At 38.0% G+C, this 144179-nt stretch overlaps 2 protein-coding genes across 5 annotated transcripts; one reads left to right on the top strand and one right to left on the bottom strand.

Moving 5' to 3' along the window:
* Positions 1-48225: 48225 nt before the first annotated feature.
* Positions 48226-95534, bottom strand: LOC145982320 (next to BRCA1 gene 1 protein-like). Of its 4 annotated transcripts, none has more exons than XM_083115880.1 (13): positions 95241-95534; positions 93801-93863; positions 84062-84103; positions 80502-80939; positions 79434-79651; positions 74338-74674; positions 72630-72747; positions 65342-65463; positions 60267-60351; positions 58088-58474; positions 56471-57087; positions 54750-54954; positions 48226-49156 (listed from the first exon to the last, which is right to left on the bottom strand). In XM_083115880.1, the coding sequence occupies exons 1-13, from the start codon at positions 95385-95387 to the stop codon at positions 49143-49145; spliced, it is 2793 nt and encodes a 930-aa protein (XP_082972006.1). In that variant the 5' UTR covers positions 95388-95534; the 3' UTR covers positions 48226-49142. The 4 variants fall into 4 exon arrangements, with proteins under 4 accessions (XP_082972006.1, XP_082972009.1, XP_082972008.1 ...); XM_083115883.1 differs by having other exon boundaries at positions 54782-54954; XM_083115882.1 differs by having other exon boundaries at positions 58088-58471.
* A 988-nt stretch (positions 95535-96522) lies between these two features.
* Positions 96523-133091, top strand: Arp3 (Actin-related protein 3). The gene is made up of 8 exons (XM_083115879.1): positions 96523-96743; positions 103611-103791; positions 106819-106975; positions 110906-111063; positions 116442-116759; positions 127294-127512; positions 130134-130217; positions 132297-133091. The coding sequence occupies exons 1-8, from the start codon at positions 96700-96702 to the stop codon at positions 132390-132392; spliced, it is 1257 nt and encodes a 418-aa protein (XP_082972005.1). The 5' UTR covers positions 96523-96699; the 3' UTR covers positions 132393-133091.
* The last annotated feature ends 11088 nt before the right edge of the window (positions 133092-144179 follow it).

The raw sequence follows: 144179 nt of genomic DNA, 5'->3' as shown, positions 1-144179 counted from the left end.
CCGTTTCTAGGTCCTCTGAAACAATGGCACCCGGCCGATGCCAATGGGTGGGCTGTTGTGTTTGCTCTTGGAATTCGTGGCCAGCCTGTTGTCCACTATTAACTTCATAAATGCGACCGCATGAAGGATGCCACGAGCGCTCCCTCTTCTTAATGAATCGGCAAGCCCTGTGTTCTTCCATATATGCCTCCGATGACCCCTCGTGTCGTTGCTCCGCTCTGCAAAATGGCCAGAGATCATTACCTCATCCTCCTTCGCATAACCAGTTGGTCCTCAATCCGAAATACCTCGGATGTTATTCACTGGCCATTTGAGACTTCACAAACAGACGACCTTCTCATTACTGCAGAGCCATAAACATGAAGACTATTTGGTCTTCAACCAGGAAGCAAAATTCCATGCGAGTACCTTCGGTCCCATAGAATTCATACAGCAACAATTAAAAAATATAATTTTGTTTGTTTTCCATTGTTGAAGGCGAATAAATCTGTGGTGTTCTGGAAGAGGTACTCGTCACAAACTGCGAATTTATGTTGCTTCATTAAAGTCACACCTGAATCAATAATGAAAATATTACTAGTATAATTGTATATTAGGCATGTTTAAAGATTCTAAGCAGTGATAATGCATGTATATCATGTCTGTAACTATTGCTATTAAAATAATAAACATTAGTAACTGCCCAGGGCCGTATCAAGGTTTGTGGAGGCCCCTGGCAAAATGTTTTGTGGGGGCCCCCCATTTTTGTCTTAACCTATCCACTAATGTTTGGTAACGGTGAGGTGGATCAGGTGATGCTGTGAAGAACACATAAAGGCGTTGTACAAAACGAAGAAATGAACAGCTGCAGGACATGCATTAGCCGCTGCTTTCCCTACCAGATTCAAAGAGTGGGCACACATGGTACTAGCTCTGCTAGTTTATTTTCATTTCTTGACGAGAGCTTGCATGCATTTATACTTTCCACACATATTCACAGCATTGTCGTACGATTGGCCACGACAGTCACGTATATCAATCTTATGATGGTCTAGAAACTCCAATAACGCATTAGCAATAGCAGACCCAGTGTGACGACAATTTGGTAAAAAGGTCCGAAACCTTTCTTTTGGAGATAACCCTTCCACATAGCGCACAACTATAGTCAGCTGATCGATATGTGACTCATCTGGGGTGGAATCAACAGATACAGAATAGTATTTTGATGTCTTAACTCTGTAACTATTTCTTGTTGAACACACTGCCAAATTAAACTTATTAAGACAATATTGTATGTTTTCTTTTTTTAAATACAACTTCTTATGTAATTTTTCCAAGCATAGCCAGCTGGTTAATTTTTTTTTTTTTGGTGGAGGCCCTTTACAGCTTCCTTTTGGTGGGTGCCCCGGGGCAATTACCCCAGTTGCCTATAGGTTAATCCGGCCCACTGCCTACTGAAAACTTACATTTTTTTACTTAAGTGCTTTTTTCCCCGAACAAGCTAGAAATGTTGCCAGAATCTCATGTTAAATCATTTTATTTCCCCCAAATTTTGTGCACCACAGGGTTGCCCAGGGGCGATTCCTCCATGTAGGAAGTGAGGAACTTCCTACAGTTCATTTATATTTATTTCCAGTTCTCTACTATTTAGGAGTTTAATGCGTGTTATAAAATTATGAGCGCAATGTATGAACAATTGCCCAGGTTAGCTAATGTCAAGAGTTGATTCTGCTCTCGCTCGCTCCAGCAGCAGCCCAAAGACGATGGTTCTTCCGCTCTCTGAGGTACATCGGCGGTCATCCTACAGACAGATGGGTGAGAAGTGGAAGGGATAGTGAAGGGAGGGGGGCGGATGGTTGGGAAAATCGGCGAGTGCCGAGGAACCAGCAAGAGCTTCCTCAATCAGCGATGCCAACCCCAGCAAAATGGTACTAAACCTAGAACAGTTTCATCTTCTTTGGCATTTAGCACCTCGCTTTAGGCGTAATAGTAAAATCTAGCAAAAATCTGCAAACGCCAGTCCCTGGGAAAGAGAAATCGAATTCCAAGGGATGTGTTTTCAGGAAATGAAAATAAAATTATGTCCAAATCTTATTTCTACTTCACCAGCGGTCATGTTTCAAACTAAAGGGAGTATGCCTACCCAGCGGTAAGCTTTTTTACAACCATGCCATCCTCTGTCTTTTCTTTATCCTGCCTGATTTAGTTCGTCAGGATATTTTATGGTAGGAAATCCATAAAAAATTAGGGGTGAGCAATTATCTCAAACCTTTAAAGGTCTATGTTGAACCCATTTCGTTTGTTACGCCAATGTAAACAATTTTGTGGGAAAATTTACACTATTACATAACTGTTAATAATAAGTTCAAAACTCTATAAAAGTAGATGCAGAATTACAGTTATCCGAAAAAAATTCCTAGCACAATTTAGAAGCATTTAGTATAAATTTAGAGTTTAAGCAGCACTTTTTATTATAGCTAATCCACAGGACGACAGGGAGGGGGAAGAAAATCTAAATTCTTGCAAAACCTGAAATATCGTCAATGTTATTTTCGTCGGTTTTTACAGGTTCACATCTAAGTATTTCATAGTTCAAAGTGAGGAGCAAGGGCCCCTTGCTATACCTTGAGCATGGGCCTGCAGCTAAAATTCTAAATGCAATGGATAGTATACAAGCGATACGTGTGAATGTAATGGAACGCATTTTTCAAACCTTCCTCGGTTTACCATAACTTCTTCCTACACTCCGAAAAATCCAGAGTCGCCACTGGGCTGCCCGCAAGGGGGAGAATGAGGCATGTCTTCTCATCATTTGGGGGGAGGGGGTTCCATAAAATAATATAATATTCAACATGTGGGTATATCAGGTATTCCAATGTCACGGATTTATTCGCCTTCAACAATGGAAAACAAACAAAAGTACAGACTACATTTCTTATATTAAAGTAACTATTGTACTAATGGTTAAGCAACATTTTTATTTGTTTCTGTGCAATGAATAATTAAACTTAACACTGTTGATTAAGCATAACTACCCTTAGAATACTTTCCCAGGTGTCACGGGTGATACACTAAAACACTGCCTCTTTACTTAATAAGACATTTATTTTAATTTCTGTGAATTTTCAAATGATGAAAAATAAATTGCTTCTTAAGGCAAAGAGAGAAGGCAATTAACCTCTGAATATTCTAGAGGAGTTGAAGGGGAAATGCAACAGTTAAAGGAGAAATTAATTGTATCTTAGTGTCACGGGTGGGACACAATACAAAATAAAAGTCGATCAAAGAGTTAAAATAAAGAAACAATGTGAAAAACAGCTTCGAACTTAATTATGTAAAATACTTGAATTTTCATCCAAATGACAATCTTAGATTGTTCACTCATGATAGGATAAAGTTACAGCATTGCATTTAATTTTAGATATTGAGATTCAGGGGTACTTTGACACGGATATGTAAGAAAAGTTTACACCCTGGCACCAGGACCCTATATTCGAGGCTAGCTAGGCTATCTGCGAAGCCTGAAGCCTAGAAAGTAAAATACTCTTAGAAACTGTGTGAATTAAGCTGATTTCAAAAATAAGATAATGGCGATTCTGAAGTTGGCAACCTGAATTCTTAGGAGTTGGCAACCTGAATTCTTAGGAGTTGGCAACCTAAATTCTTAGGAGTTGGCAACCTAAATTCTTGGAGTTGGCAACCTGAATTCTTAGGAGTTGGCAACCTGAATTCTTAGGAGTTGGCAACCTGAATTCTTAGGAGTTGGCAACCTGAATTATTAGGAGTTGGCAACCTGAATTATTAGGAGTTAGCAACCTGAATTCTTAGCAGTTGGCAACCTGAATTCTTAGGAGTTGGCAACCTGAATTCTTAGGAGTTGGCAACATGAATTCTTAGGAGTTGGCAACCTGAATTCTTAGGAGTTGGAAACCTGAATCCTTAGGAGTTGGCAACCTGACTACCGTTGGGATGGCAACGTGGCTTCCTTGAAGACGTCAAGAGTCTTCTCCCTTCCTCCATAGCTAGTCCAGGTCGTAGACTCAGCATAAGCCACTGCTTGGCACCATAATGCAATAATTTGCGATGAGGGGCGGGGAGGGAGGAATCAGAATATATTTCCTTACTAATTTATTTACATTAACTGGTTCGAAGTCACTTTTGCTACAACACTCTCTTCCGGAAATCTCTGAAGCTAGAGAACGGAAACAAGTCTCTTCGCAAGTAGTGACTCCAGAGGGCTCGGCCAATGACACGTGAGAGGAGAAGTGAGTGCATGGAGGGGAAAACGCGGCTACAGCTACCAACCGTTTGCAACAGCACAAACTGCTCTGATCCGCCAACTCGCTTCCTTCCCTTCTCTGCCATTATGCGCGGTCTTACTCCACAGATTCCCGAGACAGAGTATAGGTCCAGCATATTTAATCCGTTAGATGGAGAAAAGAAGTAATACAGGGAGGGGGCAGATCAAGTTAAGTGTTCTGCAAAGCTTTGAAAAGTTACTTTCAGTAATAGGATAGTAATAGACACACTTTGGTAATTATATATGGGGATTTTAGCATGATCTGGTTGGGGGGGTTGTCATTGGCCCAGGAGGGCTGCGGATGGAGGAGGTACCTCGGTTCCACCTTCCACAACAAAGAGATGGGTGGAACCAAACAATAATCTTCAACAATGGCTAACAACAACAGGATATTTAAATAGCCTTATTGAACGGGGGAAATAAAATATTACAGAAGTTTATTCAAACAATTTCATGGTAACGAAAAAATATATGAAATAACAAAATATGTGCCTTAGAATTATTAACATGGTAATATGTTTACTTACTACAGAATCAGTTCTTTTGTTGGGTTTACTGCGTATTTTTTGTATTTTTTTGTTTCTTTAATTATATCATGTTTGATGTTGTGAAAAATTAAAAGTATCACAGGGCAACTTTTACTTTTCCCAGGTAAACGTTGACCGTTTAAAAGTATATGGTAGGATTAGATTAACGCGAGTCTAGCTAGTTAGCGCGCCTACCAACAGTGTAACACGTGAGCAAGAGGGTTAGCGATAGGTGCTGCTTGGAGATGACGTCAGCGGCTAGCTGGTTGATTGGTTGTTTCGGGAGTAGTGACTCGCTCCAAAGCTGCCAATTCAACACGAACAGAGATGTTTGGGAAAGAGAATTATTATTTCTTTCAGCTCCTTTATAGTTCTACGTAAGTCATGGCCCTCAGGAAAAGCAAACATAAAGAAAAAGAAGATACGTCTCCCAAACAAGCGTCTTCCTTTAGTCTCAGAGGTTGATGAGTAAATGAGTTACCATGGACAACGAAACAAAAAGAACAGATTATGTTGCTAAGGAAAATCTTACTACAAATTTCCTCCGTATCCAACCGGGAGCAGTTGTCGTAAGCATTTTCGTGACTTTCGTGTATCAGAAAACGACGCGTCGCACAATTCGTCACATGCTACCATAAACTCTTCCATGAGTAATGAAGTTTGAAGGGGCCCAGTACTTAAGCTGCATTTGTGACTTAGATTAAACATATAGAAATGGAACAAGAAAATAATAGCCTTTTTATGCAGACAATGAAACAAGTGGAAAACTGCCCACTAAGTAAAGAAGTATATGATTGAATAAATTACCGTGTCTTGTCACTTTTGGACCAAGCACATGTAATTCCTTTTTTCGTGAAAATTTATTACCGAAATTTTAATGTATTTCTACAGTATGATTGCAAGGAAGGCTGTAAAGTTATGAAGTAAATCAGAAGTACAGAGAAGCGAATTCTGAATTTGAAAGTCGGCAACCATTGCAAGTAGGCAACCAGAACGCGGAATGAACTCACATTTTGCATAGCACTTAAGGATATATCTAGGGTGTTAAGGGGAAAAAGCACTTAAGTCAAAAACTGCGATTTTTTATTGCTTTCATTTAAGTCACCATGAATCAATTAAAGGAAATTCTATATGTATAACTTTATATTGGGCATAGCCTATGTAAAGATTCTAAACATTGATGATCCAAAATGTGTATTATGTATTTAATGTTTGCTATTAAGAGAATAAACAGGAATAACTGGCTGCTGTAAAAATTGCATTTGCTGCCTTAAGTACTTTTTCCCGAACACCCTAGATATGTTAATTGTGATGGCATAAGGGGCGCTTTCTCGGCCACGTGTCCTACGTGGCGTAGTGATCAACAGAAGTCAGGTTCGAATACTGGGCTGGGCACGGGTGTTCTTCATGAGTGTCCATCCAATTTCATCACATCAGCACTCATCGCGACTAGCCGAAAGTGGCAGAAAATCGTCGCTAAATCAGATCGATCACGTGACATTTGTATTTGTGTTTTCGTTATCTTGCGTCCATTTTCTGCCACTTTTGGCTAATCGCGACGATGAGGATGAGTGATGATTAGGTAAAATTAATGAAGGGACAATCACAATTAATATTATGTCCAGGCCGGGACCCTAATCCGTGAACTTCGACGGCCCTGGACCACCGGCCGGCTACTGACATTTAATGTGTCTAGAGCTATTAACAGACGCAGCGCTTATATTTATATTCTCTCTGCTTTTCGAGCACTCTTAAACTTAACCTCTGTCTACGATAAAATTCCTCGCGATGCTTCTGTTCAAAACTGTCGCTTTTCTCAAATACTCATCACGCGAAAATATTCACAAAGTTAATAAACCAAAGACAGCAAAGGACTGAAGGAACATAACAAGCAACGCCATCTATCTACAGCTTTCTCCCGTGCCTTATCTGCGGAAGATGCTCCACCCACAACGAGCGCCATCTGCATAAATGCGTTTCTGTGCATTTCGGAAGGCGATGGCTGGCCTTGAGGACCTCCCTGGGTACATTAGCCTTGTTCCAAATATTCGATAAGGCACGAACGCTCGGAAGATACTGTCGGTCACATCAAGTAGGAGAATGGAAGGGGGATGATTATTCTCTTGTTAAAAATCAAATTTCCATTCTCTGCGCCATTTTTAAATCTTCTTTCCTGTCATGGTACGTAGGTCTTAATGTTGAGGCTGAAAGGTTTTTAAACCCACTTGCACTAATGACCATGCTATATATATATATATATATATATATATATATATATATATATATATATATATATATATATATATTGTGTACAGTAGTAATGATGGCACTATAGATCCATGAGTCAGCAGAAATCTAACACATCTGATGTTACATTGGCTGACCTTGAGCAGGGAGGGGACAAAAACATTTAAAGGGGAAATGAATTCTCGTAATTAATACACACAGAGGTCTATCTCGTTCTTTTCTCGAGTTGTAAATGTATTCCTCGTTCTGGTGCCGATTTATAAACACACGTCTCGGTCAATCTCGAAAGTCTGTCTAAGTTTAAGTTCACTTGATGCTTATATAGGCTAATTGAGACTGGACCTACAGTTTAAAATGCACTCCAAATAACTGTACAAAATGCCTCTGTCCGGGATCAAACCCGGAACACCTTGATTGCCAGACGAGAGCGCCATTAGAAACTTTTTGTCTTTAGCTACTAAAAACGAGATTCCCTCATACACGAAATTAAATGCATCACCTGAAACAAAAACTGCTTAAAGTTTCTAGTTCAGACCAAATGTTTAGGTGCATCATTGAGAAAGATGCAGGAAGGAGATGCATCAAAAACGCATTGACTGTCATCTCGACAGAAACAAAAAACCCATTTGCATCATATGATGCAAATAGATTTGTCGCATTTAATTTCTTGTGTGTTGAACTGCAGTTTCTTTCTACAGTCAAGTTATTTGAGGGAGGTAAAAATGGTATAATTCGGATGAAAGGATTTAGGGAGTATTGTACCCCCTCCCGTAAATTTGAGGGGGCACTATGTACTCCTGAAACCTCGCGTTCCTGCGTCACGGAAGCACCATTCTAAAGTGCACAGCGTTGCGCAGGTCACCCATATGTTTTTTTTTCTTCTTTTTTTTTCGAACACTATGTTCAATATTTGTATTTTCGTTGGAAGTAAGGGAAATAAACGTTGCGTTTCTAAGTGTGTAAAGGTTTCTTAGTATAGCCTATATATCCTATTTCTTATTATCTTATTATTTTCATGTTTGCTTGTAGGGCTGATTGGTTGGATTCTATTTAGCGATACTGGTTTCTGGACCGAATTGAAATTGAACATTTTTCCGGATCAATTTAAATGCGGTCCAGGAACATTTTTCCGGGTGAATTTAAATTCGGTCCAGGAACCTTTTTTCAGGAACAATTAAAATACGGTCCGGGAATCTTTTTTTTTTTTTTTTCAATGAAACAATACGCAACTTGGATCGAATTTAAAATTTGCAAGAAAAAGGTCCTGGCTAGAACTAACTGAGTAACTAACTCTCTAGCCTTCTTGAAACCGAAGGTTCATGACTGCAGCAACACAGGCCTTCCATCTGTCCCTATCCTGAGCATATGGCCTCCCCGATGGCGCAGTGGTAGCGTCCTCGCCTTGTAATCAAGGGGTCCAGGGTTCGATACCCGGTGGAGGCACATAGTGGTTCGGATCCCACTTTAAACTGTAGGTCCAGTCCCGATTAGCCTTACGGTGCATAAAGTGGACTTAAAATACCAACTCAATCAATCCTATCCTGAGCAAGATCTCTCAACTCTTTTCCATCCCTACCAATTTCCTTTAGGTCCATCTCACTATCCCTCCATCTTCGTTTTGGTCTTCCTACTGGTCTCTTTCCATCAGGTTTCCCAACAAGAATGCTGTAAACTATTATTTCCTCTCCTCGTGCCACATGGCCTGCCCACCTCAGTCTTCTTGATTTAATCATTCTAATAATATCAGACATGAATACAAATTATGTACTTCTAAATTATGTGACCTTCTCCACTCACCTGTCTCCCCATCCTCTTTAGGCCCAAATATTTTTCTAAAGATCTTATTTTCAAATACTCTCAATTTATGTTCCTCTTTCAATGAAAGAGACCAAATTTCGTATCTATATAATATTACAGGCAAAATTACTGTTTTGTATATTTTAACTTTTAGTTTCTTAGATAATAAATGAGAAGACAAAAGTTTATAAACGAAAAAGTAACATGTACTTCCTGAATTAAACCTACTTTTTATTTCCTCTTTAATATCATTTCCATTTGTTAGTATTACTCCTAAGTACTTGAATTTGGAAACTGATTCAAACAAGTTGTTATCAATAATTAGATTTTGATTATTACCTAACACTTGGTTTCGGCCTGTAAGCATATATTTAGTTAGAACCCATTAGAATCCAATATAACTCATTAGAATTTTTAGGTCCCTGGACCTTCAACAACCCTGATTTTTTATGTTCTGATGTAATTTTTTAATATTTTAAAGCAAAACTCTGCAAAATTGATGCTTATAATTGGAATGGAATACTCAACCACTAATATTAATCAATACTTTGAACAACTTTTAACTGTTACATGCACAAAATTCTTAAGAACGGCTCCCCAAAATACTTGTCCGATAAGATATCCGCAAGGAACACAATCTAAAAATACCCAAACATAAAACATCCACCTGTAACAAGTCCTTCATTGTTACAGGAATTAGGAATGCAACAAACTGACTGCACCATTGACTAACATTATTTGCCATCATAGTTTTAAAAAACACTAAATAACTTACCATTGTCCGAACAACTACATTAACTTACATATCTTAATAATTGCACCTGCACTTCATATAACGCATATCAGCCCCTCCCCACAATTCACTACTAATGACTTATTACATATCTTTACTTCACAGTATACATACTAATGCATTATTCTATTATTGTATATTCTTTGTATTATCTGTATTTTATTATCATGATAATTATGTATTTTCCTCTATCTTTGTTTTTATTAATTAATTGTATCTGTGATTGATTGATTCAGTTGGTTTTTCGAGTTCACTTTCTGCACAGTAAGGCTAATCTGGACTGGACCTACAGTTTAAAGTGGGATCCGAACCACTATGTGCCTCCACCGGGTATCGAATCCGGGACCCTTTCATTACAAGGCGACGACGCTACTACTGCGCCATCTGGGAGGCCATTGTATCTGTTACAAGGGTTGATTCTAAGAATGGCCCACGAGGCTGAAACACACCTGCTTACATGAAGATTCATTCTGTTCTATTCTATTCTTACAATTTTCAAGCATTATCGCTATCGGTGGAAATTGGTAAGAGGCCGTATCGGTTTAAACTGTTCAAACTCGGTTCAAAATTAACACTTCTTTTAAAATGCACCTTGCTGCATTTATGATGGTCCCGTGATACAGAATTACACGCAGCATTTCCGAATATAGCCTCTGGGTAAAGCAATTATCCTCCCACTACTTTCTGTGGAAACACTGAGCCATGACAAGCGATGCATCACCATCTGCCGAACCTCTTGAAGATGCCCCAGGCAGATGGAAGAACGAACTCCCTCGCAAAGAACACGGAAGCCTGCCCACAGGAGGCAGCGGTCCGTGAGATGAAAGCCTACGGATTGGAAGCAGAGGAATCTCTGATATCATTATGCATGCTGTATAAACCTGGTCAAATTTATAGCGTTCGTAGCTCCTTGTTCTAGCCACCGCACCTGTTAGGTCACGATTGGAAGGAGTAAATTGCTTCTTTCTGCATTCTTCTGGAGGAGTTTAATGTTCACTGATGTTTCGCTGATTTCACTGATCCGTGACAGCTTTTTAAATCCATTACGTTTTATTGGCTTGAACGCCACACCGTCCTCCCTAGTGTGTATTATCAACTGCTTTACTGACTTGCCCTTATTGGCCTTGCTGAACCATACAAGGAAAACACTACATGCACACAGCCTGGAGAGCTTAATTGGAGTCTCCATCTGACCATTCGAGGAAATAGAACTGAAGTAACTTGATTGTTTAATGTTGTCCCTAAAGAGTTGTGCTTCATAGTTGTAGAACAACACTTCAGGCATCTATTTAAGTTTCAACGAGGTTCATAACGTGATGGTTTCAAATGCACGTGGAGTCTCCCAGGTGACGTAGTGGTAAAGTTGTTGTCTTGTAATAAAGAAGTCCCGTGTTCGATACCCTGTAGGGTAGTGATTCCCAACCGGGGTGCCGCGCCATCTTAGGGTGCAGCGATATATTTTAGGGATAAACAAAAAACGAAGAAAATATTATTAGAAAGTAGGCAAAATAAATATTAAAGCGAATTACAAAACAATGGACGTACTTTTGCCCTTTTCAACTTCATATTTATGTGAGCAAGCTTTATCTGCTATGGCAACAATAAAATCCAAAGCAAGAAATAAACTGCATAACCTTGAGGATGATATGCGTGTTTTGTTGTCAACTATAAGGCCTGATATCAAACATTTGTGCTCTTAGCTTCATCAATCGTTAAGTCTCACATTAATAATACAAACCTCCTTTGAGTGTTTCCATTCTAGTATTCTATTCTCATGTTTTTTCAATAAATTAATATTATTAGTACTGGAGTAGGTATTTATTTGACAATAAATTTAACTTGCTCCTGATGGGAAAAACTTCTAACAAGTTTCTATCTCATTCCCAAGGTTGCCGCGAACGTAAAAAGATTGGGAATCTCCCCTGTGGAGACTCATAGTGGTTCTGGTCCAACTTTACACTGTAGGTCCAGTCCCGATCAGCCTGATGTGAATAAAGTTGATTTTAAACCAAAAATTTCAACAACACGAAAGAAGAAATACAAGTATTTTCGGGGGCATTGGGGGAAGAGGGGATGAATAATTTAATCAACACATTACTAAACTAAAACTAAACAATCCTCCATGGCACTACAACCCTCTGAGGCCAGAGTCTACCAAGCGACATTTTCATTGGATGACGAGTGGACACCACCTGGTGTTTATCCTAAATTTTTCATCCGGGGGGTGGCGGAGAAAATTCGTTATTTAGGGGCATGTAAGGGTACATTTCGAGCCAAAAATGATCATAAATCGGTCCTTTGTGGAAAAAGAATTGGGATGTGTGTTGATAACTCACTGATCAGCACATCGAATCCCATCGTCGCTGTTGTCTGGTTTTCGAGACTGAATTCAACAGTAGCATTTTGCGTAAACATCTGCTTTGTTTGCTCTTCTCTTGTGATGATATCGTGTGACCAGAACTTATTCTATGATGGAAACCATCATGGACGTCCAGAAGGGGGTGCAAGGAGGGGGACACGGCCCCTTTGGAAAATGAATGTCCACCGCATCCCAGAGCACGAAAACGTGTGGCAAGCTTGCTGTAGCGTTCTTGTAGCTTCCAAAGTCAGTTGTTTGCAAGCTTGCTGTAATTTTGACACGCGGTTGGTTCTATTCGAGCCTGATGCAACCTTGCCATTATATGCCTGCAGCAAGCTTGTTTCAAGCTTGCAGCAAACTTACTGCACTATCTGCGATTAATTTTTGTCTTGGGTTAATCCTCTTGTACGTACCAGCCTCTTACCATAACTAAAATCAACACCTATCTCCGAGGACAAAAATATCCTTACCCATGTTAAAATCTGAGGCTGTAAAGAGGCACTTGGCTCACAGGACAACACGCAACACAGAGGATTATACTGACTGTGATTATACTGACTATACACCCCATCAATTCCATGTAATCACCATTTAATCCTAAGATAGTGTACCGACTGTACTTTGGTTGAAGTTTTCAGATCAAGACCGTCCACTGGCCTTACATGGTACATGCCAGAGTTATGCTGTAACACTAAGAGAATGGTTGAACGGTATTCATTGTAATGATAGAATCACTACAAGATGCTTTTTTTATTTGTTTTTGTGTATGTTTAATGTTATTTTTTTTAGTGACAGCTGTACTTCTTTTTTATGCAGTTTCCAATGGAACCTGCTGTAGGGCTGGCCTACGAGACGGTGAAAACCAGCTTGTTGAAGGCGGTTAGTTTTAAAATTTTGTCCTTTCAAACCTGAAAGGGGTGGAAATGTCCAGTTTATTGGCTTTTTTCGAATCGCCTATAGTTCTATAAGAGATCCACTTGAGTAACGGAGGTTGGCATTCTTACGAGTTTCTTGGGTAAGAGGGGAGACCTTTGGAAGGTTCTCTCGGTGCCGTTAGATGGCAGGTCTAGTCGAATGGCTACCTGAAGGGAACGAAGAGAAGGCTTTCACAATACTCTACAACGACGAATGGAAACGCGCTGAGGAAGAAGTGAAAAAGTTCATGGACTCCGAGAAGTCCTCACTGAAGAAAAAACTGCTCTATAACACTGCACGGTCGAGATTCGTCAAAGAGATCGAGGATTTGGAAGCAAAAGTATACAGGAAGCTTACGGATCAACGCATTGATTCAGAGAAGCGGCTTGGATGTTATTTCGTCCAAAACAGACACCTCAATCACGATCGTACGGTGGAGCTTATGAACTTTCATTGCAGGTCAGTTAACGAAACGAAGAAGAGCTTAATGCAAGAGGTGAAGTTGAGTTTTGAGATCATTGAAAAAGACATGCACTTCCATAAGGAGCGAAGAGGATACCTGAACAGATTATCATCATTCTGTCGACGCCACTTATGTCTGTCGTGGTGGACACTTACGTCTATTGTGTTTCATGAACTAATTAATAGTGATAAAGCTTTCATTGCAGTGATGTGCAAATTTTATTGGTTCAACAAATAACTATATAAAAAGCATTGGAAATATAAACATCACCTGCTTCAAATTTAAATCTATGTGAGACTAATTTAAATTACTTGTACTTATACACAACAAAAAAAATATTCTGCATTTTCTGTGTTGTCATATGAAACATGCTAAATATCAGGTGTCTATATCACGTGGCGAAGTGGGTTAGAAACCTTAAGTGCTCAAGGTAGCTTCGATAAGGCACCTGAATTGCCTCGAGTTGAACCAGGAAACTGGCGATCTTTAGTTCCCAAGGCCATTCTGCTAAACGAATGAGAGAAGAGGGTTGTTTGTGTGTGGATTTGGCCAGCATGAAATTCCTTGATTTTATATTTTTCTATATATTTTTATTTAACGTCGCTTTTCTGCCACTTTTGGCCAATTGCGAAGATGAGGATGAGGGATGATATGATAAAATTGAAGAAGCAACACTTAAAAAAAGTGATTAAATACTTTATGGGGGTTATGATCGGGGGAGGGGGCACACCATTTGCCTTTGGGGGGATGCATACCCCTGCTGCTTGGATTTGGATCAGTAGTGTGATATTTCCTCATTTGCTAGTTTTCACCTCTATTTTGTTCCCACAAGGCACTGCGCAGAGAAAACAAGTTAAAAATGATGGATGAACGACTCGAGGAAGAATGAAACAGATAAATGAAAGATAAATGCATTAAATTTTCATTAAAATATGTTGTTATTTTTCTATATTCATTACAACACTTCATTTTCTCTTAATGTACTAAAAAATGAATCCGATCAGAAAAATGCCAATATGTAGTACGTATGGCTTTGGTTCCTGTGAACATTGTTTTCAAAATTAATGAAAGAGTCCGGCGTTGGCAGGCGATCAAATATTGATTTGCATGTGAAAGAAAAGGGGTCGATCCAAACATTGCGAACGATTAATTGGAAGTTAACACAAGTGTATTTTCACTATCAAATTACGTTGAGATTCTAATAGTATATAAAGCTATGGACTGCAACGTAATGTAACTTCTGAATACAAACTCATCAGAATATTTCAATATCTACACCTCGTTGTATTCGACATACGAGACAGGATGCTGTATCTCATCAACTAACGAGCGATTTTACAACAGGTTCCACAAAAGAAGAGAGCCAATAAGACCAGATTTCTTTTGTCTTTAAGCTTCCCGTTTTCCCCGCACTCCCCTCCACGGCGCCACTGGTTTCCGCAGAACACGTTGTAGAAGAATACCTCCAACTCCTACGCAATTCCTTGCAACTCGAGGCAATTTACCTTCGGGTTAAGAACGTTTATCAAATTCTTCCATAATTTCTCCGTCTAGCGGCGTTCCAGACATTGCCAGTGTTTTGTAATTTACTGGAATTTCTGCTTCAGAGGATTTTTTTGTTCTCCTTTACCTTCGACCAACTGTATGCATTTCGTGTCTCTTGTCTGGAACAGATGGTAACGTTATGATGGTTAATTCAACCACCAACCAAATACCAATTAGTCTTTGTTCGGAATGCTTACAAACCCTTGCTTGGTTTCTTAGACTGATATCTATCTTGCTTCACAGGAGTTGGCTTGTAGGTGTGGAATACCTCTTAGATTTCTTCTTGAATGTGTTCTATTGCAATTGCTGTCACTAAAAATTTGAAATTTGCTGTTTGTCATGTGTCTGTCACGATTCATACATTAGAATTCAATACACACAAAAGACAAAGAGAGTTCCCAGTTCAACCTCACTTCCACGTAGCACACCTCGGTAACTGCAGTCTTGCAGGCAAACGAGGCTCCGACCAGGGTTGTTAGAGGTTCAGGAATTTTAAATAAATTCAATTCCGGTCCAGGAGAGAAAATCGGTAAGAGTAAATGGGTTCTGGACCGTAAAGAACCTTTTTTTCTGTAAAGTATTTCAATTAGGTCCAGGAACCTTTTTGCCAGATCAATTTAAATACGCTATAAAAACCTTTTTTTTCCGGCTCAATTTAAATTCGGTCCAGGAACCTTTTTTCAATGAAAAAATACGCAACTTGGACCGAATTAAAATTCTGGGAGAAAAAAGATTCCGGTCCTCCAGCGGATCCCAATAGAACCTATTAAAATTTATGGGTTCATGGACCTTAAACAATTCTGGCTCTGACGCCGGGACCTACGGCCAGTATAATCCTCAGTATGGTTGTGCGTTGGCCTGTGTTTTGTCCGTACATATATGTACTAAGTGCTCGTTTACAGCCTCAGCTTTTAACATGAGTAAGATGATTCTGGTCCTCAAAAAAAATTGATTTTAGCCACGGCAAGGGGCTGGTCCCGGTATAATGTGACGGGTCAATCATAAAAACATACGAGGGACGTTCCGAAAGTAAGTTTCGTCATTTGTTTTCACAGGGAAGCTTCATTACAAGGAGAGGAATACAATTTCGTAACAAAATACAATCTTTTGGCTATTTTTTCACATTGTCGCCACCGACATTGATACATTTGTCGTACCGTGAAATCAATTTCAAGAAAACCTCCTGGTAAAAATCGGTGCCCAGCGATTTAAGGAAGTTCTTCACAGCCTGTCGCACCTCTTCGTTGCTTCCGAAGTGACGTCCCGATGGTGCTGACTTCAACGCAGGAAAAAGGTGGAAGTCTGATGGGGCAAGATCGGGCCTGTAGGCTAGGTGATCCAATCTCTCCCATCCAAGACGACGAATGTGTTCTGCAGTGACCGTTGCTGTGTGTGGTCTTGAATTGTCCAAGAACAAAACCCTTCGACTCAAGAGTCCTGGTCTCTTGCGTCAAATGGCGGACTTCGGTTTGCTTGCCGCACTTCCATTTGTGACCACTTTTTCAGCACACGACTTTCTGTCATATTGGTTTGCACTCGAAAGAGCTCGGGCACGTCAGTCTGCTCTTGCTGCTTATCTCTATTCTTCGGCACTTTGCGCATGCGCCATCGCTCCTCTGCTCTCGCTCCTCCCGTCGTGTATTCAGGAAAGATTGTCTTTTGTTACGGCAATGTGTTTTCTCACTTTGTAATACAGCGTCTCTGTGAAAAAAATGACGAAACTTACTTTCGGAATGTCCCTCGTAGTGCCACATTCTGTAGATCAAACTCTAGCGTCACCGTTGAGTGAATTTCATGGAAACTTTTCGACTAGATTTGTATCTTATGAGACAAGTAACAACTTCCACTAACACCGGTAGAAAGGACGGAACAATTTGCAAACTTGAGAAGTCGCTTAATGGGTAGTTCACCTCATGTCTTACATCTGTGTTGTGTAAGCTTTCATTGCAAGTGCACATTTTTCCAATGCAATCTTTCCTACATGGCTTATTTCAAAAATAATGTTTTAACAACCAGCTTTCTTAAAGCAATGAATGATATTTAAGCTAACGTTAGCCACTTTGATAATCAATTTTTGAAGAAAACATTTCCTTAAAATTGATTTTTTTTTTCAATTTAACCAATCGTTCAGTTCAACTTTTATACAGCACACATTCAGAGTTCAGCGTAACTGCAGAACAATTTTACTGGCTAATCGAGGATCAACTGTTTTATACAATCGGCTCTTCAGTTTGCTCGAGTAAAGTAAAGCTTGATAAACGATATTTTAAAAATCGGTGCAAGTTGCACTCGTAGAGGCTCAAAAAAGTTGGCAGCGCAAAATTCTTTATGGTGTCATATGTCAAGATGACAATCTGGTAGATTTTGCACCTCCGCACCACAAAATTATGTTATGTGTTATGGGTAGATAAGACATTCAGTGGCGGTATTTGGGTTCAAAAACTGGGGGGGCAAGGACAGTTTACTTTCCCTTGGTAGATAAGGTTTAGCATAGTGCGGGGGTAAAAGTGGCAAAAAGTGTGGGGGCAACTGCCCCTCCACGCCCCCTAATCACCACCAAAGTTTTGTTGAACAATTCCTGTAACCAGTGGCGTCAACTTGAATGGTCCCGTAGGGCCCGAGCCCACCCACTAATTTGTCGTATTATTATTATTATTATATTTGTTATCGTGATTCGTGAATTGCTTATTGAAACCTGTAAATAACAGATTAAAAAAAAAAATGGCGCCCGAACGGAAGACAGCGCCCAACGCGGTCGCTCTACTAAAAGGTGGGTGGGCGCGCAGATCAAGTTGTTTCTTTTCTTCCACCTTGTTGATCCCAGATGAGGTGAGCAAACTGTTACATGGAAAAGTCTCCTTCACTGAACTTTCCAAGTGTAATAAATTGAGTTGAATGTCCTTGCATCCTGACCAAACCCAACTTGCAAGACGTAGAAGCAACCACCCACGCGTTTGACGTTCCTGTTAACCGCAGCGTCACATAACATCCATTTTTACTGTGTAATCCACTTTGTAAAACACGAATGGCCGATGCAGAAACCAGACGAAGGAAGGTGCGGTACGATAGCATTCCGCCCACCAGACGCATTCAGAGCCATCTAACGGTAACAGAAGGAAGTAGCTGGTGGATAATAACAGGTGCTATCAGCCACGATACGGAGTTGATCTTGAATTTTTGCGAAGGGGCAGTAAAAAGTTTTTTACAACCACTAAAATCCTTCCTTTTATGGAGCATCAACAGGTTGCAGCTATATTGCAGCTGTATTTATATGCACCGTGATAGCGATGCACCTCATTTGTTAGATAAGACAAAAGGGCTGCTGTTTTCAAAATTGAGCTTTCGTTTCCGCGCTTGACAAAGATGCAAGACCGGACAAGCCGAGTGGAACGCCGAAATTACATGTTACTAACTTCTTAAGCTTAATGTATGTAAAGTATAAGCAAGGGCGCCCGGGGAGGCGGGGGGGACACTTGCCCCTCCCTGAGATATATGGGAAAAGTTCGTGTAATTCCAATGGTGAAATTGTAGCGACATTTTATCATAAATAATATTGTTTCTGTGATTTATAAGCTGCCAGTTACAGCAATTAACTGCCATGTCCAACAATATAACGATATAATGTTTTCACAAGAGACAGAATCATGTAGACGGAAAATTTTGGTCGGGACGGGATTGGGAAGGAAATATTAATAAAATTAATCCTGACGTCTGGAACTGAAAAAAATTCTCCATTTCCCTACCAGGTGATAATCTCGAATAATCACATACTATTTCCACTTCAAGTGATTGTTTTTGCATTTCTAGAATAAAAACTGTTAATTTTAAGAAATTTCAGACAGTTATAGTGCAGAAAATATCAAGAATTAACCTCTTCTAAATAAGATCATTGGAAATTGCTCGGCTGTTCGGGATTACGAAAAGTCGGAAAATAATTTCCCGAAGTTGGAATCTGTCGTCGATAGTTCACACCCCGTCATTCTGAATTATTACTTTTTTTCTTACAGTGCCCTTGTAAAAACAGAGGTACCATGAAGGACAGTAGATTAAGTGGACTCCGTTTGACATCTATTCTGAAAATGTATAGTACACTTGAGACTGAACTCGTATACAACGCCAAAGTACTTTCAATTCAATTTGAATTTTATGATTTGTAAAGTATAATAATAATAATGTCAAAATAATAAAAGTTTATATGACTTAAAGGCAAGATATTAAATCTTACTGTGCCCCCTCCCCCTGAGGGAGGAAAAATCCTGCTGGCGCCCCTGAGTATAAGCATTGTTACTTTAAATTATTCTTGAGACAACGACTTCAAATATTTGGGGGGGGACTTTATGTTAGTTTAAAACTTACAGGGGCTAAAATTAGGCCTTCGTAGGAAATCGTAGCATGTCCTTCTTTGACCGAGATTGTTAATATATCGTTTCTGAAGGATCACCATGGCCGTATTTAGAGGGGGGTTTCTATGGTTCAACCCCCCCCCCCCCCGAAACTTCTGACATGTTGGGATTAATGGATGTTCAGAAACCAAAATCTGTAACAAATTTTCAATTTTTTTTCGAAGCATTTCAAAAATACAAGGAGACAATGTTGAAACGATCGAGCTAGAATTTTCATACATTTGGAATTCTGAAAGTTGAGTGAAACAGGATTTATTCTCGGAATCGTAGCTTACCCGCGACCCCTCCATTATCACTTCTGCTGTCATCTTTCCAGTGTTGCTCCTGAGTCACAAGGAATATAGACTGAAGATTCCCTTATGATTGTCCCAAAATTCCCTTTCGAGCTTCTAAATTCCCCGTCCGATAAAGTCGAAAATAAATCTCCCTTGATAGGCGTTCAAACTTAGTACCTCCAGTTTCGTAGCGCATTACGTTCGCGATTGAGGTTACAATCCATGCACCAGGCTAAGCTTTTAAAGAGAATAACTGGTTCCACATTTTTCAAAATTCCAAAAATTTAATTTTAAAGTCAAACAACAAAAACTTTATGACTAAAATTTCCATCCAACTTTTAAAGTTTTTTCTTGAAGGTATCTAAAGTTTAATGACGAAGTATAATAATTGTGCATTTCAGTACACACTGTATGAAACGTAAAAAAATAAAAAAAAATAAAAAAAAAAAAAACTTGTGCTGGATATTCACTCATCTGCTGGATTGAGTAAGCCCCCTCAAGGATATAACAATAATATAATAATTATTAGTATAGTAGTATTATTATTATGGAATAAAATTGTTTTATTATTATGAAATTTTAATTATTATTGTACAATTACTATTTCTATTATTCAAATTTCTGGCGACGCCGTGGGAACAATTATGAATGAACCCCCCCCCCCGAAAATTTTTCCTGCCTACGGCCATGGGTGTCACCACTTGATCGGCTAGAAATTCAAAAGAAAGGAGTCAACAATGACATTTTAGAGCGTCCACAGAGGATCGAACGCTGGACCGCTCGCACTGAAGGCAAGAGCGTTAACCATTCGCCCGCTTGAAATGCGTATACTTACCAGAACTGGCCTCAATCATGGCCGCTCGAAGCCACAATGCAACAGTTTGTGACGTAGGTGAAACACACCTGTAGGTTGTGTTCGATTGGATTACATAAGAACATGATATTTTTTCGAACACCACAATGCAGCGCTTCGCTTTCCTTCCCCCTTCTTTGATGCTAAACGCGCATTTGCATTTTTGTAAATATACGTCGCTTTTCTTTCACTTCTGACAAGTCGCGAAGATGAGGACGGGTGATGATTAGATGACATTGATGAAGGGAGACTCACAAAGAACTGACCGTGTCTTGAACCAGTGAACTTGAGTGACGAGATCTAAAATGGACCAATTAAAGCGCTCGGCCACAGAGCAAGCTTCTGTAATGATCGCAGGCCCATCTGGCGGCTGACTTACATAGCTCCATCTGTCCACTAGTCGTCTTCGGGAGTGTGTGCCTCGATGAGTGTCAACAACCCGAGTTGCGAAGTAAAAGCTGTAGGAGTAACATCGCTCTCCAGTTATAACGTTGCCAAGCGTACGGCTGTTTTTGTGAGTTGTTTTTATTAGCTTGTTTGTGCAGTATTCAGGTATTCTGTGTACTATTGTACAACTTTTATCCAGTAACAGTGCTGATCAACTCTCCCCTCCCCTCCCCCTCCTACGTTTTACAGTACGTTAGGCAACATGTAGTGTATTCGACGCTCATTCATTTGTTTCGTCCCGCCAGCAACGTTCGGGTGCTTTGTGACACGAAAATGCCCGATGTCAGTCGAAGAGAATTCAACTGATCGCTGATTCGTTGTTTCTCAGCCCCCAGCTGTGATTATATTGCTGCGAGTCCAGACGCCAAGCACCAATGAAAGACATTTCTTCACATGTGCATATAAACCTCACACGCTAATAACACATGACGAATTCTTGACTATCAAGAATATTGAGGAAATGGGACTTGTTATTACTCCCAAGATTACTCCCCCAGAAAAAGAATTTAATGAATTTGCCAATTCCACAGGGTCAGTCTCCTTAATTACGAGTTTTATCATGAATATTTCCCGGTCATTGAAATAGAATTCCTTAGTGGACCACGTCCGTTCTTTCCCGCCTTTATTAAGTCTGAATTACTTCTGGCATTCTTTCTATCGTCTTATAATGTTAGGTTTTCACTTTTCAGCAGAAGTAAATGGCGTTAGTCACTACACTTTATACAGTACACGCATTGCCTTGTACAGTTACAGACACTTCTGGGTTGAAACAATCGTATTAACTTTCAATGTGATCGTTACAACCCAGAAGTGTCCGTGACTGTACGTACAAGGTGCTCATAATTAAAGTGAAAGCCCTCTGGAGCCCATCAAATGCGGTTAAACGTGGTATAGAGGCTATGGAGACCACGGGGAAGCGAATGTTGACTAAAAATAAGTAGTTCAAATTTTCACCACCAGGTGGAAATGTGGCGCTGAAATCTGGTGCACAGTGAACAACATACCAGGAAATCCTCCGTGCGACTATTATGCTTTTAAAGTATCGTTCACGCATATTTAACACTGCTGTACTGACATAAACCCAAAATAATGTTCTGCATGACCGACTTCTTGTTGCTATTATTACAGCGCCACATTTCCACCTGGTGGTGAAAATTTGAACTATTCCTTTTTTCGTCAGCATTCGCTTCCCCCATGCTCTACATAGCCTCTGTGCCAAGTTTCACCTCAATCAGGTGCTTGGAATGAGCTCCAGAAGGTTCTGAGTTGGGGATCTTTAATTATGACCATCCGGTATAATATTGTGGTGAAATGTCGTAGTACAGATCTCACAACTCAACATTTTATTCTTATTTCGTCTGTTAGTTAAATAGACCTGAAACATAAAGGAGGAAAAACCCTATCCTTCTTTAAAGGTACAGTCAACGGCAAATATAATTGTCCGTCGCTTTGTTTACTCATGTTGTTTTCCACAAACTCTACCCCAACACAAGTACAATTCCACTCATAAAAACACATAGAATGAAGAAGAAGAAAATAGAATTAAGATAAAAGATGGACAATTTGCCTCATGTTTGTGGCTGGGTGTACTATCTTAGAATTCGTTTTGAGTTTTTAAATCGTATAAATTTTATTTATTAATCATTGCACTAAATGCAGTACAAAAATTTCGAAAAAATTAAAGACACAAATCCCTCTACCCTGATAAAATAAGTCAAATCAGGGTTGTTCAAATGTGTAGTTTGATATGTGCTACACTCTCTACACCTCCCCTCCCCCCCCAACACACACACATCATTGCCCTGTAAATCTATATTATCTTCGATTGTTTCGGATATTAATTCCTGCACAGAGTTTGGGTTACAAGGAGATCAGAAATAACTTTCAAAACAGTGTTTTTTGTTTGTTTGTTTGTTTGTTTGTTTTTTTAGATAGTTTTCTAACTAATGTTACGCATTTGCAGTTTACCTCGATCACAACCAGTGATGTGCAGTAGACTATATAATAAGTTTACGTCTACATGCGTTGTCTACACGTAATCTACGCGTAGATTACATTGGTTTGTAGTTTACATAGACTACGTAGACAATCTAATGTGCATTAAAATTAATTTTCAAGGGTTTCATGAAGGGAAAGTGACATTTTCAACTATACTATTGATTCCAAACGAAATGAATAGAATACTATTTACAACAAAATTTCTCTTCTCTTCTATCATCTACTATGAAAGATAAATAGTATGCAAAAAACAACAACAGATGGCAGTCGTGGGGCAAGAGTGGTATTTTTCCATAAAACACTAGAATATTTATTATATTAGGTTTCTTCCTATGTGAGAAACTGTTCGAATTTGGAACAAAGAGTATGAAAAGTTCTCTTCACACATGAGCAACTGATACGCAGTATAATTTTCTCTTAATTCCACTGCATCCTTTGCTAAGTTATCACCTTTCGCCATGTTGTTTACATAGATTACGTAATCTACGTGTATAAAATAGTCTACGTGAAGAATGTAGACTATCGTTGTTTACGCGTAGACGCACATCACTGATCACAACTCCCGAACTTTGGATTCATTCTGTGCGACGTGTATCGCTCATCGCACGTAAGTCAAACACCTTCTTGGTCAAGCGCCGTATTTCGTCTTCTGACGTGGTTAGGTTAGGCTTGTTAGGTTTAAATTCCTTAGCATAAATACACTACATTTGGCCTAACAACGAAAGCATTTAACCTGACGTCACAAGACGAAATACGGCGCTTTGCCGAGAAGGTGTTTGACTTACGTGCGATAAGTGAGACACCCTGTGCGACGTTCTCAGAAGCAGTTCTTGCATGGAGATGTTTATATAGCGTGCAAAATATAATTTTCATCCTCATAATGTCTTCGCCTTTCCGAAGCACTCTCATAGCTGAAGGCAGCGACCAAGAGTCTCCACCAAATGACGGGCTGTCCGTCCTGTGATTTACATCACCAAGTGTTTCTTCCCCCTGGTGCCTACAGCAGTCGCTCTTGCCCTCCAAGAAAATCAGGTTGCTCTTTTCAAATGCAGCTCACTACACCACCCACCCAACCGACTGCGGTTCTGGGGTTTCACTCCCCGAGCTAAAATTGACGCCAAAACAACCGACGTCTCTCGCACTGTAATTGTCTGACCAAGGTGAAGTGGCGCACGATTTTTCTGAATCCTAAAACAGACCGAAAGGGGGGGGGGGGCAGAGTAGATTTCGTATGTTGCCCTTCATTCATGGAAATTTATATTTTACCGTTTATTATTATTATTATTATTATTACTACTACTATTAGGGAAAAGGTTTAAATATGGGCCCCCTCATTTTATGTTGTCATTTTCGGAGGGAAAAATTAATATATGAAGCACCTGCCTTTAAAATGCATATCTATGAAATATATACTTAAATGTAATAGCATGAAAAAGTAAAAGGTAGGAAGGTAAAACAAACTAACGAAGGACTAAAATTAAATGGTATGACTCAGTTGTTAGCATATGCAGATGATATAGAATTATTAGGGGATGATATAAATACAATTAAGAATAATGCTAAAATATTTTTCAAAACTGCTACAGACATAGGTTTGGAAGTTAACAAAGAGAAAACTTATTATATGCTTACAGGCCGAAACCAAGTGTTAGGTAATAATCAAAATCTAGTTCTTGATAACAACTCGTTTGAACCAGTTTCCAAATTCAAATACTTAGGAGTAATATTAACAAATGAAAATTATATTAAAGAGGAAATAAAAAGTAGGCTTAATTCAGGAAATGCATGTTACTTCTCTCTTCATAAACTTTTGTCTTCTCGTTTAATATCTAAGAAACTAAAAGTTAAAATATACAAAACAGTAATTTTGCCTGTAGTATTATATGGATGTGAAACTTGGTCCCTTACATTGAAAGAGGAACACAAATTGAGAGTATTTGAAAATAAGATCCTTAGGAAAATCTTTGGACCTAAAAGGGATGAGGAGACAGGTGAGTGGAGAAGGTTTCATCATTTGTATTCATGTCCGGATATTATTAGAATAATTAAATCAAGAAGACTTAGATGGGCAGGCCATGTGGCACGAATGGGAGAGGAAAGAGGAGTTCACAGGATTCTTGTTGGGAAACCTGATGGTAAGAGACCTATAGGTAGGCCAAGACGAAGATGGAGGGACAACGTTGAGATGGACCTAAAGGAAATCGGTAGGGATGGAAAAGAGTATATAGATCTTGCTCAAGATAGGGACAGATGGAAGACCTGTGTTGCTGCAGCCATAAACCTTCGGGTTTAAGAAGGCTAGAGAGTTAGTTAGTTATGAAAAAGTATAGAATGTCTCCATTTTCTTTTTAAAAAAGCAATTTCCCAAAAATGGTAAAATGATGTATTTCAAAATTGTGGTCTAAATATGGGCTATTAGTGGTAATATCACAAAAAGCAATTAAAATTTATCGCTAATGTCATAGCCCATATTTAGACCATCACGCTATTTTTCTTCTTCAATTTATTTTCGCTCTCTGTGGTACATATTTCACAAACAAATCATGACATTATAAAAGCCCACATTTGTTTTATGTACCGCTAATATCATAACCTATGCAAAGCAGATGAGAAATCAGAAAACGCTGAGTTAAAACATACCTGCAAAAAGTTTTCGGAGGTCGCAATGCTATAACAGCGTCCAAGGCTGAAACCACCACTTTCTCTTGCGAATTGGCGCCGCAACCTTTGTCCTTGACAGATAACCAGTTCCCATAGCCTCTGCCAGGCTGCAGCACCCGGGAGCGCTGATAACTCCAAAACCCATATTTAAACCTTCGCCCATATTTAGACCTTCTCATCTATCATTATTTTACAAATCATGAAATTGAGATTCGTTTGACAAGTTCAGACACGAGACCACTATTTAATTGGAAACTAGTTTCCTTGCTTCCATCTATAGACTGTTTATGTACAGTTCATATTTGACCTTTTGTAATTTTTCACAGATATTAAACAGAGATCACTTATTCTGTTCTCCTTTACGCACCGAAGGATACCGAAAAAAAAATGATGGAAAGTGAATATTGTCATGGTCAAATCAGAACTTCAGGAAATGATTTCTCGAATTTTTGGCATCCCGAATAGTTGGGAAATTTCAAAGGATCGCATTTAAAAGTGGTTACTTATTGATATTTTCTGCACTGTATGTTTCTGAAATTTCTTGAAATTAAAATGTTTATTTTTTTCCCAGAAGTTCAAAGCAATCACTTGAGGAGGAAATATTGTGTATAATTCGAGATGTTTACCGTTTTCCAGAAAATTTCCCGCTAAAATTTCACCATTCAAGTTACATGAAATTTTTTCTATATATCTCAGGGGGGCCTCTGTCTCCCCCTCCTCCTAGCGGACGCCCTTGCCGAAAGGTAAAGGTTTTAAAATGATCTGACGTAAAGGACGTGTCGAGGAGGGAGGCTGGTGTGGGATGCAGACACTTCCCAATGTTTTAGCCTAAAGAATGTTAAAAATTAATTTCGTGAACAATTTGAATTTGAATATCGATGAGGATGAGTAACAACATGATGAAATTGATGAAGGGACACACGCAAAGAACACACATGCCTGCAGTGGCGTGCCCACGATTTTCGAAAGGGAGGGGTTATGTATACTTCTTTTGGTAGTCAATCATAATTTTGCCACCTTTCGCTGCATTTGACGTTCTTTTTTTAAGGAATACTGGGCCAAAGTGGGGGGTTTTAACCCCAACACCCCCTTGGGCACGCTACTACATGACTGCGACAGGACTCAAACCTGTGAACTTTGGTGGCAAAGTCAGCCACTTCAAGCTCTCGGCCACCAAGTCGGCGAACTGAGACTTGCAGATAACCTAGTGGTTAGAGGTTGCAAAGAAATGCAAGAAGGACCTAGAGGAAATTGTCCCTCCTCCTCTTAAAATCTGCCAGGTTTAGCGAATTCCTGCTAAAGTTTGCAACTATGTAGCACAGACATTTTCGAGTCCCCCTAGACATGCCTTGTATATTCTGCAATCTGGTGCCGAATGTAAGAAGTATTTCCGCCTGCATCAGTGTTCGCACAGCGAAGTGAACATCTTCGGCGTATAGTGGCCAACAGCCCCTTAGCTGTCAACTCTATGCAACGCGCACAGCAATTATGTTCAACGCACTCCGTGGAACACCGTAGCAGTCAGTGTTACCAACTATCTAGAGAAGTTATCAGACGTGAAAGAAGTCGTGCCAGAGTAAATTGTGTGTATATACTCGTATATCAAACATAACATAGTATTCTTTCGAATAAATATACGTATGTGTGTGTGTATCTATTTAATATGTACATAATTTAAGACATATACATGAGTGTTTATGTGCTCATGCGAACATTATCAGGCGACCCGCCTGCAACTATCTTCCATTATATTCTTACATTTCATATTTCATACACTTAGTGTACTGAAATCCACAGTTTTTCTATTTTGTTATTAACTTTCACATACGTATTTCGTCCAAGAACATTTAAAAGTTGGGGGAAAATATTAGTCATAAAGTTACGGTTGTTTGACCTCTCACATAGAACTCTGATTTCTGGGATCTTGAAACGTTTAATCTTTGGTTTAAACTGTAGAATATGACAACATAACCTGGTTACTGTAATTTTATAACTCAATTTTTTCGTTTTATCGCAGTTTTTACTTTCATTATTCTGTTCGAATACTAACTGAACTTTCTTTTCTGTTATTAACAAAAAAAATAACAAGCTTGCTGCTTTTTTGTAACGAAATGAACGATGCTAATTTCCCGACCGGGAGGGGGGGGTCGACGGACCTGTCCCCCCTCCTCCGACGCCCAAAGTTACAACATTCATTCTAGAATGAAGGAAGAGTTTCCGTGGTTCAGATACGACATATCGGGTCAGCCACTGTGTACAGTCATGGACACTTCTGGATTCACTTTCAATGTGATCGTTCCAACCCAGGTGTGTCCTTGACTGTACTACAAGATGGAGTTACGGAGCGTAATTCCTCGTAATCGGCAGGTCGCAAGTTCGAATGCCGTGGCCGACTATCAACAGTGAGGTTTTCCCCTTGTTTTCTTCATCAGTACAGCAAGCGAATGCTGAAACAGTACCTTTAATGTAGACCACGGACATTGTCCCGCTCACCTCTTCGTCGCGATGAAATGACTGACGTTAATTAAATCAGCCATTCAACCACGAAAATGCCGTTTCTGTACTGAAACTTTGTTAGTGAGATGAAGATTTCAACACCCCTGGCAACCCTGATGCATTTACGAGCGTTTCTTAAGGACGGATGCTTCTTGATTACTGTTGGAATCCCTTAGAACTAGAGTACGCCCGAGGTTACCCCTTTCCCGGAGCGTAATGATAGGTGGCAGCACAGTCGAGCGCGGGGGAGGAGTGGCCAGAGGTGGGTGACCATCCTCGGCCGAAACACTCGTGAAGTTTCCCCCGCGGGAATGAATTTCTCAAGAATTCCTCTCTCTGCCGTTATCACCGGGACAATGTCCAATGTCTGCTGTCTCTTTCGTTTCTTTTTTGAACAACCAACAAAAGGAAGAAACTCATAATATCGTAATCGATCTGCTGCTTTACGGAATGTAATATGACAAGCATCCCCCCATTTTTCCTTAATGCATTATACAGGGTGTCCCCATACAGTACCGACAAATTTTCACAGCGTGTAGAGGACGAACGTTTCTCAGTCACGTTTTGCTTATTGAAGCTTCGTTTCGACGCTACGAGCCCCCGAAGAACGGCATTTGCTATCCTGAATGTATGCAACCTTAGTACCCTACAGGCGTAGACAAACCTGCAAATAATTCAGGCGCCAGTCAGCTTTTTTTGAATATGGGCTCATAAAATCATGAATAACTTAATTAGCTTTTGCTCAAAGTGGGAGTTTTTGAAGAATATGTTAATCTCGACGTTTTAACTGGTGGATGTAACATTACGTTAAGAGAACAGTTAATCCACTCCACTATTCGTTTCACTTGAAGGACATATCTGCAAACGAAATGTGTCTCTTTCTTCCCCTTTTCGAACTTCATTTGTACAAAAATTTTATTGGTTTCTATTTTTCTTATTTTAAATCGAATTGCGACGTTAAGAATGAAGGAAGATTATATGAAATTGTTGAAGGGACATTCACAAAAGGGCACTAGTGTGCAAACCACGACTCGAACCCGGAATCTTCGAGAACGAGAACGACAGTTGTGCTTTGTGAGTGTCCTCTCATCAATTTCATCATATCATCACTCATCCTCATCTTCGCGATTAGGCGAAAGTGGCAGAAAAGCGAAGTAAAATAAACCAAATCAAGCACACACCAATATGTATTTGTCAGTGGTACTAGTTACGAACTTATTCACATAGACGTAACTTGGCGGGGGCAAGGAAGCCACCCCCCAAACACACACACACACACACACACACACACACACACACACACACACACACTTTTCAGGTTTATTACAATGTACTCCAAAATTATCTTTACAACTCTGATCACGTATATTTCAGAAATGGGGATTGGTAGAAAGGTGCGGTTTGCGGCAGAATGTTCACACACACCTAACGTTTTGTTTTTATTTGTTTCTGCAGGTTAGTCATTGATAATGTTCACACATAACTGAAGTTCTGTTGTTTTTTTTTTTGTTTGTTTTGTTTTTTCAGGTTAGTTATTGACGAAATGCCCCCCCCCCCCAGCAGATGGCACAATGTGTGGAATGTTGGATAGAGACCAAATCTGACACCCAGGTCCAGCGGAACTTCCGGACACGTTACAGAAGCACACCACCATCAGCCAGTGGTACACGAGGTTCAAGGAATCCGGACGTGTCATGAAGAGGACGAGTTCTGGGCGTCCGAGCACGAGTGATGCAGATGTGGAACGGGTGCAACAGGCATTTACCCGGAGCCCAACCAAATCAATCCGTCAAGCATCTCGCCAGTTGCAGCTACCAACAACCACGGTGCACAGGGTGCTACACAAGAGACCTACAAGGTCATACCTACAAGGTGCAGCTGTTGCATGCGATTCAACCTAATGACAGGCCAAATCGCAAAGACTTTGCAATTGAGATTCTGAGTCGATCGACGATGACCCAGACTTTCTGAAAAAGGCGATGTTCACGGACGAAGCTTGCTTTCATGTGTCCGGGAAGGTAAACCGACACAATGTAAGGATCTGGGGCTCTGAGAACCCCCACTTTAGCATGGAAATTGTGCGCGACAGCCCAAAGGTAAACGTGTGGTGTGGTCTGCTTCATTACCGTGTGGTGAGACCGTGTTTCTTTGCAGAGTCGTCAATAACCTCGACTGTGTATCTGGACATGTTGGAACAGTTTGCATTTCCACAGGTCGAAGAACTTCAACCTGACATCATGCTGCAGCAGGATGGTGCCCCTCCTCACTGGGCCTTGATCGTTAGGAAGGCTTTGGACGACACATTTCCAGGTCGTTGGATTGGCAGAGAAGGACCCATTCCCTGGCCCCCAAGGCCTCCAGACATAACCCCATTAGATTTTTTTTCTTTGGGGCTTTGTTAAGGATACTGTCTATCGGACCCCGGCGCGGGACCTGCAGGAACTGCGAGCTCGCATCAGAGCAGCAATTGCACACGTTAATGAGGACATGCTAGGCCGGACATGGGTAGAACTGGAATATCACTTAGATATCCTGCGTGCTACAGATGGCGCACACATCGAACTCTGTTAAACGGCTACTAAAACATTAGGTGTGTGTGAACATTCTGCCGCAAACCGCACCTTTCTACCAATCCCCATTTCTGAAATATACGTGATCAAAGTTGTAAAGATCATTTTGGAACACCCTGTACTTTTCTAACCTTCTAAGACGTGGAGAGAAAGGTAATAAAGAGTATTTATTGTAATTTTGCACATGTAACAGTTATTTATAAAATAATCCTGAACGCTATTTTTATGGAATGGAAAACATTTCCATTCTCCCCCCCTCAAGGTTAAGCTCCAAGTTCGATTCCCCCACCCACCCAAAGTTAAGCTCCAGGTTAGATTCGCCCCCTCCCCCAAAGTTAGGCCTCAATGCTTATTCATATGTTTTGTGTACAGTTCATATAAATAAAGCAATGACAAGCTAAATGGGAAAAGAAGATGGGCATAATGATTATCATAAAAGGCATGGCACATCTTCCATTAACGGTTTTTTCTCGTTCCTATTGTTCTTATATACAAGTTGGCGTGCGTGTGTGTGTGTGATGCGTTGGTGGAGCGTCTCCTTTGTCCATTGGCATTTTATACCTCGACGTTTAGTAAATGGAATGCCAAAGAACTGGCGCTGCTATTGTTTTCCTTAACATCTCCTCTTGCGGCGCGTCACAGCCTCTTCCATCCGGAGACAATGGCTAGCGAATCACCCGTGACCTCCGCCCGCCTTCGGCAGTCCGACGGCCCAAGAAAGAGCTGCTGACGAGGCCCCTCGCATGTCCCTCAGGGTGAACAAAGAGGCTCTTTGCTTCCGCCAAACACCCTGCCTTTAATTGCGCGCGTGATATTATGGTCCGAGCGTATGCAGGCACCTTTAAAATAAATGCCGATCACTATCATCCTGATTGGAACGTGCATTGCCAGCTCTGGGTGGGACGGGAGGTGTTCCGGACGGTTTCGGAGTACTTTCCGACTTCAACCAATGCACTTACATCCTCTGATAGTTTAAACTAAGCCGGGCCAAGCTATCTCTCACCCCCACAACAGAACGGTTATTTTGAAAAAATCCTGTTTTCCTTCTGGCCGGTTCGGGGAGGAGGGATTCTAATGTTGCCGCTTGTTGCCCAAACATGGGACAGCGGCAGGCCTAGTTGGCTGTTTGATCGGAAGTTTCTTCGTACAGTCTGGCAGAATTAACTTGAGACAATTGGCTGCCGGCGCCGCTGTAGAAGAACCAACCTACAGCGAACGCTTGACTCTCACGCGAATCAGCTGACAACGGGAGATTTGAAAAATAATCACATTGTGTAACGGAAATATCACTGTATTAAGAGGACATGCTAAGAAAATTATAAGCATTATAAGTATTCTATCTTACACAATAAATGGATAAACAGTTTATTATTTACCTTAAATCCGTAATTTGAAAACACCGAGGCTCTATGCACTGCCGCTTAGCTTGCTTCACTACCAACAGTTGCAGTGGTGTGGCGTGACTTTTTCAAAACTGTTACCGGCCTTCAGACGTTATCATCTCCACCATACCGCCCCCCCCCCCCCAAAAAAAAAACCAACATGCCTTTGATCTGAATTTTTGTTCTTTTTTTTCCCAATCCGCTCAATGATTTATTTAGCCACAATCACTCCTAGAAAGAACTACCACTCATGAGAGAGTTACCGCGAAAATCCAGTGAATAGTAGTCGAGCCTTGTCAACCATCTCAGTTTCTTTGCAAAGAGGTGGAAAGGGGAAGAAGAACCACACATTCGGGTCAGATTGACGTTTCTGCGTTGAGCAGACGACAGAATTCCCCTCCTCCAGCGGTGGAAGGGAAGTCCAGATGTACGTACTACTGTTGCCAACATAGTTTTTTTGGAGCAAGGTTTGTCCAAATCACGAATCGCATCAAGTACTTATCTTTTCGTTTGTAGTTAAATCCAGCTTTGGCTTTGCAGTCTAGCTCTTGTTGCTTCAGGGAAATAGTATCCCCGTTTTAGGCGGGATTTAGCTCTTTTCTGGAAATCCAATGTGACAACACTTGCTGATCCGGTAGGCCTTAGCGGCAACAGGGTCCCTAAACAGGCATATGAATAACCCCCAGCACACTTGCCTCCAAGTCTTTCCCCGCTGTTCCCTTGCATTGGCGGGCGCCCTTTCCTCATGTTGCCTCTTGAAGGTAGCGGAACGTCCTGTCTCTTCGCTTTTGTCGGCTGCAGAAAAAATGTTCTCTGCAATATACACTCAACTGCAAGGCTGTCGGTTAACTTATTTAACAATGTTGTTATTTTTTTGAGAAAAAACTTTTTAAATTTCTTTACATTTTGCTGTTACCTGCGGTAACACCGGTTACATGCACGCCACGCCTCTGAAAACAGTTGGTAACATTTCGCGCTCCCGAACATTAGAGTTTCCGTTGGCCCGTTACAGCGGGAAATCCCCCGCTTGTTACGTGCCAGTTTCGATGACACAATGAAGTTTGCAAGGAGGAATGGTTTCTCGGAATCGACGAGAGATGGCAGCACGCTATATAAAGAGGAGCAAAGAAAATTATAAAAAACTTGGAGCGGAGAAGTGGAATTATATATATTATAGTAAGTTGAGAAATATATAAAAGAAGGGTTCAAATACTATAAAAGAAATGAATAGAATGTTGTATATAGTAAATTAAAAGAATTAAGAATATGGCCGCATATGAAACGTTTAGGAAGGTTATTAAGTAAATGAACGAATTCAGAAATCTATCTCTTTTTATTTTCCTGACGAGGAGAACATCGTCAGTGTTTTGGTTGTTTGTCCCCGGTGGCGCTGTGTCAAATTAGATGCCCTGAAGCACTTTTCGGTTGCGCTCTTTATTAGTCGCACTGGGCCATTGGCAGCGCTTGTTATTAGAGATCCTGGTTATTCCCCTTTCGGTCGTTAAATAGGAGGTGGCGCTATTGTCAGATTAGACGCCCCTAAGAATCCTCTATAGCTTTGGTTCAATGCAGCATAATGATTTGTCTATATTATTGAGAAGAGATATGGTAAAGAGAAATATTTGTGATAAATGAGAGAAATAAGACCTTTTTCCAGTGGCAAAGAAGAATAGAAGAAATCAGAATTTGCTGTGGAAAGAATAAATAGAAGAAGTTATCGAGAATATAAGAATATCTTGGCGGAATATAGAAGATAATAAGAATTGCTGCTGAAAGAAGAAATAAGAATTGATATGAATAGAGGAAATAAGAACAGCGATGAATAAAAGGGAATGACTATTTTTTGTAAGTAGAAGAAAGAAGAAGCCATGCATATATTTTGTTCATAGAAGAAATTGATAACAAAAGAAGAAGAAGCCTTACGATATCAAAAGAAGAAGAAGCTTTTTCCATATTAAAAGAAGAAGAAGCCTTTTTGATAATAAAAGAAGAAGAAGCTTTTTCCATAATAAAATAAGAAGAAGCCTTTCCATATTAAAAGAAGAAGAAGCCTTTCCATATTAAAAGAAGAAGAAGCCTTTTGATAATAAAAGAAGAAGAAGCCTTATGATAATCAAAGAAGAAGAAGCCTTGTTGATAGTAAAATAAGAAGAAGCCTTTAAAAAGAAGAAGCCCTTTTAAAAGAAGAAGAAGCCTTTTGATAATAAAAGAAGAAGAAGCCTTACGATAATCAAAGAAGAAGAAGCCTTGTTGATAGTAAAATAAGAAGCCTTTAAAAAGAAGAAGCCCTTTTAAAAGAAGAAGAAGACTTTTTGATAATAAAAGAAGAAGAAGCCTTTTCGATTATACATACATATATATATATTTTCTCTGTATTTTGTCTAGTTCTCAGAATATAGATCCGCATTTAACTATATCCTCTTGGCTATAAAACGCTTTCTTATTTGGAATTCTCAAACAAAGAACCTATCCCCCTGAGATTAAGATATCTGTAGCCGTGGTAAATAACATTTAAGTACGTACCCACAAGGGGCGTAGCACAAGTGGCGCCCATAACGTGGAGCCTTACCTTACCCACGAATGAGATGTATCACGCTCTAGCCAAATCGAGCGCAGTTGCATCACTCACAGAGCGGCCATTTCTCTCAAGTTAATTCTGCGGGACTATAGTAAAGGCGGTCCCTGCGCCGGTTGTTATCGTGGCCTCACTTTAACAAGACAACATATAGTGATGCTCCCCCACTGCGTCTAATATCAATCAAGCTCCCTCAAAACCTACAAAAATACCAACCAAATCATCAAAGTGCAAGGGTAAGCTGATGCAACAACATGCAAAACACCGTGGTCCACATACGAACGATTCTTCGAATTAAAATCATTCAAGCAAAGCTTACTACTTATTTCGTCATTATTTGTTGTAATAATATAAAAAACAGAAGACTTATACAGGGTGTACACAAAGTGTCTCAAAGTGTCTGACACATTTTAATTATTAATAAATCAGAAACTAATGAAGATACAAATGAACTGGTGGCAATCACAGATAGATAAACTCAAAACATTTTATGCCCTGTATCAGCACATTTTGTCGCACGGAGAATGTCAAGACGATAATAGTTTTTTTTCACACATTCGGGTCAGCATGCCGACATCCACAGTAGATATTGCATTGTTTATCCTGGCTTTATTTTCTTGAATTTGACTTGCTGGTTCGATTCCTGAGCCCACGAGATCACCCGACAAAACCACATTGGACTTGTTTCCTTTGGGGATATGTGGCAGACATTTTTAGGAGGCACAATTGATGAACATATGAACTGAAAGCCAGAATAAACAACGCGATAGCAACTGTGGATGTCAACATACTGACCCGAAAGTGTGAAAAAATCGATTATCGTCTTGACATTCTCCGTGTGACAAAAGAAGCACACATAGAAGTGTACTGATACAGGACATAAAACGTTTTGAGTTTTCTATCTATCATTGCCACCAGATTACTTGTATCTTCATTAGTTTCTGATTTATTAATAATTAAAATGTGTCGGACACTTTGGGTACACCCTGTATTATTAACACAAACTTAAATGAAACACATGTAAGTCTTCATATATTTAATTTACTACATTTGATGATCATTGATTGTGTGTAATTTGTTTGAAAGATAATTTCCAGAAAGTAAAAGTGCCAGTTACTATGTGTTACTTTTTAAAATGTGTAACTGTCGGTTACTTTTATAAAGTAACAGTGTTTATGTCGAAATATATTTTTATTTTGAAGATGTTGCGCCCTCTCTCACCAAAAAGTCTGGCCCCGCCACTGCAACGTGATCAATTAAACCTCATGACACGATATTTTTAATCACCCCTCGTATATTAAAGTAAGACCGGACCGTAGCGAACACTCTACTATTTGGAATTAAACATATTAAACATGACTAGCCCAACTTAAAGGTGTCATTCTCATTTGATTTCAAATCTCCTCCATTTTCCTAGTGAATTCTCGCTCCACTGGATACATATTGGTCGTAACTGCGAAAAGAGGGGGAAAAAAGAAACGGTCAAATCCGCCTCGGAGAATTCTCGGCGGAGAGAGGAGGGGGCATCCTCCCTTAATTTCTAGGTCGCTCCCCTCGACCAAGGTCACTGAGATTTCTCGCCTGGGCATTGCCATAGAAACCACTTACGCACGTGTTGCCAGGGGAAACCAACCAACCTGTGTGCCCGGGAAGAGCACGTCATAACAGCTGACACGCGTCTGACGTTGCGCAACGTGAAGACGATAGCGCGTGCCACGAATTTTCAAGCAGTGTTGCCATCCCTTGTTTAAATGCACCTGCAGCGGTCGATCTCGTACCGAGACCAGGGGCGTCATCAGAATTTTTTTAGGGGTGGTAATGCCATTGATAAAACTTGGACCGTACAAATAATGGCAATTATAATGATAAAAATAATGGTTATGAAATTTAAAACTAATGTAAAGAAAACCTTTTTGCCAAATGAATTATTATTATTATTTTGGAGATTCTTCTACTCGATCCACCAGATGATTGAATATCTAGCACAACTGTTTTTCAATATTATTATATTTATTATTATTATTTTATATTTTGTACAGTTGATAACCCGTGGAGCAACAGCCAATGAGGGCCAGGATCTATCGACCTTACTCCCACACGCCTCAGCAGAGGTGGACGATCATCCAACCAGTTACGCGGTGACGTGTGGTCAGCCCGACGAACCTATATTGTAAGTTACCACGACCGTGTTAGACAACTCATTCGTAACTCCCCAATTTCCTCACGGTGGTGGGTTGCCACCGGGTCCATACACTGGCCGAAATCTCAGAAGAAAGGATGTTACGCTTCTCCCCAGTATTCGAACCAACGCGCACATTGTAGCCCGAGCCACGGTGCGAGAAATTTTGTACAGTTGGTTTGTACTGTAGTTATTCTGTTTTGTTATTAACTTTTGCACATTCCGTTCGAGAAAAAGCTTTAAAAACTTTGCGGGAATTTTAACCATGAAGTATGTGTGTATGACTACGACTGCTTGCATAAAACTCTATTTTTTTGGAATTCTGAAAAATTTGGATCCATTTATTCTTTAGATTAAATTGTAACGTCGTCGCCTTGAAATCAATTGGCCCCAGGTTCGATACCCGGTGGATGCACATGGAGGTTCGGACCCAACTTTAAACTGTAGGCCCAGTCCCGATTAGCCTATCTGTGCATAAGGTGCACTTTAAACAAAAACTGAAACAAACTATTCGGTTTAAATTGTAGACTATGAGGACAAACTGGCTCCTGTATTTTACACTCATCTTTTTCGATCTAGCGCAGTTTGTACTTTCTCTGTTCTTTGAGTTTCTGGATTTTTTACACGAAGAATTTAATTTTGTGATAAAAAGGTTTCAGCAACAGTAACGCCGTCTACGACTTAACTGAGCGCCATCTTACAGCCCCCTCCATGCATTATATTTTTCATAGAAAACATTATTTTCGTACTACGTGCATTTTTAGAGATAAGATATTTATATTCTTCATTATAAATTGATCTGTAAGTGTTCACACACACATATAATATGGTCGCTTTGGTCTGAAAGCTCCCTTCAGTCTACACTGTGCCATCAACACTATAAGCAAGTATTCACCTTGCATGTGCGAACAATAGACCGAGGCGACACGATACGCCATTGAGAGATGTTTCACACCGACAGATGAGAGATGTTTCTAAGCGACACACGACAAGTGCAGCTTTCCGTGTCTCTTCGGTTCGAAATGTATTTATTTCTGAAGGTTGGTTCACGAGACACACATGTCGTTTCGGTCTGAAAGCTCCCTAAGCAAAGCAACTTTTCCATCATTTGCAGGGCATACGCGATTAAAGCGCTCACTTGGCATCTTTTGGAACTACTATTTTCAGGGGTGTTTGCTTAGCCGTGTAGACGGAAATCATTCAATGTTCAATGACGGAAATGGGGAAAACACATGAAAAGTACCCAGTACGTACATTGATTATTCAGCGAGTATTTTTGTCTAAAAATGATTAAAACCAACGAGAACCACCCGAAACTTCTCCCATCACATTTTGATATAATTTTATATGTTGTCCTGTCCTCACAGGATGATTGAAACAAATGCAAGATAAAAATTCATTACAAAATATGACATATAGCTATATGTAGCGCCAAGCTTTCTGAAATATCGGAAAACATGCGAACTACAAGCTTCCCCGTAACTTACTACCGACACTAGCGCCATGCTCTCATTCTAAGGTTTCAAACGCAATGAACGTTTCCCGATTTCAATCCACTGAGGTGATCTGTTTCGAACAGTGGCGTGCCCGGGAATTTCGAAAGGGAGGGGTCACGTATACTTTTTCTTGGTAGTCCGCCCTCATTTTGTCATATTTTCCTACCTTTGACGTTCTTTTTTCTTTTTTAAAAAAAATATTGAGCCAAGCGGTGGGGGTTATAACCCCCACCAATCCCTTGGGCACGCCACAGGTTTTGAATGCAATGTTTCAAGCAATGAAACACACAAAACCCCATCCACCAAATGTACCCTTGTCAAGCCAAAAAATATTTCTAAAGCAGTTTCAAACAATATAGTTTACAAGCTTTAATACGATATCCGTCAAAAATTTCTCACCACTTACCTGCTTCATAAATAAGATCGGCGACAATGTGTTTGATGGTTCATCTGCCAGATTTTCTAATCTTCACGTAAATTTGTTTAGTATATCATCTAGAATATTTGCAGACGAGGTACGAACAACGACACTTTCGTACAATACAAATGAATATGCACTTATTGTGACTGAATTTTCTATATATCTGCTTACAGTCGTAAGCAAAAACTATGCTCGAATTACGCTTCCAACAACTTTACACCTTCCCTGGTTCACATTCGATAAATTGTCCATAACTATTTTAAATAATTTCTCTTTGCATCCTATGTGTTTTTAAGCGGTGGATTTTTATCTATACTGCTGCAGGTCAAATAAAGTGCACGAACATGATGGACAATTTACACGGTAATAGTAATGGATTCCACTGTACACTCGTCTCAGTACTCCGGCAGTTTGTTTCTTTATACAGCATATTTGCAGATGATACAATTCAATTTACAGGTGTATCAATATACGCTGTATAAAACACAACTTATTACTAACTTCGTTGACCCTGTACATACTACAGACGAATGTAAACAGTGTACAGTGGGATAGAAACGTATTACGAGGCAAACTGTCCGTGACTGTTTTCATTAATTTCTCTCTTACATCCTAGTAGTAGCCTACGTGTTTTTACGGAATGGATTATTATGCAGGCGGTGCTCGTTCGGCGACGCAGATCGTATGCGCAGTTGTCCGTGGATGCATTACGTCATCGTCGAAACGCTCAGCACGGAAAAGGCTGGTTCCTTATGCAAATATTGAGATATTTGACAACGAATATCTTCTAAAATATAGTAGCAGGGGAAAAGTTACAACTTTTACTGTTAAGATTCATCCTCTCGTATTTATCACAAAGTTGATCAAATGTGTAAAATGGTTTTCAAGAAATCGTGTTACGAAGGAACCCCTGTTTTGTTCTCTCCAGGCTTCCAATGTAAGGGAGTTTTAACTTAAGCGCGATGGATTTCTTTTTGCTCTATGACTTGAAATAAGATTATTTTGTTCTTGTCAACTGAAATCATGCCTAAATGCTATGGAAAGATGTAAAAACTATTATCATAAAATTAAAGGGAAGAAATCTAAAATATCACAGCTTGATTGATATAAAAAATGCGGGATTGCCCGTTTTTGTGAAGAAGGCATTGTGCGAGATCTAAAAGCAGAACTTTTTAATATTGTATGTAAATGTAAGGGTGTAATAAACGTGACTGCTTCCCGTAAAATATCACTGCACTCTCCACGTTTCTCTTCTGTCTTTTCTTTGGCGCCGTCAATAGCTTCAACGCGTTGTTTTTTTAATATATTTGTCATATATTTGTTTTAATTGGTATTCTGCTCGTTCCGCCACCTGAACGCAGCAGCTACGGCTCAAAGGGCAGTGCAGTTACACCGGAAGAAGGCTCGGAAATGGCAAGCTTCAGAAGTTAACTCATCCAAATTAAATTAAACAGGTATGTGCTCTCTCTAAATTTAAATCATAGTTCACAAATAATTTGATTAAAAGTTTTAAAAGTATCTGTTTTATTTAATAGCGTATTAATTGGTGCATTCTTCTCCAGCATAGCTATAAACAGTGACCACACTACAGGGGGGGGGGGGGCAGGAACGCTCCCCTATTCTCTTTCGACAATTTCTCTCTCTCTCTCTCTCTCTCTCTCTCTCTCTCTCTCTTATCTGCCCCCAGTAAAACGACAAAAATAAATAAATGAATGAATGCTCTTTTAGCCAAAATATGCATTTTTGTTTCGTATGTAACGGAATAATAAACATGATTGCCCCGGGAAAATGTGATTTACCCCTCCATCTTCTCTATTGCGCCGTCAAAGCTACAACATATTTTGATTTCTATTGCTCCCACATATTTATTTTAATTTTAGTATTGTGAATCATATTCCACTGTGTTACCTCACGTAGCCACCCCCCCCCCCCCCCCACACGTACGATTTCAGTTGTAAGTTTTAGACTAAGCTTGTCAAATGTCCACTTATATCTTTGTATTCTTGAGCCATTTTAAAAAAAACATTTCGCCCCTTCTTCTGGACTATTTGATAGCAATGTTTTCCCACTGGAAGCCCCTTTGCAGATCGAGATCCGGGGCTATAGCCTTCCCAAGGCACCGTCCCCTCCAAATACTCTCTTGGCCTCATGAAAGAAAAATATATGTATTTATACGAAATATTAATTTGACTTGGCAGTTTCTTCTTTCGAACAGGAATAAGTTTTAAATTTTAATAGCTTATAAATTTACACTAGCAATTTTGAGTAAAGGTTTTGCGTAACCCTAAAAGTACATTTAGAGACTGCAAGGTCAACTCTCGACAGTGGCGCAGGAACGTTTTTCATTTGGGGGGTACAAAATTCAGTGTGTGTGTGTGTGTGTGTATATATATATATATATATATATATATATATATATATATATATATATATATATATATATATATACACACACTTACTACTACTATACCTAGCAGGCACGTATGTAGGAATACATTTGGGGAGGGGTTCCAACAAAGTGTCGCAATAATAATAATAATAATAATACATAATAATAATTAGAATAATTATATTTAATTAAATTATAATATTAATTAAATATGTAAATTAATTAATGTTGCATTTTTATTATTACATGAATAGGTAAAAGATAATAAAAGAATAGATATACAGAACAGCACGTACTCATTATCTAGCGTTCGTGTAGTTAAGATCGCCAAGATTTGCATAAAAACAACTGCCGTGGCAAGGATTTAATGTCAAATAGAAAAATAATTGAATATTTATTGAATAACAAAAAAGGAGTTAGATCCAATCATCGAAAAGTAAAGTTGCTGATCAATATTTTATGGATATTATCATTAGTACTGTGCATAAATATTTGCAACCCTTCAAAGCCGTATGAGCCAATTTCCTTGCCTTCCAATAAGTTCAGCGGATATAATCATCGATTATATATCTAATGCTAAACAATTATATTTTGATTATTTACGTTTACTACTTGGTAAGTCTTTCTGGCAAGACCCCTCGAACCCCCCACCCCAAATAGATTTTAAAACCTGATAACAATTCTGATACATATAAAGCTCTGGACTTCGTTCTGGGCTTATTTGGATTTAACGGAACGGAAAATCAGGAGTTTGAAATGTGAAAATTGCGAACAAAGATACATCTATTCATTTTAATGCAGGTTGAGATTAATGGGGATGAGGAGGATTTTGAGCCACCCCAACCAGGAATAATCATCTCCCACGTACTGGATATAGAAACCACATTATTGAATATATCATATTTATAGAGTTCCACTTCAGTTCAGTTCATTCTAATATTAAAGTCCCATAGCTACGCATAAAAATATCTTTAAACAATTTATAGCAGATGTGTACCACATCCAATGCCCTTTATAAGCCGTGTATTTCGTATTTTCTCAAACATCTATAGGGCGTTGTATTAAAAAAGAAAAAAAACTGAGTTGAGATGGTTCCCGATCAACTCGTAAGAAGTCTAACTTTGAAATATTTGTGAAAAATTTGCCAAAGCATTTATTTGTTATATAATTAGCTGTACCTAATGACACTCTTCAAGCACTGAAAGTACTATCATTACATACAAAAAACCTAAATCCTTCAGATCTCTGAGAAAGCAAGGAAAGCCATACGCTCATTTTTTTTTTCAATCAATCTTTAGTGGACAATATGAGGAGCCTGCCAAAGCTTCTTTTCGTATGTAATGGTATTAAATGCAGATACATGCGTGTGTTTTAGGGTGACATGTCAATTTCTAGTTTATGTGAAAAGGTAAACTTTAATGTAAACAAAAGCATGCACGTCACAGTTAAAGATTTTTGAATCTACAATGAAAATTCAAAACACATTCCCGCCTCGCCGGCCTCCGTGGCGGAAGGGTTTGCATAGCGCGCTATGACGCCAGGGGTCCCGGGTTCGAATCCCAGCCTGGGCATGGATGTTATTTTGTGAGTGTCCATCAATTCCATCATATCATCACTCATCCCCATCTTCGCGATTAGCTAAAAGTGGCTGAAATGCGAAGTAAAATAAACCAAATATATCAATCAAGCATTCCCATCTCACTCAATGACCTTGTGAATCCAATCCAAAATCTACCAATAGAACCTGCAGTGTCTCATTTATCTCGTGCATTCATCTGACTAATGAAATTTTCTTGCAGTTTGACTTTAGGGTTTAACTTAAAATGGCATTGTGTTTGTGTTCGATACCAAAATCAGATTTTAAGCAATTATATTATTAGTATACCTAATACATAGGTAAAAATAAAAATCTGATAAAAATCGCAGATTGCATTCTGTTTAAATGTCTAGGAAAAAATTAATTTCACCTAGGAATGATATCCCGATGCGATGAGTCTAGAATTGTCACAGACTCATCTAGTCTCATGTGTGGTGAGGTCCTTCTCGTTCTTGTTTGTGTTTATTTTTCTTTCGGTTTCCACTCTGAAGTTATTAAAAACACATTCTTGATCCATTTCATGCTCAGATAGCCTAGGGACTCTATTTTATAAAAAATCTCTTAATACAGTATATAGGTTTAAGTATAGGTTTCCGAACACCCTCTTACAAAGTTATGAAAAATATGGGTGAGGTACAGTAGTAGTACATTGTACCCCCCAAGTTGGTGTGTGTTGTCTCGTCTCGTTCGGGTAAGTATTTCGTTTCGGAAAATTCCATTTCAAATATTCAAAAGAAAATGGGATCAGTCATACACTCTTCAGATGAAGATTTGTATCTTATCTTCGAATCGACGCGACCACCTCTTTAGAAAAGTGTGTTCCCTTACGCAAAGGAGCATTCGTCTGCAGTGTGATTTTCTGAGAGCAAATCTGATTCCATCGTCCCACATACATTTTAAACAATTTTCATCTCCTTAAAGATGCTTTCAAGAACATAGGTCAATGAACTAATTAGTAGCAAGCACAATGTAGTAGAATCAGTTTACAACGGTTTGAATTTCTGTAGTAAGGAAGATTAAGTTATAAAAAATATTCACTTTTTTATTGGGCGAATTTAAAATAAATAGGTTCCTTTAACAGTAGCACCTTGCGTCTGCTGTCAAATTAACAAAGGGGGTTACAGGGGGTACAACTCGATTTACGGATTTAGGGGGTACAGTACCCCCCTTCAAAAATTTGAGGGGGTACAATGTACCCCTGAACCCCCCCCCCCCTCCTGTTCCTGCGCCACTGACTCTCGATATTTCAGATATATTAATAATTTTCATCACAACGTCTTGTAATAATTATTTGTTACTTCAATAACCTCCTCGCAAATGTTTCTCTCATATTAAAACATAGATGCCATTTTCTGTTTATTTCCTTGTAATGCTGACCTCCGTGGCGAAGTGGTTAGCAGCACAACGCTTTACGATGCCAAGTGCACCCAGGTTCGAATCCCCGCCCGGGCATGGGTCTACTTTCCTTTCTTCAATTTCATCATATCATCACGCATCTTCATCTTTGCGATTAGCCATATGTGACAGATAAGCGAAGTAAAATAAACTAAGTCTATTAATCAATTACTTTTTTAAACTCTTTAATTCTTCTTTAGCATGTCACGATTTTGTTAAAATTATATTACGATTTGTAAAATGACGAAATTCTAAAGGAAAACACGCAATTTTCTTTGTAGCGCATCGGTCAGAATGTTTCAGGAATATGGATTTTCAAAATACATTTTTTCACATGTACTTTGCCCACTTTTAAAAGTAGCGCGTTTTCAATTATGTTAGTAATCATTAAAAGGATGCCTCAATACCATCTTGGAGGATGACAATTATTATTTTTCCCATCCTAAAAGTAATAATATACTTTCGCTCTTTGAATCTCCCATATAAATGCTAAGGGCCGTCTACTTCAGCCGAGCTCACTGCTTCTCCGGTGACGTCACGCGTTCGTGTAAGATCGGCAATCTTCGGATGGCTTTACCTAATTTCTATCTACCTTGATTATTATGTATGCTGGTGCAGAGACTGTCAGAAGCTTGTCTGGTATTTTGTTTCAATTCTTGAAGCTCTCATTGCGTAAAACAAAGAGAATAAACATGGTGATGGACAATTTGCTGGGTAATACTTGTGCTCCACTCTTCCATGGTCGTCCTCACTCCTGAGGGCCCATGCCCCCTTCAAGATTAATGTCAACCTAAAATTATATTTTTCACATATATAATTTAATTTCAGTCACAGTAATTTACGTTAATTATTGTAAGGTCGTTGCAGGAAATTAATAACTTCATACTGAAGGAATGCTTTTGAAAGGGTAACACTATAATGGGAAAAAATATACTTTGTTCGATCCCCCTGGAAAAAATTACCTTCCTTTTCCCCTCCTGGAAAAAATTCTGCAGACGTCCTTGTACTAGTTACTCATCCATACAGATCCAGCTCCCATAGTGGCAGTAACACTAGAACCAAAATGGTAATTTCAATTGCAAAAAAAATTGGCTCTCACTTATTGTGAAAGTTTTTTTTTCTTTCCTGCATTAAAATTGTGGTGAATGTGGATTCATAATTGAATGATTTTGATTATTACATCTGTCAATCTATGCATTTTTTGGTACATCAGTACAGGCCCGTAGCCAGAATTGATCTCCAGGGGGGGGGGGGGCATGGGTTATCAGGAGGGTCAAGTCCATTTTTCAAAAGTTTGACAGCATTAAATGAAGGTAAATTATGTGTGGGGGAGGGGGGTCATAAAGTTACATAAAGTTTAGAAATATCACACACATACTACATTTTCTCTATATCTTTTAAAATATCGCTTGAAGTGTTAATTGGCTGATACTGAAATCATCCTTTACTACACACTCCATACCATGTTTGATGATGCAGATATTTATATCACCCAAGAAAAGATGGACAAAATTCAATCACAGTGCCTAGCCTAGCATACATTCCACACCCCCGCCGAAACAATAAAACTCTCCTTCGTTCCCAAAACTTGAGAGCTGTTAACCTTTGACGCAGATGCAGAGGGAATTTGCATAATGACATAAAAGTCGCAGATTTCTGTATAAATGGGAGGTTGCAACAGGGGCAACGAAGGTACAGATAAAGAAGCTCCCCTGTGAAGGAAGTTTCTGAAGTCTAGAGAAGAGAATCTCCTAAATACTTGCCGCTACTTCGACTTGTTCTTATAAATAAGATGAACGAATGTAATAGCTCCTGTTCATGCTCCCTGAATTTATCCTTCACCGAAGTTGTGAGCAAAATAATATCTGCTGTCTACATTTTCACTCTTCACTGCAAACAAATTACACAAAATAGTTTCACCAAGTGTCAAGGGGGCTGAGGGTAGTTCCAGGGGGAGCTCAGCCCCCCCCCCCGGCCCCTGCCTGGCTACGGGCCTGCATCAGTAGTAGACTGAAGATGAATGGCTAGCGACAACATACAGCTAAGAGCACCAAACCTAGCCTGCCTAAGGTATTCACATGTTAATTTCTGCTATGAGATGCATACAGGTTAGGTCTGGTTTAGTATTGTTCCCAGTAACCACAAGTGTTGGGCGAACTGCAGTTTTTACCTGGGAAAGGTTGGGTTTACATTGGTTGACAAATTGAAGTTGGTCTTATGTTGGGCCAACCATTGTTCCCAACGTTCGCCCAACCATGGAAAAGTGAGTCGAAATCAGTTTTAAAAACTACTTTCTCATGTTAAGACAACTTTCAAGAGTATGATGTGAAATTCTAGGGTGTAAAATAAGTGGTATGTAACAGTGTTTCTTTTCGAATATTTCAGTCACAGCACATACTGGAAATATATTATTATTTTAATGAAAGTAGAACTTGTAGTCACGCACCAGTTCTTTGTCAGCTGCCATGGATGAAAGATGTGTTGGGAATTGCTTATTGTTTTGAAAGCTTTTTTCAGAGTATAGTAATGTAGTCACAGTATGACAAAATCTTTCCGAAGAAAATGTGGAGGCAGTACCCATACAGCACTGCACATTTGAAATGAAACTGCTTGAAAACATTCACATCCTAAGAGGCTTAGGAGAGCCTCCTGTCTGATGAAGGTTAACGGAGCTTTCAGACCAAAGTGGCATGTGTTACGTAGAAACGAACCCTCAGTAATAAATGAAACCTTCTGAACCAAAACAACACAACAAGCTGCATGTGTTGCTTACTGCTTGCACATCCCTCGGACTGGGACGTTTTCTTAATATTGTGCATGAAGGTCTTTTGGTAGTGCATGCATGGTGAATGCTTGATTATAGACAAGGGGCTCGTGTCGCTCGTCACTTCAGGGAAACCCCTGCGCTGCTTGCTGCCTATCGCATGTTGCTTTGGTCTGAAAGCTTCCAAAGGAAATGAAATTCAATTCTTGTGTTAAATGTTGTCAAAAGCAAAGTTTGCTGGACTCCTGAACACTTTTCATGTGCCCCACTGGGAATCGAACATGAGACCTCTTGATTACAAGGGAGGCTAAATTACAATATGCTTAAAAATTGTGACTGAATATTATCAACATTCAAAGTGTTGTGCAGCTGAAAAATTAATTACAAAAAAAGCAAAATTTATTCTCTGAAGGTAAAAAGTGTAAATCAGGAAAATGGATCAATGCAGGAAAAGACATATTATAAGACTGATTTAAAGAAGAAAAAAATCTCCACCTTACAAAAAGATATGATTTATCGCACCAAACTTCAGAGTCAAGCACTGCATTTCATCTTCTGGCGTAAGTGGGGAATGCTTTCGTTCTTAGGTTAGGCTTATTAGGTTTGGTAAAACTTCGATAGTGTCCCAACGGATTTCTTCATTTTTACACAAGAAACTACTTACCGAAATGAGTTTCTGTAGTATTTAGAAGTTTTTGTTGGTATTTTCTTTCATTGAGAAAAACCGATGTTGTCCGTATATGCTAAATTGAACGAAATAAGTGCTAATGAGACCTAACAGGCCTAACCTAACCTCGTAGGCATACCTCGTCCCCGTGATGGTTCGTGGGGCAATCGTGAATGTTTGGGACTAACGTCAATAGTTTTTGGGGCTACCCATGGATGGTTTTTGGGGCTACCCGTGGATGATTTTTGGGACTAACGTCAATGGTTTGTGGGGCTACCTGTGGATGGTTTGTGGGACTAACGTCAATGTATTTTGGGGCTAACATCAATGGTTTAATAATTACTCTTTATGTCAAAAATTGAACTTTTTTTTTCGAGAAAAAAGCAAAATAGCACCTTGAAGAATCTTTCGCAATGCAGAATAGGTAAGTACGAATGTTAAAAATTACGAAATAAACGAGTGAGAGGTGTTGGGATGCTATCAAAGTTTTACCTTAGGTTTAAATATCTTAGCATAAATACACTACATTTAGCCTAACAATGAAAGTATTTAGCCTGACCAAGAAGGTGCTTGAGTTTGGTCCGATAAGTGACATCCTGGGCACGCCACTGCAGATAGCATGAGAGCCAATTAAAATGAATATCCAGTGAACTCCAGAAGTAACAATGCAAATACTTTTCTCAATAACATATACATAAACACATTACACAGTGAAACAATTTTATTGACTAAAATTTGAGTTTAGAATACAGTGATTATATCCTCTTATCATTATGGAACTGGATTGTGCTCTGCCTTATAGGCAAATAGTTTTTAAACGCTCAATAAAGCATTCTCACCCTCTCTCGCTTCCATCCACTGTACCAATACAAAATTCATTCTAAACCCACTCTCCATAACAGTCATTGTAACAATATTTATTACAAAAGAACAAAAAAAAAAAAACACAAAATTTCAACACAAATTTTCAGAAACCTCAAATCACAATACTTTTTATTCATTCACCTGAACAATTTGTAATTTATACCATGATTATTCCTCAATATAGTTCAAATGATTCAGCTTAATATATGCATCATGCAGAGATTGATGCATCATACTTCTAGTGCATTGTAACTATTTCATAATCATGTGGCATGGTATAAAGTTGAACAAATAGATTATATACACACCATATGTACCGATTACTCATATGTAAACAACACTGAAATGGCTCACAATTTGTATTTCAGCAGCATAAGTCGCATCTAACATTTTTCATTGCTCCTTGTAAATATTCAGCATCCATGAAAACCATACTGAAATATCTAATAACTGATGGCAAAAATTAATTGTAAGGATATACAACTTTCTAGTGGGTGCTGAAGCTTCTAAAATAAATTAAGCAGCAGATGTTATTTGCCTATTAAGTTTTATAGGTACATAAATCTAAGTGGTTATAGATCTATTTGAATCTTTTTTTTTTTTTGCACAATGAAACTTCAAAAGACACACAAATACTAAAAGGGTGGTTAGTGTTACTTTGATTAATGTATAAATAGTGATGAAAGAAAGTTCTTGTTAGCTCAACCTTCTACAGCAGAAAATGTTTCATATTTGACATATGCTTAATCATTTACTCATTTCTGGCAGACGACAAGTTTCATTCTTCATTCAGTTTCCCCTGAAATGAGAAATCTATTACCTCACATGCCAAAATAAGATGCGTACATCTTGAAATTCAAGAACATTGTACTTGGAACACAAAGTACATTCATGCAAGTTGCACTGATCCATGCTACAAAGGAATCAAGCTAGTAGCATGCAAAGAAAAATCAAATCTCTTTAAGGAAAAGGCATCATCACGCAAGCTGCAAATCATTGCGAACAGACACAATTTGATTTAAGAAACATCTAGTAATTTTGCATTACACACAACATTATGAATGGACTTTTAGGCACAATTTTTTTCATACATATACTGACATTCCAGACTCTCGGTCTGTTTTGATCCGCAGTAGTCACTCTGCTCGTTTATATTTACATGCTACTGTAATTTGGCAACACTGTTGACCTTTGCTCCTGTTGAACCTTCCTGGAACAGTCAGTCCACAACTCTGTTCGTTCAGCATTTATTTGAAAAAGATCTCTTGTTGACTTGTTATAGAGATCACATTTCAGCGGAGCACAATATTAGTGATCCCTGCAACTATTGACGGAGAGTGTTTTTGGATGTGTAGTATTTTCACATATATAAAGTACGTGTTCTTAAAAATCTGTTACAAATGTATGAAGTAAGTGTGTTCAGACCACAAGAAGCTCGATTGTGAATTTTGTGTGTAAAGAGAATAATGAAAGTAAGGTTCTAAGATAGGTATTTTTGTTTTGTTTCATCCTATTCAAATACAATTCACTAGATTTAGTATTTCCTCCTTCCTGCAATGTGTTGAGTGAATTAACTTATAATTTTTTGTTCAGTGAACCAGAATACTTTAAAAAAGGACATTCTCACTGCGAAACACGATCATTTTTGGCAAATAATAATAGGTAAACATAATAATATTTGATTGATCACTACAAGTATTTTTTTCTGCATGACAACGACAGTGTTAAGAAATTACAATTCCCTGAACGTGGAGACAGAACAACATTGGGAAGGAAGGAAAAGAAAAAAAGTATAGTGGTTAAAAATCGAAGCCATTCACCATGAGTCAAACATCACCAATTGGTTACAAAGAAGAAATTACACCACATTGCAACACAATCGTGGAATCAGCGAAATAAAATATACTAATTATGAAAGAATCCTGGCCTGTAATACTTAGTATGGATGTACCTACATGAAAGTGCCTTGTGTGGTAGTCAAAGAAAGGATTTTTTTATTCAAGGGTTTATCCATTTGTTTCTATATTTGTGTAAATATCTTCCTTGAAGCTGAATGAAACTTGCTATTATCATTATCACCAAGTCTTTTGTGAAGAATGTATAACACTATCTACTGTGCAGCACAGAACAAATAAAAATGGGGTAGATGTCCTTCACGCAAGACAGCTGATGATAATGGTGCAAGTGCAGCTTTTATTTTTAATCCTTTTAACCCATTCAGGAAGGATCTGACAATGAATCCAAAACATCGGAATTAGTATAGGACTTATAAACCACACATAAGTGTACATGTATGTTTTGTTAATAAATACTTAGTTCGGTTGATTGATTGAGTTGGTGTTTTAAGTCCACTTTATGCACATTAAGGATAATTGGGACTGGACCTACAGTTTAAAGTGGGATTCGAACCACTATGTGCCTCAACCGGATTACAAGGTAACGACGCTACCACTGCGCCATCGGGGAGACCAGATATGAATACTTAGGTGACAATATCAAATGAAGATATTCCAATCCAGCAGCTGATAATTGACTGGCAATTAACAGTTCTGCAGTGAATTTTAAATGCTATAGCAGGACTACTTCAGTGAAAATTGCTCTTTCTGCTAATTTGATGCATCATACACAACCAATCATTGCAAGATGAAACAGGTTTGTGGATCTACGTATCACAATAATTATCATCAGAGATTTTACTAAAAGCTCAATTTTCCTTCCTACTGACTAGCACTTTCCGTTATAAACTATTGTCCCATTGGGAACAAAAGCATCAAGGAAATACATATTCAGCTTGAGTTGCAAAATGAAATTTTCAAGTAAACTTCACCTTATCACTAAGGTTCTATGTTTGAACTATAGTCAGAAATGAAAAAATGATTGCAGATGTGGTAGACATTGCTATGGAAATAAATAATAAAAAATAGCAATCCAACTGGAGACCATAATAATGAGGAGAGGTAAAATATATTTTACAAGTTTTATATATATATATATATATATAATTATACAAAACACAGGAATAGGATGAGAAAAAGTGCCATATGGGTACATAAAGAAAAATGATTAAGGAGACAGTAAACACTAACCACACAAAAGGAAAGACGTTTATATTTTGCAGGATGTCATTTTCACTGTAGACAAAAGAGGTAGCACAGTGTCATATAGTACAGGGGCACAGAATACTGATGGTAGCATCGGTACAGTGTTGCCAGAAAGTTGATAGGTAACGAGTGTTGCGTACTTTCACCAGTGTTTACTACATGGTGGGTGGGTAATTTCAAAAAGGAGGGGAAAGGATTATTGGTTGGCTAGGTTCAGTCTGCTAGGTATAGTGGCATGCATGCCTGATATATAGGCCCTTTCCCATCGCCTGCATGAAGAAGTGTCTGGGGGGGGGGGGGGGGGATGGGGAGTAAAAGATGGATAATGGCAACACGGAAACAGTTGTTGAAGTTGGTGTTATGGCTGTTAGTATGAATGGCGACTGTGAGGTCGGAGTTTTGGGTGGAGGAGCGATGCTTATTGATCCTGAGATTCAAGGGGGTGGAGGTTTTGCCCAGGTAGAACTTACCACAGATTTGGCAGATGAGGGTGTATATGAGTTAGAAAAATATACAAAAATATATATTACTAGCATTTGAAGAAATGAGATGTTCCCATTGCATTTAAAACTATATTTTACTAACGTAACAAAATAAGCAAGACACCAAAACCTTATTTCCACTCATTCCAGAATGTTCTACTTCCGTTAGATGACACTTGAAACTTCATGTGAATCCTACCAGTTTGATTAATGATAGTCCATGTGAAATGTAAAAATTCACAACCAATATTATCACATGAATTGTATGAAAGAATTTTACTTCGGGTGGTTTCTTTAAATTGAGGCAATAACACTTTTTTTCTTCTTCACTTTACGGAAATGAACAACAATAATCATTAAAAGAAAATTTTCCAATTTTTTTGTTTATTTTCTGTATATATAGTACATACTGAAACTGTACAACTTTCACAATTCAAGTGAAACTGGCATCTATTTTGTAAGTTTCGATTACAATACATTAAGATATCTTCAGCGGACACCAGATCATGTTTTCAAAAGTAAAAATAATATTTCTTTTACATATATAAAATTTTATACATTATCAATGCTTCCCTTTATCGTCACATGAACTGCTGTTAATCCTTGCTAAGGTAACTTTTATTAAAGAAATCAGTATTAATGACACATTTTGTATATCTAACATTACACAATAATTATAACTTGAAGAAGGGTATAACTATGAATAATGGCTATTCATTACCATCTCCAGTAGTTTATTTTTCTTACTCTTGATTTCAACCTTTAGCTTATATTTTCAATTATTGTATATTTTTTTATTAAGTGGATGTACCCTGCCACATTATTTATCATTTTGAACAATCAAATTTGCAAATACTTTTGTGGCTCTTATGATGATTTTTATGAATTACAGTACACATATAAAATTTACTGAAATCTGTAACTGATAGTGTACTAATATGATATAAAATGGCAAATATTTTGTAATGAACTAAAAGATTAATTCAACACCTTCTTAATTAATGTACATATGACTGGCTCTGACAGGTTTAGTCACGGAAAAAAGGACCTGCGTATGGAACGAGGAGGCAGGGGGGACTATGGTGCAATAGCCCTGACCGGCTAAAAATTATAAAAATGTGGTATGTCAAAATGTTTTCAATTGTAAACTATTTATAGAAATTCTAGACAGGAATAATTATTACACAAAAAAAGTGGACTATTATCAGATTACAATCACTATTAACCCTACTATATCATTTGTATTGTTCCCCTAAAATGTCTTTCAATCTGAAAGTAAACACATCACAGACATTTATTTCAGCAACGAAAACGCAATTTTTTTTTAATAACAAGGCAGCTGTATTATACCATGACATGTGCTTTTTACACAATACGACATGACACACAAATTAACAGTAGAATTGAATAACATGTTCAGGTCTCTTTACTATTACAACTTTCATTTTTAACAAGGGTTATTTTCATCATCTTCAAGTTCCGTGAAATGCTCCAAGCTAATTACCCACTCACAGTTTTCTACAATCTTCTTGAACTGCCTGAATCACGACTACCTAAGGTGTTCAATATCTTGCATGTTCTCACCCTCTCTCAGTACAGAGGATGCCATATTTCTTTAAAAACATGTGGATAATATTTATATAATATAATATCCAGTGATGATTTCACAGCAATGACTTCTCTGTGATGTTTCGACTCGCATGTTAATAAAATTTCTACATAAAAAAATGAGTAAAGGTCATTATGCTATTTTCCAAACTGAATACAGTGTGGAAAATCTTAGGGCACTAAAAATAACTAAGTTCAAATATATTTCTTAAGTGCATAGAGTTACAATCAAAATGCCCTTGACCTGCATAAGAAGTTGTTCAAATAAAACAGAACAAAAAAAAACTAATGTCATGTGTGTGAGTACATAACTGACAAAAATGTAAATTTCTAATGCTAGTTAATATAACATCTATTATATTTTTACCTCAACCTGGCATAAGTTTCTAACAGCTATTTCAATTTTAATAATTTTCTTCATGTGCCAAAATAGTGTAATGCAAATAGATTTAAGATATGATCATCAAAAAACAACCATTCATCTCTATATCAGATGAGGTACACGCAAACTAATTCACCTTTTGCAATAATTTGTAATGAGTTATTTCTACTTAAAATTTATTATTCGAATGGTACGACTGCGAGTGGTTATTAAGAATAGAGTGAATTGGGAAAAAAAAGGGAACTTGTAATTAAATAGTAATAAAAGAAGTATCAAAGCTACTGCTACAACAAAACCCAAGTTTATATGTGTAAGTTTTATTGTCAGTGACTGTTACAAGTCCAAAAAATAAAAATATGCCTATTACAAACTGAGTATAAAAAGTGCTTATCACCAAAACATTACTAGAGCACAAAATTGTACAGAATTTCAGAGAAGGTTATTTACTTTCCATGTGCTTGAAAATGAGGTTAAAAATTATTCTTATTTTAGTTACAAGTATACAATTTGAACTAATATATATATTACGAATAATTTTCAACAGATAAAAACTATACAATAAAATACACCACTTTGGACAACAATAACTAAAATCTTCAATCACAATAATAAAGCAAAACTGCTTAAATGAAGAAAAAAACTGTTACAACCAAGGAAGCAAAACTAACAAACTTTGATATTAATTGTTGGAGACTTTGATAGTACATAAACTCATAAAAAATAAGCGGGATTTTCTTCATTTCAATGTACTATTACTACATACATGCAAAATGCGAAAGCAACAGCACGCCAATAAACCATTCAGCCATTAATGCCTACTTGTGTGCCAATCAGAATCAGTAATGACTAACAGCTCAGTCACCACTTTCGATATGTCATTGTCATACTTCCTCAGCAGCTCGGCATTCTTCTCTCTATTTGCAAATCCCATTTCCACAAGCATTTCCATTGGCGACAATAAATCTGTTGCTTCTGAGGATGGTGGTTGGGTCACGGATTGATTTTGTGGGCTTTCAGGAGTTTCCTAAAAATAAAAGTATTGCATTATTTTAAACTTCTCTTCATAATGTACATACAACAATATACAGTAAAAATGATGTCAACTTTGACTTCCTTGCATCTCAAGGCTCACATTGACACATACGTATCCAAAAATCAACCACAATTTGAGCAGAACACCTGTCACTTCAGCCCCTATCATACTATTTCAAATTAACTTTACTTTTCTCAATTTGTGTATAAGAAACAATAATTCTGGACCTGAAATTTTTGTTTGAGGAATGATTGATTGAGTTGGGATTTTTGGGTCATTCAGCATGTATGGCCATGTTGTACCCTTCTAAGTATAGAAGAAAAAATCACATTATCTAAAACACTTACCTTAAAGTTAAAAAAAAGGTAAAAAGGTTAAAAGTGCAACTTTGTAAAACGATCTGCACAGGACATACACAATACATTAAAAAGGAAGGCTAGTCTAAAAATTTCTTCAGAAACAGTGTAAAAAGACAGTTCTAAACAAGCTACAAACACTAGTTACAACACTGTCATCGTTTCCCAACGTGGATAATAAATCATTGGTAAGGCTAAAACTAAGTCTGAGGAAATTAAAATAGGCGCATTCAAGAAGGATGTGACGGACACTTAAAACATTACAGGCACTGTACAGCGGAAGATCCAGCCCTTGCAGCAAACGACGATATGTGAGATGGCTGTCTGATTCGAAGTCGAGTTAAGATTAACTCTTCTCGACAGGAGGGACAGCACGAGGAAAACCATGCACCAATGGTGGGATTGATAGTGTGAAGCTTGTTCCCTATTGCCACACACCACTCTTCCTGCCATGTCTCCAGAAGGGAACAACGAAAAACATTCTGGTCCCTAACTGGCAGAAGGTGGAGGAGAACGTCGCCGTCTGCATGAACAGACTTGGCAGCAGTATCAGGATTCTGCTAATCTAGTGTACATCCAAACCATGACTAATGGACAAAAAATGCAATTTCAGACAGCTCAAATTTCAGTTATCCTCCTGTTTGATGTTTTAATGCCCATCTGCCACTCTTAAATGCAGTCCGCAAACTTTGCTGTGTCATTCTAAAAACAGAAGAAATATATAGCTGATTAATGGTGTTTTGCATACACTAATCTGACTTGCTATTGAATCAAAATTTTGGCAACATTGAAGTCTAGTTCTGAACCCAATCCTTTACAATTTGATAATACTAATTATAATATGAAGGTCTCGCACTGTGGCCGTGCGATCTAAGGTGAAAGCTTTACGGTTACAGGTTGCAAGCAGATTCGAGTCTCCTGGGGGAAGCGTAACAACCTTTCCTAAGATTTTTGCCTGTGTATGGGACCCGTGGCCACCCACCATCATGAGAAGATTGGGGAGCTACGACATACATCACTCGTAACAGGTTGGATGAATTCCCACCAGCTTGCTTTCCATAGGTAGGGACTGATCCTCAAGGGCTGTTACGCCCCGGGATGTTATGTTATTATTAATTACAATATAAATTGAAAATAAACCTCTGACTTACAGTTGCTGGTATGGCTCGAAGATTATTGAGAACAGCTTTCGCTACATTTATAGCTCCTGTCACCAAAGCTTCAGGTAGAATGTGGACTGCAGGGACTAACTGTGAAGGCAAATCACCATGCCTGGCATTCTTATCGCTAGCAGGTTCATCAGCAACCTTTCCCTGTTCTTCCTCTCCTACTTCTACATGTGCTGTTCCAGTGGCAATCGTTTCGCCAAATGATGGGGTGTGAGAAGGCGTAGACAATTCTTCAATAGACTCCGATACGGTCTCTTGCATCTGACTGTTGTTTTGATGCTGTGCCTGATCAAGCGAGACGCATCGACCAGACATATCAACTGCAAAAATGCATTTCTTTGAAAACTCATCGGATGCCAACTTAGCCAATGTTTCGACTGTTCGTGGGGTGCTTTGCGGTGGCAACTTCAACTCCTCAGCCAGTGGTCTCAAATCTTCTAATGCCTCTTCGTAATTTGTATCACTGCAGAGTTCCAAACTAGCATCACTTACTACTTCTGCTGTTATGGGACTTGATTTCATTTCGATGGAGGATCTCTCTCTCAAAATTGACGATTTCTTACTTTCTGCACAGTCCTTTATGACTTCTGGCACAGAACCTGTTAAAGAGTAAATTATGAAACTCATTTTTGTAAACTAAATTTAAAAAAAAGAAGAAGATTTTTGCACAGAATACTGTACATTCCAAAAAAAGAAACAAGTTCGGAATGAAAAGTGAAATATGTCTTCACATTATAACCTCCTGTATACTTTTCCAGGCTTCTGAATGTTTTACCAAATTCTCTCTTTATCACATGTTCTTTTCCCTCCATTTTTTCAGGTCAGTGAGAACCCTGCATGATAATAAACATAAAATTACAGTGGTTGCCATACTATGCAAAAGTTACTAATTTCCTTTTTGTCACTCCCTCCCCATCACACAAAAAACAAAGAAAAGTAAAATCATGAAGTTTTGTGAGTTCTTGAGTAACAATTTGCCTTTTAAGCACCCAAAAATTTTGTATGGACAAGTGCCACTTTATTGATTAAAGATTTCTAAGAAACCGCTAATGAGAATAACCTGTATCATAATTAAATAGCACTTGAATTCCAATTCATTACGCAAAATTTTATCTTTGTAGTACTTAGCTTCAAACATAGCCAAATCAATGTAACTAATGGTTTATTAACATTATGTCTTCATTTTGAATACCTAACTTTACAAGAAACTGAAAAATGTATACACCTGTTCCACACATTATTAAAATTATTTACTGGAAATTTAAATTAATATACACACAAAACATGCTTAAGTATCCATGTACCTGTTAAACAGGTACGTGGATATGTAAGTCTGTTTCATGTGCATATTAATATCTTACAGTGTCTAAATTTTCATAACATGAATGGAAGTTTTAAATTTCTTACTTAAACATTTTTGTCTTGTAATATCTTCAACAAGCATCAAGAAAAATAAATGTAAGCAATATATAAAATAAATCAATGAAACTTGGAATACACATACATGGTAGTCAAACAAAAAAAATTAACAAGCAGACCATGTAAAGTTAAAGTTTTCAGTACTTTTTCTCAATTTATTTTATTTATTTATGTTTTTACCTGGTGATCCTAATGGGACATCACAAAGGAAACAGGGTGGCATAGGAACCACCACAAAATTATCCTCTGCATCTGATGATAAACTCAGAACACTTCCTGAGAGCACACTCAGGTTGTCAGAGTCGCTCTCGTACTCGGCCCTCAAAGATTCTGTTCTCTGCTTCAAACATCCAATGGTTTCAGGAACATCATTTCTCTCTTTTGCAGCTGGAACATCCTTCCCGCAGTCAACGACGTCACAGACTTTGGCTCCTGCTGATTCTGCAGGTGCTGGCGAAACATTCTGCGTGCACTCCACTTCCTGACATTTAATATTCAGTTCTGTTGGCCTCTTTGTGTCAATTTCCTTCATTTCAAAACTGTTCAGTCCAGAATTAACAGCTTCTGCTGAAGGAAAGTTAAATGTATACTTATTTCTCTCGCTACATTGCAAGAGCTGAAGATGAATTAACACAGACTTGCAACAACATACAGTGGAATCCCAAATTATACATTTTCCCCCATATGTATATATACATAGGGATGGGAGAGATTAATCAGTACTCTATCGGTATCGGCCGATATAGGTGAATCGGTTTATTGGTAGAATTACCAATTATTTTACCGATCCCGATATATCAGCCAAAATGTCTTATCGGCCCATCCCTAATATTCAATCTTGATAGTCCCAACAAAGAAAAAAAAATCTCGATTTTACACTTTCCTGTATTTTATGTTCCTTCAGCTTGGTCCCTTGATTGATTGGTACAGGCATGCATATTTCGTTTTTGACGAAAACACAAAATGTGATATAACACATTCTAATGTTAATTTTTCATGTTTTTTGAAAGATGTGAGGTGCATTTTCCTACCCTGTTTTGTCACGAAATAATGCGAAATGAACTGCAAACTGCGAAATAGACTCTTAAAAATGAAATTTGGAGTTCATTTACCGACGCGACACTTTCTGAAGTCAGAATTATCCTGCGAGTTATGTAATTCATGGAAAATTGATTAATTCTGCTGTAAATATTTGAGAAGCAAAAATGGATAGGATCCCTTTATGCAGGAATAAACTTAATATTCTGGTAACGACATAAATGTGTTATTAGAAGGGATATGTTTATTTTGTGTAGTAAGTGCAGTTTTTAAATCAAATTTAAAATTATATTCAAATTTTTAAAACCAAAATGTAATTTTGATACTGCTTTTTCACTGCTATAACAGCAAAATTTTATTTTATTTACCACTTTTGAACCAGAAATTGACTGTTTTTGTACCAGTATGTTGCTTTTTTATTTACCAAAAATATGTGCCTCTATTGATTGGGTTCATTTTACTTCGCTTTTCTGCCACTTTTGGCAAAGATGAGGATGAGTGATGATGTGATGAAATTGATGGAGACGCTCAAGATCACCCATGCCTAAGATCGGATTCAAAACCCTGGACCTCTGGCATCGTAGTGTGCTGTACTAACTACTCTGCTGGCTGGTCTCTTGAAAAAATTTAGGTTCCATTGTATTTAGTTCAGCAAAACTTCGATCCTTTCAGTTGCAAATACAGTGGAACCTCGATTTAATGTTTTTCAGGGGGCCCAGCAGAAAAAAACTTAGAATGCGGGGAAATGAAAAATCAAGGAACATTTTGGAACATTTGTGCAACAGACGGTGTAGAAAAGAATCTCCAAATGCTCCACATTTCTTTATATGGTTTTAGACTCTCAACGATGAAATCAGTATTAAGACAGAAAATAGTAAGAAGTTACGTATACTAAGCTTGTACACGCAAAAATATGTCTTTCCCCCAAAATACCCAAGATAAGGCTTGCATGATAAATAACAATACAACATTTGAAGAACTATTCTGAAAGTATTTGAATCACAATCTAAATGCATTTTTGCAACCACCTATTTCTATTTACAAACCCACAACTGCTATTATCTTCAGTTGACATTAGACAGTAGCACTAGCGCATTTTTCTCCAACCTCCAACATTTTTAAGAATTTTATCCGTGTGATTCTAAGTCAAACAGACCAATGGAGATAATTCATATACATGTGTAAATATAAACATTCAAACAATATAACAATCTAAAAATTGCAAGAAAAGCTGTATAGTAAATTGCTCATGCACACTATAAATTTCAAGTTTATATTTTTGCAAATAATTTTTTTTTTCATATTTGACAAAGAAAATTACCTTGCAGATATATCTTTTGGAAATCGTCTTCTAACTGTTTAGTTGCTACGTCAAAAGCAACAGGTGGAGAGTTCCCTTTTAATGCCTGAAGAAAAAAAAAGATCATTGTATAAATTAGCACATAATTTCTACACACTGATAACATCAACATATTCTAAATAGTATATATTTCAAATTTATGCTATCAAGATGATTAGAAAATTCACATACATGCCTGTGGCCTACATGACAATTAACACCTGCACATTCATTGTGTACTCTTTCGCACCCTCCCCCCAAATTATTAAACATATAGCCTTCAAAATTGTATCTTGGTCTTGGTTCTCAATGTCTGCAGACAACAAATCAGGAATATTTCACTGAGCCTAAAGTTGTATTATAATCTGTAAAAATAAAAAAACTTACAAACAAATCAGGTTATAATACATAAGACTGATACAATACTACACTGGAAGTGCTGTAGGTGGGTGTGTGGAGGAAGAGAATCAGATTTTGGAAATTGCTTTCATAATATTGGAAAATTTCCAACACAATACTTTAAAGAATTGTAACGCAAGTGCAATTGTCTATCTAATCAGCATATCCTCTGAATTATGGTGTGAAATAAGGTTCTTATGATTCAGTACTATTTATGTTGAATAGACCGTGGCATACCCAGGGAGCAGATACAGGTTATGGTTCCTATTGTACACAAGTTTCCTTTGTATAAGGCATACCTTACACAACATGCCATCATTTCACTACATCCCTAAATTCTAGTTTAGACATATACTTTCTTTTTTTTTAGTTACTCTGACTTATGCCAATTCATATGGCTTCTTCAGGATTGATTGTTTGATATTGCAAGGTCTGCCCCTGGAGCGTTACCTGGTTGATGGATCTACTGAACCTCGGCTTCACACTCAGTAATTCTTTGGGGCTTGAAACTCCTCATCCCAGGGATTGGGTATCCGGCTACTCAGTTGTCATTGGAAGGTCCGTCGTAATTCTAGGTTAAAGGTTCTCAATCTACTTGTAGTTCTTGACAAAGATCCTACAAGCAGTCAACAATCCTTCTTCCCATCCAGTTCCGTCGATGTCCAGTTAAGTATCCAACTTCCTTTTCTTTCTTCAGCCTCTGACCAGAGAATGGAAGATTCTTCCATGACCACGGAATAAGACAAGGTGTACCCTGACGAGGGTTATGAACGTTGTCTACCAACAGTCTATAGACTAACCTCTAAATTCCGGAATATCTCAGGACAATCACAACTCTCTCAATTATATCTCCCGACCAGAAGCATAGAACTGAGAGAATACACGCCTTCTGACCACAAAAGCTAAGTAAATATCCTAAGGTGAGCCCGAATGAACTAAGTTCTAATATGGAATTGGATACAAAGGCAGAAGTCCAGGCGTTTAAAGAAAAGACGGTTATACGAGTTCCGCGTTCATCAGAGTTCCGAGTACAATGGCCATGAGCCACCGAGCTTCACTGCTTATATCTGATTCCTCGGTGCCGTGATGGATTTACAAACTTTTATCTTTACATAATTAGTAACACGTATAAATTATTAATTTCACACTTTTGTGATTATTAATCATACAATGGAATTTAAAACATTATACACTGTATTTAATTTGACCAGGGAGTATGTCTTCCTTCAGCTTCCATTTCTCCCTGCAATGGCCACGCGATATGCTAACAAAGAAAGATAAAAAAATACAACGTAAAAAATGTTAAGTAAAAAAATTATACAGGTTTTGTGTTATAACTTTATTTTGCGTCCACGTAGCTAAATTCTAAAGAGACCTTTTTTCAGCTATAAAATCACGGACTATTATGATATTAGACTAATTACTGTCCGCCAAGGAACACAGCAGATATCGATTGTGAGATTGTAAGATCGTGGCTGTCTGGCACTTCACAATAACAGTAGCTTTTCCTGCATTGTTGCTACCAATAAACAACTTCCAGCTCTTAGCTTGCTGGCAGAAAGAACAAACTCTTGAAACTTATAACCTACACCAGGATGTATAGTTTATATACGAGGTGTGTTCCACACTACTATGTAATCAACTATTAACATATAAAAGTATACCAAAAAAATATATATTGAGTTTATATATTCTTGTAATGTGGAGACTGCCTCACGTTACAATTTATTTTAGTTCATTTTCTTCCACTTTTGGCTACTTGCGAAGATGAGGATTAACCTTTTGGTGCCCAAGGCCATTTTTACATGTAACCCCCTTGATGCCCAAGCTGATTTTAAGCAAAATGCAGAGTTTCAATTAAATGAGTGTAGATCGGAGGCAAATTGCCCTAGAGAGATGAGTGATATACCGTTGTACGCGGAATGAACCAGAGATGCAGACTATATAAAATTTAAGCAAATTCGGCATATATGTGGCGGGGAGAGGGGGCTAACTATCAAAATTCCAAAAATTCGGGGAAAAAAATTTGGTTCCCCCACCCTCCCCCCAAGAAAAAATACATGACAGTGTCGACATGCACATGGAAATGATCGCTGACATGTAAGGAACACAAAAATATGTGCATTATTATCATATGACCAATGTAACTTGAGTTGTACCCCCAAAAGGAATGATCGGCATGCCACTGATTCAAGCTTCAAAATGCAGCGGTACCTTGAAATGACTTTAGCTCAGAGACTATTTGCCCTGGAGATATGAAAGATATACCTTTGTACGCAGAATGAATCACAGATTTAGACGATATATAATTTATGCACATTCGGCGTATATATGGAGGGGGAAAGGGGGGAAATCCCCTGAAAATACTTTTTTTTTTAAAAAATGGGGTTTCTCCCCCCCCCCCCCCCCCGCCCCCCTGAAAAAAAGGATATGAAAAGTTCAAAATGCACATAGAAATTATCGCTGGCATGTAAGAAACAGAAAAATATTTGCATCATTGTCGTATGACCAATGTAACGCAAGTTGTACCCCTGAAACGAAAGGCTTGTACGCCACTGTCTCAAGCTTCGGAATTGAGCGAAATGCAGAGTTACATTGAATTGACTACAGCTCAGAAATAACTGCCCTAGAGATATGAAAGATATACCATTGTACGTAGAATGAATCACAGATTCAGATGAAATATAATTTATGCACATTCGGCGTACATATGGAGGGGGAAAGGGGGAAATCCCCTCAAAAATACTTTTCTTAAAAAAAATAGTGTTTCCCCCCACCCCCCGAAAAAAAATGTCAAAATGCACAAAATGAAAAAATTTATGCAAATTTGGCGTATATATGGAGGGGGAAGGGAGAAAACCCTCAAAAATTATTTTAAAAAATTGTCACTTCACCCAAAAAATGTCATTGCACTTGGGCACAAAACGACACCTATGCACAACATTCACGGACGAAAAGCTAGAACGTAGTGAAAAATGAGCGCCGATTCTTGCAGCTGCTTGAAATTCTAGTTTTAGACAATGCAGGGTAACCCCTGTTGCAACTTGTGGACACTTGTGCTTAAAAAAACAAAGGTTTCCATCAGCACGCTTCGAAATTCCATATTCACAACGCAGATTCAACAACCAGTCTTCACTCTCCCCCCACCCCATCCCCACCCCCTGCTTGCACCCTCATGGAAAACTTTCATTTTGACATCGGATACTGATAAACAAGCTTCCTTCGAATGCAGTTGACAGGAGGGAGTGAAAAGCATTGCTTTAGAACAACAAAGCTGGTCTTCCTTTGTCGGCAAAAATTTGACCTTGAAAAGAGACGCAAAAGAGAAGTCCCTTTTCCCGCCTTTTCCCCTCCATTTTCATGAAGACAAAAAAAAATGCAAAAAAACATTTCCGTTAAATACATGTGTTAGGAACAATATTAAAAAAAAATCGAAATTCTAGCAAAAAATAGAAAAGTTATAACGTAAAAACTACGACCTTGACACAGCATCTCGATCGAGACGCTTGGTACCGGGAGGGTTACATTTGGGTATCTCGATCGAGACGCTTGGGTCCCAAAAGGTTAATGGTGAAAAGTGAGATGGATGAAAGGACAATCACAAACACACAAGGACAGAACACAACATGAGCCCCATGGAGGAATATACTGGATGTGAGTCCAAATGCCAGAGCCTCACTAGTCTGCAAAATCCAGTACAGGGTGTACTACGAGGAAGTGAGGTTGGAATTTGGGTGTTTTCTCAAAGATTAATGCCTTACAGCCTGGCTTATTCAGGTGTTAAGGCAAAATAGTAGAAGTTTAAACCATGTAAATGGTAAGTTGGCTTAAAAAGGATTAAAAGGCAAAGCAGAGTGCCCTGGCACTTGCTTCCTATTTCATCTCAGGCTGACTGTTTTATTCAGTACAATATGTATATACCACAGTACATTCATCAATCAATATCATTATCATATGTTGCATATCTCTTCAATGGGAATGCCATTAGCTGCAGGATTCTAAAAATTGCAATGGTTTATCTCATTTTGCATTTTCATGCAGTGCAAAAATTCAATTATCACTATGTATTGGTAAAGTATGGATAATTTTACCAATCTATTTCTGTAAACAGCCTCAACTAAGTGTAATTTCTTGCTTTATTTTTATGAATATAAAGGTACAAATCATTTACATTTCTCTTTTGGTAAAGTAGCTGTCTAAATATGTTTCTTCCTTTGCTAACCCAAAACTATTGCAATTTATGTTGCATCAGTCGCAGTCCAAGATATATTACATGGTAGACAATTGGGTATCTTCGGAAAGTGTCACCCCTTGCACTCCGTCATCAATTTCATATTGGTACTTTATCGGTATTGGCGAAATGTTCATATCAGTACATCCTTAGTTTAAGCAAATAACATTATTAAGTTGTAATGCAAAATACAATCTTAAAGTAGTCTTTCATGGAGTATATAGATAGAAAGAGCACAGATTGTTAGTCATTATTATCAAGGAGGTGGATCATGCATGAATCATATTTCAAGTGGTAGTAGTTTGCCAGCATGATGTAACTGCATTTACTTAGATTTAAAAAAAAGTAATCCTTGAAACACTGACTTATGTCAATTGTATTGCAATGTAATGTAGGGAAATGCTTTGTAATAACATTTCAAGCTCACCTGGTTAGTAGTAGTAGTTGCAGGAGTATCAGCATCAACCACTACGCTGAATCCGATCCACTGGCCAAACCTCTCTTCATTATGATAGAAGTGCCAATATGATTCATACCGTCCAGGAGTACCTGCAAAAAAACAAAAGATTCCATGACAACTGTTGGTAAACATGATAAATAAACAATCTCTAACAGATTTTCTTTTTACATCACTTTCCTGCCTGTTATGTTAGTCACAACAATAAGAATGAATGATGATTAGATTAAATTGATGAAGAAATACAGACACCCACACCTGGTGCCATCGTCAGATAGACTGAGAGTCCGGCATCCAACATGTTCAGCCACAAGGTACATCTTAGGGATGGGACAGATTAATCGGTACATTATCAGTATCAGCCGATTGATATAGGCATATCTGTTTATTGATATTGTGGATCATGTTATTGATAACATGTATAATATAATATATGATAGTTAAATTTCTAATAGCCTGTAATTTGATGGAAAATTCTGCCATTTTATTATCTTTATGAATACAAAAGCAAGGTAAATGCCTATGACTTTGTCTACCTAAGCTGACAACCTACTGTAGCCACCTTCTTACACATATTAATTGAGGGGCTCATTGGACAATTCATGTTCTACATGAAACATTAGGAATTTTACATTGGATCAGTGGAATATTGGTTATTGGTATCGATAAATTTTTGTAGCTATTTTAATCAATTTAAAAAAAATATTCATGAATGATAAAAAAAAATAATGCTGATAGAATTCTTGGAAGGATTGGAGCAGGGAATTCCCTAATCCCTCTTCAAACTCAAGACACTGAGAAAGCCAGATGATAATAGCAATGGAACACAGCGCACCGACCAATGAAAAACTTCTTGTTAGCCCCCTAAGTGGTGTTACACCATTGGAGTTCAGTTATTGCTGTAAAAAGAATTGTAACTTGCCATTCTTCCAGAAACAAAGACACACAATACATTCAATTCTATTCAAATTTACAAGAAATAAAGAGTATGAAAAATCTTTGTGGTGAACTGCTGGATATCAAGTTACAACATTTAGATGCTGTTATCAGCCACATTGAACAAAAATGAGAAGAATAAGGTACTCCTTGCATTTTAACAGTTAGAATGAACTGGTGAACGCTAAGCTTTAATCCGATGTAAAAATTGTAAATATTTTCGTTCAGATGAAACTAACCACTCTTCCAATGTAACCTGCATCATTGCCTACAGCTATGTATGAGGTGTATTTTTTAAAGTCTGTTTGCCAATATCCCTTGGAGACATAGTACTCCGCATGCACAGAAGCACACACCATTTGGAGCCATGTCATCAGTGTGTGTGCTTCGAACAGTGTAATTGCAATGTTTAAGATGATCGAGCAGCCTGCCGACTGTGTGATGCGGTCAGTGATCTGGTTTTTGGCAGCAGCAGAAATTCATCACCAGATTTGTGAAGTGTATGGTTTCAATGCAATGAGTGATAGCAAAGTGTGGAAATGGGCGAGAATGTCCAAGACAGGCGGGAGAATGTGCATGATGAGCCATGCTCAGGTCAGCCATCTGTGGTCAGTGATGATTTGGTGCATGCAGAATATGTCAAAATTCATGAAATATCCATTTAACTTTTTCGCTGCGGTCGTCGCATTTATGCACAGCACACCATGTGCCTTGCTCCGCGGAAGTCACATTATTGCGAGTTCATACTTCCACTCGCTGCGGGTGTCGCATTTCCGCAGTACGTCGCTTTTAGTAGCTTTCTGACATCTGTTGATAGTATTTGGAACTATTTGAACTTGTAGTTTTGTTTATATCCGTATGATGTCGCTAATTACGCCTCCGTTTAGAATACGAGCGTTGAGTGCTCTGACATGTCAGTTTCAAATGCATGTTCGAATGTAAACAACATGGCTTCGTCAAGTCGTCAACACTTGTCTGATAATGATGTTACTCAACTGTTGAATCAGAAGGTGAATTAAGTTGTGACGATAATAGCGACAGTTTTTATGAGACTTCAAGTGGTGACAGTGATTGTGTAGTGTCTGATGAAGAATTTGTACCGCCGTTCGTAACATCATGGAGCAGAGTGCAAACTAGCATTGATCTAGGTGCGGGAAGTTCGACACAGGCAAGTGCTAACTTACTTGGTGACAGTACAGTATTTAGCACACCATTTTCTTGTTTTATCAAATATTTCCCCCGCTCAGTATTTGAACACACAGCAGAACAAACTGAAGTTTTCGCCACCCAGTATCTTGATACTACTTACGAATTTCCACGCCACTCCACCACTCTGCGTCATCCCATGTTTTGAGAAATACCATACCATCAGGGACTACAGAATGGTTTGCCAGTGCAAGGAATGACTTTTGTAATTTCTCTATAACATATTTTGCAGTGTAATTTTTTAAAATTATTCTTTCTAAATTTTTTTCATGATTGGGAAAAGAGAGACGAGGTAGTATATAAATACGGAGAAACTAGTACTCACTTTTATCCGCGAAGCTGTTTTTTCTTCTTTTTCGATTAATTTCAGTGGCCACTGCCACCATCCTCGTTGGAACTTGCTGCGCTGTTGCTTGGCGTGCGTCTTTTGTTCGTAGTTCTCTGGCTGCCGTTAGATGCGCTGCTAGGTGCGCTGTGCATCTTGGGGCGTCGTCTGCTATTTCCGGGCGATAGCTGCTGCAGTAGTGGAATCCAAGTATGGTGCGCTTGCCCGCTATCGATGTTTAGTTCGTGCGGGAAGTGCATTATGGCGTGCGTTTCCTTGATTTTGGTGTCTATGAGCGTGTGGGCAGTGTGTTTGACTCGAACCTTTTGAATTTTATGGCTATTGTATTTGATATGTCTAGCAAGACCAGTAGTGGGTTGGGCTTTTTTCGCATCTGCTAGGTGCTGTTGGATTCTTTCATTGACAGATCTGATGAACCCGCCGATGTAATGAGCCTTGCATTCACACTCTGCATCATATACACCTGGGTTGTCAAGGGGGGAGAGGAAGTACCGTTTGTGCTTGTTCAGTTTATCAGTTATTTTGGAGTTGGGTTTGTGCGCCACTTTGATGCCAAATGGGAGAAGGGCTTTGGCTATGCGGTTGGAAGTGGTGGGATGGTAGGGGAAGGCAAACCATTTATATTGGTCGCTGGGGGTTGGTTGTGGCTGGGTTGCTTGTGGATGGGTTGATTGTGGTAGGTTAGGGTATTACCTGTATTTCCGCCTTACTGCACCAAGTGGAAAGTTGTGATTCAGTGTAGCCATGTTTCAGGGCTATTTCTGTGATGGTGGCTATCTCCTCTCGTAGATCCTCTTCTTTGCCACAGTAGGAGAAGGCTCTTCGATAAAAGTTTAGCCACACATTGGCTTTTTGCTTAGGGGGATGGCTAGAGAGAGCATGTATGTACTGGTTGCCTGCATCCGGTTTTCTGTAGACGGTGGTTGTGAATTTGTTAAGTGCACGGCTGATGGTGATGTCCAGGAAGTTGATTTTACCAAGTTTTTCATGCTCTACGGTGAAGTTGAGCCTGGGGTGGATGTTATTTAGTTTGTTCACTAGGAGGTTGAGTTCTTCTGCCTTTTTGTATACAACTATTGTGTCGTCCGCGTACCTTCCATATCGGATGTGTTGTAGTTCTGGAGTGTGGAGTATCTCTTTTTCAGCCAGGTGCATGACGATGTTGGCTAAAGGAGCTGATAGCGGGTTGCCCATCGCAAGGCCCTCGGATTGGTTGTAGAATTTATCTTTCTAGACAAACTTCCAATAGCCTGGTTATCTCTTGTACCTCTAGGGCCGGGATTCTGTTAGTTGTCAGCCATCTTTCCACCGAACGCAGTCTATGGGGATTGAACTGTACATATCTACTATATCAATGCTGGCTAATTTTGCACTGTCAGCTTGCACTATTGAAGTTACCAGATTTTTAGCATCGGCACTGTTGCGGAACACGTATGTAAGCTTGTGGTTGAAATGAGATATTTTGTTTTTTAGCCAGTTTGTTAGGTGAACTGTGGGGTAATTGAAGCCAGCTATTATAAGTCGCATGGGGATTCCAGGTTTATGAGTTTTAGGAATGCCATAGGCAATGGCAGGTGAAGGGTGGGGATTGAGGAGGAATTTGTGGTCTTGTTCACTAAGTATGGCACTAGATTTCACTGCATTTTTCACAATTCTATTGTACCTGTCTGTGGGGTCTTTTTTGATGACACTGTACGAGTCACTGTTTAGTTTGTCTATCACTTTCGTGGAGTAATCACCTTTGTGCATGATTACGAACTGGTTTGTTTTGTCAGACTTTAGACACCAAACATCATTGGTGTTCAGCCATTTGCCAAAATCGGAGAGGACAGAAGAGATTTCTTGGTGCACTGGATTAGGTTTCCTGGTTTTACTGTTGGTCATCACTTTTTGAAAAATTCCGGCTGCTGACGTTCTGATGTTTTCCGAATCTTGGGGTTTGGGAGCAAAACAAGCTGCTTTTTCTGCCGCACATATGAGGTCGAGGGTGGGTGGCTTACTGTTTTGTACATTAAACTTATCGCCGTAGGCAAGGAGTTCTTTGAATTTGTTGGGGATTGAGAGATTTGACAGATTTATTATGTTTTTTCCATGTCCGTCATCTGGGTTGATTGCATTCTCACTCGGCCATGTTCCTCCCAAGTGGTGAAGTTTGTTGCGTAAAGACCTAGTTTTTTGGTTTTCCAAGATTTGTAGCATGTATTCGATGTTAATCAATGATGTTTGGTGTCTAAAGTCTGACAAAACAAACCAGTTCGTAATCATGCACAAAGGTGATTACTCCACGAAAGTGATAGACAAACTAAACAGTGACTCGTACAGTGTCATCAAAAAAGACCCCACAGACAGGTACAATAGAATTGTGAAAAATGCAGTGAAATCTAGTGCCATACTTAGTGAACAAGACCACAAATTCCTCCTCAATCCCCACCCTTCACCTGCCATTGCCTATGGCATTCCTAAAACTCATAAACCTGGAATCCCCATGCGACTTATAATAGCTGGCTTCAATTACCCCACAGTTCACCTAACAAACTGGCTAAAAAACAAAATATCTCATTTCAACCACAAGCTTACATACGTGTTCCGCAACAGTGCCGATGCTAAAAATCTGGTAACTTCAATAGTGCAAGCTGACAGTGCAAAATTAGCCAGCATTGATATAGTAGATATGTACAGTTCAATCCCCATAGACTGCGTTCGGTGGAAAGATGGCTGACAACTAACAGAATCCCGGCCCTAGAGGTACAAGAGATAACCAGGCTATTGGAAGTTTGTCTAGAAAGATAAATTCTACAACCAATCCGAGGGCCTTGCGATGGGCAACCCGCTATCAGCTCCTTTAGCCAACATCGTCATGCACCTGGCTGAAAAAGAGATACTCCACACTCCAGAACTACAACACATCCGATATGGAAGGTACGCGGACGACACAATAGTTGTATATAAAAAGGCAGAAGAACTCAACCTCCTAGTGAACAAACTAAATAGCATCCACCCCAGGCTCAACTTCACCGTAGAGCATGAAAAACTTGGTAAAATCAACTTCCTGGACATCACCATCAGCCGTGCACTTAACAAATTCACAACCACCGTCTACAGAAAACCGGATGCAGGCAACCAGTACATACATGCTCTCTCTAGCCATCCCCCTACGCAAAAAGCCAATGTGTGGCTAAACTTTTATCGAAGAGCCTTCTCCTACTGTGGCAAAGAAGAGGATCTACGAGAGGAGATAGCCACCATCACAGAAATAGCCCTGAAACATGGCTACACTGAATCACAACTTTCCACTTGGTGCAGTAAGGCGGAAATACAGGTAATACCCTAACCTACCACAATCAACCCATCCACAAGCAACCCAGCCACAACCAACCCCCAGCGACCAATATAAATGGTTTGCCTTCCCCTACCATCCCACCACTTCCAACCGCATAGCCAAAGCCCTTCTCCCATTTGGCATCAAAGTGGCGCACAAACCCAACTCCAAAATAACTGATAAACTGAACAAGCACAAACGGTACTTCCTCTCCCCCCTTGACAACCCAGGTGTATATGATGCAGAGTGTGAATGCAAGGCTCATTACATCGGCGGGTTCATCAGATCTGTCAATGAAAGAATCCAACAGCACCTAGCAGATGCGAAAAAAGCCCAACCCACTACTGGTCTTGCTAGACATATCAAATACAATAGCCATAAAATTCAAAAGGTTCGAGTCAAACACACTGCCCACACGCTCATAGACACCAAAATCAAGGAAACGCACGCCATAATGCACTTCCCGCACGAACTAAACATCGATAGCGGGCAAGCGCACCATACTTGGATTCCACTACTGCAGCAGCTATCGCCCGGAAATAGCAGACGACGCCCCAAGACGCACAGCGCACCTAGCAGCGCATCTAACGGCAGCCAGAGAACTACGAACAAAAGACGCACGCCAAGCAACAGCGCAGCAAGTTCCAACGAGGATGGTGGCAGTGGCCACTGAAATTAATCGAAAAAGAAGAAAAAACAGCTTCGCGGATAAAAGTGAGTACTAGTTTCTCCGTATTTATTTATTTTTTTTTTTTCAAAATTAAAAAAAATTCAAAATTTCAAAATTTTTCAAAATATCATACCACCAGGGACTACAGAATGGTTTTCCTTTGCAAGGAATGAATTTTGTAAGTTCTCTCTCATATATAACGCAATGTAATTGTGAAAACTATTTGTTTATAAAAAAAATATTTTTTCAAATTTAATTACGCAGCCAAGGGATATTGTGTGCCAGAGAATTCCGCAGCGAAAGAGTTAAGAAGTTCCTTGGTGGCACGCATTTCGGCAGCGATGAAGAAGTGAAAACAGGAGTTGGGGAATGGCTTGCCTCGAAGCAGCTGACTTCTATGAGAAGGGTCATCGTACGTTGTGACAAATGTTTAAATTTAAATAACCACGGAACCTATGTGCAAAAATAGATCAAAGCATGTAGAATCTGACACAAAATAAATTTTCACTAAAATTGTGGCAGTGAATTCTTTTTTTTAAATAGACCTTACATAAAAAATATCTCTCATATATTTAAAAAATATGTTGAAATGGGAAGCATAATGAATAGTATACAAAGCAAATAAAGTTGTAAAAACAACAAAAATAAAATATTTTAATCATAATTTAAACAGAGAGTTAAGCAAACTACTACACTCGTTAAATTTGTTGAAATTAAACTCCAATGATATAGAAGCTATTTGTAATTGTCAAATACTTATGTATTGAAAATTTATACTCACTTGGAGCAACATAGTTCACACTAATCTGGCCTTCCTCTCCAGGTGTCAAGGCAGGGCATTTTACACCATACACATCAGGAACTAAACCATTAGAAGTATAATCTAGCTGCAGCTCAGTCTACAGAAAGCATTATATGGAAAGAACAAACAGAATATGTTAGGAATACACGCAACGGCACACATACACATACTGCAGTCACAAATTAGGAACACAGGTAGCAAGCAGTGGCGTGTACAAAGTGTGCTTGTGGTGTGTACACAGTGTAACTCCAATTTTGCATTCCCACATGCAATTTTTCCTTGTTTTCAGCATCAATTAAATCATGATATTCTATCATGTCACTAGTAAGGTTTCATAATAAAATTCACTCTGCCAACATAAATTAGTGTAAATACAGTGGAACCTCAATTTTACATTTTTCAGGGGAACATGCTGAAAAAACTTAAAATGCATGAAAACAAAATTTTATAACATTTTGCTATATTGGAACCATCAAGATTGAATGTACAATGCAGGAAAATGTAAAATCCAGGAATGTAAAATTTTGGTTCTAATGTACTACATTTTACATAATTCACAGGATATACACAATAAGTCTAGAATATGTAAAGTTTCAGCCAGTATTGGTGATTAAATCCAGAGACTTCTTGCCATGAATATCAGTGCTATCTCGAAAAATTGATCTCTTGAAAGAAAAATGCATGTGTACTGTTTTTGTAGCAAGGTAGGTAAGAAGTTACACATATAAATAGTAAATGAGGAATTCATAATAAGTAACATCCCTGTTTCTTTGCTTGCCAATACTCAATTTTTGCAGTAGTTACAATAGTCTTCCAATGCAATGGGATAGGTAGAATGTTTCTCCCTTCTACTCGGCATGCCAATGTCTCCAACTGTTTGGATTTGTGAACACAGATAGTTATCTGTCAGATTTTAGACACCAAACTTCATAGTCAAAAAGTGATGATCAGCAGTGAAACCAGGAAACCTAATCCAGTGCACCAAGAAATCTCTTCTGTCCTCTCTGAGTTTGGCAAATGGCTGAACATCAATGAAGTTTGGTGTCTAAAATCTGACAAAACGAACCAATTTGTAATTATGCACAAGGGCGATTATTCAAACAAAGTAAAAGACAAACTAAACAGTGACTCATACAGTGTTATCACTAGAGGCATGCAAATTTCGTTTTTGACGAAAACACAAAATATGAAATAACATGCTGTAATGTTCATTTTTCATGTTTGTGAAAGGTGTGAGGTGCATTTTTCTACCTTGTTTTGTCACAAAATAATGCAAAATAAACTGCAAAATGCGAAATATATTCATAAACACGAAATTTACCATTTATATACCGACGCGACATTTTCTGAAGTCTGAAGTATCCTGCGAGTTATGCAATTCACAAAAATTGATTAATTCTGCTGTAAATATTTGAGAAGCAAAAATGGACCCCTTTACACAGGAATAAACTTAATACTCTGGTAACTACATAAATGTGCTATTAGAAGGGGTAAGTATATTTTGTGTAATAAGTGCACTTTTTAAATCAAATTTTGGTTATATTCACAATTTGAAAACCAAAATGTCATTTTATATAGCACTTTTGATGTGATTATTCACCGCTATAACACCGAAATTTTATTCACATGATACAACTGCAGAAGTGCACAGAAGCAAATGCGATAGAAAGACTGCATATGTACTAACCTTATCTGTCCATGTAATGGCCCCACTATTTTTAACTCTCCAAATTTTGGTAAAACTTGATGACCTCTTCACATGGGTTCCATTTGGTATAGTCTCATCTTTGACTAAAGTGACATCCATCCAACTGGTGTTCACCGATGCATCATTAGATTTCTTTCTCAGCAAATATCTCCTGTCACCAACCCTTTCTGGTCTGCTCCTGGACTGCTCTCGGGACTTCTTTTCCATGATCCGCTTGGTCTTGTGTTCCAGTTTTTCTAATTTGGAATCCAATTTCTTCTCCAACTTCTTCTCACGTTTGTGTAGCTTCTCTAATTTCTTCAACAATTTGTATTCTCTGCAAAGAAAGAAAAGTTTAATAATCGTTAAGTGTGTGAACACGTGTGTAAATAAAACCATGCTTTATAGTCACATGCTGAGACATTTATTTGTTGACGAAAATGTCTGCAAGAATAAGACATTCACGCTGGTCATTCTTCATTAAATTATTATAACAGCCAAGTTCCGTGGTGAAGTGGTTAGTGCATCATCCTATGATGCCAGGGGCCCCAGGTTCGAATCCCAGCAAGGGTGTTCTTTGTGAGTGTTCCTTCATAACTTGCATCATATCGTTACTCATCCTTATCTTTGTAATTAGCCAAAAGTATCAGAAAGTGGAGTAAAATAAACTAGAGTTGGAAGATGTCGGAAACAAAGTTTTTTTTGGGAAAAAAACTTTTTCCCACAGCTTTTTTCACAAAAGTGTTTCAAATCAATGAAAATACAGGAGTTAGCAGTATTTTTGCTCTTCCATGGTTTTTGTTTATCTCCCTACTGTAAAATACACTCATTTCTAAATATAAAATACAATATACAATATGAAATTTGTAGCTAGACATAAACAGTGTTTCAAGAAAGCTGGCTTTTTTGAATGGACAGTTCTTTCCAGGTTATCTTCAATTGTAATATAATTAAGCCTTGTTTCCATATTGAAAACACCGAGTTGCTGACCAAGGCAGTCTATTCCGATATAAAAACACTTAACATGTTATCTTCATATTTCGGTAGGCTTATTAAATATATCTATGTAGTATAAACATATTCACATATCTAGAGTAGTTTTGTATGTGTTTTTAATAGAACCTAATAGTATATGATTTTCAATGTTTGAATTTGTTATACGAACATGTACATGAAGCAATAAAATACTGTTCTACCTTTTGAAAATCAGATCTCTTTATATTAAATTTTGTGTTCAGTAAAATATATATTTGTATTCTGGCTTTCCAGTACATCATGTATAATTTGGTTAAATGGCCGCTAAATCTGGTCACGGAGCAACTAGTGATGTATTTTGGCTTCGGCTTCTTGGTGCAGTGGTTCTCAACCTTTCAGACACCACAGCCCAGTAATTTATTTCTCACAAGTCAATGCCCTGATCCCAACTATTCACTCATAAATACATTTCTGATCTTTAAACTTTATATGGAAATTAATATATCAAGCATGGCATAATCATAGTTCAATTATGTATAGACTTGTTGTCAAATATAAAATTAGATTTAAAAAAAAATGTCAACAACTCCTGGGTGCAATGGACTTTCTTGCGCCCCGTCGGTTGAAAAACACTGGCACTAAAATTGAAGTATAGAAGCAAATAAGACTGGCCGCAAATCTGGACTGGACCTACAGTTTGAACCTCAGACCTCTTCTTATTACAACGCAACACTCCAGATGCTCATTCATGATTATAAAAGGAACCTTCTATCAAAAAGACAGCCTTTTTCCATCAACAGTATTTGCAATTTATTCTCTGTGATTTACAGGCTAAATGAAATCTTAATCTCTGATGGAGTAGCTAACAAGCTTGTCAAGTATAGAGAACATTCAGACCGAAGCAACACATGCCAGGGTGGGGGGTGGGGCATTGAAGTGGCAAGTGACATGGACCTCTTCAGTCTGTAAGCAAGCATCCACCAATCATGCACAAACAAGACTGAGGCAACATGATGCAAGTGAATGAAGGAGCTTTGAGACTGAAGTCACAGATGACAAGCGACACAGTCTCCTTCAGTATAAAGCAAAACATTCCCCATGCATGCAAGAACAACAGACTGAAGCAGCACGATTCATGCCATTGAGAAAACAGTGTAATCCGAGCAACATGCAAGTGACATGTTTAGCTCGATGTCGCATTTCGGTTCAAAAAGGTTGAATGAGGGTCTGCTTCAAAGGGACACATATCACTTGTTGCTTCGGTCTGAAAGTTCCCTGAGAAAATGGTAAGTGACAAATGACATTTGCAGCTTATGTTGCTTCGGTTCGAGAGGTTGCATTTACTTCTAAGGGTTGCTATCATCTCAAAGCTCGGTTAAACAGGATATATATATAATTTGAGAATATTCAATGTTTCGGGATAACATTTTATTATCGAATCTCTGCTTCCTTTGCTGATTATTCAGGGTATACACAAATGAATGGTGCAGTTACGAGGAGCATGCCGAAAGTTTTTAGCAGTGCAATAATGTAACATCGCAGCAACTGTGCATGTGTTGCATTTGACAGCCCGATGTTTATTGACCTTGAGCAAACAATGGGTAGAGTGAGTCAGCGATAGTGTGGTGAGAGGTAAGAGGGATAAGGCAGTGCACGTCGTCCATTGTTGTTGTTAGTCATGGAGCTGTCAAGACGTGACTTACGTGCCATGATTTTGTTACATTTAAAAAAAAGGCTTAACCGCAGAGCAGTGCGTTGAAAGTTTAGTGAATACTTTAGGGGAATCTGCCCCTTCACGAGCCAGTGTTGGAAATTGGTTTCGAGAATTTAAAAGGGGTCGTGTGTCACTTGAAAATGAACCTCGTGCCGGACGGCCTGACACTGCAGCGACACCCGAAAACATGGAAGCTGTGAGGCAAATGGTGAAAGATGATCCCCATATATTTTTTTATTTTTTTTGGAGATAGAAACGACTCTCAACATTGGGTCAACAGCAGCACAGACAATTGTACATGAACACTTGGGTCTCAGGTAAAGGTGTTCTCGCTGGGTCCCACATTCACTCACGGAAATGGAAAAACAGGGGAGGGTGGAGTGGTGTGAATTTATGTTGGAGAAATTCAACCAAGGTGCAAGTCGTGATGATTACAACATTGTCATGGGTGACGAAACGTGGATTTACCATTACGATCCACTTACAAAGCAGCAGTCGCAAGTGTGGTGCTTTGAGAATGAAGAACCCCCAACAAAAGTGAAGAAAGCTCGAAGTGTTGGAAAGAAAATGGTGGCATATTTTTTCTCACGGAAGAGACATGTTGCGACAGTTGCACTTGAAAATCGGCGTACAGTGAATTCTGAGTGGTACTCAACAGTTTGTCTTCCCAATGTGTTCACAAAATGGAAGGCCCAACACCCAAGATCAAAACTTGGTCATTTGCTGCTGCATCATGACAATGCAAATTCCCACAGTGCTGCACGAACCGTAGACTTTTTGAGCCGCCAAGGAGTCGGAGTTTTGTGCGATTTCTTTGTGTTCCCCAAAGTGAAGGAACAGTTGCGTGGATGTCGCTTTTCATCTGATGATGACGCCATTGCTGCTTATTTGGAGGCTGTGAACAACATTGCCGAAAATGTGTGGAATGAACAATTTTCTAAGTGGTTTCAAAGGATGCAAAAATGTAATCGTGTCCATGGAGAGTACTTTGAAAAAATGTAAATGTCTGGTTTCAGTTGGATGATTTTTGTGGGCAGAGCTAAAAACTTTTGGCATTCCCCTCGTATATATGTCAATAAAAAATGTTATTTTTCAACTTATGTGGTTGTAGCAAACACTGTTAAGAGGTGGAAACTGTCCCAATTTTTGATATGCAAGTTAAAATTACAATCCTTCAATGTGGATTCCCCTACTCACACGACAACGCGGTAATCAAACTCGTTCCAGACACGGTGTAACATGTCCACTGTAATGTCCTGCATGCATTATCCGATCACGAAGTTGCTGGAGCAGAGACTTGGACAATGACAGAGAGAGATAAAAGAAAGATACAGGCAGTGGAGATGAAATTTTAAGGAACTAGAAGGGATAGAATAAGGAATGACGAGATCCGACAGACAGTGGGTGTGGTGAAGCTTCAGGACAGGATAGATCAGGCACAAATGAGATGGTTCGGACACATTAAGAGGATGGATGCAGGAAGAGTACCAGTAAGAGCTTACAATGCACAAGGAGTGAGAATAAGGCCAAGGGGGAGACCAAGATGTCGGTGGAAAGAGCAGATAGCGGAGAGTTTTAGGAGAAGAGGACAAGATTGGAACACTGTGGCAAGAGAGGAATGGTGGAAGACCAGAAAAAATTGGAGAGGCTTGACTTCTATGCCGACCCAGCCAGAGGCACAGGATGATGATGATGATGATGACATGCTGTCTACAGCAGCATTTCTTAACATGGAAACTTCACGACAAAATCACATCAGACAAGAAGATGGAAAACTTGGAAACTTTGAAGCACTTTTTCTGGGAAATGGATGGTTAGTGTACGCTTGTGCCTAGGCATATCAATAATTATAGGATTCACTACCACTACATGAAGTCCCATCCCAAACTCAATTTTGTCAAGCCAGAGTATACAGGGTTCTTGTTGGGAAACCTGATGGTAAGAGACCTGTAGGAAGGCCAAGACGAAGATGGAGGGATAACGGTGAGATGGACCTAAAGGAAACTGGTAAAGATTGGCTTCATCTTGCCCACAATAGGGACAGATGGAAGGCTTGTGTTGCTGCAGCTATAAACCTTCGGGTTTAAGAAAGCTAGAGAGTGAGTTAGTCTGTGCCCTCTCCTTGTGAATCTAAATTCTGCCAATAAAAAGTGCATATTTTAACGTAACATGAGGAATTGCACCATGGGTGAAAAATACCATCTAAGGAAAAAAAAAAAAGTTGCAAGAAATTCTTCATTCCGTGGTTCCTGCAATAGGATGTGTGTCACAACACTGTGTTAATGGTGACACTGAATGGTACTGAAGAAATGAGGCTCTAGAATACCCACACAATGATTCGTTACGCTTAAATGGTTAAAGTGAGGCATGAAAAGTTTGTCACAAACATTTAGTTTGTTCAAATTACCTCTGATCACTGGCAATTGCCCCATCAGATGAATCTTCATCTGAGTTCTTCTTTTTTGGCAGCCTTGGGACAGACCAGGAGCTGGTTCTGCTGCAGCAACATGGAGTTCGAGGACAAGATTGCATCGACGTTCCGTTACTGAGCTTTGCTTCCTCCAGCATTTGGCTCATGGCAAATGTCATATTGGTACTAACTTCTGACACTATTTCAGCTTTCCACTGAAAAAAATATATATATATATATATATATATATATACAGGAAAAGTTCTACTCAATATAACTACGAACTATAAGAATCAATTATGATTATTACATTTTTTCTTGTGTGTACATATTGCTTGCATTGTAAAATTATTTTTCTTTTAACTTATGGTTCTCATAGCACATTTAAATTAACTTATTTTTAAAAAGTTATAAGAATCGCACTATATGTACAAAAGTTCAAACGTCAGGCAGAATACCTTTTGCACAACAGGTAAATGTATTTGAACACTTACTGTATGTTTTATTTAAAATTATTTGGGCCTCCTCGATGGTGTAGTGCTAGCGTCGTCACTTTGTAATAAAAGGGTTCCAGATTTGATACCTGGTGGAGGCACATACTGGTTCGATCCCACTTTAAACTGTACGTCCAGTCCCAATTAGCCTTCCTGTGCATAAAGTGGACTTAAAACACCAACTCATCAATCAATCAATTTAAACTAATTTATTTGTAACAGACATTTTTTACTGCACTCTACATAAAAAAAACACGTGTGAATTAGAAATGGCATGTGAAAACATTTTGTTTCTGTGCTACAGTTGTTTTTTTTCGACAAATATCCACACCATGTTTACTGCAAAATGCCATAAATACAAATAATTTAAGTTTGTTGTAATTAACTGTTCAATCATTATTACTTTTCTCATTACTGCCTCTTATTAACTGGCATTACAATTCATAAGAATTTTCAACTGTTGAGAAGCATGTGTAGTGTATATGAACAATGAGCTAAAAACAAGTTTAACCACTTCAAGAGCACAGTTACTACAATTATTATCTCTAATAAGACCAAAAATTATACAAACCTTTTGCATATATTTCTTGAACCAAAGAGGAGGGGACTCCATCCCTTCCAGCTTTCCCCTGTCCTTAGTTTTCCTCACACAGGGAATCCAATTGGTGCTGGCATAATTTCCCGGTGACTTCTGTTTCTTCTCGTTTGTTTTCTCTTCCTTCTTTTCCTCGTTTTGACCTTTGGCATCGATCTGTACCGAAACACTCTCAGGTTTATTTCGGCGCAGAATGGGCAATGCTTGCAGAGTTATAGGACTCCTCAGGCAATCAGTAGGTCTCGCTGAATCTCTTTCGGAATCTTGCTTCCTTTCGTGTCTTGCCCCTGCACTATCTTTGGGTGGGACTTCATTCCCAAGAAAATCCCAAGTTGGTCTGCCCCTAGAAGGGCTGTCTTGCTTCTCCACTTTCAAAATAATTTCTTTTCCTTTGTGTGCTCTCTGCCTTGCAAACTAAAAGAAAAATTACAAGCGATGTACGTTATGAGGAAGATTTGCATTGTTAAAAGCCGAATGTAACATAAATGATAAAATTATCTGGATGTATAACTGGAATTCACATATTAATTAATGCAGAAACACACCGATGCAAAAGTTTATTAGGCTCAATTGCAATTGTCTATCCAATATTTTTTCATGACGTTTTCATTTTTCCCACTACAATGAAAATTCCAGAAGATAAGCCATGAAAATACTTGAAAATAGGGATAGGCTGATACCGATAAAGTGCTGATATAAAATTTACTGATACGATGACCAATATTCTACCGATGTGATATAAAATTACAATTGGTTCATTGGCCTTCTTAATAAATGTATGCTACCAAACAAACCAAGCTTTTGCAATGGTCAAGAAGCTCCATATTTAGACATCTATTTTCTAAAAAAGTACGTAATGGAGATTATATGTTTTTATCCACAAAAAATATAACAAACTGGCACAATATTGCACAAAATTGTAAGATATTTATAGATATATCGGATTGGTAAAATTATCAGAAATTTTACCATGCCCATATTGGCCAATACCAATAGAGTACCGATTAATCTGTCCCATCCCATCCCATTCCGTGTTGAGCATCCAATCGTATGTTTTATTTTCCAATGTCAGGTTAAAAGAGAGATATCCCCTACACTTTTGAAGTTAATTTTCAACAGGTTGTTACCCTGCCCCCGTGTCAGGGCAACAGTGTTTTCTTTTCTTATTAAAATATTTATTAATATGTTAATTAATTAGGTAATTACGTGTATAAAATTATGTATATGTGATAAGTGTACCTCAATTTATTATGCATTTTTAGGTTCGTACTATTCCATGTATAAATACAATGTAGCTCTCTGTTCTTGCTTCGTGTTTCGAACGTTCAAAAGAAAGGCGGGCTTAAAAATTTTGAAAAAAGGGCCATTGGCAACAGACGCCAACAAAACGTATATAAACTCCCAGATGAGAGTGGGGGAGGTCAGCTGTTGGAACTTATACTTGGAAGGGAGAGGCTGTTTTTTGCTTCGGTCAGCTAGGACTGGAGGACAGGTCTCCCGAAACGGATGCTGTAAGTGATTGGATTGCCGGGCAAGCTAGTTCCTTGGTGTCCAGTTTACAGGTAAAAAGGTAGTTTGTACTGGATGTTATTTTGAAGTAATTACGCTGCGCCGGGCAGCCTAGTGCCTTGTCACCGTAGAGGTTGAGAAATGTACACGTCGGGCAACCTCGCGCCTGTTAAGACGTTTTCTTGAAGTAACGCTAGTCTACCTTGTGACAAGCGTACTCCCGATGTAATTCATGAAATGTAAAGCATCCAGTTACAAACAATAGAGATTTTCCAACATCAAAATTAGAGTTTTGGCCCGATAATTAGAGAAATGAACGTTCGGATACAACTTGTATATACTTCAAATTTTACGTTAATTAAACTATAGAAAATATCCAACATTTCCGTTTTTTTTAATTTCACAGATGCTGGACAAGGTAATTTATCCCCCTATAGCAATAAGGTTTCGCAAAGGTTATCCGTTGTCTCTTGTAGTTAATTATAAAATTATGTTGACTTGTAGCAACCCACGTGCATTGTCGTACAAAGAAAGATACCCTTAGACAAATCAGAGCCAAGTACGAAGTGCATCGAACCTCCAGTGCGGAGGTAAAAGTGTGGGGGGCCAGGCAAGTAACAAGGTCACCACCCCACTTTTGTCTTGGGTTTACAAAAATTCAACATATTTAAAAAAAAATTAGATCAACATTTCACACTACACGTTCCTTATTCATCTTACTAAATATGCAAGTAAATTATAGACCACCCCTCAAAATGTAGAAAACTAACAATTAACAATGGGCATCTAACATCTTTCTCTTGCAAAATGGAGTAATCACCTCACCTGGTTCATCTAAAGCCAACAACCAATATTCAATTAATGGAATCATCAGTTTTAACAGTTTTAACAGGTAATAACAAATCGCTCATTAAAGGACTCAAGACTAAACAAAGATTGACCCCCTATCTTTGTCATCTACAATAACTTGAACTTATACCTGCTGCCCGTTTCAAAATAAGAATGAAGCTAAGAAACCTTTCTTTTGTAGGCTAACAGAATTCACGGAAGGGATTATCACATTTGATGGAATGAAAATCCGGCATCAGCTTGGAAATAATCTGCAAGACTGTTATGCAAAGGCATTCAATTTGTTAAGTTCCTTTATGAATAAGATTGATTTACAAATCTCATTCACGAGCTCATACTTAATAAAAGTGGCGGCAATTGGGATCCAAAACTGAAGGGGAGGGAGCAAAGATAAGGTTTAGCATAGTGCGAGGGCAAAAGTGGCAAAAAGTGCTTAATACCTTTTCCATTGTCTCCATAGGGAGAAATATTCTGGAATCTATAATGGTAATGTAATTTAAATTGCTAGAAATTTAATTCCTTTCATCTTGATACATACACATCTCAAAAAATAAAGATCTGGCCTAATTCCTCCTCATCCCCTTACATTGGCACATTGCCAAGTCAAAAAATACTACACCTATCACTAAGGTGCATTCACATGTTCTACAATTGCCAAAGCATGCGTTAAATATGGACTAAAAATTTCAAAACTTTACCAACACATTTTTATGAATGAAATAACATGCATTAATGAAAGCTAACGCCATTCTCTTCATACATTTTGAACATCAGATATTGCTAATGTACAACTGTCATGTCAAAATTGTAATGTATGGTCCTTTCACATTACACTTTAACTGAAATTTAGTTACAATTGTTTCCAGTAATTTTTGGTGGAGTAAAATCAGAAAAATAAAATACAGATTCTTGTGATTTTGAGAAGACAAAATAGATTTTTTCCCTAGAATTGCTCTACTGATAAAGATTGAGAGAGTTAGGCATTTTCTATTAATTTGATAATACAGTTATGACTTGAGGAAATCCTAGTGGATTTTTCTACAATACTGTCTAACACCCCCCCCCCCCCCAAATAAACTTGATATATCCGGTGGGAATCAAATCTAAGTGAAGCAGATACAATGCATTTAAATAATCACACAAAAATTGGGTTACCTAATGTATCACTAAGTACTCACCTTCAGTGCCTCTTGGAATTCACAATCACTTTCAATGGGTAGCTGAAATGATACAAATAAATGATTAATTACATAATATTATTATAATGAAAATAAATATATAAAACATTTAATGTGTACCAACAAAAATAGCTCAATCATCGTTCCAATTCTGTTTTAATTGCCTCACAATTAACTAATTAATTGCCATCATATAGCCATAGGTACTTATTAAAATCCATGAACTCCATCATTCATTGGTTAGTTTTCTAAAGAAAAAAAAAGCTGACTAATGATAATTTATGTCATCCAAAAAAAAATTTATACAAGTAGTTCCTGTAGTTACTAAAATTGTGATTTATATTAATGTTTTACTCCACAAAATATAATAGTTCTTAATTTAGCTGATTCTTGGCCCTATACAAGGGAGGGTCAATAATTATCTGCACTTTTATTGTAGTTATCTATTAGTGGACCATACTACTTTCCGTGTGTGCATTTCAAGAGATTAGGTCATTTTTGACATTTGCCGCTTATTTTCTCTTCTACAGAGCATTCCCTGACATTCGCTACGAGAGTCAGCGGCAAGCGGCCCGGCGTCAGCGCTTGTCTTTCCCAGTGAACGGGGTCCGCGAGATTCGCACACTACAGTCTGTTTTTTTTCGCTCTCTTTCCCTTTCTGTTGATGTTGCAGACTGAAGCCAGTATAATCCTCCCTCGGAAGTTGTGTTGTGTCCATGTGTTGAAGATAATTCTGGCTTAATATGGCACCACAAAAGTTTACATTACAACAAAGTAATGTTACTTTGGAAAGAGGAATTGTGGAGAAGTGTGACGACATTTTGCAACGAAATTTCCTAGTGTTTCCATTCCACATAGGACCACTATATTAAACCTCGTAAAAAAGTTGTCGCAGACCCCATTCTCCGGGAAAGACAAGCACTGATGCTGGGTTGCTTGCCACAGTGTCTCGTAGCGAATGTCAGGAAATGCTCTATATTTGTTACAGGGTAAACATGCTGTGGCACTCTTCATTTGCACCAAACAAGAACGGATTACAGTGTTAACTCAATATGATAGACTAACATGCAGATAACTTGCCACTTCATCATTTGTCAGAACCATGGCATGACGTAAATGAGAATCCTGCTCCTTCTTTCTGCTTAACACTTGTTCAACATCCGAACAGGTGTTTTCGGGTTACCAGCTAGGTTAAATCGGCATTAGCTTCCAACATATCAAATCACATCGCCAGGAAAACTACAATTCCTTCATGTTCAACAGTTTTTGAACTTGTCACTCCATTTGAACAGTCACGTATCCAATATGGAGGGTAACCACCTCCCCCAAAATTTTTTGGTGTACACTAGATCAAATTAGGTTTTTTTGCTTCTCGTGTGTGAAATACAATAATGTGATGATAATTTAAGAAGAGAAATAATTATCGAGGCAAGACAGAGAATATTATATAACCCTGTTATTAATAATATTGCACATAAACTTTTCTTGCACTTTAGCGTCACGAGTAGGATGAATATTTGTTCTCTGGGAAGCGAGAGAGGGAACATTCTTGAATAGGAGGTTGAGTCAAACTACTGGCAATATTAAACATTTATCTGCGGAACATATTATGAGGATAAATACGAGGCTTGAATTTCCTGGTTTATCTGTACAACAGAAGCAGTTAATGAGACTTCAGAGATATTGTAGCGCCAAGACTTCTGAAACCGTGGAAAAGATGTGAAATACAGGTTTCCCAGTGACTTAATCTAGCAACACTGCTTCCATGCCAGGGTTTCAAATGGGGTGGTAGATCAATAAGTGTGACAGTTCATACAGTCGATTAGTGATCACACGGATTTTAAGGTGCAGCAACTTTCCAGAATATAGCTGTTTTCATACCAATCGTTTGAGGTATGTATTTTAGGATGAAATCAAGTAAAATGAACATGCTTTGTTGCACCTTTTCGTGAGATTAGCACATCTATTCCCTTTTTACCCCCTTTGATGTTTCAGTACCTTTTTCCTTCGTTTTGTTCAAAAATTGGCTAGAAAAGTAAATTATTTTCACTCTTCTTGAGAAATTATATAAAATCCTATGGCCTCATTTTGTAGAGCAGAACGAGAGCTATAAAATGGTATAATATAATCATTGCAGCCCAAAGAGTTCCCAAGATAATGTAGTTTCTCCATATATAAGGATCTTCTGAGGTCAAAGTTGAGTTTGTTGAGTGTAAAAAGTTGTTTGAAACCCAGTAAATATCACGTTTACTTCCTAAATACTGATTACTTTATGTAATGATTACTAATTATTAGGGCTGCGACGATACCACTTTGAACCGATACCGTTGCCGAAACTTGAAAATTGCAATAATTAAAATTTATTCAAAATATTGATCAATATTGGCATGTAAGTATTCTTCTAAAATTACATGCACCAATTTACGAAGAAATTTTCTTTAGAATTTTCAAGAATTGCATCACAATAATAAAATAGATGTCATGTAATCACAAAAATATAGCTTTTCGTGCAAAATTCGTAGAGAATAAAAATAAAGTTTGCATTTTGCATAATTTCCAGGATAATCTAACTCCGTGAACATGTCGCGCCGTGTATTTTGGGGAACCCGTGATAGACCAATATGCCGAAAAAGTATCGGCTGGTATCGGTAGATCAATTGCAGCCAATACTTTCTGATACCGGTATTGGCCGATACAGATACATCACTATTGGCTATGCCCTACTAATTATGTTATTTGCTAGAGAATTGGATAAAGAATGTTAATGTAAATGGTTTAGACCTGAATAATGGCATTTTAACAGCACCATAAAATCTCTTCCCTAGTGATTACTGATCAGTCATTGTCCATTGACAGTTTTAAAGCTCTAGTGATTTGAAAATGAAGAGGACTAGTGACAATTTTACATAAAGTATCAAAGTCTACTTTTAGTTCCAGTTTGGGTCGTTCAAAGCCGAAGACATTGATGAAAGTCGAACTCCTAGAGCCTCTGTGTAGTGCTAGTTTGGGTCTAGTGCTGAAGAGACCTTTGAGCATGCATTTTTCACTAAAATGTCTACTTAGTGCATCTCCTGTGTATGCCAAATCGTATTATGATGGCTGTTTAATGAACAAGCATGGAAAAAAGGAGAAAGAAGAAAACTGAGGGGCATTCCCACTGGTTGAGGACACATTTTTTTCTTCTGTGGCCAACATGGGCTGCCACTTCGAGGTGACGATAACAGTGGCCTACTGAGCGATATTTTCCACTGAGGCGACACACGATATGTGTAACTTGAAGATTTCATGAACTGAACTCAGGTTTTTGCAGCCATTTGTGTCACAATGGTGTGAAAAGTTGCTGTTGACTGGTCTGCTACAAACAACATGTATCGCATATATCTTTTGATTTTGATTTTGAAATTTTGGGTGCGTCAGCACTAAGGCTATTTTGCACCCGTCACACTATACGGGGTCCAGCCCCTTACCATTACACATAACAACTCTAACGTTGCTTAAATAAAATCATAAAATATTAAAATGTTCTGACTTTCGTTAAAAGCCGAGGCTGCAAAGAACACTCAGCACAAATAAGGACAAAACACAGGACAACACAAACAAAATTATACTGGCCATAAGGCCAGTCGCCAGAGCCTCATTAGTCTTCAGTCCAGGGTGCACTAATGTGGAAGTGAGGTTGACATTTGGGTGTACTATGTGGAAGGTCACCCCTTACAACCCGTATCGCATCTCTCTTTAGTCTGAAATCTTCCTAAGTTGTGAAGATCCGAGTCACAAGGATCGAAAATTAAGGCCTTGTTAAGGTTAGGTGTTAAGGCAGATGACAACACCCTAAAGGATCATATCCAAACCTGAAGGAAGAATGAATCTTACTTCAGTCTCCAATACGAAGTGATGCAAACTTCTCGTGAATTAATTTAAAAAAAAAAAAAGTGTCACATATAAATGAGTCAGCATTTTATCATAGTATTTGGAGATAAAACTTTAGATGTGTTTGGAAATACTTCATTTGGCAAACATGGGAGTGGTATTCAGGCTCAAATGAGAAAGAAGTAACCAAGAGCTGTCTACGTTGTCTCACATTGTCGATAGGATTGCCCATCCTGTGTGTAACAGCTTCGCAAAAATACTCAAAGACTCAAATATATAATATACTCAAATAATGTTTGCTGAGAAGAAAAGGACAAAGACACACATACTGATACAGTTTTGACCCACATACAATGTTAATGCATTGCAATGCAACAGAGGAGTCAAGTGGTAAAAAATGTCCTAATTTCAGGTTCTGATAAAAATGACAGCCTTAAACAGTGGCGATGATTTACGGAACAGTTCCTCCCCATTTTTTCCCCTCCACACCATGGCCTCCTAATGCTAAGCCTTATCTACCAATAAATAAAAAGTAAACTTTCCTTGTGTCTCCCCCCCGCCAATCCCTCCCAAAGAATTTTTGGATAGGTGCCTGCATTCGAATATATTTGCCATGGTACAGCAATTTCACCACGTTGAAAACAAGATTCTAAGACATGAATTTTGCAAGTTTATTTTGTTAATTTCATCTTACTTCTTTCAAATTGACATACAGCGAAGTCGGAACTTATTCAAGAGCGGGGGCCAAGTTTTACAATTAACCAACCGATTTTAGAAATCTCTCTTCCTCCTATATATGAAAATAGTACATATGTATGCGTACATAAATATGTGCATTACATATTTACATAATTATATACACAAATGTATGTGTATATATATAATCATATAATTACTGATACATATTATATTATCATTACATTGCTACTTATGTAATGCAATAAATAAATTAACCCACTACTCGATGCTCTGTTGATTTTTTAATGTTACTTAATCTTACTTTTAGCTAAACAAGGGAGATGAGGGTAGAATAAACAAAACTCAACTTTCGCAAGTACCATAACTGTGTCAAGGAAGTATCCATGTTCATCATACATTTTCATGGGCAGGTATAGGCAGTAGAGGAAGAAATTTCCTCCGCCCCTAAGACATCTTACTTCTTTTCTTCATGCTGACCTCTGTGACGTAGTGGTTATCGCAGTGTGCTACGAAACCAGGGACCCCTGGTTCGAATCCCAGCCTGGGCATAGGTGTTATTTGTGAATGTCCTTTCATCATTCTCATCTTCGCCAAAAGTGGCAGAAAAGCAAATTAAAATAAACTAAGTCAGTCAATCAATAAATCAGTTCTTTACACCACTAAATGTGTGAAGACCTCAACTGCCATAAAATTAATCGTTTAGGTAAAATTAGGAGTCCCGATGAAATTTACTGTGCTATTAAAGAAAACCGATATACAGGCAAATATCGCGTATGGTACTGTTAGAAAAAATAAATAAAGTTACAAAAATTTGATTTGAAGTCAACATTATACACAGGGGTTCAACGTAGCTGGATCTATGGAATAGATTTTCATAATGAACCGTTATAGGAATAAAACTGTGTTTCTTCACACACTTCAAAGTATGCAGCATTAAAAACCAAGAGCGTGAAGAAGTGATGATTGATATGGTACTTCGTCTCGTCCCTATCTGTCCTTCAACACAGAAAACGTAAATTAGGCAAAAAAATGCAAGGAGAGAAGTACAACTGAACAGTCTATTGCTTCTATATCAGGCGACTGGCATGTGTGCAGTGATCTTCCAACGTGACTTTTCCAATATTTTCGGTCATTCAAAATGCAGCTATTCTCTGGACCAAAAGGGAAGGGGAGAAGGAACGGGCATTTTCAAGAATATGCTGTCTGAGGCGGGTACTCATTTTCGTACGGCCAATGACCTTGGTTGCGGGGGTTCCTAACGAGAAATTATTTCCACAAAGACCAAAGCAGCGGTCAGGATTTGCATGCAAATGAATTCTTGATCCGAAACAGCTCTGTTCCTGAATAGGCATAGACTCTTTTGCTACTGTGTTGGCAAAGTGAATGCAGCTTTCTGACCTACTTGGAATGTTGGGTTGTCAAGAAACTGAACACAATTAAAAAAAAAAAAAATGGTATATTCACTTTACCATTGCTATATGTCTCAAAATAGACTAACCCCTTCCTTCTGAAGCCCTTGAGAAGTAGTGAGCATCTTCCGCCGAGTCTCTTATTTTATATTCTTCACATTTTGAAAAATAATTTGCAAAGTTGGAGTGAAATGCCAACTTTTCGGAGTTGCGGTGGTCTAATCTGACTGCCATGCAGGAGGCCCGGGTTCGATTCCTGGGGTGGGTGATATAAGGTCGGAATTTTTCCGGCTTTGTCACCACATAAAGCGGCTCCGGAGTTAGCCCAACCTCAAATCAATGGGTACCTAGAGACAACCCTGGGAGTAAAGGTGACCGGAGCACGACATGACCTCCAAAATGGCCGAGATCTAGAATGTGTAGGGCCTTTCCCCCATATCCCCTTATTGTGCCTACATGGCACGTGCTATATGCACATATACGATACATACTACAACACATTAAAATATCTTCAATGCATCGATCGTAATAACTTTCAAAATTTTCGGAGAAGCATTGGCCACTGAGAGATAAGTAATTTCGAGAAAAGTTATTGCAAAAATGGCTGCAAAAGCAGATTGGGGCAGGGTGTGGGGGGCGACCACTTTCACCCGAGGATATTGTGTATTTGTGAGTTTGGTGGATCTCATTGCCAGGGGGTGCCTTTTTCAAATTTCTCCGATATTGATAAATAATTTGCAGAGCTAGATTGAATAATTGGAAATACTGTGACATTTTACGACATGCATGGTAGGTCTGTAGCTAAGGGGCATAGGCGCTAAAATTTGTAGAGTGTGTGGCGGGAGGGCGAAAGATCTAAACACTGAAAAGAACTTTAGACAAGTGGTAGGTAGAGATAATTGAGGACAGGACAGGGGGGGGGGCGTATGCATGTTATTCCACCATTGAAGGAACAGCCCAGTTATTGCCGAGGCGGTACTTGCCAATCTCTCATCTTGTCTCAAAGGAATAGTTTACCTCGTTCTCGGTCTTGTCTTGAAGTGTAAATACCCGTTCTGTTCACTTTTCCGTCTAGATTTAACACAGGTCTGTCTCGTCTTTAGTCTCATTTCGACAAGTCTTGGATGATCTAGTCTCGTCTTATCGCTATTGTTAAAAGGTCGTCTCGCATTCATCTCGAATTTCTTCCACCTTGAATTTTTAACTTAAAAGGTTCAAGCTCCATCTGCCTCCTTGTTCGCAGCACTTGCCATGTAGTTGTAGATGGAAAAGAAGATATTAAAATTAAGCTTCCTCTGCCCCCTCCCCCACTCCTTTCCCACCGGGGTACACTGGGTTTATTGTTTCACACTGATCTCGCCTGTACGTACAAAACCTGGTAGATTCAATGGAAACTTGTAAACTGAAGCAGCAAATTCCTAAGGGAATAATTCCATGTTACACTTGATTTGTGGAGATGTGGCTGCAATTCTAATCTGCACGTCAATCCTTGTGTCACGTACTTCTTACTGATAGCGAAAACTTGAATGTATGTTCATCCAACTAGCGCAAAAATAATTTTCCATTTTTTTCAAACCAGATAAGTTGGGGAAAAAATGTAGTCTCATTTTTAGCATGCGACTGGGGGGCAAAAATACTATATTGCCCCTCCTTAGATGAGTGGGGGGGAAAGCTGCCCCCCATTTCTGATGTCCCTGTTGACATACCAGTTCAGGTTAATTTCTGAAAACGCCAAGTTAATGATTTGTGGTGCCATAATTGTTATAATGAAAATAATTATTGAAGTAAACACTTACTCTTGGTTGTATTTATACGTCTGGCACATATTGACACACAATATTTCTAAAAAATATTAATAAATGTGATACATTTTAATACAAATCAAAAATTCAAAGTGCAAGTTAATTTTTATTGCGTTTCCCAAGTGCACATGTACTAATCATTGTAAAATTATGGCTCTAACAATATTTACCAGATTTTCTTGGACAAAGTTACCACTTACTAAACACAGTGTGTGTGTGATCTTCTACTTTTATTTGAGTTTTGTTACTTAGTTAACATGTTGCTTTTCTACTACTTTTGGCTAATCACAACGACGAGGATGAAAGATGACATGATGAAATTGGTACACAGGCTGGGATCTGAATCCGGACCACTGTCATAATAACCACTTCACCACGGAGGTTGGCTTTGAGACTTCCATGTTTGTTCTTGGGCTGATGCAGGCAAGAATTTACAATACCGGACCCTTCTGTAATTTCTATGTTACTGCATATACTCACGAAATAATTAGTCGCGATGATTTATCTGAGGTTAACATGTTGGGGTGAGGTGTAGAAATTGTTCATTAACGTGTAGAAGTTGTAAAATAAGCTTTTCTATTCTCGCAATGATTCTCCGTATAAAAGTATGGGAACCATATTTGTTAATATGAACAATTGACGTTCGCAATTAGTTATGCTGTCTACAGCATAGCCACACTGTTGATTTCATGGCAGAAGAGAACAGTAAAAAAATTGTTAATGTTGTACAGATTGATCGGACCGTACCTTAGAATTCTTTCGCCTAGCCGGTAAGCTCTACGCTACGATCCCACACAGAAATGCGTCAATTGGATTGATTTGGTGTTTTAAGTCCATTTTATGCACAGTAAGGCTAATTAGGACTGGACCTACAGCTTAAAGTGGGATCCGAACCACTATGTGCCTCCACCGGGTATCGAACCCGGGATACCTTGATTACAAGGCGAGGATGCTACCACTGCGCCATCGGGGAGGCCCTAGAGATGCGTCAAGGATGACGAAGAAGACGACAGTCACAATCACGATGTAGAAGAGCATGTGGAATGTGGACTGATTTGATTACAGGTACATTTGGCAACAGTGCATCGATCGTAAAATTGCAGGATACGAAAATTGAGTCTTCGATGAAGAACATTTGCCGTTAAAGTGCTACGAAAATAAGATTTATTTTATTGGTTCGTTATCACAATTAGCGCAAAACCATTCATGGATAGCCCCACTGACCATTCTCGGTAAGGTTAGGTTAAGCAAACATAGTTGAAATTTGGGGTCGTACAACCATGCACAGGTAGCCCCACAAACCATTCAAGGTAAGGTTAGGCTAGGAAAGCATAGTTAAAATTTGGGGTTGTAGTAATGTCAGGAATATATATTTCATTCCTTAAGTATTCGAAACACAAAATCTTGTGATAAATAATGAGCACTCGTGCATTGTCGGTTGCGATCACGTACCCCCTTATTTTGAAATTTCTACGCGTGACCCCCAAATTTTAACTTCAAATTCGAGATTAGGACGACTCAATTAGTGAATATGAGAAATATTACAAAAATTGGGGAGGAGTCCGGTATTGTAAATTCGCTCCCCAATCCATTCCAAGTGGTCCAACATTGGATGCTTGACCATTTATAGAAAAAAAAAATCACATTTATGTTGTTGTAACCCCTACGCAAGTATGATTCAAAACATGCATTAATGCTTCCCTCTACGGCTTGCTGATACAATTATTTTGATAATGTCAGAGTTTAAAATATTTCTAATGACTGTTCATTTCCAAGCCCATTCTGCTATAACGTGATAAATAATAAGAAAAAAATATTCTAATTACAAAATCCCCACTGCATTCTTTCATGAGATGTTAATTCTGTGGAGTACGCATGTGTGCAAGTACACATTACTAATCTCAAGTCACACACTTAAAGCTAAACAAGAAAGGCGTAAAAAAAAATAATTACACATACCTCATCACCATCACTATCAATATATGCAACAGATATATCTTCTGATGTTCCCAAATTCTGACACTGAAAAAAGAACGAAGAAAAAACATCAAAATAAAACCCAATAAACTATTCATAGCATTATTTTAATAATGATTCATTCCTCTGTTAAGGACGACTCAAAGCACACGTGGCAAGCTGTCCTGCCAACACTTACCATTTCATTTGAAGCAGTGAATAGGTGTAGCATCACCACCTTGTAATCAAGGGAACACAGGTTTCATTACTCAGTGAAGGAGCATGGTGGTTCAGATCACACTTTAAACTGTATATCCAGTCCCGATTAGCATATCTGTGCATAAAAGTAGACTTAAAAATTTGGATACCAATGTGTCAGTGACATAAAACATTATTTTTTCACTTTTGCAGTCATTAATCAAATAATTGGTAACAGTTCCAAATGTTTAATGATTGTTTCCAAGTTTTATAGGAGTATTGGCAAGAAGTTTAGAATATTGGAAATGATTTTGGAAGTAAGTTCGAAGCTTGGAACCTTACCAGTCTCTGTCCAGACATCCTTTTATTTTCAAGATGATGCTGACTAAAGACAAGGTGCTGCAGTGGTCCACTTGGTCTGTCATGCGGGAGACCCTGAGTTCAATTTACAAGGTTGGTGATCTGAGGTTGGAATTGTTTCTGCCTTGTCCCCACAAAGCAGCTCTGGGTTTCCACTAGCCTCAAATAAATGGGTACCTTCTTCACCGACAAATACCTACTATCGTGTTAGTCACCGGTGGAACATTATGCATGGGTAGCTGACGGATAGCCCCACAAACCATTCATGGATAGCTCCATGAACCATTATGCACGGTAGCTGATGGATAGCCCCACGAACCATTCACGGATAGCCCACAAGGTTAGGTTAGGTGTGGTTGGGTTAGGCAAGCATAGTAAAAAGAAAAAAAGAAGAAGTTTGAAACACTGACAGTGGGTTATGTCATCGAACGTGCGGAGCATGCAGTTCACGTAGCGAAAGCAATGGCAATTGTGCGTCGGTGAGTTATTTCTCTTGAAAAATACATGATTTCCAGGTGAAATAGATTCCACGATGAAAGAAAATACCTCGACGAACGTTGGAAAGCTTGCAGAAACTCATTTCCGTAAGTAGTTTCTTCTGTAAAAATGAAGAAATGTATCCGATATACGGAACTGTTACCAAATGTTATTTAAATGTTAACTTACATAGCATTATGTACACCTTAGTTGAAAGTTTGCTTGAGGTCTAATTTAATTTTTAGAGCTTAAAAACTTTTCATTGTACTCTAATATTCTTAAGTCTAGCAATAACATACAAATGTAAACATTCTGTGTCAACACTAATAGAGTTTTTATATCAAACGTTTCAATATAAATTATGCTTGTTTTTATTCTGATTATCACAAAATAAACATGAGCACTTACCAGGTATGACTTGAAAGTCAACCAGTTCAAAGATGCATCGTCAACATCCCATATCCCGATACTTGCTCTATCCTCTTCGCGAACACTTCCAGCTCGGCTTCTCTTTCTCCATTGCAATTCAAACACTATTCCTGGAGGTGATTCCATTTCAGACAATTTCAAAATAACGATAAATCATTCAAAGAATATTGCATTCGCTCGAATACAAGAAGAACGTTTGTTTACATATTTCTCACAATTCTCCATAACCTGGTGCAATGTCAGCTGACAACCAAAACATCACGGGCTACATGCGTACAGGAAAAAAGTTCTGATTAAAACAACACACTCTTTGTTGTTCTATGGTTTATTTTTAATTAATGGAGATGTTTAGACAAAATTCAAAGAACACTTGCATTACGAACTGTGTTCACAATAGCAATAGTTAAAAAGGAAGCGCGTTTAACAAAATTATTCAACATTATGGATTAGATCCGTAATGTTCCAATGAGTAAGTGTATACATCCGCTAGCAGTTGTCGTTACTCGTTGCATTCGCAAAGAAGAATGAAATGCTTGCAAATGGCTGGGAAGGACAGAGCGCATTGAATTTATTAACACCTAACGTTTGTCATGGGTTCCTCGTGCAAGACAATTATATAAATTGACATTGTAATTCTACTAAACCAGAAATTCTGAGCGAAAATTGTTTAAGTTACCGTGTCTGTGGCGCAAGAACATTTCTGATTTGGGGCTACAAAGTTAATTTCTGTTATTTTCCTTGGGCTAATCGTAACATCGAACATGAATGATGATTAGATTAATGAAGGATTTCCCATGACCACACTCGAAACTGATCTTCAGTGGTGACACCACGTGTGGTACGCCAAGAGACAAGGAGGGGTTGAGGGGAATTTCACTTGAGTTGCACAGTTTTAGCATAGAATAGTTTCTATGGTTTTAGCTATGGCTAGGGGCTATATATTACTAATCATTTCCTCATGTTTCCAAAGTAATTACCAACGACCCACTCATTTCGACTTTTTAAGAAAACGCCACAGTGAAATGAATGAAATAGATAAACCATAGACGGATAATCTCTCATGTTCTTGATTTGAATTTTCTGTATACACTGTACTTACATAATACATTTTGCTAACTACATGTTTGAAGAGGTATAATTATTTTCCAAAAGAACCTTTTTGAAATTTCACTGGAATAATATTTGTTTAAATATTAAAGCAATACTGTTGTGTAAAGAAAGAGTATGTTTGTAACACTCCCTTGAGCCGGAAGCTGGCACGGTAAGTCATATCCGGTTTGTCAGAATTAAGGCGTGTATACGGATTGTAGTGTTTGGATGATGTGTATGAAGTTTATTGACATATTTTGTCATAAAAGTGAAAACAAACTGAGGAAATTGCGTATATGAAGATTGTAGAACATTTGTGTTACATACAAATCAAGACTTTTCTCTCATCATGACGGGGAGGCTTCCTGCATGTGTGATTGATGTTGGTACCGGGTACGGTTTCATTTTTTGTTACTAAAGATAACAATCATAGCAGGTAGCATGTATGCTGTTAATGTATTGTAGTAAACTGTAAATAAATACTTTGAGTGTGTTTGAAATCAGATTATTGGTACGTAGGTAATGATGTATTGGCACATTTTAAGGTTGGCTGAAAAAAAAGTTCTATGTGGCTTTAATGCTAAAAGTTTGTGTCGCAGAGACAAGAAGATTGTCCACTCCAATGTAGAGATAACGGAAATTAATACGGCATGAGTTTACAATACCGGACCACTCTCCAATTTCTATAAAATTTCGCCTACTTACTAATTTCGGTGTCCTGATGACGTATCTGTAGTTCATATTTGGCGGTCACTTGTTAAAATTGTACATTCATTTACGTGTACAACTTGTAAAATAACCTTGCGATTTACCACGGTGATTGTCCATACACAGCAATTCGGAACCATCTTTCTTTCGCAATTAATTAGCTAATGGTCTTCCTTTACGCACAACAATCTTGTTGACGACAGACGAGGAGTGCCTACGAGGTTAGGTTAGGTTCCATTAGCATAAATACAAAGAAAAATTAATATTTTAGCTAAGAGAACTATACCTTATCTTGCCTGTTGATTTCTTCATGTTGGGAAAATTGCGTCTTCCGTGGAGCTATTGTTCTTATGGTAGGGTTACGTTACGTTAAGAAAACATAGTTTATTTCATTTTTTTCTCGATTTCCATACTTGACCGCCAATTATTACATGCAGATTCGTGATTAGGAGTTCACAATTAGTGAGTAGGCGAAATTTCATAGAAATTGGAGAGTGGTCTGGTATTGTAAACTCGTTCCATTAATACTTCGACAGAAAAACGGACTACGTTTGTCAATAATTGGGAATTGTAGCAAAATGCAATGTTGACATAAAAACCGTTATGACTGGGCCAAGTTTCAATTGAGTAATCTCGATAATCATTATACACATGCATTCTACATGGATTAAATTTTATATATGTCTATGAACATATGCTAAATAGGAGTTATATTTACTTCTGCATCTTCTGTGCAGAATAATTTTTCTGCCCCATATACTTTCATACATTTCTTACCCATAAGTTGGCTGCTACCTGGAATACAAAGTACTACATTCGATTTTGTGAGAAGTTGCTTTTGGTGTTGTGTACCTCTTACTTGAGATTTTGTTTAATATATGCTCGCGTAGTTAGGTTAGGCAGGCCAGGTTTGGTTCTCTTAGCATTAAAATAAAGTCCCTAAATGCATTCTACTAAGGTTCCAATTTACTTCTACATGAATTCCCACTAGTCTACGATACTTACAGTCAGTTGTCAACGAAAATACATTGTCCACAGGAAGCCTGCATGCTTGCGTAAGGTAATTTTTAAAATGTTTTTTTTGGTACTAGTTTACTATCCTTCGGACACATTTATTTATTTTTACAGAAGAAACTACTTACCATAATAAGTTCCTGTAGCATTGCCGAACATCGGGAAGGTGTTTTGTGTGATGTGGGAATGTTTCATAGCTGAAATTGATGTTGTTCGTTGAAAATTAATTCTCCGACGGAGATAGCGTTTGGCACGTACATCTTCGTACACCTTCTTACACCATCACCTTCGTACACCGTCGTGACTATCATGACGCGTCGTGATTGTGTTTTCTTGGTATCCTGTGTTTCGAACTGTCTGCGTTTGCAACGAGAGTTAGAACGGTGAAACGAGAGGGATACATAGTTAAAATTTGGTGTCGTGTTAGTACATAGTTAAAATTTGGGTAACAGTTCCGTATATCGGAAACACATTTCTTCATTTTTACAGAAGAAAGTACTTACGGAAATGAGTTTCTGGAAGCTTTCCAACGTTCGTTGAGGTATTTTCTTTCATCGTGGAATCTATTTGACCTGGAAATCATGTATTTTTCAAGAGAAATAACTCTCCGACGCACAATTGCCATTGCTTTCGCTACGTGAACTGCATGCTCTGCATGTTCGATGACGTAACCCACTGTCAGTGTTTCAAACTCCTTTTTTTTTTTTTTCCTTTTTTACTGTTTGCCTGACCTAATCTTATGGAAATGTTCGTGGGGCTATCCATCAGATACCGTGCATAATGGTTCATGGAGCTATCCGTGATTGGTTCGTGGGGATATCTGTGAATGGTTCGTGGGGCTATCAACTAACCTGTGTATAATGTATAGTTTCCACCGGTGACGAACACGATAGTAGGTATTTGTCGGTGAAGAAGGTTGAAACACTACAAACCCACAACGTGAATCAAGATGTGCCTGCCATATTGTGTGTTCCGGAAGTGAAGAAAGGAATAAAAAGAGCACGCAATGTAAAAAATTATTTGTTTTCATGTAAAAAGCATAATTAGGGTGACCAGACATACATTCAAAAAAGAGGACAAAGCATGGTGAAAAAGGAGGACAAAGTCATAAAAAAGAGGACACCGCAAAAAATGGCGATTCATTTGCCATTACTCATAATTTCATTAATAAATAAAGTACCAACACTTTGCTGACATAATTCTGATGATTTTTTTCAATAATTTGAAATTTCCTCTTGCCTTTAAGCAAAGAAGGCAATCTATTATTTAACACATGGCAATCATAACTAAGATATCTATACTTTGAAGCACAGAATTTTACTCTTTTCCCAATTCGTGGATATTAGAATGCAATATATGTGAATGCAAATGTAACAAGTAAGCTTCGCTTAAACTTATTTCCAAGAACCTAATTTTCATTTTAGGTAGTTTAGATTGGGTCAAGAAATATGATTTTAATGCCACGAACATTTCTAGTACTCTTCAACAGCAGGAGAAACTGACAGCCACCTTACACTTTACCTCTGGTGGAGGGTCCCAGAGGTCCCAGGTTCGAATCCCAGCCTGGGCATGGGTGTTCTTTGTGAGTGTTCCTTCATCAAAATCATCGCTCATCCTCATCGAGCACACACATATCCAGGAGATGTCTAATGGACGTCCTCTGGATATCCATGCCGAAATTCTGGATATCCATATTTCCGTCCAGGGGAAGTCCATAAGATATCCAGGAATTAAGTGTTTTGGACATTCTGGGTATGTTTCGGATATTCTGTGGATCAATTTTGAACATGTTTTGGACATCCTGTGGATTATTTTTGGATGTGTTTTGGACATTATATGGATGACTTTTGGACATGTTTGGGACATGAATTCACGTGATTTTCTGGGTGTTTTTATTTCATTGTGGATAAGGATATATTCTGGACTAAAATTATACCTAATCTGGACATCATGCTGATATTTTTTGCACATGCTTTGGATACGAAAAGAACATTCCTGCAGTGGCGTAGCGTGATTCTATGAAAGGTGTAAGGCTTCCTTAGATAAATCTGATCTGAATATTGGATAAAGAAAACCCAAAGATATTTTAACTAAATAGAATCTATTTGAATGTAAGTCATGCATGGGCATACTCAATTTCAAACATAAAATGCACACACTCTATGTTAACAATAATAGCATATGTATGTATTACTTAATGAAAATTCTCATTTATACTGTAACTCAATCCGACGATCCTTTAGTCTGAACACCTCCATCACGTCGTCGTAGAATCGGGAGTTTCTGGTCAATGTCTTTAGCAGCTCCTTTTCAATGGATATCAGTCCCAAGTCAGATTTCCTTGCCTTAGTCTGTGTGCTGCTTTGAAATGTGTGAATCCTCTTCAGTACAGAAAACTGCTTTTCCACTGACGAGCTTGAGGCAGGAACAGTGAGGAAGAATTCTGTTAGTTTGTACACTTGTTCAACAGCTTCATTCAAATGGGTAGTACGCAGGTACTCATGAAGTTCAAACACACTCTTTACTCGATATTCAGCTTCAGAATAAATTACCTGTAGCTCAACTTTCAACTGGTAGCAATTGACAAATTTCGCATACAGCTTAGTTAAGCACACAAACTCTTCTTCTGGAAAGGCCATGTCATATTTTTATTCTTATTATTCTTTTTCTTTCACTAAAAAGCCATTTGTGGGAAATGCGTAGGATACAATTTGCAAATGCAAATGCATACGAGAATGTTACTCATTATCATGGTTATGATATATGCGCACAATTTGAAAAGCATATCAAGCAACTTAGTCAAAGGAAAAGGTAAAAAAAGAAAAAAATCTGTAAATCATAACGCTAAGTATTACATGCATGGTTTTAACATTACGGGCAACTGGGATGCACGTGCCTAACTTTGCGGGTGCTGCCGGATCTAGAATTGCCAGATATTCCTCTTTTATCTTTAACTTCGCTGCTTCCAATGAAGGTAGTATCTAACATTAAACCATCTCTTTGTGAACTTAATAGTTAGTTTACACATTTAAAATGACACCCGTTTTGTTAGCTACACCTCCTGTCAAGCATTGTTGAAACAACACGGGAGTCGATTTTCTTGGTTCTCTTCCGACCGTGCAAACAGACGCAGCGGGGACAGAAATCTCGCCAGTTAGCACCCACTCGTAATGCGCCTTACAGTGCGTGAGAATCGGGGCACCCTGTCATTGGTTGATAAGATACTACGTAAGCAAACACACCCGCCATGGGCGAGTCCAAATCATTTCTTCCATTCACCCGCACGTAAGTATTCTCAAGAAGCCTTACAGAGAAACAACTCGAATCAAAACAAGTCCTCAATTGTTTTATTAAAAGTTCTGCTTGAAGTCTGATATTGCTATGTGTATTCAAGTGATAAATACGGGAATGAAATACGTTTTCTTCAATAATTTCAGCTTGTAAGGTGGACTTACAAGCCTTACGTGGACACTACGCTTCTGCATTCCTGGACTAGATTTACCCAAATCGAAGACCTGGAGTACACATATGCTCATAACAAGCACTCCACTGTCTCTCTCTCTCTCTCTCTCTCTCTCTCTCTCTCTGTCTCTCTCTCTCTCTCTCACTCTCACTCGCTCACACACACACACATACGTATCTACACATCCGAAAAGTACTTTGTATTCACATGCATAAGCATAGTAAGCAGCGCTTTTTCTTCACTACCACGCAAGGCAACATCCTCATGCAAACTGCCGTTGTGTTCGAGAGGATACACAAAGAAAGCCTCGTGGCAACTTTCACCTGCTTGGCGTGCATGCGGGGCAACGCAATTCCTGTGGGAGATGTTTTTAATTTAAGATTTATTACTGCATAACAGAGTTTGAGTGCTGACATAATTGACACAAGATACTATGACTGAATCTTTAAACGGATATCAAAACATTTATGTCAAATTTGTGATAACGCGTGGACGTAATACCACGTATCCCATGAATATCCAAAACGGGACGTCCTATGGATATCCAGGATGGGAGATTCTTTTGATGTCCAGGAAGAGATTTCCTATAGACGTCCCATGGATATCCCATTCTAGATATCCAGAATGGGATATCCCTAGGATGTCTTTTGGACATCCACAATATCCATGGATCTGAATTGGACATTGTGGATGTCCCTTGGATGTGTGTGCTGTATGTGTGTTCGCGATTAGCCAAAAGTGTCAGAAAAGCGAATTAAAATAAATCATATCAATCAACCGAAAAGGAACTGCTCAGATTACATGTGTTCAACAAGTTTCAGATTGCGAAGCAACAAGTTAGAATAATACGTACTAATGACTAAGGGTGTGCGGGACAGAACTTTTTTTGGTCGGGACGGGAAAAATTTGCAAACTCCCAATGAGGTCAGGAAATTTTCTGGACGGGAAAAAAAGTTCTAACGCTGTGGAAATCACGAACTTGACACTTAATTTTGTCTTAAGTTTTTTATTAATAAAATCTAACAATTTCCAAGAAGTGTCAAGACACTTACAATGCTGAAAACTAGGGGTGGGCAGGATCCCGAAATGTCGGGACCGGGATCGAGAAAAAAATTTCCCGTCCCGATCCCCACATCGGGAAATGACTTCCCGAGCAGTCGGGAAATACCGAATGGTCATTTTAAAAAGTCGTTAATTCTCGACGTTTTCTGCATTGTAAATTTCTGGAACTTATTGGAAATTGTTAGTTTGTATTCAAGAAATGCAAAAACAATCACTTAAAGTGAAAATGACGTGTAGAATTTGAGATTTTCAGGGCTTCAGGAAATTTTGAACATTTCCCGTCCCGAAAATTTCCAGACATTGTCGGGAAATTGCAAATTTTTCCAGTCCCATCCTGGCCCAAAAAATTTTGTCCCGTACACCCCTACTGAAAACATCAAGACTGAACCACTTTTAAAAATTACCATTTGGAAGTTCCGGACTGCTCGGAATCCCGAAAAGTCTGGAAATCATTTCTAGAAGTCGGAATCGGGATGGCAGATTTTTTAAACTGATTCCGGTACCGACTTTTCTTGATCCCACACACCCTTACTAATGACTCAGTCGGGAAAGTGATCGTGTTCAGCTCCTATGCTAGGTGAGCATTGCTCGAATACTTAACGTGCCCCAAGTGATATGATGATCGTTATGTGTGGAAACATTCTCTGTGGAGCACATTTGTTACGGTCGATTCTATACTCTTTCCAAAAAAGGAGGACATTTACTGATTTCTAAAAAATCCGCCCGGACACACACCTAAAAAGGAGGACATGTCCGGATAAAAGAGGACGTCTGGTCACCCTAAGCATAATGGCACCTTGAACTATGTTCCGCAATACACAATAATTGGTAAGTACGAACCATGTGAAACACAAAATATCCGATAAACAGAACTGTTAGATTTTCATGTGTTTCCGATATACAGAACTGTTACAGAGTTTATAAATGAGTTATCCATTTTGTGGAAATTTTCATTTTAATTTCATTCTGGGTGTTGTGTGATTTGTTTTTTTTTCTATTTTTTTTATTTAAAGGTATACTAAGTTGGGATTTGCCAGTAATAAAGAACCCCAGTTTATAATTCCTTCAGCAATAGCAATAAAGGAAACGGCTAAGGTTGGAGACCAAGCAATTCGTCGATTAACAAAAGGAGTAGAGGACCTTGATTTTTTTATTGGAGATGAAGCATTTGAAGCCACGGGCTATGCTGTTAAAGTAAGTAGCAGTGATAATTCCAATATTGTAAGTTAATCAAGGACAAGTTTTTTTGGTATCTGGTTCTGATTTAACTAACACACACACTATAGGGCCATTCCACAAAATGTTGTCCTACTCTATGTGCATTACAAAGTGGATTAATCTGAAAATTATTATTAGTGTTTTCAATTGCATTAAGGTTTAAATGTTTGTGAATGTACATAATTTAGATTTTAAAAAAAATATTAGCATCTGTAGCCTATATGCTTCACAGGTAAACAAAGTCAAACTTTGCTACATTACTGAAGCATCACACGTAACACATTCTCATTAATGTTTTTCATGCATTCAGGCTGTCATCATACTCAGTTTTTTAATTTGTTAGCAGGCACTGCAAAGTACTTGTTAATTGTATGAAATCAGTTCATTGTGAATCCAATGTCATGTCTACAACCTTAAATTGTGTGTGTGAAATATCACACAGGTAACGTTGAAATACCCTTATACCTGTTACTTCTATACCAAAAAGCCAGACATTAATAATAAAGATCCTGGCCTCACAGGTAAGTATGTTACAATATTGTTTTATCAACATTTAGTTTTCACCTTATCAGTATGAATCATGAGGGGAACAACTTTCACCTAGTTATCACTTTTCAACAGTAAATTATTTTGTAAAGTGTACCACTGTGTTTACTAGGGTTGAGCCGATACCAACATTTGCCAATTCCAACCGATACTGGTACTTCTATAATTTCAGTTTAAAATAACAAAGGCTAGTTGCTGAGTCACAAAACTCATCACATCACATTCTATTAATGACAAATTATTCTCATATAGCATTATATCACTTAAATTTCCCGTGACATTTTATGTGAACTTCTTTCTACCCACAGAGGATGCAAAGAAAGAACAAGTTTTGGAAATGTTGCAAGCATTGTTAAAATTTTCCATATACACCGAAAAAAACTATGGATTATCTTAAGTGTCCCTGTTTCATTTCATGATCCCCAAATACGTTACACAAGTCTTTAAGGGGAGAGAAAGTATATCATGTAAATTTATGTAGTGCATATAGCGTACAACTTGCACAAGGAATGTAAAATTAATACATATGTAAACATCAGTCTTATCGTTTGGATTAACCCGGAGAGGGAGGAAAACAACAGAAAAATATACACAAATACAGATATTTATTTCATGCTCATTTGGCAGCTCTGTATATGCCCTGCTGTCCATTAATCTTTGTCATTTGCAATAAAAACAAGTCACTGCAGTGTCGGCATCAGCCAGCAGTCACATAGAAGGGTAGAGCGCAGGAACTAGCATTATAATAATGCTGGTTTTGAAAACGTCACATTTTTTACCCACGATTTTGCGAACAAGAATTGGCAAGGAATGGTTTCTTTCATTTCCACATAGCGTTGACCACCAGGCAGTTACATGCCTTCAATGTCACTTTGGGGTGCAGCGCTTTCACTTTAGCTCTGCCTTTGATCTTGTCATCTGCTTCCCAGGAGGGTGCATCATTTTCAGAAACATGCATTGAATTCTTGTGTGGGTGCCCAACCTGTCACAAGGAAGGGTGAATGAACTTTTGAAAAGGACAAATCTTGACGTTTCTCTTGGCTGCTCTAGCCACTCCAAATCTTTGGTATCGGATGGTATCAGCAAAAAAAATGAACCGATACTAGCCGATTCCGATACCCTTGGTATCAGTCGCAGCCCTAGTGTTTACTCTATAAAAGAAAAACCTTTTTCGGCTATAGCCCCGTCTGTTTGGCTGCACTTTTTGACACCCTGTGCAGTGCAGGTGTATCCAGTGTCAGAGTGGTGCAAGGAAATTACGTTCAACCAACTAGACGGAAAGTTGTGTTCAAGTTCAGAAGATTCAACAAAATGCCTGTCTGCTGCTTTAAATGATCATTTGATTAGTTAGCATGCACCATGCGACCATACACCGGTCCAAAAGGTAGTGCAGATGGTGCAGACACCAAATACGCTACTTGACTCGAAATCAACAAACTGGACGACTCGGTGTTGCACCGTGCAACCAATTAGATGCTACGGTGCAAAGAGAGTCAAAGCGAGTCAAAAGGTGCATCAAACTAGATGGGGCTTATTGCATATATTTCCCATGCTACAAATGTGCATATCTTTCCAGATACTGCATTTCTAGCCTTTATTTTCTTGACATCCATAATTCCCATTTCCTCAATTAGTGGAAGCATGGATAGTATGGAATTAGAGATTGTAGTTTTATGTTGTCATGTTTAGGTTTCTTGATTAAGGAGATGCATGAAGATAAGAAGATGCATGTTTTAGAACAATTTTCAGGATTGCCAATGTTTTGTATCACTAAAAATGTGGTTTCTTTCTCTTTTTTTGTATGTAATAATTAGGGCCAGGATTTTTATTTAATATTGTACAAAATATGCACTATAATATGAAAAATATGCTAGTTCACTTTATGGGCCCTGAGTTGCAATCCGCAATGAATACTTTCTGTAAATTTTTAAATTAAAATAAAAAAGATTTTGCTGCAGCCCCCCCTCCAAAAAAAAAAAAGAAACTAGTGAACCTGGTAGTAAGAACAAATCCACTTCAAATATGACTGTATATTTCTTGAAAAAGCGAAAATATGCTGAATATGAACGAAAATCCATCAAAATATGCTCTATCACACAGAAATGTCTAAATATGCTCTTAAGAAGCACCCTAATTTAATTAGTTTCTTCATAATATGAATTTCTACATATTTAGGGAACACATCGCCCTTACCAAAATAAATATGCTAAGTCATGAAAATCCTAGCACTAGTAATAATCAATATTCGCCAAATGTTTGATATGAACTCTATTTGTTGCAAATTGCAGTACCATATCAAACTACAAATTGTCACAGCAATTATTTTTCATTTTATTATAATTTTTTATGTATTTTTAAAAATCACTGAATTGTTTAGAATTGAAAAGTAATGAAAGCTGAGAATAAACCCCCTTTAGCTACTGGTTCCAATGATATTGAAAGCTAGTATATTTTCAGTACCCTATTCGTCATGGCCTTGTGGAGGACTGGGATCTCATGGAGAGATTCCTGGAGCAGTGTATTTTTCGCTACCTCAGAGCGGAACCAGAAGATCATTACTTTCTTCTAACAGAACCTCCATTGAATACACCTGAAAATCGAGAGTATACAGCAGGTAAGGTAATGGTTTCAATAACAAAAAGAAATTGCAATGCAGGCAAAGTTGTAATAACTTGTGTGTATTGGGAGGTAAAAGATTAAAATATCCTGGGTTCCATACCCGGTGGAGGCTGTGGCGATTAGATAATTGCCTTATTAAAAATCTACCTGCCACAGCTTCACTCTTCCCTTTGTTGGGCGATTGAAGTATTTAAGTCACCATGAGATGCGTAGGAATTAATGTTACGTAATGTTACCGATGTTTTTGGGTGCGCTTTCACTTCTCACGATTGAGTTGTCTTTGTAAAGACAGATAACAGAACCAACTACAAGCCTGAGGAATCAACTTCTCCCACGAAGCTCTCGGAGTACCTGGTCGGTGTTACCTCCCCTTTTGTTACGTAAGAGGCAAAGCACGAAAACTGGCTAGCAAATGCATTTGCTTGAGCAGGCTGTCTTTTCCAACTCATGTGAAATTTACCGAATTAACTGGGACAGAAGACAGTTAACACGGGATCTAGTCAAAATCAAATTTCTGTTTCTTTGTATTACGCTTCGTGATTTTGTTAAAATTTTCAGATTGGTATAGTTATTTGCACATGTACTCCGAAGCTGTCTACACTTATGGACGGATTTTACAGTTTACATATTTTGGTGACTTTTATACGTGATGGTGTGTATGTGTTATGAGTGTAAGTATGTTTGAATTTCCTTTCTCAGCAATTATGTACATAGATTAACTTAATAATGTTTTTGTCCTTTACGAGAAATGTGGTGTACATGCGTGAGTGAAAGTTTGGGATGTGATTATTATCAATAGAATCACGATATATATAAATCTGTATTTATTTGTTGGCAGCTTGCAAAAAGTATAAAACAGAATGGGGATTATATAGATATTTTGGGACTGCGATTAAAATGTTTTTTGGGTAGGCAATTTTTTACTACTGATGAATCATTTTTTGTGGAAAATCTTATCGCAAGAATTGTAAACTGTAAGTAGAATCACTATTCTTATTAGTCAGAGTTCTTTGTATAAATATCTGACGAGGTCGAACTGACAAACTACGAGCCTACAGCACACTAATGAAGTGATGTAATGAAATCCTACTATTGTTATTATATTTGTGTTATCTACGTTCGTAGTTAAAATAAATGACAGTTAACGTTGGATCTTTTTTTTTCCTTTGAATCAACTAACGAACTTTTCAGCTTAGAAAATACAAGGTCTAAATAATTAAGGAAGTAGAATAGGGTAGTGGGTTAATAGGATTAATTTGTTCATATTGTGGAGGTACGTAAATTCATGAGAAGGGAGAACTAGACAATTCCCCCATGTTTCTGACAAGTTTGCGTTAAGGCAGATGTATTCATTCGATCAATTGGGTTCTTTTCACCAGTGAGGGGTGTAAGGGGTGCTCCTTCCGCATAGTGCACCCAATAGTCAACCTCACTAGCTAGTACACCCTGGACTTCAGACTAACGAGGCTCTGCCAACTGGCCCCAGGGCCAGTATAATTCTGTGTCGTCCTGTGTTTTGTCCTTATTTGTGGTGAGCGCCCTTTTTAGCCTCAGCTTTTAACCAAGGTAACTAAATTTTAGTCCTCAGACATGCTTTTATTTTTGTTACGATAAGGGGCTGGACCCCGTTTAGTGTGATGGGTGCAAAATAGCCTCAGTGTTGATGCACCCAAAAAATTTTAATTCAAAAAATCAAAATTTTCACCAGTGAGTGAACAATATACTGACAGCAGCCTCGTAAGGGGTAATCGGTGGGCACGCAGCATAAGGAGTGTAGTAGTTTTGTTGATAAATCGCTTCCATAATGTAAGTTGTATGGTGTCATATAAATATAGGTAGCATTGTTACATAAATGTCATATATAGTACCAGTTCTGTAATAGATGGTACGTATTTTTAAGACAAAAGAAGATTGTCGGTTTGCTTTAAGATTACATGCTTCATTGCAATAACTAGATATCAGAATTAACAAGACTACTCACTCACTACAGAAACCGTTACAAAAATGGTAGTGGAGTAATATAAGTCCGTACTCGTCACAAAGAGATGGTAGCTGAACAATAGGACTACCTATTCACTACAAGGCACATGGCACAGTGGTTCGGATCCCACTTTAAACTGTAGGTGCAGTCCCTATTAGTCTTTCTGTGCATAAAGTAACTTAAAACAACAAATCAATCAACAAAAATATTAAAATATGACTTTTGGACACTCAGTTTCCCTTTTACCACTTTTATAAAATTGTTTCTGTACTGTCGGTGTTAGTGTTTCATTCTTCATGATGTCTAGTGTCTTTGAATTCCCAGAATAATGTAGAAATTATTGGCATTGTGAAATAGAATAAAACCCTGCTTTTGTGTTCCTGGATTTTACATTCTTCCCATTACACATTCCATCTTCATGGTCCCATCATTGCAAATGTTATAAAAAAAATTTATACAATAAATTTTGCCTTGGTCAGCATTATAATTCAAACATGGAAACAAGGCTAAACAGTGTTACCGTTGAGTTTGTGTGAAGATACACGAATTGAAATTCTTGTTGCATGTCTGTGTTGAAACTACGAGGGCTGTTCAATAAAGAACGACCATATTTTTTTTTATAACAACATACCCTCAATCATCGTCCAAATTTTGATGGTCCTTTTCAAAGTAGTCCCCATGTGATGCAATGCACTTGTCCCACCTTTTTTTTTCATTCTTCAGAGACATGCTGGAAGCCATGTTTTGATACGTCCTTCAAAATTGCCTCCACTGCCTTCACCACTGCTTCTGATGATGGAAAACGCTTTCCAAGAAGGTGTTATTTCACATTGGGGAATAAAAAATAGTCACAAGGGGCTAGATCTGGACTGTAAGGGGGATGAGGAATACATGTCACATTATCGTGGTGCAGTATCCAACCTGATCCTTTCTAGTCTGGCCTTTTGCGATTGATATGGACTTGGAGAATTTTCAGTACATCCCTATAGTATGCTCCAATTACAGTTGTATGTGCTGGTACGACATGCTGATACACCATTCCCTGAATATCGAAAAATGATATGACCATAACCTTCCCACTTTTGCTTCATATGGTGTTGGTGATGTCGGAGATTTCCACACAGAGCTTTGCTGTTTCCTGGGTGTTGTAAGTTGTTTCCTTCCACTGCCTATTCTACAGTCTGTACTTCCAGTCTCTGTATTCTGCCGAACAACATTTGTGTCAGTTTTTGGATGAATATAAAGTTTTCGTGCAATTTCCTTCTTGGGCACATTATCCTCTAACATTTAAAGTATCCTTGTAACACCTTGCTTTCTGCCCATTTTGATTTGCTGTACTTTGTGTGAGCAAGAAGGAAGACTTCTGATCAAGAAACCTTTCAGCAAAGTTATGAAACCAATCCCTTAACAAATGTAACAATTGAACTATACATCAGACCAAACAAAGCTAACTAAACAATAACAGAAGGCAATAAAAGCCATAAAGCTTAACAATTTAATCAACTAACCACTTTCTTTGTTGCTTTTTTCATTATACTTTCTTTGTTGCTTTCTTCATTGTTAGAGTAAGTAAAATATCAGAAAATATTAAAATTACATACAGTATGTACAATTGTCATAATAATTACAAAAATAAAATAAAACATATTGCTTGAAAGAAAATATTGTTATCACTAGGGGGCAATTCTTTTTTGCTGCAGAGTGTATTTTCTACACAAATTATATAAATTAATGCTGCAGTCTTAGAATTCTGTGCGAATTTTGTTTTGGTGTTGGAGGAACCACCCTGTTTACAATGGTATAATAGCTGTAATGCAGTTATAATATGTTAGTATTGTTATTGAAGAAAGTAGTATTGTATAATTGTTTTTTTAATACTCCATTCTTTTTTATCTGTATTACTGTCTAGGCTGTTTTCATAGGCAATTTTGTTGTTTCTTTCAGAAATTATGTTCGAGTCTTTCAATGTACCTGGTTTGTACATTGCGGTGCAAGCAGTATTAGCATTAGCTGCCTCTTGGGCTTCCAGGCCAATCTCTGAAAGAACGCTGACAGGAATTGTTGTCGATAGTGGTGATGGTGTTACACATGTTATACCCGTTGTAAGTTATAGTTTCCTGTAAGGAGTCTTTTATTTCGCCTATGTATAAATAAGGAAAATAATATATTGAGTGTCGTTTCTGCAGGATCTACAGAATAAACAAAACTAGGAAAAGAAACACTAGTTGAGTTCTGCTGAGTGTGGAAAAATATTCAATCTTCTAATTTGTTGGAGTAATGTTTACTGATCTGGTATGGGGGGGGGGGGGCAGGGGATTCCCATTTCTTGGAGGTAACATTACAATGCTCTTTGTGAAAAATTATCATGAAAGCATGTGAGTTAATAATTGTCTGAAATGATTTATGTAAAAACTCTCTATTAACTTAGCTGAAACCACTGCAAGTAGAAATTATGAAAGTTTTAGAAGTACAGAAGATTCAAGGTTTCAGCTGTAGTTGTTATATTTCAGATTCTGAAATAAATTTCCCATGAATAAGCCTGCAGTTTAAATTAACAAAATTGGTCTTCAAGTGCATTCAATAACTACAGCCTTCAGCTTATTTTATGGCACACTCTGTTTTAATTTTTTCACCAATCTTAATGATGATAAACTGTAGTATTAAATGTTAACAAAATTAAAGGATTCAAACTGTCAAAGGCATTCACGTCAGTAGTATTCAGATATTTCTGTTGACGACCATACAAATACAAAGTGTTGTACTTTTCAAGGTTAAAGGTGTAATATATGAGAACCATGATTAATGATTTGTGTGTTTGATGAAATTTCACTATGTTACAACATGATAATGCTAATTCTCTTTTTGTCTTGTTGAGGTTTGAGTGTTTTGTTTATTTAAGTCTACTTTATGCACAGGTAAGCTAATTGGGAGTTGTCAGTTTTAGGTGTGATCCGAACTGTGTGCTTCCATCTTCAACGCTGTCCCGTCCAAGCTTGAACAGCGTCGTCCACTTGTTAACAGTGGCCAATGATTGGGCAGAATCTCCCAACACTGTGTCCAATTTGGCTTTGATGGCTTTTGCATTTAATCCCTTTTTCATCAGAAACTTGATGACCACACGATCTTCCTTTTGTTCCATGTTGTCACGTCACTTGCACTTCTGCTCCTTCACGTGTCTATGGAAACCAGACTATTGGAAGACTGGCGATGAAATTTTCCCTACACGTTCAGAACAGATGTGGCCTTCTAATGCACTTGCTTTTGTTCAGATTGCTACGCCATCTCTGACCGATTCTTAGAACTTTCCGAACAACCCTCGTACGTATAGATTAATATTAGTGTGTAAATATTCCACTCCAATCATATGCATAAATTTACCAAGTTTTGCTTTAAAATATTCAAGAATTATGTCGGAAAATTATATTGCATGTTATGCAATCACAAGATCCAGTTTTTAACTAAAATAAAATTTGAATTTGGCATAATTTCCAGGATAATGAAACTCCAAGAAAGTGCCACATGACATTTTTGCAGGCCTCGTTAAAGACCAGAATGCAGAAAAAGTACCAGCCATTATCTGTAAATAAATTCTAATCAATACTTTCCAATACCATTTTCACTGTTAATGACTGGTACTGATACATGAACATCCATATCGACTCAGTTGTACCGGGTGTCCGGAGTGGGACTGGCAGTTTTTTTTTTTTTAGAAGTGTTATTTGAATATGGTAAGGAATAACTAAAAACAAAATCAGACATTTTGAAGGCAAACTCACCAAGTTTGATTGGAGGCCGTTACATTTCAATATAGCTCAGTGTAACTCCATTTGAGCTCAGTTTGTTGCATGGAGAATGTCTAGCCTGCATTCAATCTCCCTGAACGTATTCTGTAGCATCTGAGGGCTTACAGAGGGAAGAGTATTCCGAATACGGTCCTGCAGTTCTTGTAGATCATCTATCTTCTGGCCAGAATACACCATGTGTTTGATGTACCCCCAAAGAAAGAAGTCCAAGAGGGGTAACATCAATCTTCTGCAGAATGTCCATGGCAAATTCATGTCTTTTCGGGTTATCATCTGGGTTAATTTTGTTCAACAAATGCACCTTGTATGCATACAAATGTAACCTTTGTGCATGACTTCGTGAACAGTGGAGTTTGGAATTGCTAGCTGTCTGGTCTGCTTGCCTCCCGTATTGACTTCCGTGGGCTACACATGAAACAATCTCTTACTCACCCAACATGTTCAGCTGACAGTCAGGGTTTACCGCCACCATGACGTTTCACCAAACTCCCTGTCGATAATTGTTCCTTCCATGGCTTGATGGTGTTACGTGATGGAGGTTCCTCAGGAAACACACAGTGAAAGTTTTGTTGCATTTGCACAACACTTTTTGTCTCTGCAGACCACCACACACACTGTGCTTTTTTCCTATACAGACACCATTTTTTGCTTGAGTGACACTAGCACCACCACCGCTAGTTGTACATGTACGAAAATTTGCTGAACCATACTCACAAATAGGGCGTCCCCTATGGTGCAGTGGTAGCGTCGTTGCCTTGTAATCAAGGGGTCCCGGGTTCGATACCCGGTGGAGGCACATAGTGGTTCGGATCCCACTTTAAACCGTAGGTCCAGTCCCGATTAGCCTTACTGTGCATAAAGTGGACTTAAAACACCAAATCAACCAACCAATCATACTCACAAATGTACTATTGCTTTTGCAATGCTTTGTTAACAAAAAGCTCAGTTTGTTGAAATGTAGGGGAGACCGGGGTAATTAGAACATGGGGTTATTGGAACATGTTAATGTAGAATAATTTAAAACGAAAAGACTGGTGTAATAACATTTCATACCTATGTACCTACACTAAACCCACATGCAGAAAATTTGTTATTGGAATAACTACACAAAAGTAAGTTTTATTTTACTTTTATTATACACCTGCAAAAAATGATGTGATGCATGTTTGGTGTTTCTCTGCTTCTGCATATACTGGATGTGAATGAAAGAACCCTTGCAAAATTTTCTTCACCCCTATAATAAAACATAAGGGCATACATCTTTTCATGTGAGTTTGGTTGTCTATGGGCAATTTGGCTGGTTTTTATAAGCAAAGTTCTTATTACCCCAAAAATTTCTGCAAAGGGGTTATTAGAACATGGCGTAATTTGCTTGATTTTGCTTGGGGTAATTAGAACAGTCATGGGGTAATAAGAACATCATCTTGAAATACCATGAAACGTAACTACTTTTGGAACAACCTGCTTTTAGACTGGAACAGAACCAATCCTGGTGCTCGTTTGCCGAAGTCTGTCTTTGCTCAGTACATAGGGAGAGTGTGGTCTAGGAGTTTCAAGAAATCATACCTAGTGTCGGGATTTAAAACTACTGGTCTGTTTCCACTGGATAAATCCATGTTTCCAAGTGAAGAGTTTGACCCCCTTGCCCTAGCACGATTTCGTAATCAAAGTCAAGAAGACATACAACCTGGATCAACAGTTGTTGCTGATGTTCAGATGACTCAGAATTCACCAAATACAACTGCCTCCACTGACATCCCACCAGGAGCAGTTCAAGATCCAGTAAACATTCACACTGCCAGCCAACCAACCACTCCTTCCTCTTCCATTACTTCAACAGCAATGCCAACGCCTTCAGATGTTGAAAATGTTCTGAATAGAAGTACTACACCACCATCCCAGTATCTGTCTTTTGAACAATTCATCAGAGAATCTCTTAGTAAACAACACAGACCAAGCGGACAAAATCCAAGAACAATGTCTAGTGGTAATCTATCAAGAGAACGCCTTTCTGATCAGTATGGCGAAATTCTAACAACTGAAGATGCTATGCAGCGACTGAAAGAAATGTCTAATAGGCCTACCAGTGCCAAAAAAAGAAATCGCCCTACTCAGAAAAAAATTCCCACAAGAAGGAATGTCCCTTCAATCCAGCTCTACTTCTTCAGAAAGTGAAATAGACCTATCTCTCAATGATGAAAACAGCACCGACATTGAAGATGACGTGGAGCCACAGGCCGAAAGTGAACCAGGCCCAGCAGCTGAAAATCAGCCAGGTTGTTCTGGTATACCAACTGTTCCAAAACGGAACAAAACACAGGAAAACAATGAGGAAAGTGGTAGGCCTAATGAGGCCGATGAAGAATCAGAGGATGACGATGTAGGCCTATTCAAACTGGAAAAGTACTACGCTGTATATTACGAGCGAAAGTGGTATGTTGGTAGAATTATTAAAATCTCTAATGGCCAGTCTAAAGCAACAATCAAGTTTCTGGAGGAAAAAGAAACTGGCAAGTTCGATTGGCCACGAAGACCTGATGTTGAGGAAATTGATAGGAAGTTTATATTTTACGGACCTTTGGAGTTAAATGGAATCGGTCCATTTACACTTCCATTGTATGACATCATTAAGAGCAAGTATGAAGCTTTCAAAAAAGAAATCAAACATTCAAATCAGTAGATCTACTGGTGCCAAACTGACAAATGTTAATATGGGTCAAGTGTTCTTTGGTGTAGCTTTTGTCATGTAGCCTATATTTTATGGTTTCATATATAATTGTTTTTTAAGACTGATAAGCTTAATTTCTGTATATATTAGTTTTTCACGACAGTTAAACCTGTTAATGTAAGTTATCTTAAGTGTTTTCATAAGTATTAGCACTACTTGTTACAAATTGGAGTAAGTTTTCCTCCAAAAAATATGCTTTTTTGTACTTTTTCTAATTGATATACTAGATTGTACATGTAACTATTAGAAGTTTTTTCTTTACTACATTGTAGAATGGCCTGTAACCTTTCAAATAAATCATAGAACACTGATTTTCATTCACACATGTTTGCTTCACAGCTGGGAAATTGAACTTTATGAAAAAAGACGTTAACTTGGGATTTTATTTAAACAAGCATTGATAACTCCAGAAGAAGTAGAGCTATTGTGTTCAAATTTGCAGGATAAATGAGACATTTATATATGATGTTTGTATTACCCCAACAGCAATCTAAAGCTATTCAGTTGAAATTTCTAACTTATGTTCCATTAACCCCAAATGGGGTAATTGGAACAATTTTATGGTGTCATGACAATTTTTTTTTTTGGACGAGTATTTGCAATGCAGGTATGGTCATTATTTTTTTCAAAAATATACAAAAGATGCCCTTTTAAATGGTAGAAATTTTTAAAAATCCATCAGTAACTTTCTGAGTAATTTACAGTGGAACTTCTACAGGCTGTTTCCTGTTCTAATTACCCCGGTCTCCCCTAATAACTATTTAAAAACTGTCAGTTACAATCTGAACACCCAGTATTTATTCTGATTCATACTTATGGAGAAAATGCTTTAACTGTTTTGTTTAAGCTTTAATTATGCTTCACAGATACTTTGATATGCTCTGAAAATATTTGGATAATTGTAAACTGATATGTCAATAAAATAGTTAATTTCAAAATTGTTTTTCAGGCAGAAGGCTATGTAATTGGTAGTTGCATCAAACACATTCCTATCGCTGGAAGAAACATCACCTCTTTTATACAATCTTTATTAAGAGAGAGGGAAATTGGAATCCCTCCTGAGCAGTCTCTGGAAACGGCGAAAGCCATCAAGGAGCGGTTTTGCTATATTTGCCCTGACATTGCTAAAGAATTTGCCAAGTATGATGCAGATTCGTCTAAATGGGTGAAGAAATATGAAGGAATGAATTCAGTTACCAAACAACCCTTTGTAGTGGATGTGGGATATGAACGTTTCCTCGGACCAGAAATTTTCTTTCATCCTGAGGTATGTTGGATAATGGGCCTCTTTAAAGGTAAAAAAAAAAAAAAAAAAAAAGGTAAAGTGTTCCCCTGTGCATAGCACCACGCCATGAAGGCGTATAGGGGGTGTGGGGGTAACGCCCCACACTTTCTTGATCCGGTCGTGAGTGGGGGTGATGTGATCAGCATCACGCCCCTAACCGCCTTTACCCCCCAGGGTTTCCCCCAGGTACCCATGCTATTCGACGCTGGGTGGGCGCCGGGGCCGCTTCCACCGTTAGAAAAGTTCCCGGATTTGAACCGGCCGGGGATCGAACCCGGGACCTTGAGCATGGTAGTCAGACGCGTTACCGACTGAGATGGGCCTCTTTATATATATTAATGTTGTTAAACAGTTATGAGAGCTGTTCCAAAATCAGCATCCAGCCAGTGATGTTCCTAGCCAAAAAGAGAAATTTACCTGTCATTTTCCAAAAAAATTCTCTTTTTTGAACTTAAGCTTCCTTTTTTTTACAGGTAATAAATACAAGAAAACACATGTTTAAGGTTTATTGGGAGTTATCGATCTAGGTGGGTGTTGGAATGATTTTAGAGTATGTAAAGGCAAGTTTAACATTAAATTAGGCTTTGTGAACACTTTTATGGAGGTGCGTAAAAAGAAATTGTTGGTATGTTAATTGAAATCTTGTATATCCAATGGCAAAAGAAACAGGCAATGAACAGCCCCATTTTTTCATTCTTTGTTTTCCACACTTTGATAATGATGAATTGAAATACAAACACCAATAACTAGAGGTCAACACCTGCCTGAATCAACATAATTCCATTTCTGTGAACAACACAGGATGTAGAATAAAAAAATATATATAATAGCTATGAATGATTTGCCTACTATTATCTTTGCCGTTGACTGTACTGTGTACTTATTTTATTTTTATCACTCATTAAATTTACAAAATTTGTTTACCTTCATACTTCACTATGAATTAATCTTAAAACTTTAAAGTTCTTACACTTTTCAATTAATCAGCTTAGTTCAGGTTGAAATGAAATACAATATTTCAGCTTCTTATAAAAACTAAAAGAGGAATAACTGAAGCAACCATGAGTCAAAAGTAACCAATTGTGTAAACCAAAATTCCCCATCCCTGGGAAATGTCCTTGCTGGAAACATCACTGCCTCCAGCTGACTGGTATTGGTTGCCATAGGAACATTGTGATGTTCCTTTTGGTGAGCCACACGATTACCACATCATGGTAGCTGCCCAATCATCATGCATTGCAGAGTTATGGGACTCTCCTTGAAGTTACTGCTACACTAAGCCCTCACAGGATGTTTTATTAGATAAAATAAATAACATCTTACCTTTGTCCAAGGTTTATTAACACATGCTATACGAGGGTGCACCCAAAAGAAACCAATTTGCTAATAAAATTAGCCGGAATATGCCAATGCGGGGGAATAAAAAAAGAATCACAAGGTGTGGTGAATACGGAGGGTGAGGAACAACAGGCATTTGGTTTTACGCCAAAAACTGTTGGACACGCACAGCAGTGTGGCCTGGGACATTGTTGTGGTGGAGCTTCCACATTTCTGGGCGTTTTCGCTGCACATTTTCATGCAATCGCCTTAACACACCCATGTAGAAATCAGTGGTGAAGCTCCTATGAGGCTTTTGAGGCTTAGCCTACCCAAAAAATGTTGAAATTAAAATGTTCTTGTACCCTGTAACAATCAAAGTTCGTTAAAACGAATTAAACTATGTAATCCGAACGGTTTGTTCCGCCGATCCTTCCAGATATGTTGTCAGTCAGGCCAGAAAGACGAGCACGTTCGGTCCGAACTGTGAGGCTTTTCGTCAAAAGCCTCGCGTTTAAAAGGCAGCTACAGCGTGAGCTGTGTGTAGGTGGGAGGGGAGGGGACTGTCGATTCACTGGGTGAAAGCGGCTAGCCTCAGAACCAACCCGTTGTGCTTCTAGCAAAGTGCATCGTTCATGCGCTGCATTGTTAAATGTTAATTTACTTCAAGTGCATGCACGTGTGTGTGTGTGTGTGTGTGTGTGTGGCACATAGTGTATTTATGTTATAAAAATAAAATACTGTGAAATTATGTGTTGAAAACTCGAAGAGGATTTGCAGTGCAATAAATGTAAGTGAACAAGACTTCGTGGCTCTCAAATGCTTAACCTACAAAATCTTGGACGCACTGACTGTACAAATGGAAATACGTTTTGGAGATCTTGAAAAGATAAAATTTGTTGAATTGCTAGACCAAAATAGCTTTGGGCGATATAAACTACATTTTCCAGTGATGAAATTAAATAACCTTCTGTCCACGTATCCATTTTTCAATAAAGAACGATTAGAAAATGATTTAAAGAATATCTATGCTGATGAAGAAAAGCATTTACCTCCTGCAGACCTTCTAAAATTCATAGTTAGCAATTATCTTCAAACAATCTACAAAGAAGTAACACAACTTATCAAGTTGGTCTTGATATTCCCTGTTACAACAGCTTCCTCCGAAAGAAGTATGAGCACCCTCAAGAGAGTAAAAAATTATCTCCGTAATTCAATGAAAAATAAAAGATTAAGTTCTCTCAGTACAATAGCCATTGAAAAAAAACTGGTTAAAGAACTTTCTATTGATCAAGGCTTCAAGGAAAGAGTAATTGATACTTTTACAACCCAGAAGAATCGACGCATGGACCTGCTGTATAAAAAAATATAAGCAGATTTTTCAGCCTACCCAGTATTTATGCCTTAGCTTCGCCACTGGTAGAAATCCTGATTAATAGTTTGACCTTTGACGACGATCTTCGTAAACAGCATTTCACACTTTTTCAATGTTTTCGTCATTTCTTGCTGTGGCAGGTCATCCAGATCGCGGTTGGTCTTCCACTGACATTTTCCATTTTTTGAAATGTGCAAACCACTCGTACACTTGCATTTTACCTAGGGTGTCTTCTTTAAGTGCTTCTTTAAGCATCACCACAGTCTCAGCTGCAGTTTTCCCTAATAGGAAACAAAATTTCACACACACTCTCTGCTCCTTCTGATCCACCATAGCAAAGTTCGCAGCAAGCGTTTGTCAACACAAAGAATGTGTGGCACAGCACAGCTCCGTGTCTACACAGGGCAACAGCACTCAGCGTACTGGCACGTCATAGTGTCACCTCACTACATCTTGCGATGGAAGTCGGAAGTATGTCAGGCTTTCCGGTTTCTTTTGGGTACACCCTCGTATATCACAGTGTCATTATTAATATTAATGAAACACAATATCAGTACAATGGTCCTCCTCTTAAAATTATCTTCATAAACGTAGCATATTCAACAAGAGATAGACACTTCTCAAAATTTCTTGAAACCGGAAATGACTTTCACTTCTAGTATTGCCCATCAACATAAATCCAAAAACTTTAAATTTGGTAACAACTAGAGTTGGAAGTGCCTGAAATCAATGAAAATACAGGAGTTGGCAGTATTTTCCCTGTTCCATGGTTTTTGTTAATCTCTCTACTGTGAAATAGACACTCATTTCTAAATATAAAATACAATTTACAATATAAAATTTGTAGCTAGACAAACAGTGTTTTCAAAAAAGCCAGCTTTTTTGAATGGGCAGTTCTTTCCGAGTGTTATCTTCATATTTCGGTAGGCTTATTAAATATATCTATGTAGTATAAACATATTCACATAACTAGAGTGGTTTTGTGTTTTTAATAGAACCTAAGAGTATGATTAGTATGATATGATTTTCAATGTTTGAATTTGTTATTCTTTTACAGTAAGAAAAAAGAAAAGGTATAAAAAACTTACGTGAGTGAGTATAATAGTTGCAGATGACGTTTCGCGAAGCTACGCTCCTCTTCTTCAGGTCTCTTTTCAGTACATAAAATACTTCGTCATATATGTAAAAAAAATTCCAGGATTAGGTAAAAGAGGGTGTTTGGATATGGAATTTAAAATTACATGAAGATAAAAATGCCATGAGGGCTAAGAGATAATTCTAAAAGAACGGTGTGCCCATATTACCATACATTCATTCTTGCTATGGGCAACCCTGTTTCGGGAATAGTTTCCAGCATATTCCTCCATTACATTGAGAAGGATTCACTGAGTGAGGTTAACAATGATATTAGATATTTTTGTAGATATGTTGATGACATCTTGGTTATCAGGAAAAAAGAAATATTAGATCGTATTTTTCGAAATGATGGGAGAACAAGACGATAGAATAAAATTCACTTGTGAGATAGAAAACGAAGGAGTAATTAACTATTTGGACATGAGGATTGAACAGGTTAATGGCAGGTTTCGGACTGGGATTTAGCAGGGGACAGATATATCCACCAAGATTCTCAACATGCAAACAGAATTAAGAATAATATATACATGAACTTCTACATTCAGGCAGGGAGGCTCTGTAATTGTAGGGAGGAAAGAGAGAAAGAAGAAAATTGGATAATGAAGGTGGGGTTAAGAAACGGTTATGAGGTAGAGGAAATGAGGAGAATAAAGAGGGGGGGACTTAAAGTCTTGAATAAAGAAGGTTGAAAGAATGGGATAAGTAAGAATAATGAGGTAGGTGAAATAGAATACAAATACGTCGGCATCCCATATGTAAAAGGGATGTCTGAAAAATTTGATAAGATTCTCAAAGGCTTCAGGTTAAAAGGGCGAATGAGAGCTCCCCGAAATATAGAAGAATATTTTACTGAATACAAAAAGGATGGAAAGGGGCGAAAAGAAGATGAGAAGGGCGTGTATAAGATAACTTGCTCTTGTAATAAAGCATATATTGGACAAACTGGAAGAAGCATGGGAACTCGTTGGGACGAGCATGACAAGGATATTAGGGAACAATCTTCGAAGACCGGGCTTTCTGAACATGTTTTAGAATTAAATCATAAGGTTAGAAAAAGAGAAGTCGTAAAAAGAGTTCATAAACAACCTGATATGAACGTTCACAAGGCTGCAAATATTTGTGTTGATAGGGGGAAAAAACTAAATAGGGATGATGGTAACTTGAATGAGGCCTGGATTCACTTGTTTAAACGGTGGGGAAAAAATAGTGAAGAGTCTGTTAAATTCCATGTCATGCCGGAAGTGACTCGCCCTGTGTCGGAATCTGTGGAGTTCTCATTGGAGCGGATGTAGCATTCGTACGCTACAGTAGTCATTCATTCTGTATGGTAATATGGGCACACCGTTCTTTTAGAATTATCTCTTAGCCCTCATGGCATTTTTATCTTCATGTAATTTCAAATTCCATATCCAAACACCCTCTTTTACCTAATCCTGGATTTTTTTTACATATATGACGAAGTATTTTATGTACTGAAAAGAGACCTGAAGAAGCGGAGTGTAGCTTCGCGAAACGTCATCTGCAACTATTATACTCGCTCACTTAAGTTTTTATACCTTTTTTTTTTAACAGTAAAATAATATATTTAGTGAGTAAACGCACAGATTTCCAAAATTTGAATTTGTTATACAAATACGTAAATGAAGCAAAAAAGAAAATACATCTCTACCTTTTTCAAATCTAGTATCAAATCTCTTTACATTAAATTTTGTGTTCAGTAAAATATATTTGTATTCTGGCTTTCCAGTAAATGGCAGCTAAACTTGGTCATGGAGCAACTAGTGATGTATTTTGGCTGCTTGTTACAGTAGTTCTCAACCTTTGTGAGACCACTGTCCACCAGTAAATTTAGTTCTTACAAGTCGATGCCCTGATCCCAACAATTTCACTCATAAATACATTTCTGATCTTTAAAATTTATATGGAAATTAATATTAATATATCAACTATGGTATAATCTTAGTTCAATTATGTATAGACTTGCTGTCACAGGCCCACACTTTTTTTTATCACTGAAATTCAAGAAACCATTTTATTATTGAACACTGCTTCTTTTGCTGATTATGTATGTGCAGTTATTTATTAATTATAATAATTACAAAAAATTCTATCATTAATAAAGAATAACCAATTATTGCACGAGTGTCGCTCATATATTTTATCATTCACTAAAACTCACAAAACCCATCATATTTTTTTATTACTGCTTTATTATTTGTAGAAGTGCAGTTGTTTATTAAATATAAAAATTACAATAATTACGATCATTACCAACCAGTTGTATGCTGTCACAGGCATGAGTGTCTCGAATGAGACACATTCAAAGATGGCACCTGATAAGCCCACCAAGTGCATTTTGCCTCCTAATTACTTTGTCATATATGTTTTCATGAGCAAAATTAATACAGAAATATTGGGAACATCCTAGAGAACAACTAATTTATTTTCAAACAGTTGAAAAATCTAAGAAGAAATAGATGTGGTGGGCCTCCAAGCCCCTCTCGGTAAACTAGGGTTAAAATTGTATCTGAACCACTACGTGTCCACTGGGATTGGCCAATATCTGTCTCTTAGCTGCTACATCATGTAATTTTTGTAGCTAGTTGTAATATATTTACAAACCTGTAAAAAAAGCCAAATTTTCATATATTTTTTTAAAAAAAGCTGGCTTTTTATCAGAAAAGAAACTTCCATTCAAAAGAGCAACTCTAATAACAACACAAACAACAATATTAAAATGAACAAGTAAAATGTATACATGTCAAAATTAAACAAGGCGTAACAACATGGAACATTGCCTAAGCAGTCAGTAACTTGCCATCTCTTGTGCCTCAAATTGCATATGTCAAACGTTGGTGTCTACATATGATATTTATCGTACTTACGCATACATAATGTACACCCTGGTTTTTGATGGGAAAAAGCAACAAACAGTTATATCTCGTATATAATGCACAGTACAATTCAGGTTCAAGAAATGGCTGTCTTAGTTGTAGGTCATAAAGCTGTTAATGAGTCTCCTCAGGGTTGCTACGCACCTGGAAAACATGGAAATGTCAGGGAATTTTGCAGATCATCTGGAATTTACATGCATTTTGGAGTCTGCAATAGAAAAAGTTGCAAAATGAACAAGTAGTTCACTTCCACTTCTGGATTTGGTTCTTTGATATAACTAAAGTACATTGACAATATGATTATAATTATCGAAAAGGTTGGTGAAAATGAGGTTATCTTTTGTAGATCTTAGTCTTGTTTGCATTTCCTATAGAATTCCTATATGCAACAAAAATTTCTCCAGATGCTGTGTACTTATAAACGTAAGCAAAAAAGCAGCATTTTCTATGACTATAAATCCGCCAGAAAATGAAAATTTGTGTATAGATTATGAACTTTTTCTGTTGTTTTTATATTGTGGAGATGTGTTATGGTGAAATAACGTACCTCGTTACCTTAGCCTGAAGGCTAGATGCACGTGATTGTAGGATCCAATACGTTTGATTCAGATTGAAATTTTACAATTTAGTCTTCGAATTTTTACATGTTCTTGTGCGTGTAGAATGACATTTGCTTTAGAAGAAAAATAACTTGGAAATATCAGGGAATTTCATAATCAAACAATCGTAGCAAACCTGCACCTGTTGCTATGTAGACCAAGAGGAGAATATCATGTTCTGTATACCATGACTCGCCAACCCACTCCACCTCCCCCCATGGTGTTTATCATCCCAAAGCTTTCACTTCTGCAACCACATTGTTTATTCTTTAGTAGAAGAAAGGGAGATCAAAATTATGTTTTGGATTTGCAGCACTCAGCGAGGTGTCTTCCAGTCTGGAAAACCTGGGAATTCTGGGAAAGTCAGGGAATTTATTTTTTCTGGAAAAAATCAACATTTTTGTAATGGTGCACTAAAAATAGGGTTGTTGAAGAAAGAAACAAGAAAAAGACAAGCAAGAAATTTGAAATTGGTTGTGGACAAACTATACTTCAGTTTGATGTACTGAGTATTAACATTAGTTACAGTAAAGAAATTATAGTAAATACTCTAGTATAAAGGGTCATGTTTTGAACTAATAGATCTACTACATTATTTTTTCTTTGTTTAATTTATGTACATGTTCATTTGACCCAATGTTATTCCGTCTTGTATAGCTCGGACCTGTATGGTCAAAGAAGATTTCTAGTGTTATCACACGTTTAGGTATGATAATTTTCTGTTGCGAGTTGGCAACTCCACCAAATTAAGCAGGTTGGTAACAATGCGATGGATATGACTTTGAGTAAGTCTAAGTTTGTGTTTTTCCAAGACTTATTGGTGAGTAATCTTGTGATTATTCACTGTTATCTAATCTATCGAAAATAGGAGCTGGAATTTAAATGATGGATTTGTCTTTGAAAGGCATGTGCATTGTAAGATGCTCAGTGGAAGTGTCCTTTAAACGTGTTGTGTCACGAGTGCTAACTACTTTCTAGTTAAGTCAGTTACTGTTAATAATTTGTTAATCATCGCAACTGAGATTATTAATTAAACCCAGCAAGCCCTGGGTGTAAAAGAGTTTCCATACTCTTAGTCAGAGACGTTACATATTTATGCAATAATTGTTTTGATTTTTTATAAAGAATTAATCTTTAAATAAATACGGAGAAACTAGTACTCACTTTTATCCGCGAAGCTGTTTTTTCTTCTTTTTCGATTAATTTCAGTGGCCACTGCCACCATCCTCGTTGGAACTTGTTGCGCTGTTGCTTGGCGTGCGTCTTTTGTTCGTAGTTCTCTGGCTGCCGTTAGGTGCGCTGCTAGGTGCGTCGTCTGCTATTTCCGGGCGATAACTGCTGCAGTAGTGGAATCCAAGTATGGTGCGCTTGTCCGCTATCGATGTTTAGTTCGTGCGGGAAGTGCATTATGGCGTGAGTTTCCTTGATTTTGGTGTCTATGAGCGTGTGGGCAGTGTGTTTGACTCGAACCTTTTGAATTTTATGGCTGTTGTATTTGATATGTCTAGCAAGACCAGTAGTGGGTTGGGCTTTTTTTGCGTCTGCTAGGTGCTGTTGGATTCTTTCATTGACAGATCTGATGGACCTGCCGATGTAATGAGCCTTGCATTCACACTCTGCATCATATACACCTGGGTTGTCAAGGGGGGAGAGGAAGTACCGTTTGTGCTTGTTCAGTTTATCAGTTATTTTGGAGTTGGGTTTGTGTGCTACTTTGATGCCAAATGGGAGAAGGGCTTTGGCTATGCGGTTGGAAGTGGTGGGATGGTAGGGGAAGGCAAACCATTTATATTGGTCGCTGGGGGTTGGTTGTGGCTGGGTTGCTTGTGGATGGGTTGATTGTGGTAGGTTAGGGTGTCTGACCTGTATTTCCGCCTTACTGCACCAAGTGGAAAGTTGTGATTGAGTGTAGCCATGTTTCAGGGCTATTTCTGTGATGGTGGCTATCTCCTCTCGTAGATCCTCTTCTTTGCCGCAGTAGGAGAAGGCTCTTCGATAAAAGTTTAGCCACACATTGGCTTTTTGCTTAGGGGGATGGCTAATCTTAATCTTTGTTAACCATAAGTCAATATGTGGCAGGTATTTCATAAATTTCATAAAGTTCACCCTTGATATCCCTATCAGACAGACAGTTTCTATTTAGTTTCCCTTCTCATTATTACTTTTAACATGTGAAGTTAATATTCTAAAAATTTGGTTAAGTAGAATTCTAAGTGTGATGTTTAGCTAAAGTATATAGTGACCCATCTTTTTCAATATTTAAATACAAGAATTGTCCTTTGGTCTGGAAAACCTGGAAAAGCCATGGAATTTTGTTTTTATGAAATGATAGACACCCTACCCTGACTCAGGAAGTTATTTCCTATTATTTCTCGCCTGACAAATACTGCTAATATGCATTCCATGTGACAGGAGGTGCATGCTTGAATTCTGCCAGAACTGCATGGTGTTGCTTTTCTCCATGTCGCAACATTTCACTTTTATAGTGTTTTTTTTTTTTTTTTTTTTAATAATTATTATTACTAAAGAAAGCCAACCTGGTAATTTGTATTTCCACCTGTTTGTATATATATGTTATACACAGTGACAGTAAAAACATGCATGGTTTTAATGTTGGCTGTGCGAATTATTCTGTGCATAATACTCACCACAGTTTTTGGGGCAAGAATGTTGGAAAAAAGTGCACATTATACATGAGTAAATATGGTACTTGCACTTATTGTTAATTTAACTACTCTGCCGTCTAGATTCCATGTTTTTCTACACAGCATATTATGTTGTAATATGGCACAATATAATTAAAGTTCGTGTTGTCTGGTGAATGTTCCTTATTTAATTTGCAAATGAATTAACATGTATACAAACCAGTAGGACTTAAGTAAATAAATGAAGAAAAAAAATGTTCAGTTCCTGTAGTTAAATGCTACAATTAGTATATACTGGTAATAATGCTTAAGTTACCTGGGGGAATGAAGAGTCAATGTATGATTATGATCATAAATGACAAATAACAAAATATCACAGTTATTTTTTCTAATACTCAAGAATTTCTTATTCCTTTTGTGTCATTTTCCAGTAGTAAATTTCCTATTACCTATAATATAATGAATTCTATCTGTAAAATCATTGTGTGAGCAAATTGTCTTACATTTCATTTGTTTCACTGTCTAAATAGATATGATTCTTTTCTGCAGTTTGCTAATCCTGACTTCAACACACCCCTGTCAGAAATTGTGGATACTGTAATTCAGAATTGTCCTATAGATGTTCGCCGACCGATGTACAACAATATTGTATTGTCTGGTGGATCCACAATGTTCAGAGACTTTGGCCGTCGACTTCAGAGGGATATGAAGAGGGTTGTGGATGCTCGTCTAAGACTGAGTGAACAACTCAGTGGAGGAAGAATTAAGGTAATTAGTAGTTTGATTTTTGGGTGCAGATTTTTGCCTAGTTGCCTTTTTTATTCCTTTGTAGTAAAACATAGGCTTTAATGTTTTAGGTTCATTTCATGGTGTTTCTAGTCCAAAAATGCATTTTTATAGTGTCTTTAAATGCCTATTTGGAGGGTTAGTGCCTATTTTGCTTAATTGTGCCTAAAATGCCTATTCTGCAACTTTTGCTTACCTCAACTATTTTTATGCACCTTTGATTTTCTCTACATTGAAGAAGGTAAGCCTTTGTTGATGTTGAACTGACTAAAATCTGGTATTAGCCAGATTTGACGGTCGCAAGGGATGTCAGAGCTTTGTTAATACCAAATGTAAGGGTAAGCATACTGGACAACCTGTGGTTATATATTTATATTTGGACAAAACTACGCCAACCCACCCCTTCTTTTTTCCACCTGAAATCTTGTAGGAGTCAGTCAGTGCTCATTTGCTTTGTTGTGTTGTGTGTGTATGAAAGGAAGTAGACCGTTATCTGTGGAGATATCGTCTTCATGTGTTTAAAAATGCCAAAGCACAAGATGGCCAAATGTGTATTAATTTAAAAGCAGATTGCTGCAGAGGCTTGTTTTACCACCGATGGAAAATTTTGAGTTTTGTAATTTAGCAAAATTAAAATGAGGGATTATAAGATTAAATTTATGAAGGAACACACACAAAGAACATCGTTGCCCAGGCCGGGATTCAAACCTGGGACCCCCGTGGTGTCGCAGTCATGCTGTGCTAACCACTTCCCCACAGAGATCGGCCCCATTGACAGAGACATGGGTGCTCACTTGGGCACAGATGCGCTTGCCCCCCCCCCCCCCCCCCAGACGGAGTTAATGTAATTTGAATGCTGAAATTGTAGATATATTTTATAACAAAAAGTATAGTTTTCTGACCTACAGGCCGTAAGTTACAGCAACTTTTATTATTATTATTATTTGAAATAGGGTTACATAATAGCAGTATTATTATTATTATTATTATTATTATTAATAAAAGTTTCTGAGAGACTGCCCCTCCCTCCCTGAGAAAAAATCCTGCGGTGCCCTTGGACAGAAAAGTAATTTTCTGTCAAGCTTGTATTAAATTACTTTCCAAATAAATATTTTATCTCACATTCACATATAGAGTTTTACATAATGGCCTTGTTCAACACTCTCAGCTGCTGACGTGATTTCCGTCTCCTCTAAATGATTTCTACTTCTCGTGTTATTCGGAAACAAGGGTAAATGGTGAACAGTACTTACCTTGACGAGCCGTCACCTTACATTACCTGAGTTCTGAATAGAACAATGCTAAGTTATGTGAAAAACTTACCATAGTGTCCTTGTGTTGCATACAGAGAAATACACTAACTCAAACAATGATACTATTTATTCTAAAATTTAATGCCATACATAGATTAACAGCTCACGTACTCGAGCAAAAGTAAATAAGTAAATGCAAAAGCTTTAAATTAACCAGGTTGTGTTATCATAGCCTTTATGCAAATGACGATTTGATTCAAACTATTGTCAATTCTTTGTGAAACATTTGCCTGCAATCAGTACAATGGGTAACACAAGTAAATTTCTTCAGACAGTCCATGTAATTTTAGATTTGTTTGGGGACAAGCCAGCATTTGGTTTCTGGGGATATTGCTAATTTTGTTTACCATTTTTTGAGCCCCTGAAAGGGAGCGACTTCTTAAATTAAAACCGAGTGGATTAAGGGACAAGGTAATTTTGCAATATAACCCTACCGTTGGCGAAAAGCCAAGTACTTTTTTCTGCGTACTGTAGTTTAAAAGTATTTAGTTAAATCAATTAAATACTCTATCTGAAATATAGAAAGAAATGGTTCGTACGCTGGACTAGACCAGCAGTAGTAGTTCAAATGTATTCGAGCTTGTCACTTGCATACAGGATTGGATCTCTCACATGTCAATTTTTATGTGGGGGTTGTTTCTCTTGTAATTTTTTGTATATAATCACAGAATAAATAGTTTTTTTATATATATTCTTAAACTGAATGTCTGGGCTATCATTCAAGTAAGAACTGAGTTTTCCCAATTATCAGAAGACACGGTCGAGGTTCGTATAGGGCTACTTGCTCTCATCTAGAAAAAACAGTTTCGCGGATAAAGTGAGTACTAATTTCTCCGTATTTATTATACTACCGCGTGTCTCTTTTTTCAATTATGAATACTTAGAGAAGTTACCAAATTTTGTAGTAAGTTACTGCATACATATTGGAACGTCAAAGTAGTAATATCAAACTATTCCAACTCTATGTTTAATGACGTTTACATGTTCATGAGAACAGCATGAAGTAACAGGCACTTAAGTACATACTTAACATGAAAAATCTTTTTTACACTACTGATGACAGTGGTCATAGTGGCAAAGTATTGCACATCAAAATGACAAAATTAACATATGCACACATTAATTTCTGATAAATGAACATGATTGTTGGCCTCAAAAAATCATCGAGTAGTCTACTAAATGTTCCCTCTCATAAAATGCTTTGTTAATGTTGAATGGAATTTTTAGATGTAATATAACATTTGACAGTACATTATAAGAGTAATTTTAAGTTCTAATTTTTTCTTGCAGCCAAAGCCGATTGATGTTCAGGTGATTTCGCATCATATGCAGCGATATGCAGTATGGTTCGGGGGCAGTTTGCTAGCTTCAACAGTAAGTAATATTATGTTGTTTTTTTTTACACTACTGATACTTAAGAGTAGAACAAATGAATGAATTGAAGGGCTCAGAAGTAAAACATGGTAAGTGCAATTACACCCCAGAATTGAAGGAATCACTTTTTATTTTGTAACTCAGTGATTACCAAAATATCAAGGTCATGCAATCTGCATTGGACTCATTGAACCCTTCTGAAATTGGTAAACAACAAGAAAGAATTTATCTACAGTATAGCTTCTAATAACCTTTCTGCTTAATAAACTTAATAATGACCACAATGTCCCTTACCATGTTTTACTCTCTAGCCCTTGATAAAATATTTGGGTGTGACAGCACAATTGACCATTTTTCACAGAATATATGGGGAAAATCTCTTTATCTAAAATCCTTAGTCCAGAGTTTAAAAAAGCTAATATAAAAAGCCTCGTGATTGCTTGTTTGTTTGAGTTTGTTATAAGTACACTTTATGCATGGACATACAAAAGCAACAAGCAATTCTGTAGCCTGTTGTGTCACAATTACTTTTGTAAGTTCATTTCCACATGACAAATACTACTACGTACAAAAAGTTCCCGGAATTTGTGAATAAAACAAAATACGTGGTTAATCATCAACATTTATTTTGTTGCCTTCAAAATAGGCCCCATCAGATGCAGCACACATATGCCAATGCTTAACCCAGTTTTCAAAACACATTTCAAATGCAGAAGACTGTATCGCCCTGAGTTCCTTCTGCGAATTTCCTTTAATTGATTCAATTGATTCAAAATGCCTTCCCCGAAGTGGTAACTTGAGTCGCGGAAAGAGAAAAAAAAATCACACGGAGCCAAATATGGAGAATATGGGGCTTGGGCATGTGTTGAGTTTTTGACCAAAAACTCGCGAACAAGAGTCGACGTGTGTGACGACGCATTATCGTGATGCAAAATCCAAGAATTGTTTTTCCAAAAGTCTGGTCTTTTCCGGCGAACATTCTCACGCAGATGCCTCATAACAGTCACATAAAACTCTTTATTCACAGTTTGTCACGCTGGAAGGAATTCTAAGTGCACAACACCACGATAATCATAGAAAACAATGAGCATGACCTTAATTTTTGAGCGACTTTGGCGTGGTTTTTTAGGTTTTGGTTTATTTTTGAATTGCCATTCCGTAGATTGTTGACCTGTTTGCATGTCCTACTCATACACCCATGACTCATCACTAGTTATGATGGGTTTCTTGAAGGTTGAGTCCTAAAGGCTTGCGAAATCATGTCTTCAGCAACATCCCTGCAATGTGCTTTTTGCAGGAAATTCAGCTCCTTTGGAACAAGTCGTGCCGCAATGTGTTTCATGCCTAACACATCAGTCAAAATGTTGTGAACAGACATGTGTGATATGCCAAGCTCACGAACCACTCCTTTTTTCAAGCACCATTGTCCTGATTTTTCAGACGTTTTCACCAGTCGTCGACGTGGAAGATCGACCAGAATGGGGCAAATCAGGAAAAACTTCTCTGCCTTCTTTGAAAGCCTTGTACCATGCATACGCTTCTGTTTTTGACAGACACGAATTACCAAAGGTCTTTTGTAACATTTTCAATGATTCAGCACACAACAGTCCATTGGCAACAAAATATTTCAAACAAATTCTTTGCTCTATATATGTCTCTATTCTGCAAATCGCAGGACACTCATCAACACAACTAACGTAAACAGCTGCTGTGCACAAACTGATGGATAGATTACTCTACCCCTCAGTACAGTGCTGCCATCCTACGGACAAAATGAATTCTCAATGCCTCTAATGTGGGACTTTTACCTGCCAAATTCCAGGTACTTTTTTTTACTGAAGGTATCACTTGTCACTTCGGTCTGAATTCAATTCAATTCAATAGTCTTTATTCTTGGTGCGGTTCAGCAAATCCCACAAAGAAAGATATAGCAAACTTCATGATTATGCAGGAGAATTATAAGACACTACATACATGAAGAAAAACAAACACAAAAAAGCTAATACTACTACAGAAAGAAATGACAATAATACTCCTTTCAAATCTTCCTATTAATAACTCGTAACATCTCATTTTCAGCCTGAATTTTATTCTGTATGCCATACGAAGAAAGCCTATGAGGAATATGGACCCAGGATATGTAGACACAATCCAGTTTTTGGCACCATGACATAAGGAAAGGAGAATGCTGTGTTGGGCATTTGGGATGATCCTGTCTGTGCCAAAGGACAAGAAATCATGGTGCTAAGCCTTGAGAAGACACCCACAACAGATGTGTGCAATTGTTAAGCATAGATTCTTGCATTGAAGAAGTAAGAGTAAAAACAATAAAATAGTGATTAAATATTGTATCAATTGATACGGTTTCATGGTATAGAGACAAAGATATATTGGTTTGTTGAGGAACCACATCTCGATGTATAGACCATTGTTTGTATAGATATAGAAGTGGATAATTGAATAATGCAATGTAATACGAGGTAAATGACCTTTCTTTTTGTTTCATTTCTTTCTCTTTTGGGTGATTGTACAATCAGGTGTTTTGGAACATTTAAGAGGACATTCCTGTAGTGCGTGATAGAAGACTTCTGTAATACGAGCTGATGACCTTTTTTTTATTTTTACTGTCTTTTCTGCAAGAATGCTAAGTTGAGAATCATAAATATAGGAACATTTTAGTCACTTGTCACAAAACATTCTTATTTGAAATACACAATGAACTTTACAGGCTTTAATAATATTGATTTGACTTATTGATTACCAGCAATATAAAGTCATATATGTAAGAATTGCTATTTTTTTCCTACTGAATGAAAAATTTTGTATATTATTAAAATACATCATTAGTTTAACAATTATCTGCTTAAACAAGTTTATTTTTATACTGAACCAGCTGTATGATGTAGCTCATAATCCATAAGGTGATAGTTACAGTATTTACTATAAGTTATAGTTTATTGAAAATGTGTGTGAAACTATGGTTGCTCAACTTATTAGTCAAGTTAATTAGCCCAGTAATTTTAGTATTCGCCATAGAATGCCTCTCCAAGTTGGGTCCCAATTTTCACATAAATTGTCAATAAATTGTAGATTTACTTTTGCATGTTGAAGCATAATTTTGAAACTAAATTACATACGTGGGTTGGAAATTTAACTTTTAGGAGCCCGATCGTCGCGATCGAGACGCTCTCATATAACCCTCGGGGGCCCGATGGAGACGCTCTGCCAAGGTCATAGTGTTTACGTTATAACTTCGCTATTTTGTCTCGAATTTCGATTTTCTTTTTTCATATTGTTGTTAACACATGTATTTAACGGAAATGATTATTGCACGTTTTTTTCTTTTCATGAAAATGGTGGGGAAAAACGAGACTTCTTTTTTGCATCTTTTTTCAAGGGAAAAATTTTGCCGACAAAGGAAGGCTGGCTTTGTTGTTCTAAAGCAATGCATTTCCCTCACCCCTGGAAACTGCATTGGAAGGAAGTTTGTATATCGGTACCTGAGGTCAAAAGGAATGTTTTCCGTGCAGGAACAAGCATAGGTTGAGAGTTGTAGGAGGAGGAAGGGGGTAGTTAAAACTGCTTCGTAATAATGTAAGTTCGAGGCACGCTGAAGAAAAGCCTTTGTTCTTGAGGACAGTGTTTCACAAATGGCTACAAAGGTTACCCTGCATTGTCTAAAAATAGAATTTGGAAGTAGCTGCAAGAATTGGCGTGCTTTTGTCACTCCATTCTAGCTTTTTCTCCTGGAATATTGTGCGTACGTGAAACTCGTTTTGTGCCCAAGTGCCAAAGATTTTTTGAGTGAAGTGTGACTCTTCCCAAGACTTTATCATCTTTGCTTTACATGCCAGGGATAATTTCTATGTGCATGTTGATCTATTCATGGCCCATTTTTTTTTTTTTTTTTAAAAAAAAAGATTTGGGGGGGACTCCCCCTTCCCCCCATATCTACGCCGAATGGGCATAAATTTTATATCGTCTGAATCTGTGATTCATTCCACGTACAACGGTATATCATTCATCTCTCTAGGGCAATTAGCCTCTGAGCTACAGTCATTTCAAGGTACCTCTGCATTCTGAAGCTTGAATCAGTGGCGTGCTCACCATTCCTTTTGGGGGTACAACTCTCGTTACATTGGTCATACGATAATAATGCAAATATTTTTGTGTTCCTTACATGTCAGCGATAATTTCCATGTGCATGTCGACATTGTCATGTACTTTTTTCTGGGGGGGGGGGAGTCCCCATTTTTTCCCGAAATTTTGGAATTTTGAGTGTTCTCCCCTCCCCCACCACATATACGTCGAATTTGCATAAATTTTATATAGTCTGAATCTCTGGTTCATTCCGCGTACAACGGTATATAACTCATCTCTCTAGGGCAATTAGCCTCCGATCTACACTCATTTAATTGAAACTCTGCATTTTGCTCAAAATCGGCTTGGGCATCAAGGGGGTTACATGTGAAAATGGCCTTGGGCTCCAAAAGGTTAATAGTGGCAACACTGCTGTATATACACCATGAAACTGAACTGGTGCTTCTTACTTATACCACATGTTAGTTTGATACCTAAACTACCTCCTAGTAAATGTACTCTTCCTTACAAGAAGCACTAGGCGCATGCACAGTGACGAGAGGAATAGAGTATCGGAGTTAGCGGTCTAAAGTTGTGTATTTAGAACGTCACTAATGTGAGAGTTCTGGTGATTCTCGCCATACGTCCAGGACAGACCGCCAATGCGCAGTGTTACTGTTCATTTTTGGAACATAACCTGCGACCTGCATTGCGAAAGAGGAGGGGATGCTTTCTGCTGAATCCTCCATCATTTTGCATGACAATGCTTGCTTGGTCGCGTGTAGCGCAACCTGTAGCTGATTTGTTAGCTCTATGCAGCTGGCAGATGCTCTACCATCCCTGTGACTTTGATTTGATCCCTAAGATGAAGCTTCCGAATTGTTCCAGAGATTCTTCAGGCAATAGAACGCTCCATTCAAACCATCAACAGAACAGGCACTGCTACAGAAATACTACGCTGGCAACGGTTGTACACAATGCTGGTGACTACATCGAAGGGCTGTAAAAGTTTTACAGAGGTATCTCTTTTGTATCATTTGAGAATAAATAGTTGCCACTATTAAATTTCCAACCCACATACAATGCAAAACGAGGACTACTGGAATATCCTTATGTACATGGAAGGAAGCACAAATAGTGATTCCCACAGATTATTTCATTAATTATATTTTAAAAATCCAACCTTTATGTTATATAAAATAATTTAGTATGTAATGGAAGAAGAATATTAAGAGTTAATGAGCATTTGTTTTGCATTGTTCGTTTGACACAAGAAAACACACTGGTTCATTAAAAGATGCTTTATGACAGTAAGCCCCGCGAGAGGTTAAGTTTGCATCAACTTTTCACATATGTAGACCCAAATGTGCGTGCAGAATATAGTTCCGCTGCAATACGCCGATTTTCTCACTGTCTGCGATATGAACATCTCGATGGTTGAGGCAAGACTGGCACGGGAGATGCAGAGCGTCGTTCTCATGCAGATTAATACATAAAACCTGCTGCGAACTTAACCTGTCGCGGGGCTTAGTAACACATGCTGAATTGTACAAAACACAACAATTGTCCATTGCATTGTCCACACTTCCAACACGATGGTGTGAAAAACACGTGAACAAAGAGAGAACACATTGAAGATTTTATTTGTTGGAAAAGTCAAGAACTCCAATTTAGCTGTAACTTGAAGGTTTTTTTTTCCATAAGCAATGAATGGATTCTGAAAATAATTATGCATCATATTTTACAAACATCATATCTAGCTTAAGGCTCAACTGAACCTTTGGCAGCCGTCAGGGTGAATTTTTTCAAATTTTCCTCTCCTTTCAAAAAACCGATGTGATATTCCAAAATATGAAAAATTTCATTCGCTAAGAATTCCTTCTAGAGCATTGACGTGAATTTTAGTGTAGTTTGCTTTCACTGTTATCTTGATATTAGATTAATAGACTTACATAATCGCAATGATAATATCTAGATAACAGTGAAATCAAATTACAGGAAAATTCACGTCAATGCTCCAGAAGGAATTCTTAGAGTATGTAATTTTTCATATTTTGGAATATCACATCGGTTTTTTGAAAGGAGAGAAAAATTTGCCCTGTCGAGCCTTAATAATCAACTTGAAAAAACACTCCCACTTGCAACAGGGGAGTTTTTTTTTTCCTTGTCCATTCTGACAATATTGAAATAAATGCACATCTGGTGTGAAACTGTCACTCTTCACGTTACAGGTTCAATTTCACTGTTTGTTGTCACTAAATAAATCTCTAATTAAAGTAACAAAAATCCTAAAAAAATAAACTTATCGTGATGTTTAAAACACCTTTAAAATTACTTTATTCGTCTCTACATTGTTCAACTTCGACAATTATAAAATTATTAGAATATCGATCAGAAACCTTTTAGAATGTTACAGCGAGTTGCTGAAACTGATAGGGAACTAAAATGGGTTTTTCACAAAAGTTACATGGAATTATATATTTCTGTAACATCGTTCTTTAATATGTAGAGAGGTTTATAAGGATAGTTGAGAGACAGGAATCGAGATATGGTTAACGTATCTGCCATTAGAAGTAGTGCAGTATCAATTAATAGGCTGTAACAAAAGTGATGATTTTGTTGGAGGAAATATATGCAGTATGGCAGAAATAATCTACAAACTAAGTAATAAATAAAAACATACTTGTGTAGACATTATTTTTGTTCATTTTTTTAAAAAAAATCTGATTTTTTTCATTTAAATCGATTTTTTTAAATTTTACTTAAAAAACATGATTAAAACTGCTTGCATGGTTTTTGGCACCATGCACATAGATATATGTTTTTTATACGCTTTTTTCTAGTAAATGGCCCTGTAAAATATTTGAACAGTTTGATTAAAGCAAATAGGAAATACACGTAAACATACATTTTTCTGTTTCTGATACTGTAACTACTATGAAAATGTTTGTTGAGTTTGTTAATGAAACTAATAATAATTTTAGTAACTTTTCTTCCAGTGAAACAAAAACATTCTGGATGTACTCTATAATTGTAACTTAAAATATTAACATATATTTTTATTGTCTTTGTATCTGAATTTTGGAATTTTTTTTAATGATAGTTCAAAAAATATTAGCTGCCATGTTTACTTACAGTTTAATGATATTGACACTATTTATGGTTTAACATGATTAGTATTTTGTATATTTTTCTACACAAAATGTTTGCTATTTTTACCCATAATATTATTGAATTTTAAATCAAGAGAAATCCTGTGTTCACATTTCCTTTTGTACGAGCTTCACACTATCAGTACATATATTTCATTTCCTTTATTTTCCTATCTTAGAACCTAATAATCACCATTAAATGATAACGAGAGTAATGTTTTTTCACCAAAAGTGTTTCTGATATCTACAAAATCCTTATGTACGTTATTCTATAAATTATTTATTTAGAGTGATTTAAGACAGTTATTTTTTTTATTTTTTTTTCAAAAAGATCACCTGATTTTAGCTTATTATATTAGCATATTATGCCTTGCAGAGTATCCAATCACATTTGATTTTTTCAGAGTTCCACACTATTTTGGACCAGAACACACTTTCTGTAGAAGCATTGATCCTTGGAAGAGAGAATATACTGCACAATACTGAGCATAGCTTGATATCTCACATTCTTAGAGTTCAGATACACAGATAGCTCACTCTATCATTTATTAAGAGCCACCTTGGAGTCATCCATGCAGAAACCTTGCCATCAGTCACATACTTTAACACAAAACTAGGAGGGTCGTTTGTGTGCACACAAAGCCACGACCTTCACGTTTCCCAGCATAAGCCACTTCAGCCATTCCTCGGCCGTGTTCCAGGCAAGTCCTGTCTTGTTAACAATAGTTGTGTGGTTGCTAGGCCCTTTGGAAATGAATCAGAAGATTGATGTTTCCACAGAGCATGAAGCGTGTTCAGTTATTCATAAACATTCTGAAAGCACTGAATGTTTATGCTCAGAGGCATAACAATCAGTGCTGACACATATTGTGCAGCACTGCAGAGACTACACCGTACGATTCAGAACTGAAGGTGGAGCGTACTGTCAAAGTGGTGTTCAGTTTCTGCACAACAACACTTGCCCATACTGTGCTGTAAAGACACAAGCTCTGCTTCGACAGTTTGGGGGGGAAGTTGAGCATCGTACTCTATGTGATCAGAAGTATCCGGGCACTCACCTGAAAATAAAGTACAAGTTTGGGCAACCCTCCATCGGGAACACTGGCAGTCAATACGGTGTTGGCCCACCTTTAGCCTTGATGACAGCGTTCACTCTCACAGACATACTTTCAATCAGGTGCCGGAAGGTTTTCTGGGGAATGGCAGCCCATTCCTCGCAGAACGCCAAAATGAGAAGAGATATTGATGTGGATCGGTGTGGTCTAGCACGAAGTCGGCATTCCAAAACATCCTAGAGATGTTCTAAGGGATTTAAATCAGGACTCGGCACAGGCCAGTCCATTAGTGGGACGTTGTCGTCAAACCACTCCCCCACAAGCCCTGCAGTATGGACGGGTGCTCGATCGTGTTGAAAGACACAATGGTCATCCCCAAACTGGTCTTCGACGGTAGGCATCATGAAAGCTGTTAAAATGTCAACGTAAGTTTGTGCCGTGACATTGCCATGTAAAGCAACAAGGGGGCCAAGCCCCCTCCAGGAGAAACATGACCACACTGTAACCCCGCCACCTCCGAATTTCACTGTCGGCACTATACAGGCTGGTATATGTCGTTCACCAGGCATTCGCCACACCCACACCCTACCATCGGTTTGCCACATTGTGTACTGTGATTCATCACTCCACACAACGATTTTCCACTGTTCTATGGTCCAGTTTCGATGCTCGTTGCACCACACGAGGTGGCGTTTGGCATTTGTCTGTGTGATGTTTGACTTACGGGCAGCTGCTCGGTTATGGAAAGTTGCCGCACCTTGCACCAAACAGTCATGGTGCTTGGAGTAGATCCTGATGCAGTTCGGAATTCCTGTGTGATGGTGGCGATGGAAGATTGACGATAATGCTGTACGACCCTCTTCAACACTCGATGGTCTCTGGAGGTCAGCATGGGGTGTTGGCCTGCATGCTTTTGGGTTGTACACATCCCTTCACTATAACATTGGAAACAGTGACCAGAGGGATGTTTAGGAGGGTGAAAATCTCACACACAGACTTCCTACACAAGTGGCACCCAACCAACTGACCACGTTGAAAGTCTGCGAGTTCCTCAGACCATCCCATACTGCTGTCTCACACTGTCTGAAGACTACCGAGTTCACTGACTGTGTGTTCCGCACGGTAGATGGCAGTACTGTGTCGCCCTCTATGATAAACACACGTTTCGAAGTGTGTCCGGATACTTTTGATCACATAGTGTATATCCTGGACTTGGCACTGAGTAACTTCCACATCTTCCCTCTTCTGAAGTCATTTTTGGGTAGACAGAGATTTCACAGTAACAAGGAAGCTGTCAAAAACTGGTTCAATGGACTGGTGACAGACTACTACGACCAAGGCCTGCAAAACGTCGTCGTACTGTATGACAAATGCCTAAATCTTGGTGGTAACTATGTACAAAGATGACCAAATGCATTCTGTAGCAGATCAGTAAAGTAAAAACTAATTCCCTTCACTTTTTTTTTCTGAAAAGAAACCAGTAGAACTTACCGAACGACCCTTGTAAATTCATCAAAAAATGTGTCTTGTCTTCCAGGAAAAACAACCCCTTGCTGCGTTACACATCCGACAATACTGAAATGTACTACTCTTTTTGAGTCCACTCAAAGCTTCAAGTTCTTTGAAGTACCCATGCCACATTAATATTTATTAGCACATTTTCAATAATTTTATTTAATTAATAAAAATTATACAAGAATCGTCAGATAACTGAAAAGTAAGTAATGGACTCTTAAACCAAAAGATAATAATTTAACAACTACTTCTGATGAAAAAGTAACTTAACAATTAATAACATAGGAATGCAATAACCTAAATTATCTATACTTTAAACATGTCTCGTAAAACTTAAAAACTTTTCAGTAGTAGCGTGTTTCAGTAACACATTTATAAGCTCCACCTACAAGATTGTCAGGAAGGTCCCTCATCTTTCTAGGAAGAAATGATACTTTCTTGTTCTGCAAGTTGTCTCGCAAATCTTTATTTCCACACCTTACATGTTTTCTTTATTTTCAACAACTCGCCCCCTAAATTTAATTTTAAACCCCGCTCAGCATCCCCAGATGATTAAACCTGGTGCATCCACTGTCCATACTCAAGTAAGAAGTAGAAATGAATCCTTTTATCAGAGAGAAATCTGTAGCCACTACATTATGTATGATGCCTATCAGAATGGTTCCAGAAGATAACCAAGAGTTACAACATCAGATCAATTTTCACTCCAGATACCCAACACGGAAACAAAATACTGTATGAATTATAGTTTATATGGTATTGTTCGACATGATTTATGTTATTTAGCATTGCTTTTCTGCCCCTTTTGGGTACTCGTGAAAATGAGGATGAATGATGATGATATGACGAAGAGGATGAAGGGTGAGAGAGAACAGAGAACACCCATACCCAAGCTGGGATTCAAACCTTGGACCACTGGCATCTTAGCACACTGTGGTAACCATGTGAATGACTTGAAGCAATAGTAAGGCAACAGGAAACATCTACTGTGCTGCTATCTGTTGACCTTCAAAGAAAGTTTCTAGGTATGAGTTTCCATACTTTGAAACCTTTTTGAAAACCAACAGATGGCAGCACAGTATAAGTTATAGATCTATGCACATTCCACAGTGGACCATATAAAAGAATTAGACAGAAATAAACATGTTAACAATTGTAACTATTATAAAAACTTACAACAGTACTTTCATTATATCATTTTTAATAATATATAATACACATATTAAAATTATAAATATTATATGATGAAAAGTAATTCATTACTTTATTTTTAATATCCTTCCCCAACTCAGAAGTGTTGAATGGACTTAGTGGATGTTAAGTGACCTGTTAATATCTGAAAAAATGTTGAGCTCTAGAATAAAACTTGATGAACTAAACAATCTAATACTAACTAACCTATTATGGAATCAATAATGACTGACTGATTCATCACACTTTCAATGACATGGCATGTTGTGTATGTTTGCATTTAATGAGCAGTGATGTATATAAAACAAATGCAAAGTAAAATGTCGAAGTAGGTCCTTATGTCAAGCTGCAGGGGGAACAATACATAGAAAAATTTGTTATTTCTGTAAGAATGTGGAAGATACTTGCCATACTATGCCATGTGGAACATCTAACTCCACATGTCTGTCCTATATAATTAATCCAGGCACTTTGTTTTACCTGTCACAAACGAGAATGATACCACAGTCATCCAGTGATGCATCTTACATACAGGGTGTCAAAAATAGTTAAACAACTTTACACAGTTATTATGAGGTAGTAACTATTTACGATAGAATATCAAACAAGGTATCAATATATAGAAAACTCTGAAATTTTATTCTCACTTTTTGCTTTTATGCTGCTTTGCCGCTGCTCCATCAGGATCGCTAGAATGGCAAAATGGCGAGTGACCAACGGAAGGCATATATTGTGTGTTGGAGTTAGTGAAGACTGATTCGATTATCATGATGCAAAAACATTTCTGCATGTGTTTCGGTCCACCATCTGAGAAAAACATACGGTTTTCTGGGGCAGCAGCAGCTCACAACTTGCACGGTGAATGGATTCCGTGTTTTTCTTGCGAATACGTCCCTAATTCCGTCATATACTCATAAGGTACACAACGACCGCCCAATGCTCTTCCCTTTACACACAGTCTCTTCAAATTGTTTGCAAGTAGCAATGGTAAATGTCCATGTTGCCCTCGCCCTTTGTGCCTTGTAGTTCTCTTTTTATTTGCCGTGTTTTGTGGATTGGACTGTTCTGACTAGATATTTACATAAATTAGGCTTCTATTTTTAGGGTTACTCATTTTTCTTATTCTGAGGAAATATTGTTGGCATTCTAAAGAATAAAATCCAATCCTTGATATATGAAAAATAACAACATGGAGATATCTTTCACTTTCACAAATTGATATTTTTTTTTAAATAATAATAATAATATTAAGACATAATATTGAGAATTAGGATGATTCGTGACATGTGATTAATTGATGAAAAGGCTATATTTTTTCGTAAGGAAGTTTGATTTAGCTCTCCCACTGCACATTTAAATCAATTAGCCTAAATTTCGGGCTTCTTCACTGCCGTTTAAATTTTAAAAAGAGGAATAAAATTCCAGAAGACTCATATTGATATTATTTTATGTTTATGCAAATATTTTAATAACTATTATTAATTGTAATACAGCGCGTCATTTCACGAGTCGTAAATCTCGTTGCTGTACTAATCAGAGATAAAAGAAATACAACACTTTCACGAAAGTGAAGCGTTCAGTTTCGGGAAAATTTCCATTTCGAGCCCTGTGCCAAACAGATTATCTTCTTCACATGATTACCACATCATTAAGCAAGGAAGCAAGTTGCAATTACAACACAGTCTAGTCGCCAATACCAGTCCAGCGCCAACCAAGGCATCATAGTAGGAAATCTAGCTACGCCGTGGCGCTCCCCACGCATAGACCACTCACTCACAATCACACGATTCCCCTCCTTGAAAATGGCTATAAGCGACGGGTACTCTACTCATTCGCCGTTTCCCAAAAGCGAGTAGAAGAACGAACGCTTTTCCCTAGCGTCACCCTGGTCCAGCAAAACCTCAAAAGCCCTTTCTGTCGTTTCAATCCCACTCTAATCTGGTAGCCATGTTCTTCGAACCGACATCCATGCCGCATTGACTCTTGCCATCATAATATCCCCAATCATTATCCGCGGCCGCAATCCAATGTCATAGGACTATCAACTGCTTGATATGCCGCAATACGAAACTAATTAACAGAAACCACGGAACTCTATCATTGTTTTGGAAGCAGAGAGGTTCGCCATCTGCGTTGCTGGCTCCGCTGCGGCTTCGTGCAGCAAGAAAAACAGCCGCACGTCCCAAACATGTCGCACAAATCGACCGCAGATCGTTGGGCAAATGTTTGTGGTTGTCATGTCCTGCCATCTATGCAGAACTAAATAAATCACAAAATGCACGGGTTCGGGATCGGAGTCTGAAAGCTTTTAGCGTGAAAGTGAGGTGTGAGTGTGGTATTAAATGTAGATGTGTGAGTTTCTGACCCTCTGGAAAATTTATTACCGTTTAAAATGTCCACTCCCAAGAAGAGAGAAGTGATATACTGCAATCTGGTCAAGTTCACAATGACAAATTTTGATTTGCCTCTGTACACTTTGTGAGCAATTCCTTTTTTGAACGTCAGTGGGGAAAATATTTACCCACAGCTTCGAGATAAAATATAGGGTGTTTCATAATTCCCTCCTGGATTTCGGAAGTCGGTTGGTCAGATGCCAACTCGCCCACGTGGATGACAGCATGTCAGTAAAGAGGGTAGATATCGAAGTTTTTAACCCACCTTACAAATGTTCCATATGTCCTCCCTTGTTGATTCGACAGACGTCAATTCTGTAATCTTGCTCGTGTGTGGTCCACAGTCTCGGGCGATGGCCTACCTGTATGTTTTACGTCTGTCGAGTGACTAAGGGAGAACATATCGAACATTATTTGTAAGGTAGGTTAAAAACTTCGACATCTACCCTCTTTACTGACATGCTCTCATCCCCGTGGGCGAGTTGGCCTTTGACTCTGAGCAACCGACTTCCGAAATCCAGAAGGGAATTATGAAACACCCTATAGGTACAGCCAGAGTGGTGATAGTCAGGCAAA

The sequence above is a fragment of the Lepisma saccharinum genome, unplaced genomic scaffold (genome assembly GCF_977018435.1).
Source record: "Lepisma saccharinum unplaced genomic scaffold, izLepSacc3.1 HAP1_SCAFFOLD_102, whole genome shotgun sequence".
Taxonomy (NCBI): Eukaryota; Metazoa; Arthropoda; class Insecta; order Zygentoma; family Lepismatidae; genus Lepisma; species Lepisma saccharinum.
This window is presented reverse-complemented; position numbering and strand designations above follow the sequence as displayed.

What these genes read in the sequence shown, in the direction of transcription:
- LOC145982320 (XM_083115880.1), bottom strand. Translation starts at nt 95,387, where the DNA reads ATGGAATCACCTCCAGGAATAGTGTTTGAATTGCAATGGAGAAAGAGA. An exon ending in TGACTTTCAAGTCATACCTG is followed by an intron (nt 93,864 to 95,240) that starts GTAAGTGCTCAT and finishes TTCTTTTTTCAG; the next exon opens with TGTCAGAATTTGGGAACATC. An exon ending in TGTCCCATTAGGATCACCAG is followed by an intron (nt 57,088 to 58,087) that starts GTAAAAACATAA and finishes ACTCTTTAACAG; the next exon opens with GTTCTGTGCCAGAAGTCATA.
- Arp3 (XM_083115879.1), top strand. Translation starts at nt 96,700, where the DNA reads ATGACGGGGAGGCTTCCTGCATGTGTGATTGATGTTGGTACCGG. An exon ending in CCACGGGCTATGCTGTTAAA is followed by an intron (nt 103,792 to 106,818) that starts GTAAGTAGCAGT and finishes GTATATTTTCAG; the next exon opens with TACCCTATTCGTCATGGCCT. An exon ending in AAATCGAGAGTATACAGCAG is followed by an intron (nt 106,976 to 110,905) that starts GTAAGGTAATGG and finishes TGTTTCTTTCAG; the next exon opens with AAATTATGTTCGAGTCTTTC.